This window comes from Ochlerotatus camptorhynchus, unplaced genomic scaffold (genome assembly GCF_037179485.1).
Source record: "Ochlerotatus camptorhynchus isolate MF236.1 unplaced genomic scaffold, CSIRO-AGI_Acam_v1.1 ptg000196l, whole genome shotgun sequence".
NCBI lineage: Eukaryota > Metazoa > Arthropoda > Insecta > Diptera > Culicidae > Ochlerotatus > Ochlerotatus camptorhynchus.
The window spans coordinates 4066774-4182917 of NW_027040686.1; the positions used below are offsets into that span (position 1 = coordinate 4066774).

Genomic DNA, 116144 nt, shown 5'->3' on the forward strand with positions numbered 1-116144 from the left:
GCAAGCAAGATATTTTGATGAAATTTGTTGATCTATATTTTCAAACTTCACATACAGAAAAAAAAACAAAAATCGTTTTTTTTTTCTCTTTGCTACGTAATGCAAAGCTTTCCTCCCCTCCCCTATGTAACAAGTCGTAGCGGTATAGGTGACCCCTATAAGCGTTACGTAATTTATGGACGCCGCCTAGAGCAATTCTCTGCCAAATGAGCAAATGACTCAACTCAACCCCATTCGATTGGGATGAAACTTTTCACATGTCTTCGGCAGCGAATACAAACACATAAAGTAAACAACGATACAGACAAAACGGTTTCTACGACTACCATGACAAACGTGCTCTGTAACATAGCTCGATCGGAGTGGTAGAAGGATAAAGCTGGGCTTTATCAACTCACTTGAATTCAATTGGCTTGAAAAGTTGAGCCTGGTTCAACTTTTTTCAATTCAAGTGAGTTGATCAAGTCAGTTGAATAGCATGGTTTACACGTAGTTGAATTCAACTAACTTGATCAATTAACTTGCTCTGTCTAAACCCAGCTTGATGATATATTGCTTGCCTGCTTTGTTGCAATATATATACATGGATGAGGATATTGCGTGATCTGAATCGAGAAAAGACATAACAAAAAAAAATCCCATTAACACACGTGTATCATCTTCGGCTTTACTTCGTGAAGCAGGTTGCCAACAATTTGCTCGTTTCCTTCTACCGCCCCGAGTGAGCAGTGTCACACGGGCTGCTTGTCATGGAAAAAAGGAAGAAGATTATATCATTATTGATTTCCACTTCTGACCAGCGCTGCCATTTATACAGATTTATCTGTATTATACAGATTTTTTAATCTTAATACAGACCCGATACAGAATACAGATTTATCACAGATTTTTAAATTACAATACAGATTTATACAGATTTTTATAAAATGCTTGAGAAAAAAAAAATCAAAATTTAAAAAAATAAAATAACTTTTTTGATTGTATGGGGATTTACAGTATTAATTGAATATTTCCAATATAAGCATGTATGTTAAATACAAGAAAAGTGCCCGAGCACATTAAAATGGTACAAATACAAGTACTCGTAAACATTCTACTTGCATTGAAAATGTATTTCGTAAGAAATTGCGGATTTTCTTAAAATTCTCCATACTGCAAAAATGATTTTACCAGCACTGGCGGGGTGACATCTCTCGACTTTTCGGTGTAACTACCACACAAATGATGTAATTAATTGTATTCATCTATATTAAAAATATCAAATAGTAATGAACTCGTGCACTTTTTTGCATTTAAAACTGCTTATCAGGAAGATAATGAATAGAAACTAAAATCTCCATACATTTTCAAACGGCTTCATATCACTCTTATAAATAAGTACGGACGATATCACAAATGGCGCAATTATATCCCGTATGGTTAGTACGATAGCCCGAATAGGTGGTTAAGCACTTTTTATGGTTATTTTGTATGCACTGTATTTGTAAAACAACAAAACATGATTAATTAAGAAAAAATCGTCAATACAGAAAATACAGATTTTTTAATAGAGTGGATACAGATTTTTTATAAAACCACCTGGCAGCTCTGCTTCTGACATAGCGTTATCATTCATTCGTTGATCGCTTGTTATTTTGTCATTTGGTGTTCGGTATTAGAGATCATGTTTTCCACACGATAACTTGAAAGTAGCCATTAATGAGTAAAATTTGCCCCATTTTAAATAACTTACCCATTTAATGAGAATCTGTTACCCATTTTAATAATTAATGAGTAACAGTTACTCATTGTCTACGAGGTAAAAAATTACCCATTAATGAGTTGAGACACTTAACTTAAAAGTGGGTAAAATGTTATTTATTAATAGATTTGTTCAAGTCAGCATGTACAGTAGACCGTCCCTTATTTTCTGAAATTCGACCAATTTGTAAATTCAACCTTTTAAAATGTTCGTTTTGGTTAGAAAACAAACATATAAAAATTTGAAGTTCGTACGTTAACGTTTAGAGGTCGCTCATCGGCTCGAAATGAATGGTAGTGTAGAAGACCTCCCATGACAAGCACGCTTCCGTAGTGTATGCGTTATAGGTAAGAATACATCGTTTGTGGGTATTTCTCAAACAGATCATGGAACGTCAGATTGATCTCATTTGGTGTAAGCAACTTTTTCAAAACATAGTGTATATGCATAATAATTATTTTTGTGTAGTTTTTAAGTGATATGTGTGTAGTTTTTAAGTGATATTGTTTTGGTTCAATATAATCGTTATTTCAAAAGTGGATTAAAGCAAAGTAATGAAGGCAATCAAATTAATTTATTTTACTTATTAACAAAGTTTTGTAGTGTTGTCTTTTGTTTATTTGGAAGTTTCTTCCGCAAATCTTTCACATTTAACAGCAGATTCTGGAAGTCCTTTTCTTTTTTTGTCACATTTCTGTTATAATCCTGCATCAATTTGATTGCTCTCTCTGCGTGGTCGTTTACCACTTGAAGCCGAGTAACGATTTTTTCTCCTTTTTGGTATTCCTTATTAGTACTCCATTCACTTACCGGTTCATCGAATAAGCTGATATCAATCCCCAACACTCTAAAAAATTCCACAGTATTGATAGTTGCCAGCTGGTCCAGCTAAATTGTACTCAACTCAGTGAGAAGAATATTGCGTTTCTTTGTCGGATCATCATTGCCTTGCCTTGTTCGAATGTATTGGGCAGGCTTGTCTCGTTCTTCGGAAGATAAGCCAGTGTCAAACACAGAGAGACCAATTAGTTCTTCACTTAGATACCAGAAATGGCCTGAAAATTGTCTTTGCGCAGCACCAGCAGCATCTGGATTGAAACTTTCGAACTCCTTAAGATCCGCTATAAACTTTAGATCACTGCGAGGAGCAGATGCAGCGAAGGGTGCGGAAAACTACGCTTCCACATACACTCCAACTATGAAAGCGCATACTACAAGCAATCCGGCCGGGTCTTAGTGGAAATGAAACTGCGCCCTGAAGATATACATCTTTAGACTGTAGATAGCCCATGCCATCCAGCGCGCAGTATGCACAGGTCCTGGTGCACGGAAATAAATTCCTCTTGGAGGAACTTTGACTAAAAAAATGATTGTAAGCTCCAGAAACTCACGGGAATCATCCCTCGGCTGCCCAAGCTACGAAATATCATTGAAATAACAACATTTTCTTATCATATGAGTTACGATAAAATACTCACAATGATGTTGTGTTCCGCGAAGCTTGCAATTTGAGTTATGCGATTTCTCAAAAAATGTGGTAATTCGGATGTCAGTGGAACTTCGTATTTTTCCTTATCTATTGACTTCCAGTGGCTTTGAAATTGCTTGAATATAATAATGTCGGGTCCGCTTGTCGGCCCCATGATGGTATGGAAGACACTTTCTAGGGCTAGCTCTAAAATATGGTGCCTACAGGGTAGCCATAGAAGGTTCGCCTCAAGTTGAAGCTCTATCCACGAAGCTGCACCGTTCTTCCAGCCTTTAATTACCGTGTAATCGTGTTTGAAAATCATTAAATAGCAAAACAGGAAAGTAACGACTTAAGCAACTGACCTAGTGTGGAAATAAAGTTAAAAAGATATCATAAAAACCTATATTGACACTGGTGGTGTCAAAGGACATAGCTTTAATTCGATCAGTTAAGTTCCAAGCTTTAATCAATTCCACAACAGCTTCTCCGATGGCTTTTCCTGTCCCTCTTTCAACAAATGGAACGCCTAGAATCTGTGTCGTGCTTTTTCCTGTCACAAGTACTGCTTGGCGATCGACCAGTTCCTTCCCTATCAAAGAACTCACCACTTTACTGTCCCAGTGAACTGTAAGGATTTCATCGGGACGAGGATTCCATCAATTTCAAGGAAGATTCAGACCGGTATTTCTCACGCAATCGATGCATAGTGGAACGGTTGATGTTAGTATTCCCTAGATCAACCCCAAACGATTTTGCAGCTGCTGCCAGAATAATTGTGGCAGAATCTGTGCTGACTTTTGCTACATCAAGAGCCTGGGATAATTCTGGGGTTACAACATTTTGAGTTCCTTGTCGTGAGCGATTCTCCAAGCGCTTGTCTGTATCGTCAGGCTCATCATCGGATAGGTCGAGTTCTACGAAGTCGTCTATAATGAAATAAATTTACTGCACTGTAATCAAGCACAGAAACTGAATATTATCAGTTGTCAACTTATTTTCACTTTTTCTTCGACGTTCTGCCAAGAGCTTTTGCCTCTCTTCTTTACGCTTCACTGTTGCCACCTTCTTCCGCATTTTGGTAGCAAGAACCCCATCGATGCCGCAATGGAACCTACACGTCGTTGGCCATCTTTCTGATCCTTCAGAAATGCTATGTCTTCGAGAATCGCCTGTCTTACACCAGGATCCGTTTCTTGCTGGGCGCTTCTTTCCATTTCCGGTATTGCCATGCTCTTTGCAATTTCAAACAAGTCGCCAAGCTTGGTTTTAAAATGGCATTCGCGTTTTATTTGTGCCTTGCTATTTGCCCGTTTCATATTTTTGCAAATTGCAAACAACTCGATATGCAGTGTTTCAATTTTCTTAATACAGTGAATTTCCTGAACTACCGGTATTTTTTATGTCTGCCAGAAGCACAACACCTGTTTAGCGGTATTTCTAGCACTCAATCTGACCGGAAGCCTTGCGGATCGATGCTGGTAGTAAAAGGTAGCTAGCACTTGCCGTATTGTCGGAAGACGAGCTCCACTGATAACTTCACATTCAGGTCCCACAAATTTAACGAGAGTTTCACTTCTAAATTTATGAGCCATTTTGAGGATGCTTTTCACTGCTTGAAACGACGCATCTAAACGCACTGAAATAAGGGTTGCCACTGTTAAGACACAAACTGGATACTGTCGTAACCGGACAGAGGTTTCCAGCCTTTATCACGGCTACACGAAAGCAATTCGTTTCTCGCTACCTGAATTGTTGCCGCTGCTACTGTTACTGCTACTGCTGTTACTGCTGCTAGTACGTCTGCTTCAAAGTTCGTTACAAAAATGACTTCATTAGGCATAGGTAAGCTCTATTTATATGTAGCTAAATTTTCACTTGTTTCCAAAGCACTGTTAGTTGCCATGGAATTTCCCCTAAAAAACCAAGAAGATTTCGGATCCAATGCCTACTTCTGCATCGTCTAAGGACACCTGAATTTCGCTACGAGAAATGGGCACTCAGAAGAGTCCCGGACCGGTTGCTTCAGGATTAGAAGCTTGGTCGCTACCGTTTTGCTGGTTCCTTTTGCTGATCGATGGTTCTACTTCAACACAGGGGTAGTTGTTTTGTTCACATAACCAACAAAGCAACTACTAGATGAGTGAAAATGAAAAATTGATCAGAGATTTTCGAAAATGTCTTTGAGGTTTAGTGTTTACCTATCGTTACTTGAGGATTAAATAAAAAGAAGAATCTGTCATGATTACCAGAGTTTTTTTTTTCAAAAAAACGTAAATATTTATGCTGTATGCAGCAAAGAATAGGCAGTCCTGCAGTTTTGTGTCAGCCATATGATATGATCACCATAAATACTTCTTTTCACGGCTACTGCTGGACAAAGGTTGACCCGGTGGTTGGAAAGGCAGCGAACTTCGCTACGAGAAATTGGCACTCAGAGAGTCGACCCAGTTGCTTCAGGATTAGAAGCTTGGTTGCTACCATTTTGCTGGTTCCAGGAATTTCATTCATGCCAAGTTTAGTAGAAATCCTAAACCATCTCTTTTGAAATTAGTTATTGGCCCTGAATAGCCCTGGGTGAAAGCCAATTCTCTGTCGATTTCCTCTTTTGTGATCACTATGGCTTCACTAACTTATTTCGCACTATTTCTGCTATGCTCTTCTATCATCCACAATATCATCCACATTGATACAATATCATTGTATCAATGAATGTTTGCCGTCGAGAGTTAACGTTATCCGACCTTCTTAGTTGCTCCTCCGTGAGTGATCATCAGAACTAATCAACTTGTACAGTGCGGTTGTTACTAGAGACCGAGAATTCCTCAACATCTCCACGGCTGTCTCGGGAAGCATAGTTGTGTTAGTGAGGTAGGTTATTTTTAGATCAGAATTCATATGGTAAGTGATGCGATAGGTTAAAGCAGAATTTGTTATGGTGGCGATAGGATAAGGCAAAGTGAAAAATTGCAAAGATAATGACGGGCCTGGGATTGAACCCCGACCTTCTGCTCAGTAAGCAGAAACGGTAACCTCGTCGTAATGCTACATCGACGTGTTTCGTCTTGGAATGATTCTCTGATGGCTGTGTTGGGAAAGCAGCATATGCATGTACGTAATTGGTCGCTTTATTAGTTAATCCGACTCTTTTGGACAACTCTGGACATTTACCACTTTTTAAATAGTTTCTTGTTGAAAATCAACTTTCGGAAGCATTGTTATCAATGCGTAGAAATATTGCTGATCGATTGGTGATAAATTTTTTGAAATTGGACCAGAGGCAGCTGAGTTATTAACGTTCAAAATCTTTCACAATTTTGTTTCATGTTCCATTTTCGGTTTTCACAAAGTGTACCCCTATATAGAAATTACAGACGTAGTCCTACGTCAAAAAATCAAATCAATTTAAGGAGCTGGTTACTCAAGGAGTAACTGAGAGTATCCACCATAATTGAAATCAGTACAAATATACAAGATATCACGCTTTACCTGCAGCTTACTGTTTTTAAGTTTGGCAGTTGGAGATTATTTTTTTTTGCATTTTTCCTTCTGTGCTATGCGGTTTGTTGGTTCATGACGGTTTATAAAATATTTCAAAATCAATACATATTGACGATGCTACTAAAAATATTTTAAAATAAATTTAAAATCAAAGATTTGAATTAGCTTTAGCATGTTGCAAAGGACCAGTATTGAAAATACTTGTATTTTTACATGCCACCCCTATTTCGGTATCAGAAAACCACCCGGTACTACCGGTACTACAATCCTAGTGACGACGATCTTGCTGTACGGATGATGGTGAAGAACGTTACTGACTGCATGAAGCACTAACACTATATTGTTGTATTGAGTACGGTTTACTGAGACGAGCGAAAAGCGAAACTGGACCGCCTTGGCCAAATGCTCGACTGATTCTCCTTCAGAAGAAAAGAAATAAATAACAAGGGACGGCAACAAAATGAATGTCAAAAAAAAAATCATTTATTAATAAATTAATGAATATTTTGCATTGTTTGGCTTGATAGTTTTTCGAAGGGCCTATACTAGACCTGTTCATTTTAACAGAAATGTTCGGGATGCAGCGGGTCAACCGTGATTACTGTTCGTCATGTTAATTTGAACTTCTGTGCAAATTTTCAGCAAAATCGGAGATGATTTAGAGGTGCTTCAAGTTAATTTTATGCTATTCAAAGTGATTTTATTGAAGTATGACTTAGTTTAATGCTTGAAGATATCTTAAAAAGTGAAGAATTTTAAAGTATTTGTTCTACGAACTTTCCACCCATATCATATAAAAATGTGTAGTCTACGGCATAATGTTCCTTATACTGTTCTAGAAATTTCGTTCAAACATAGTTTTCGTGTAGATTCCATAGATTGAGAGATAAAAATCAGAAAAGAGGCCGTTATAGCTAAAACTCACAAGACAACAGAGCCAATAAAAGTTTCAGTTAGATTGACAGAACATAGCTGCATTGCTTTTCAATGACGACCGATGACTGTTTCATTGATAGATGATTTTTTTAGAAATATGAATCCTCAGTAGACGTGTTTTTTTTATCAAAGGCAAGTGTCACTCGAGCCATCCAAAATGGAAGATGTGGAAAGGGCTACAATCCCTGGAGTTGGTGTGGTAAGACCGCATTTTGAAAGAAATTGTCTACCAACCGCAAGACGAGTTCTTCTGGTATTTGTATTTTGAAAACGCATCCGTACAAAAACGGCCAAACCTTGATAATTCTGACACCAATTCTGATTGGTCAATTACGGCCAATCTTAGATTTGTGGACGACTTCACAAACTGTAAACCCCAAAGATTAGTTTGGGTGCAAAGATTTTGAAATTTGGTTAGAAAATGCCGTCTAAATCGTTGGATCAAATTGACCCGGAACACCTTATATACGTAACTTTTTTTTTGAGCACCGTAGGAAAGATGAAGGTATTAGGAGCATTTCCCAAAAAATAGATCATTTTTTTTTTAAATAATTAGGAAGCATTTCATCGCTTGCATGGCACATATATTTAGTTGTCGTTTTTCACGATTGCTCCAACAAAAGCACCACTAATAAAATATCTCCACTGGAACACACGCTTTTAGTTGAGGCAAACGAAACAAAGAAACTATGACTTAATCAATCTTGTGAATAAGACTCCCATAAGTTTACTCCACATGTTGGAGAATTTTTCCAGAAATTTTGCTCAGAAAATTATAATACGTTAAAGGCTCGAATAAATTGACGATTTTCCTTAGAGCAATCAGAGAAACAGGTAAGACTAAATTAGTCTTCACAGGTAAACAACACATGAAATGCAGGAAGTATTGATTTTTATTTTGAGAATATATTTTGATTATGAACAACAATGAATGTATTAACAACAATAGCACAAAAATCTAAACAATAAATAATTAACATTGAAACAAAAAAAAACTTCTAATTATAACGAGGAGCAAAGATCAACAATTGCCTTTTTGCTAAGTTCCTTAACCTTTTTGCGGTTGGAGAAAATATTCGCCACTATTGCTCGCTTTTGATTTTCATTCTTGGTACCAAAATCGTTGTACCTTTGACCCAAAGCTACAGCTCGTTCTGCTGAATCGTTCACAACCGCCAAACTACAACACACATCTTTGGCTTGTTTGTAATTCTCGCTTGTTTCCCACTCAGAAGGGTCTTTCTCAAGGAGAAACTGTATTGGGATTTCCATTATGTTGAAAAAATCCAAAGATCGTTCGCTGATGTATTCAGAAAGATCGTCCTGTTCAACCACTTTATGGCTATTCATAGTCCGCGATAGGTTCTGCACCATCTTACGCTTTATATTTTCGGACAATCCATCGTCAAAAAATGCAAGGCACACGTTTTACTCACCAAGGTACTCCAAATGTCGCATTAATTTGGCTTTTGCAGAAATTGCAATTTCCTTGTCCACAGTTCTGTATTCTTCCAGAGATTTCAATAGATTAAAATCCTTCCTTGGAGCAGCCGCAGCTAAGGGTGCAGAATACCAAGCGTCCAAGTAAATTTTCACTATGAACAGGCATACCCTTTTTAAAGCTTTTTGTTCTCGAGGACGCAAACTAAATTGGCTTCTGAAGAGGTAAATTTTCAGTGCGTAAATTCCCCGAGCCATCCAGCGCGCACGATGCATAGCTCCTAAAAGAATAATAAATCATGCTAAAATTATTCTTCAATGCAATCATTCAATTAGCCTTACCAGGAGCTTTCACTTTGATTTTCAAACCATCATATTCTTCAACTCCAACCAACAGAAGCGAAAGTAACAGCATTTCTCGATAGTCTGTACGTGTAAAGGCCTTTTCCAAGAAACCTTTTGTAGTAGATTCAATCCTCTCTACGTCTTCAACTGATATCTCCGGTGAAGGCTCCATGGGGTCGAATTTGTAGAGTCGATCGTTTTCCAGGACTTCTGGAATCTCTTAAAAATGGCAACGTCTGGTCCGCTAGATGTTTCCTTCATAGCTAATGTGAATACTGCTTCTAGAATCAGCTCCAGAATATTAGAGATGAACTAGCCTAAGGCTAAAAATCTCTTAAATAAAGAATTAAAAAAAAAAAAAAAGCTCCAGAATATGGTGCCGACACGGGAAATGCAGCAATTTTCGTCCCAGGCGTTCCTCTAACAAAGCAACCGCACCATTTTGTACACCAGAGTTGGAGGCAGTGGTATCATACCCAATAGCTTTAATTTGGTTGATGATTCCCCACTTTTCTAATTCTGCATAAACACCGTCTGCGGTATCTCTTCCAGATCCACTTGGAATGATTGGAACACCAAGTAATTGCTCATTATTATTGCCTGTCACCGTAATCGCAAGTCACTCGTCTGGTTTCTGAGTTGGTCCTTTCGACATTTGCTTGGTATCCATGTGTAATACCAAGGCATCTTTCATGATGAACTCAGTTTTGCCGATGTTTTCCGTTTCAAGTCGAGTCTGTTAACAAAATGAATACCAAATATATGCTTAAGCTCATAATAAACCCACAAACATTACCGTTTGGCGGTATCTACGGACTGTTGACAGGCTAGAAGAAATTTCGTTGCTATTCAAACCCAGCTCAATCCCATTGGCTGTTAAGATGGCCGCGGCGGCACTGTTCGAGACCATGCTTCTATCTAAAAGCGTGAGGGTATTTGCGCTCCATGGAAAAATCTTATTCTTTTTGCGATCTGGTTCCAAATATTCATCATCCGAATTTTCTGCTGTAGATTCTGAGTCTTGCATGTTTTCATCTTGCTTGATTACATAGCTTAATGTTGCCTGTGCTGTAATAGTTTTTTGTTATTATAATTTTTAATGTTATATTATCCATCAAAGCACCTATCATATACTTACTCTCCATCAAGGCCTCATCATCTAAATCAATTTCGGGCCTAACCAACTGCTGTTGATGTGCCACATTGAAAATTTGGTTTAGACGATTTTCCCATCTTAAACGCATGTTATCATAACATTTTCCGACCTTTTTGTGATTTATTTGGAACTTCCTCCAGGCATGGTACAGATCTTTAATTTTCTTAGCGATATGCCATGTTCGCTGGGTGCGGATGTTCGTTATTTTATAAATTTCTGTTATTAACTGAGCAACTATAGCGCTACTCTGGGGAACAGATTTTTGTTCTTTGCGATGGTAGTGTAAAAATACCAGAAGAACTCGTCTTGCGGTTGGTAGACAATTTCTTTCAAAATGCGGTCTTACCACACCAACTCCAGGGATTGTAGCCCTTTCCACATCTTCCATTTTGGATGGCTCGAGTGACACTTGCCTTTGATAAAAAAAACACGTCTACTGAGGATTCATATTTCTAAAAAAAATCATCTATCAATGAAACAGTCATCGGTCGTCATTGAAAAGCAATGCAGCTATGTTCTGTCAATCTAACTGAAACTTTTATTGGCTCTGTTGTCTTGTGAGTTTTAGCTATAACGGCCTCTTTTCTGATTTTTATCTCTCAATCTATGGAATCTACACGAAAACTATGTTTGAACGAAATTTCTAGAACAGTATAAGGAACATTATGCCGTAGACTACACATTTTTATATGATATGGGTGGAAAGTTCGTAGAACAAATACTTTAAAATTCTTCACTTTTTAAGATATCTTCAAGCATTAAACTAAGTCATACTTCAATAAAATCACTTTGAATAGTCAACCTCTAGCTACAAAGTTGGTAGATAACACATTAAGCTTCGCTTTGAAAGTTATTACAGCAGTTTTCGTTGTTTCAGTCTCGAGATACAAATTTTATAAGCCATAAATTACATAAAAAGCATAAAATTAACTTGAAGCACCTCTAAATCATCTCCGATTTTGCTGAAAATTTGCACAGAAGTTCAAATTAACATGACGAACAGTAATCACGGTTGACCCGCTGCATCCCGAACATTTCTGTTAAAATGAACAGGTCTAGTCTATACAGTAAATGAATATGACTCATATATGAATACCAAACACTAAAATTTGCAAAAACGTAAGTCACTCAGAATGAGTAAATGTTTACTCAAAAATGATTAAATGTCACTCATATATGATTAAATGCCACTCAAAAATGAGTGACATTTAATCATATTTGATAAATATTTACTCATTCTACGAGTGATCTAAGCTTTTGCGAGTTTGAGTGAACGGTACTCAAATATGAGTCCGTCTCATTTGCCGTGAATTTGTTTTGACGGGAGGATTGACTGCACGCTATTTCTAAACAACCTAAATGTTGTGATAAATTCGGTATCCCCGAAGCAAACTCGCTTTTTGTGGTGCAAGTAAGCTCAAAGCTGAAAGGGTTATTTGTTTTTAGATTACATGACATATCACGAATTTAAAAATTACTTACATTTAGTCTCCACAACAAATTAAAAATATCAACAATTATGAATGGCCCATGGTTAAGACTTGTAGAATTCTATAAAGCCTCTATAAAGCTTGCAATGTTACTTGGGATTAGATCCCGACTGCAACTCACTTCTGTAGCCTATTGTTGGACGAGATGATTGTTCCTTACTTGTATGCGTGTGAGTGCATTCGAAGCTACACTTATCAACGAAATGCCCTACTTCTGTTCTAGGGGTGTTCGTTCCTAACACTAAATATGAGTAGGATCTATTCATATCCGTCAAAAGTAGGGCTACCGAAAATCTAGCAAACAAAATTGCAACTGACAAGATGATGCAGATCGATGTTTTCCATTCGTCATCTTGTTAGTCTAAACTTTGTTAAGACAACAATGAAGATGGTTATCAGTTAGGTAAGTTACTTCATCATCAAAGGTAAGTCACCGTATATACTTTCACAAAACAAATGAACCAATAAACGATGGGACGGAGCGGGACCACATTGCAGCGATTTGGATGGGGAGAGTGAAATTGTCAACTCCCTGTTGTTAACATCTCGTGGAAAAAGGGTGGCTCTTCTCCACACTCATTGGGGTATCCTTCTATCGGACGGCTCGTTTTTTTGACCAATTGTATAAGCATGTGGCTAGAGAGAGATTCTCTATCATCCCGTGGAAGCGTACAGGTGAATTACCTATCGATCCACCCCTCCTTTCACGCAAAGATTAACATTTTGCCTACGGGATTTTTCAGTGGAGTGAAAGGATAAGAAACGATCCGCTATGTTTCACGAAATTGGACAATTGCTTATGGGGTTTTCCTATAGCAGTGAACAGATGTAGAGTCATCGTCTACGCGAATGGTTTCACCAAAACAAAGTTATCAAATTAAGTTCATAGGCCATAATTAGGAACAACTACAAAATTACGTCCCTAATATTCGATCCATAGTTATAAAACGCTAAAAGGGTTATATCTTTTATGTAAGCAGTAAGAGTGAAAAGTGTGATATTGATTTATTATGTGACATGATTATGTTATTTAGCATGTGACAAAAAGGTAAGTACTTTCAATTTATGAAATTATCAGGTTTTTTGATGATCACAGCTCTGTAGATTTTCATAAGTGCAATAATACGGCAAGATCGTGGCATCTATAAATCGAAAATTAAGTAAATTTCACTCAACTTTTACTTTGATAAAGAGTAATAAATGCTCAAAATGTGTCCCAAAAATGGGAACATAGCCTGGTCAGATTAATTCTTATCTAATCTGTAATTTTCCTAAACTTTAATTAAGCATAGCAATATTTCATATACTGCGTTTAATTCTTACACCATGCATCTGTAGTTAAACATTGCAAAACAGACTACACCAGTTTGCTATAATGATAGATCAAAACCTCTCCACCTGGGTCAGACATTCGATCCAATCTCCGAGAAATCAAAAAATTGATGAATAAAGATCCCTCCTTCAATCGCATTTCTCCCATCAAACACACATATTGCATCGGAAGACAAATCACCACACATACCTACCTACCTCCCTACCTACATACATCGGGTCCACAGCATGATTCATTCGCTTCACAAACGGTGTGCAGCTTCAACGACGACGACGACGACGACGGCGGAATAATCTTCAAGGCGGAAGACAAAGTTCGAGTTCAAATGTGATGCCCCCGATCTCCAGCTTTCTACCCATTTGTCTAACTCCATCGCCAAATGCCAGGCGAGGCAGGACCGACTCATGCTCAGCGCTCATCTGTATGTGATGTGATTCTAAACTTATTAAAGAGCTTCCTGCTGCATTTATATTGCCCCTCCTCGAAGACCCCCATAGCCTCTGCTGTTCCGTTCCGCTGTCACCGAGCGCAAACCAAGATTCATTTCGAATTTAAAATCAATACCGGTCGACCCACTGCTCACCAACTTCCGCCCAGCAAACGCAGTATCTCGTCTTCACTTCCGTTCCGACGATTCCCAAACAGAAAGCTTCTGTTTAAATCTCCACCGGTATCTGCGGTATGCATTTCTACTAGTGCACAAATCTACCGGGATAAAATATGCGTGCAAGTGGGAAGTGATGCTCAATTTTTACCCAGCAAATTAAGTTCTTTACTAAATGGAACATTTTATTAACCCAAGCATTACTTGAGATCAGCATAATGTTTTTCTTTCAAATTAGCGAAATTTGATCAATCCTAGCTTAATTTCCGAATTGACGATAAAACTATGAAGAAATGAGATCGATTGCGCATTTTACGGGATGACGACTACGAGGTAGCAGTCCGAAGCTGTAGATAAAATCGATTCCCAATGATTTCTCCAATTCCGGCCACTCGGTGTGCAGTGCAGTAGTGGGTAGTAGAGGTGCATTTGAAAAATGACAACGTTTCGAATCGAATCGTCGAAAGACGACGATGACAGTAAGAGCCACCGTCGTCGTCTTCGTCGTCCCGTACTGTCTTTGCAGTCAGTCAGTCAGTCAGTGATTTAAGACCGGGAGCAACGAATCGAGCAAGGAATATCGTTTGCGATTTAATCTGGGCATGAATGCATGCATGTTCTGCTCTGCGCTGCCGTTTGTCGTTTGAGAGTGTGGAATCGAGTGGGTGGGCGAGGGGTTGGCTGGGATCCCGATGTGTTATGCGGTGCACAATCTTGATAGAATTCAAATCTAATGCAATCACGATTTCTTATTTTAGATGTAGTTTTTTTTTCCCTATTGAAACTGGGACTTCCCCAGGAGTTACTACGCTTCGGGAGAGTAGATCATGTAAGATAGTTTATTGACTGTTTCTATGGATGCTTCTGAGATTGACTGGGATACAGAATTGGGGACTTGACATTTACGAAGCTAGATGGAATAGCGTTATCGTTTTGTTTGATCCATGATGTTTGATAAAATAATTTGAAAAGGTTCGGATATTTTAGGGGGTATTCAATATTAATTCTATGATCTAAATGTTCTGATCTGAGATTTTACCTATGGTGATGCAGAGGAATACTTGGTCTCTACTAACAACGGGTGTCGAAATAACAATCCTTTCGCTCCCCGCTGACCGCAAGGACGTGGTCGGCACGGTCGGCAAAGCGAACTGTTCTCGAAACACAGAGTTGATTTACGGGTCTCACGATATCTCAGGATTCGATGGACCAAACTGACTGAAATTTGGGGTGAAGTATATTAATATAAATATATTATAAATATTTTATATTAATATTTTAAAATAAATCATTTGCCTACACCAAAAATGTTATGGCTCTTCACATAATTTCCAAATTCTTAGACCAAATCACGTGTTGGATTTCATATGACGTTCGGTATTTTTTTAATTGAAATGCCGTCCAAGACATAGTCGCAGCAAAAAAAAAATGCACTATAAATCATCGAAATTTTATCTTAAAAATTCTTTAAAAACATATGCAAAATAAAATATAAACCAAAGATTTTCCATTTCAATGTTTTTTTTTTAATATTATTCGTAAGCAAGCAAATGAAATATGCAAAAAAAAACTGGACACTTTAAATCAAAGAACAACAACTTTTGGTCACATTATAAATCAATTATTTTTGAAAATATGTTCGAAATTTTTCTAAAGATATCGATTTTTACGACCTCTTAAATCGTTTCCTGTACTGAGGCAAATGGACGTAAGAATTCCATAAGATCCACTTATAAATTTTAGCCACAATCAGTATGAATTTCACTGATTTGCCTTATGAAAAATAATGTAGACAAAAAACTTAAAAAAAATGCAGCAGACTAGAACCGAACCATGGACGTTTATATAACGAGTCCTGTGTGTTGACCACTCGTCTTTCAACGCTTGGAAAATTAAGATGGTTATAGGCGTATAAGAGCTACCTCATGTTAGACGAAAAACATTCATAAGTCACGCTAATGAAATGTATATGTGTCGTTCATAAGTCGAGCCTTATGAAATTCTTAAGTTTATTTGCCTCAATGTGTTTTAGCACAAGATCACAAAAGAAGAAGAAATCATTTATTATCCTAGGTAAAAGTTAATTCTTCATGATTTTTTGAAAATTTTAAGTTTGCAATATGAAAATTTTACGAAGGGAGAATTCTAGTAATTCATTTTTTTTTTAATTTAACTTTGGATTAGTTATTCAAAATAGCTAATATTCTTAGAAAAACCTTTTCCCCTGTGAATTTTAATAAAGTTATTAAACAAATAATCAAATAATGTAACTTTGTCTCAAAACCAATTTTAATTAAGAGAATCATTTTCGAAAACACGATTCACGATGCAAAGTTTCATGCAAATTGGAAAAAAGTAGCGTCTGATCGATTAGTCATTTTGGAGGCTAATTGAAATTCAAAATTGAATCTGATACGCTCAATTTTGATTTTCATTTTTAAGCTACAATTTTCTTTATCAATTTTTTAAAGTTCATTGGAAATCGTTTGCAAGATCTCCAATAATTCTACTGACGTCAAAATTATAGTTACACTGGTCAAGCCACTAATTGCCAAATAAAAACAAATCTGTTTCCGCCCGGGATTGAACCGGGGGCCTTCCGCGTGTTAGGCGGATGTGATAACCACTACACCACGGAAACCTGTGTGTTGAACTAACGATGTATCTCAGTTTTTTCTCTGAATGTTGATTACAAAAACTCTTCGTTTTAATTACGATTTGAAATTTTATAATTTCTATAGCTTTCTGGGGCTGGGATCATCTAGTGATTAAGACCTTACGTTGTGGCCGTAGTAGACAAGGTTCTTAGTGGATCATTGTCTCACTTCCCTATTGAGTTATGCAGATTGCCTCCATGTTTGTATGCTTTTATGATTAAAAAAATTCATTTTTTCACGGAATCACTAAGAAAATTAAAAATGATGACGACTGGAACTTTATGCAATTGCTCGTTTTAACGGCTTTCCCTGTCAAATATAGACTCACTCAAACGAATCTAATTTGATTTCCCCATGGAACTCAGCCCTTCTCAAGGAAATGAATTGTACATATTAGACAACTTACATAATTTGTGTTTGTTTGTGTAAGGTCATCTCATCATGATATGCCTACATTGGTATGACGAAAAACAAACTGACAACTAGATTAAGTGGACATCAAACACAAGTAAGCAAACTAGTTAAAACAATACAAACTAACACAACGAAATCTGACGAAAAGAATTAACCAGACTTAGAGAATACGCTGGGCTTTAACATATGACGATCTCATTCCTATTAGTATTCTATTTTTTTTTAACTAGTTCGTTTATTTGGAAGGCTCAATCGCTTTAGCTTTACGAAGCCGATATTTCATTATTCGTTGTTTAAAACAAAATTCTCTTAATTCTATGTCTAGTAGGAATTGTGCCGAATACTCGCGACTTACTCGAGGTTAGAGAGGTACATTGTCGAAGGATAGGATCAGGGGAGTAGCTTGGGGTAAGGTTTTGTTGTCTCATCAGAGCGTTGTCGCCAGTATGAATGGTAGTGCGGTTCTAGTTTCGTCTGGAGTTCGACCGGATAGTATTCTAATTGGTATAACATTCAAATAAAGAGCACATATTATGTAAAGAGCTCCTCAAAGCTACGAATTTTCATCACCAAACAGAGATTCTCAGCTTTCTCCATTATCATTGTGCAAAGCACTACAGTAGCGAATACCGAGCCATCCGAACCGGATAGAATGAAACAAAAGACACGGAAATAGCGCAGTAATACCTAGTTAAGCCTCTGTGTGCGAGAATGCACCTGTACTTTCTTGTGCATCCTGTGACCGGTAGTAATCCTTCTCAACTCGATACATCATCCTGCAATTGTACTTTTCTTTTCCGTCTTCTTCACCTGTTGACCACTAATCCTACTGCTTCCTTTCCACTTTGGACTGTTTCCACGGTATGGCTCATCTTAAATTAATGACGGGAAAAAGTCAACCTGTATCCTGGGATTCCAACGGAAAGAAAAAACTATACATCGCCAACCACTTATCGTCGATGAAAGGCTAACAAATTCAATCCTATCGCAGAACTTTCCCACAACAAAAAAGCATTGAAACCGACAAATCCTGATACCGGAACCACTCACTTACTGCCACTTCCGTAAAAAAAAGTGCATTCGAAAATTCATCTCCTCGAGCTTTACTAACTACGCTTCCATTACTACTACCCTGCTCTGCACATCCAATTTGTACAGTTTCGAGTGGATGGATTACATTCACCGCATCGCCGTGCAGCCTCTTGGAAAAAAAAATGAAGCAAGAGTGAGAGTGTACCAAGTGCGATATGATTTATTGGATTAAAAAGAAATAAATTACGAAAATAAAATTCGATTCGATGTTATTTTTTTATGGAAAAAGATTATGTTCCCGCTTCCAGAGTGGAAATAATATATCTTAAGGCTAGTGGGTGAATGAGCTAGGGAGAGAGTTTGTCGTCTATGGTGGCGCGGCACCGCTGCAGTTGCTGGTTATGACGTGGTCTTGCACAATTCTTTACGCTCGCTTCAAAACCTTGTAATGGAAGGACGATGGCGGAGTGTTGAAAGGAAGATTTTGTTTTGAAAACATCAGTAACTGGGATGATGGCATATGGGTTTGAAAACTGAGCCTATTGAAGAATTAGATGTCGGGACAGTATACTTGACCATTAGGTGTTCTGAGATATTCTCTACAACAGTAAATGATTTTATTGCCTTCAAAAATGATCCCAGGATTTTCAAAGTTCGAAAAGTAAATTACTTGATTTTGAAACCAAATAATAAGTCTTAATCAAACATCCGGATTTTTGTTTATACATGCGGGTAGATTTGTAAAAAAAGGTAGAAAATTCAAAAAGTTGACTAACCAAATGGACAAAATAAACAGAAAGCCAAAAATTAGGAAAGATTGATGGACAGTAGATTGAATTGAAAAACAGGTTTAATGAGGAAAATTTTGAAAAAGGACAATTGATCAGAAAGGCAATCTACTGATCAAAGCAAATAAATCTAGTCTAGGCTCTGAGTAATCTATCTGAAAATGCTTGAAAGCTATATGTTACTACCTTTTTTATAATATAAGCAGTATTTATTGATCTTGAACCATTGTCTGTTTTGACTCGTTTAAATACTCATACTGCTCATCAGTATCACAATACGAAAAATATATTTGTTGTACTTCGACAAGCTACAATTATTTCCCAGTCTATGCATTTCAAATATAATACCTACCATTCTTTAAGGTCATGATATCCTTGCAGCTATCGTATGCGTGATAATGTTTGCACCATCGTACAAATAAGGTTCCCGTTTCACCTGAGCATACAATGCCTTGGTTTTCTTAGCATGTACTATAGCTCATACCGTAGTAGGCTGTGTATAAAAGAAAATGATTTACTTAGTTTGACAGTTGCACCATGACGAAGTGGCAGCGTATTTGTGATTTGTCCCACGCGCAAATGTCGCAAAAAGACATTTCAATCGCCGTGGGAGTGTCCCGGTGGACCGTCAAAAGGGGTTTAGACCGAGAAAAGAAAGGACAACTATCCGCGAAGGTGGCCACAGGTCGTCCGAGGTCAGTTCGGGTTCCGAGGGTTATCGCTGCTATCAAAAGGAAGATTCGGGTGAATCCAGTGCGTTCAATAAGGAAAATGGCAAAGGAACATGGGATCAGTGACTGGAAGATCGTAAAAGAAGATTGCGGGGCTAAGTCGAGGGCACGGAAAAAAAACTCGCATGATTACCAACCGCATCCGGGAGCTTGTAGTCGAACGATGCAAGAAAATCTTGAACTTCCTTAAGTGAAAAAATCCGGTAATCCTGTTCACCGACGATAGCATGTTTACCGTCGATCCGGTATCAAATTCCACAACCAACCGGTATATTAGTTCTCTTCCGGTAAAAGACGTGGCCGACGAGCACAAGAACGTGTATCTGACCAAGCATCCTGCTAGCGTTATGGTGTTTGGATTGGTGGCTTCCGATGGCAAAAATGGCAAGGTCAACACGGAGGACTACATCGGGATTTTAAGTAAGTATGTTCTTCCGTGGATCAAAGATCAGTACGGTCCGAAGCCAAATGTTGTATTTCAACAAGATGGGGCTCCGTGCCACACCTCGAACCGCACTCAGAAGTGGTTGCAGGAACATCTTCCGTTCTGGGCGAAGGATATGTGGCCGTCTACCAGCCCCGGTCTTAATCCGCTGGATTACTCAATATGGCGCATCATGAAGGCCATGGCCTGTTCTAAACGCCACACGAGTACAGCAAGCCTCAGACAAACATTGACCCGTACCTGGAGAGAAATGGATCCAGACTACATTATTAGAACCTGCCGTGCATTCCGGAAGCGTGTGGAGGCCGTAATTGCAGCAAGTGGAAACTCGATCGATGATTAACATAGTTTAAGACTCTGAGAAACATCCCCTCTTTGAATAAATAAAAAAACTCGAAAACAAAATTTAGGAGTTTTTTTTTTATTTTGACATTGCTCAATGGTGCAAACATTATCACGCATACGGTAAATCAACGTAAAATGTTTTAGCCTTCATAGAAGTTGAATATAATTCAAGTAGCAATAAATTGTTTTTATAAATTTTCCGATTAAGCCGAGGAGAGTCGACTTCGCCATTCAGCAACTTCACTGTCACCTGTTGTAGTCTACGCCTTCTTTCAAGGGTGTCCATGCCCAACAGTCTGCATCGATTGGGATAGGCTGGAAGATTCATTCGATCACATCAAGGTCAATGACACAGGGCCAACCGGATGAATCTTCGCTGAACACGTTCAATCCCTAAGGTCCAGGAAACATCCTTTGGAGTCCAACCACCAGAATCGTTTTCGAGAGTTAGTCGAACTAGCAGTGTGGATCAGAAAAATATATCGTAATTTTTAAAATAAATCCCAACTGTCGATTCACCTTGGCAATTATCGTTTTAGAAATCATGCTTTCAATATTATTTATTTTTACCTGCAATTTGAATTCAATCCAATACTTGGATTTAAATGCTTTCAATTAAGAGGTGCTTACGTATAAAATAAAACCCAATAGCCACTGAAGCTGCTAACAGGTTTACGTTCGATTGCGTGTTTGACATTCGTTTGAATTTTTTATTTGTAAAAATCGAAGTTGAAAAAATTAAATCTTAAATATACTCTTTCTTTAAACCATGAGTAAATGTGAGGTCGTTTTGAGGATTTTGACATGTTTCCTGATTGTCCATTAGAACTTTTGACCCTATAAGATTCATTCAGCCTGTTGCTGTTATCCATTCGACATTTCGTCCCTAATGCATCTATTCTTCTACCTTTGTCTTTAGACCTTTTCCTTTAGCATTCATTTGATTCGTTTGTCCATTTGCCTTAGATCTTTGTCATAATGAACTCTTGATTAATTTTATTTTAAGTTGGCTAAATATAAAGAAAACTTTTAAATGTTATTTTGAGGTCTGAAACACCCACTCGAAGCTATTTCTATGCTCTTTTTGTAGCCAACAATCAAGCAACCTTTCATTATTGGAAGCTCTACATACAAGTCGTTAGAAAACTATTTGTGTGACAGAGGTCGAAAGACTAATTTTAACTAATTTTGTTTCCTGTTGCTGAACAACCTTGCGCTTTTTGTGTATTAGAGCCTCTATTATTTATTATGTTTATCAAAGGCATGCGTCTAGTGTATCGTAACCGAGGAAATCCTAAGAATTTGATCAAAAATCACGTTTTCTGAATCCCAAAAATCTAATTCGGCTGCCCTGGAAACGGGTATTTTATATAAAAGGCATGCTGATTATAAATTTCCACTAAAAATTCAGGAAACATTTTAGAAAACATTTCTGAGAAATTTGCTTCATGATTCCCGGGGGAAGTCGGAAGAAACTTTCGTGGGATACTGGAAGAAGTTCCTGCGAGACGTGAAATATCCGGTATGGATGCAAATTAGCTGCTGTTCATATAGCAAGTACACAGTTTTTGAGGGATTTTAGATCCCTCCTTGTCCCTTGCGGGGTATTTTTTTTTTTAAGGACCATGGACATTTTACGAACCCGTCCACCGTCCCCTTTTAGTGTTCACGGTGTATATGGTGATAGTATCAGCGAGAGCAGCACAGGTCAGTTTCAAGCGGAATGAACAGGTAAGTAAGTTTTTTTCCAGTGAACGTCTTCAGGTAGAGGTAAATCTTCTGGTTTTTATTTTAGGTACACATAATCAAGGATTTTCACATGCGGGTACGTTATTTTCTTCACTGACATTGTTTTTAGAGAGATTCAATGCACTTTTTTAAAAGAAAATTTTAAACTATTCTTATATTTCTCCATGTTACAATTCAATCAAATTCTTCACTCATGACATTTCTTCAAACACAACAGACGATGAAAAAAAGATCTTCCATTGCTTCGTCGATGCCTTTTATACTTGATCCATAGGAAGTACGTTGTGTAGGAAATGTAGGAAGTTACTGTCAAATTGAGCAACGAAAATGAATTCGAAGTCGACCTAATTCGAATATTTGCGAATTACTAAGCAGTTGACGTAAAGGTAGCGCTGATGACTTCTTCGTGTATGAACATATGGACAGCCCCTTAGAAGAAACATCGATTACTGAGCAAAGTAGAAACTCTTCTGCAGAAAGTCAGAAGAAATTTCAAAAGCAATCTGAATGAAACATTCGAGGGATGTCGAAAAACTTTTGATTGAGGGGAAGCCAGATTTTTTTTTTTTTTTTTTGAAGGATTGAGTTCCAGGAGAAATTGGAAGAAGCTTATGAGGGAAGTGAAAAGAAATTTACAAGAGAAGTAGGTTACAATTTCCTGGGAAGACGAAAGCTCGAAGAGTCTCGAGGTAAACTACCAGTATTAGCATTGGTGTAGCTAATGACGGCGCCTAGGGAGCCAGGCCCCGTCTATAATGATCTAGGTACCCTCCAGAATGTTTAAACGAATAATATAATATAAATTTTCGGTTTTAGAATCACCAAAAAAAATCTGAAGTGTGCTTGGATCATTTTGGAGGGGGGCAGGCAACCCTATTAGTTAGGCCAATGAGTATCAGTAGGAAAAATCGATAGGGAGAAATCTGAATAAATTTCAAGGGAAGTAAAAAATCGGCTGGGAGAATTTGAAAAAAACTTCATTGGAAGATTGAAAGCCAGCCTGGAAAAGGCTGAAGATAGAAGAAAACTCCTGGGTTGCATTGTTGTAAACTTGTGGTGAATGTCAGAAGAATAAGCGTTTACCAGAAGGGTTTTCGGGAGCAGTCAGAATAAACTTCTAGGACATTTGGTGGATAGAAGGCGAGCTCTTCCCCCCATCTATTGGGACGTTCTTCCACACGATAGCTTGATTTGGTTTCTGGTTGTGTGGACTTACTTCTGGAAGGATATTCTCTATCTCTCCCGCGGGTTTCGCGTAAGTGTCTCTGCTTACCGGTCCATCCCACCGTTTTTTGACCTTCATACAGAAGTATGATGAATATGATAATAAATCAAATTTTGATCAATTTATGTAGTAGAAACAGCCTACTGCTATGTGCAGGTGCCTTGATACAATAGGTGCTAGTCTATCATCATCATCATCATCATCATCATAATCATCATCATCATCATCATCAACATCATCATCATCAGTCAGATGAAACTTGTAGGCGAAGCCGGAAGAGTCTTCCAAAAGGTATTCAGAAGACAGATACTCTCGGGCGATGCTAGAAAGAATTGTGTGGCATACAGGGAGAAACTTCGGGAAGAAATCCGGAGAAGTAGACCGAAAACTCCTGAAGAAGTTAAAAGCAACTACCGAGAGATTACAATAATAAAAAAAAAATTCCAATTGAAACCAGAAGGACTTCTAGAAACTCTAGATCTAGAATTTCTGAGAAAAAAGTAGAAGGGTCTGTGCCTAGGGGCACGAACGGAAGCTTGACGTAGGACCGCTAGTGGACGGAATAAATGTGAAGAGCATTAAGTTCTTTTAATTGATCAAATATCTATTATCTCAACTCTTTCCGTTTTTGAATTGTAGGGGTACCAATTTGTAGTAATCTTTTTCAAAACGAAAGTTGATTACGAGAATCAATCAAAATCACTTGCACCCCTGCTTCCAAGTTTGTGTGGTCGTTGGGGGCTTGTGGTTATGAATATGGACAAACAAGCACAGATAAATTATGTTCCAAATCTTTACTGATGTAAGCTTGATGGCCCTGAAAAGGGCCGTTTTATTGAAGAGGACATCCATGGCCACTTACGCTTGGCGTGTTTAGTGTAGGTGACAGCATCACGGACCTCATTTTCCATGAACACCTTCAGCACACCTCGCAGATCAGACCAGAGATACGTCAGACACTGCCACGGCGAGCCAGACGACGGATGGTGGTTATCTCGAAGAATTTGCGATGACGATTGGCACCTTCTTTGCCACGACCAGTCAATTGTTGCTTGTTGGTTATAGAAAAGTGGACTAGCCACCATCCTACTGCTGCTATTGCTGACCACGCCGTCCGAAGCGAAAATGAGCTGATACCAGACAGCGCTGCTTTATATCTTTTTAGGTTAAAGCAGAATGATGTGCAACCAACTGGTATAAAAGCTACAAAGACTCCTCCCATTATGAGTAGTTTGCTATCAAGTAGCGACACTGGCTATTTTCTTTTTGCGTACACGGCGAATGAGAACGACCCAAATTTGAGTTTAGTTCACTCATAATCGCCAAAAGTGTAGGAACTCAACGATGAGTAAATTTGTCTCATGATTTCCTGTGGAAAACCTAAAAAGTCTGCCAAAAAATGAGGAAATTGACGAAAATTTTATTCAGTCTCGGAGTAGTACCAATAGACTGAGTGAATCCAACCTTTACTTTTCTCAAATTCGGGAATTTTTCCCCGGAAAATCCTGGAAAAACCTGGAAAAACATGAGGCAAATTTATTCATCGCTGAGTTCCTGCACTGTATTTCTTATTTCTGAGATAACTAAACTCAAATTTGGGTCGTTGTCATTCGCCGTGATAGATATCGGCGCCGGTGGTTAGCATGATTACCTCTCACCCCAGCAGGCCTGGGTCCAATCTCAATCGATGCCACCGGCATGTTCTAAGGCATAACATCTCTGGGAGCTGCCTCCCTGGCGTCGGAAGCATTGGAGCTCAGTACGGAAAACAAATCTCGCATCACTTTTCAATAGGCCCTATCTACATTGATCGATTCTCTTCATCGACACTCGTAAATAACTTGGCTTCACAAATCTGGATCAACAATAGAAAAGAGCCCATCAGCATTTGTAAACAAACCGTTCCAAAGCCCTTTACTCACAAAAGCGAAGGCCACCCACACAAACCAACACCATCATTGGATAGGGGAAACTTCTATCTACAAGATGTTGGTGTTGGTTTGTGTTAGAGTCGGTGTATAATGAGTCACGCCAAGAGTGAAGCCAAGTCTACCTATTGAACTGTCAAACCGGCTACCTATCGTGCAAAGTAAACAAGCATTACGATGCTATGAAAGGTCCACGAAAGGTATTGCAATTAAATATTAAATATAACCGAAGAAATGATCATATACACGCAGTGAGCATTACATTTGTCATGCGATACGTTTTGTAATGATCAGTAATGACAATTTCTACTATTTTTCCTTAAGATAATTCCACAAAATCACTGATATAATGATATACTACAGCCGTTATTTTTTTCCTCGCTAGACGTCATTTGAAGTTGATGCAGAAGTCCTCTGTTGCCAAGTTAAAAGAAAGGGAATCTTTCGAAAACCGTGATGCGAGTTCAACTGTTTTTCTCTTGGCGTGACTCATTATACACCGACTCTAGTTTGTGTGAGCGGCCTTCGATTTGTGAGACTTTGGAACGGTTTGTTTACAAATGCTGATGGGCCCTATTCTATTGTTGATCCAGAAATGTTTCCTGCCGTCTTCCTCGAATTAGATGCTAGATTGTTGCTCCTTCCATCTCAAATATCCGGCCGTGGCGATTCAAAGTTGATCAAGGTTGATCAAAATAATTTGTATCCCTGCTTCCAGTTTGATTACATGAGCATTTTGTGTGGTAGTTGGTTCTGAATATGGACAAACAGGCAGATGAATTCTATTCCTACTCTTTACTGTAATAAGCTTGGTGGCCCTGAAAAGAACCGTTTTGTTTCCAATGTTGGTGATGATTTAACCTCCTAAACCAAACAGAGTGCGTCTCTGTCACTTCAAAAACGTAGATGACATCCATGGCCGCTTAAGCTTGGCGTGTTTAGTGTAGGTGACAGCATCACGGATATCCTTTTTTTTTTTTTTTTTTTTTATATCTTTATTAAGGAGACTTTCAGCCGTTGGCTGGCTCGTCTCCGAGATCTCATTTTTCAGGAACACTTTCAGCACACCTCGTAAATCAAACCGGAGATACGTCAGATACCGCCACGGTGAGCCAGACAACGGATGGTGGTTATCTTGAAGAATTTTCGTTTGGTTCTGAATATGGCGATGAGTGTGCAAAATATTACGCAATTCCATCCGCCCTATTCGCACGCGCCCGAGGATCTAAGGCGAATGCCACTTCGACTTGTTACGTCTACTTACTACTCTCTGCATGTAGGTAATTGGTGGATTCGTTAGTTAATTCGACGCTTTTGGACAATGCTGGACATTTACCAGTTTTTTTTTTACAGTGTTCACTCGGCTGTCGACAAAAGCAGACCACTCTCTCGATGTGTGCTACGCGATCGTCTGTTTTCTCGGCAGCAACCATTGTGTGGTCCTCCTCATTGTTCTTCATCAGCAGTTCTTTCGGTCGATGCGTCGTCGACTTTGGAAAGCAACCGTTTCGTGATGAATGTGTGAGTGCTGACCACGTTTTGCGTCCATTGCTGCAATGGACGCGCTGTGACCCTCGTTGGCGTACAACAATTTGCCATACAATGAAACTACTGGAAGCGGCTCCAGTTCTGATGGAGGAGGCTTTTTGGATAGCGGAAGATAAAGTGTTTATTGTGCTGTACCATTTGACTATATTTTTAAGATGTATTGTATAGTGACCAAGAATCCTCGGCTCTGTAAAGTTAATTCGGTTGAGCCTTACCAAATAAATTAATAAACAAAAAAAAAAAAAATTTACCAGTTTTTCAATAGTTTCTTGTAGAAAATCAACATTCAAAAGCATTGTTATCAGCCATATTTCTGATCGATTGGTGATAAAATTATTGAAATTGGACCAGGGGCAGCTGAGTTATTAACGTTCAAAATCTTTCTTAATTTGTTACATGTTCCATTTTCGGTTTTCACAAAGTGTACCCCCATATAGAAATCAAAGACGTAGTCCTACGTAAAAAAAAAAAGAATTACAAATCAAGTTAAGAGAAGGTTCCAGACAAAATAGGAGAAACTACCGGGTGAAGTCAGAAGAAAGTTAAATGCAGAGCTAGGATATAATTTCTAGGGAAGTCGGAAGACACGTCCAGAAGCCTTCATGGATCGTTCAATAGAATTTAAAGAAAAAATAACATTCTGACAAACCTATCTGGCTACTGGATACAAGTTTTTCCCGATGCCCGGGAATTCTCGGGATTACCCATCAGCTGCTTCTCGATTCTCGGGTAGTCAAAAAGAAGGCCAGGAAATGGAAACGCTACATGCGGCGAGGTAACATTTCCATTAAATTAATCTATTTAATTTTGATACTGAAATAAATTAACAATAGATTAGTTCCGACGAATTTTGTAATCTTTCCTGACTGCATAGTTTTTGAATACGTTATGGGTGCCCATTACACTGGAGTACTCTAGAATTCCAATTTGATACCTGATAGGACCTCGGTTTCGTTTGATCTATTGTTCAGTCGATGTGGAAGCCAAGCTTTGTTCACGTGAGTTTGGTGCGTTTTTAATGAGAATAGATATGCTGCGTTCACAATCTGTGTTTGAGCTAGTAGTAACTTTGCTAATTGTAGTGAATAATCAGGAGTGGTGATGAAAGTGCTAGCAGCGCAGGGTGGAATGTGATTTTGACCATTTTTAATTAATTGTATATACTATTAAGTCCAATTCAGGATTGTGGCATACATTATGTCACATGATTTCTCGGGAACCTTGGTCGCAACGGACCGGTGAATTGTAAAAAACCTTATTGAAAAGCATGGTTCAGCCTTCCGAGGAGGTCATTTATATGTGAATGTCTGCAATGGTGTAGTTTGTATGGTGTAATGGCCTTCTCAGTCTTAATTAATTCTAACAACTACAATTTAATCTGCCCGACGATTCGACCATGTTTTGTAGCGTTTTTCAAGGGAAAATATTGTCTGTCATTATCGTCAATCGTTTAGTCGTTGTTGTGGTCGATTTAACATATGTTGGTTACAATTAATGATATTTTGGGGAAGGAACTACTTGGTCACAATTTTGATCACCGTTTAATCGAAGTCGTCAGAAGAAATTAAAACTGAGAAAGCCGTTACATTAAGCAGTTCCTCTCAAGTCCCAATAGTTACCATCATTAAGTAGTTTTCAACATATATTTTTATTTTATTTTAATGGGCGGTCGTCTTTATCGTTACGTACTTTAAATGGAATTAACCCACGATCAAGTATTCGTAGCTGCCTGCTGCACTTTTTTTTTTAATTTTGCAAAACTACGCTCAAATAAAAACTCTCTCAAATTGCGTCAAGGCAACTTATTTTTGGGTACATTTTTTTCCGTCACCAATAATATGACATTGAGGCTTGCTAGTATTTTAATGGTGAAACAATAAATTTGATTATATTTATTCCATAACAATGATTGGGACCTCGATGAGCAATGATCGTTTGTTCATGGTTTTTGTAATGAAATCACAGTCTGTAAATGTAAGCATCTCAAACTTAAGAAAATTCTCAGAGTTGGTAAATTTCATGAATTTTGTTACTAGCTTTTTTTAAGATTTTGAATGTTTAACAATCAGTCAAAACTCAGGCATAGGAACCTTGAAGGAGTTTGAATATTATAATTTTATAAAATTCTGGCTGTTTCAAGGTAAATTTAATACATTAAGAACGTAGGAAAATGTTCAATATGCACAATTTTTTGACGTAGGCCTACGTCTGTGATTTCTATGTGGGGGTACACTTTGTTAAAACAGAAAATGGAACATGTAACAAAATTATGAAAGATTTTGAACGTTAATAGCTTAGCTTCCCCTGGACCAATTCAGTCATTTTATCACCAATCGATCAGAAATATTTCAATGCTTAAAGCAATGCTTCCGGCTGTTTATTTTCAACAAGAAACTATTAATAATGGGAAATGTCAAACATTGTCCATAAGCGTCGAAATAACTAACAAATCCTCCAATGACGTACATGCAACTGCTGCAGATGCACAATTCTTAACATTGCGAATTTTAAAATAAAAATAGTTTTAGGCTCCCAAACCCATACGTCTTCAAGATTTTTTAACTTAAAAAAGGTTATCTCTGATACAGATTGTAAGCATAGATTCTATGAATACAAATGTCAATAAAAGTCAACGAATGTAGATCAATTGTCATAATTATAAGACTAAGTTAAAATTGCAAGATCCTTCCTAGACAGTCATTTCATAAAAAAATCTAGTACATTAAAATTAAAAACAAATAAGAATTTTAACACTTACAGTATATTTGACCTACTGAAAAGTTTCAAAATACTCCACAAAATAAATGAGTCCGATAAAAAAATTTCGATAAAATTTTGTTCAAAATAAATTTAATGGATTTAAAAAATGTTTTCGATTGCTTAGACAAGTTCTGAATCTCCTGGTCTTCAAAATTTGTAATTCAAGATCTTAGTAAACTAACCTAGATTCTAAGACTCACAGCATTTATCGAGAGAAAAATTCTTTGTGATGAGAAAGTAAGAAAAAATTAAGATTTAAAATTTCTGTGGAAAAATTGTGAATAAGCAGGTCAAAATTCAAATTCCTCCGGTTTTTAAGATACCGGATTTTGAATGTCATGATTCTGAGATTTTAAGATAAAATAAAACGTAATAAAGCATTTATCCAGGAAAATTGTTCATTCGATACATCGGACTAACTAACATTCGGAGTTATATATAAAATCAAGATTTAACTATATTTCTAATCGAAAGGAATGAAATCGAAACTTTAATAATTGTGTCCCTGAAGCTGAATTCCAGGCATATAATTCATCGAAAAGAAAGAAATTTATACAAATTAGTTTTATGCAGAAATTTTTGCCCGGAATTCAGCTGCAAATTTTTGACAATATAGCTAAATCACCAAGGCACGGGTCTTCCCTATAGGTAATGTATAAATATGACCATAAAATCAAGATTCCATCTGATTCCATTGGCTGAAAAACTTGAATACTTCCTGATCAACCTACAACCTACCATATATCCAGTGAACTTTACTAATATCTTCGACTATATGGAGATCTTTCAAATATTGCCTGCTGTCTAGGAAGATTATCCTGTAACTTATGCAACGTGTTCTGACCATCTACAAAACTTAAGTTTTACAAAATTTCCTCGACTTCTACAAAGTTCCCTGAATTTATTTTAAATTCCATATTTTTTTCCATCTCGCTTGATTCACAATGATTTCTGAACATCTTTGCACTACTGGAAGACACCTTAGACATCTACAAATATACTTGAACACCTAGAAAGTTCATTGAAATTAGGCGAAGCTCCCAAAACCTCAGAGAAGTTCATGGAGCTTTTTTTGGAGTAAGATCTCTGACAAACTGCAACACCTAAACTGAAGCGAAGATCCTTGAAGTTCTTGGATGTTTATTGAACTGTTTTTAGATCTTTTACAAAATTCCTTTCACTTATATGAAGTTTTACGCAGCTCCTCAAAATGCTACGAAATTCGAAAAACTTCTACAAAGTTTTCTTCTACGTTTTTCGTTGATTTTCTGCGAACAGGAATGAAATTTCTTGAATTTGTACGTAATTTCCACAACCATTCCAAGTCCATGAGGCTTAAGAAAATTTAAATTATGTAGAGGTTCCCGAACAATTATGAGCTTCCCTAAAATAAAATAATGCTCCTTTAACTTCTAGAAAGCTTCTCAAATTTAAATGAATAATCTACTTCTACGCAGTTTTCTCTACGAATTTTTCTGAAGGTCCATGAAGTTCCCAGAATTTCTAACAAGTTTACTTAATTTCCACGATCTTTCCTGAACTTCTATTTGAAGTCCCACAAGTTAAAGAAAAATACCAGGGCTCATGGCCATCTTGTAGAGCCTGAAGACGTCTTATTGCCATCAATTTGATATAATATAATTTCTCAAAATTGTTTCTTCTAGAACAGAACATAACAAAAGTAATCAACATAAAGGACTTTAAAAAAAAACTTTGTTGGTTATCCAATTTTATTAATCACTGTTAAATAATAGCATCGAATTTAACAAGCTTGACGAAATACCGGTGAGCCAAATAAAACACCAAAAATTCTGGAGGGGGCCTGAATAATTCTGGAGGAGGCCTGGTCCTCCTGGAACCCCCACTAGCTACGCCAATGATCAGGACTCATATCACTTATCAAGGTGAATCAGAATCCATTGAAAGCCAAATCTGACATCCTGTGAATTTTGTGGGGACGCTGAGGTAAATAAAGGTCCCAAAACAATAAAGATCACTCTAAAATTGCGTCCCCCATACTTGATTTCAAGGACGTGTCACTGAAACGTCCACTGAGAGTGTACGGTTTTAAAAATTCTAGTGTTTCAATTCAAAAATTGGCACAAGCTAGTAAAATGTGGCCCCACTACTGAACACATTGCACATCGTTCTAGCTACGAATTTACTATAGTTATGTTTGCATGTCTTGAATTAGGGATCCTGTGTATGAAATATCTTTGTTTTGAATAGCTTTGATGTAGAACGACGTCATCATAACCCTGATTTCAACCGTGTTCCTGCTTATTTATCAGTCCGTGAATATAAAGTCGTAGTTTCCTAAATCGTTCTAACCATTTGGTTGAAAGTTCCAATCATCCCTATTTTACTGTTGTCGTCTGTTTAGATTTTTTAGTTAACCCCGAGTGAACAAAGCTGTGGTATTTTGGAAGTGGAATTTGGTGAGATCTATCTGATTATATGTCATTTTCAAATGACTTTTTACAAATACTAATAAATATTCTGAAATGGGCTGCTAGATCTGCAAGAAGAGCTATCACAAGCTATTGCAAGATTTAGAAAATATCCCATCTAATGTTCTACTAAACGTATTTCAAACAAACGTAGAATTAAATTCCAGCACCAATTCCATCAACTATCCGAAAACATCGACGAATGACCACACCGCAACATAAGCACAATTGAGTCCGAGACCCAGAGTTGCAGCAGCAACAGCTCTGGGAAACGCCAACCATTGACTTTTATTATCCTCATACGACATGGGCGAAGAATTGAAAAATTTCCTGATCCAACATCAACCAAAACCCCCCTTCACGCTCGACATTCAAAGATTGTGAACAACATGGACCAGGGAATAAAAATTCATCGAAAATTTGTATTTTATTTATTCGATCGAAAAATTACCTTCCCAAAAATGTACATTCTTACCTTACTCACCAATGTACTCATGTAGACGAAAAGTTCTTAGCTTAAAATTTCCCTTACTGATCTAGCGAGAAAAAAAAACAGATTGCAGCGAACACTATTCTACAGCACTAGTACACGAAAACCCGCGTCTCTACCATGGATAAATCGTCGATAGGAATATGCAGTTAAATGCCAGCTACCACAAAATTGGCAGTGTGTCACGTTTGATGAACCCTTTTCGGCCTGGAAATAATCTAAGAAAACTACTTCTACTGGTTTGAAAACGAAAGATTGGGATTCACTCGTTCCGGAATCGTTTCAGTTCCTGCATGATATTCTGCAGCAGTGGAGCCGTCGATAGCTCCGTCGATTGGAGAACCGTCTTCGGGGCCATTACGCGCGTAATATCGATCTGCGGAGTGGCGGGAGTATGGAACGGACCAGCACTCATGGGTCTAACCAGCGGGGAATGGGCGCCACTTCCCCAAGCTCCTCGACCCGGTGAAGGTGGTCCAGAACTCTCCAGCCTACTACGGGCCTGGCCTGCCGCCGTGACGGGCCGAACGGTGGCCGAGCACGCGCGGGACGTAGTCGGTTCCCTGCGGGGAGGAGGTGATCTTGAACGGTGAAATGATTCCAGGAGTTAGGTTGAGGGGGTCTGAGGCTAGGGATACGGTTACCTTACAACGGCAGCTGCTGATTTTCCACGGTTTTCCACCGGTGGCCTGATCACTCCGGGCAGAGTGATGGAGTGTTTGTGGGCTTCCTCCTTCTCCGGTGGGTCCGAGTAAAGTTGGATCGCTCCCTCCAGCAGGCCTTCAAAGCGGCTTCGAGTGACCACCGGATCCCGTATGGGACTGGTCATTTCTAGGAAGACACGCGTATCAAGTGAGAGAAATTCCAATGAATTTTCACATTCAAACCTTCCATCTCCTTCTTGTGCATCTGCCAAACGACGGGCCCGACGACACCCGGATCTGCTCCATCACTTTGGGTTCGCGAAAGCTGGATCTCCGTATCGGTATTGTATTGACTAGTGGAAGCCGTTCCAGGAGCAGTGGATTTACCGCCATCGGCGTAGCTCTCCGATTGATCCAGATGGGTCATCGTCACCGGTTCCAGGACCCGGCTCAGCGGTTCTGGAACAAAACATCTACCAAAGAAAAAGAAATCTTATTGATATGTATTGTATTGAATGATTAATGAGCTTACCTCGGAAAGCTCTTCACCGACGCCATGCTGAGATACGAACCGATGCTGCCCGTATCCACCGAAGTCCGGCCACACTTCTCCAGGCACCGGATCTTGCCCTTATTGAATGCCTCGATCGGGACATGATCCATCGTGAAGCCCGCATTGAAGTGTCCCGTTTTCTTCTTCAGGTAGTGTTTCATAATTACATCCGTGTTGAACGTTTCGTTGTGTTCGAATGGTGGAGTTAGCTTGGCAGGTCGCGTATCGTACGACTGCTCACTGGATCCACTAGCACTGTTGGTCGTAGTGGTCGTGATTGGACTTCCCGGAGCGTGCAGCATGGCTCCTTCGAAGGAACCAACCCGATTTTCACCGATATATTTCCGACGCCGCTTGTGCGGATGCTCCTTCTTGGGCTTCTGAACCGAAGCGTAGACGTTTTCAGCAACTGCTAGCGACCCAAATTGCTTCTGTAGCTTATTGGTCAGAGTAACTGCTCGCTCATCCAGCAGTTCTTGAGTGTGATGCTTCAACTTACGCTTCGGATAGTACACTGACGAGTCGGACGAGTAACTGGACGAGGACGTCGGTCGGGACATCGGAGGCAGTGGGAAGTGGATAGTAGGGGAAGATTTCTCCGCTGGAACGGATCCAATGACACTGACAGTCGATGGATCCCGGGCATACGGTGAGTGGTGGCTACTACCACTTTCAGATTTTACAGTATTCAGATCATCGCCACCGCTACTACCTGGCATCACCAGTGCTTGAGTTGACTCCAATCTGGAAAAAAAAAAATCGAATCATACGATTTGAAAAAAAAAGTCAAAACTCAAAACAAAGACCGATACCCACTTCTTTAGTTCGGTAATATGTTTTCTCTTCCCCCGGGCGACCAGGAAGATGCCAATCAACAGCACCAGGAACAAGGCAGTGGCCACGCACGATACGACAAAAAGTGTCGGATTCTGTCCGATGAGTGCAATCACGTTCGAGCTCCCGTTGTAGGTGGATGGTATCAATGGAGTTGCCTGTGGTTCCTTGAGGTAGGCTGCAAACAAGCAAGCAAAAAACGACAGAAAAACAAAACGCAAATAAGCAAACAATCGGTTTAAATTTTCCATCTGCTTCTGTGTGTCGGTTGGCTTGTGCTCGTCACTCGGCACCGGAACGGTCAAAGTCCAGAATGATGAAACCATTGACAGACAACCGATCAAAAAAAAAACCCCTGGAAAAGATGTGTTCTATTGGTACGTACGGTCTGCTTTCAAATAGACCAACGATTCCATCACATGTTCGACCTCCTCTTGGGACATAAGTTTCATATCTTCGGCTGCCGTGGTGGCCAGCACCGGTTGGCCTCCGACGAACACCGAATAGATGATTTCCGTTTGGTTCAGTAATTGACTGCAACGAGAAGAGAATGGGAATGGAATTTAAAAAAAAAATGTTGAATGAGAAGGTGGGTTTCAGAAGAATGCCCGGAGAAAAAAAAATGCCCTCCAAGTTTTCGAGACTTTTCAGTGGCACAGGCAGAATTTTGTAGATTGGGATGTAAGCTATCATTCAAGATCTAAGCTTATAACACAATATATGGGTCATTCCAGCTCTAATGAACCATGTATCTGTGTAATTTATGGTGTTTTAAAATATGGATTTTCAGTTTCAGCTCATTTTCAGTCATTTCAGTTCAGCCGATTCTGAATTTCCAAAAAGGTTCTGAGCATTTTCCAAAAAATTGAACTCATTTGGATCCGAATTACTTTAAGAAAAGTGAGCTTTTTGCTCACCTTAGCCTAACGGATAAATTTTGTATCTGTATTTAAAGGCTGTATTCGATAAAAATGGCATACACACCGATTATCGGAAATCCCTTGAACATTTCAGAGGATGAAAAACTACTAATGAGTTATGATTTAAAAAATTTGTTTTATTCAATTTCGTCTCCCATCCCGAATGCCCGTACCTTCCTTTTCACTCCATCCATCGAATTTTGTACAACCGATTTTCTCAGTGTTTTTGTTGGTTTTACCCAAATTTTTTTCAACTCCAGCTATGTTTTAATAGTTTTGGGAAGTTTTGCGAAGTTCCGTCTTCATATTTGATATGAATTTTTCAGTTGAGTGAAGTTCCGATGAATTTGGTGGGTTCATATAGGTTGGCACAACATTGACTCCGTTGACTCGGTACAACTCCAACACGTTTCGAGCGTAGTGGCACGATCTTGGCTGGCTAATGTCATTTTCAATGAAAGATCTCACGCGATATTTACATAGATACTTCTGTCACTATCGTCGTAGCCAATAATAGAAATTTTCTTTAAAATCTCATCGATTTTTTTTTTGTCATGCCGAAACGTGACAGTGTTGTGATCATCGTAATTACTAGCCCATTTATTTCTATAAATGCTACTTGTACCGAGGAGATCTTAATAATATATTCACTCTACCGATAACATACGGTGCCTTGCTTAAATTTATCTAAATCAGTTATAAACAGGGTTGCTTTCACTCATTTGCTATACAAATATGTTTTTCAGAATTATGAAATCATTAGATGTTGTAATGATATTTTGTACTTATATGTTACAAGAAGAGGTTGAAAAGTATACGTTTGACACATGAAACCTATCAAATTCGCTTTCAGAGCGATCAGCGATTTTACAATTCGTCAGCGCTCACTCTGAGTGAACGCTCACGAGTCATAAGATCCTTGATTGTGACGCTCTCAAAGTGAAATTGACAGGTTTGATGTGTCAAATGTATACTTTTCAACCTCTTCTTGTAACTTACAAGTACAAATTATCATTATAACATCTAATGGTTTCATAATTACGATAAACATTTTTTTATAGCAAGTGAGTGGAAGCAACCCTGGTTATAAATGTTGATGTCGAAATCGCATAAGAATTATTCTCGTGGGTATTTGATCATTTGAAAAAGACATGAAAGCTAATGATAGGTAGTTCCGTCTTGTGATAGTTTGAGGATCTGTTTTCTCACTGTCACATGACGGCCATGATATTTACCAGCTCTGGGCAGGATGTTAGATCAGGTCAAAACAGAGTTGATCCTTTGTGCTTCCTTATGAATGCCAAGAGATGCTTCTTAAGGCACTCTTCCGTGTAAATCGAACCGTTGATTAATGTAAACAATACACTATGAATAAGATTTACTCATATTTTAAGGTTTTTTACTCATACGATACAAAAGTAATAGAAGATTTTCGATGTGCCATTTTTATCGAATACTAAAGGGTGCAACAAACGACTGCTTCAATATTTTCAAAGAACCGAAGAACGGTGGCGTTTAAGCATTTGCAAGCAATTGGTTGACCAGTAGACTGATGCAAAATTCGAAATTTTCGCTCCACAGTGCTCAAACGGTTTCAAATCAGGTTCTGATTAGCCTCCCAAAATTTAAACTCAATTGGTAAGAAACTGACTTGGCACAAACTATTCGAAGTTCATCTGGAAATTACTATGGGAAAACCAAACTTTTAGTTCATTGTCTTCTACCCATTTTTCATATTGCTTTTTCGAAAAATTGTATAACTATTCTTGCGGGAAATTTTATAAGCTAAAACTTTGCACCAGTGTTGGAAAAGTTCGCGATATTTCACGAAGTTCACCAAGGGAAAAGTTCGCGAGTCATAGTGAGTTTTCGTGAACTTTTCCATCACTGCTTTGCACAATATTGTTTTTCAGCCAAATGTCAAATTAAATTGTTATTAATTGTTTAAGAGATTGATAATCTTATGGCATGATCAAGCAGCTGTTCTATGGGCAACACTGTATTCTGCAGTGTGACATAGTAGCCCTGATATTTGTGCTCTATTCTTCGCACCAGAAACACCAATGTTGCCTGCTGAACAGTTGAATGAACATAATCATAAGATATTAGTGACTTGAATCATTAATAACTTTTTGAAAAGTGATGTTAAACAAAGTTGTAGCTTATAAAATTCGCTATAATTTTTAAAAGCATAGTGATGTGGTGAATTGTTAGATAGATATGAACAAAAACATAAGTTTTCCCATAGTAATTCCCATATAAACATGAAATTGTTTGTGCCAAGTCAGTTTCTTACTAAAGTAGTTAAAATTTTCGAAGGCTAAGCAGGACCCAATTTGGAACCGTTTAAGCACTGTGGAGCGAAAATTTCAAATTTTGCATCAGTCTAAGGGCCATACAATATCAAAACGGCTCTTCTCAGAGCCACAAACCATCGAAACGTCCTTTTCAGGGCCACCACAATTTTCAAAGAAAGAGTTAGTTTGGAATATTTTCTAACACAACATGAGCACATGAACTGAAAAAGAATCTTATTAGTAATAAACGAAAAATGAACACTGGAACAATAATAAAACTTCGGAAGAAATCAACGGATGTCATAATAATATTGGGAATTTCAAATAACGTTCCATCAAAAAACTTAACATTTGTGAGCGTAGTCCTAGGTCAAATGTTTGTACAACCCCATTGGGCTGCCCCTTGTAGTTTTTAATTGAGAACTTTAAATACCATGCATACAATGAAACTCTATGCCCTGGGAAATCGATAAATTTTCCATCCTGAATGGCCAGCCCGACATTCGAAAGGTATAACTTTGTAAACCATCGCCCACTTAGAAATGGAACTCTTTTGCTTGTTACAGTGGTCAAAGTCAATGTTTTTGGAAACTTTTGACGCTTTTATATTTGTTGATTGAATTGATATGAACACGTTGAAAGTGCCAAAGGATTCGTTTGGGACCAACTATATGATGGCTGTGTTAGGAAAGACACCTTGTAGCATAAGTTAATTTTCTTAGCTGTTTATCTATTTTCATTATTTGTACTATATGCCACAAAATTGCTGAATGAAACCACCGTCGAATGGCATATTGCATGGCATGTTTCAAATTAAAGCTTTGGAGAAATATGCGTTCAAAACTAGACCACTTTTCGTTACATGTTCATTTTTCGTACTCGCAAAGTGTACCCCCATATAGAAAACAAAGACGTAGTCCTACGTCAAAAGTATGATGCTATAACTGCTTTAAGAACTCAGCACTCACCAACTACCTACTCGGAGATCAAACATACAGCACCCGGTCGACTCAGGCGACAAGATCAAACTCCGGAACACCCAGGGTCGGCTAGCTACCGGGTAATCAGAGGGTTTCGCGATACAAAAACGAAAAACTTTCACTTTTCTTTAAATGCGTTTATTTGCCACTTTCTGTGTTGTGTGCGTGTTGTTCTGAGTTCATAATTTCGTGTAATATGTGTCGTTTAGCCTAATCGCGTTGTTTACTATACCGGTACATACCGCTGCTGCCGTTGATGGTGAATCCGGATGGCTGACACAGTGACTCCTGTCCTACTGTGCGGCCGGAACTCTCGCCAGATTGGCGAAACGAGCGGATGAAAGGCCAGCGGGCGTTGCTGGACGGTGGGATGGCAGACGTCGTCCTTCGTTGGCACGATCGGCCGACCGTGGCAAGGCCACCTTGGTCAAGCCGAGAAGGTAAAACTCCTTTACGATTATGGCCTACGTTTGGCCAGATAATAATGCTTGGCCCTTGACAATTGGGCTCGGAACCTGTTTCCAAGTTTACGAGCCGGCCGTATGCTGACGGATAACCTTTTTAAGGTCCAATATAAAAAAGAGGTCCTGAACGTTAAATTTCCCTAGCCCACACTAGCTGTTGCTAGGGGGGGGGGGGGGGGGTCCTGGTTCACGTTCTAAAACACCAACCACTGCACTTAGCTAATACAATTGCGTCTTAGTACACGGACGCCTGATATTAAAAGAGGCCGATTTTGGGCAATGGCCGTTCTTTCTCCCAATTTTCCTTCATCCCGTCATCCCGTCATTCTTGTTTGTATAGTTGTTTGTAGCTCTATGGTGGACATAACGTAACGGCACAACATTTTCACAGCGGTACAGAACCCTATCACTTCTGTGGTATACTACTGTTTTTGCACAAGAAACGTGAAGGTTCTGAATATATAACATAAATGACAAAAACCTATGAATTTGTGACCAAACGGTTACAATGCCGTCCGTAGTACCACGAAGGCTTACAGGCATACCGCGCCAGTAGGCAACCAAATCGAGCACTCAAGCAGAATAGCGTAGCTAGAGCCCGTACAACCTGGTGGCCAAGACTGGTGGGTTTTCGCAATGTACTCATTTCATTTATACAGCCTCAAGCTGTATTGAAATGTTATACGATATGTAGAAACCTTTATTCAACCTCTATACAAGCAAATCTGGCGAACTTAGTCAGCTGCTACTTATGGCTGTTGGAACGGTTGGGACAAGCTTCTATTGCATATCCATTAACGCTTCTATACAGCTGTTATCCTGCTGTTTAGTTGTGTGTAGACTTGAACGGCGCTTATTCAACCTTTTCCTGGTTATCCAATAATCACAAAACAGCTTTGTCTTAAAGCCGCGTTAAATATTATCAAGTTCAAATTTTGGAAGGCTAAGCAGGACCAAATTTGGAACCGTTTAAGCACTGTGGAGCGAAAATTTCAAATTTTGCATCAGTCTATTGACCAGGGTTGTTTATGGGCTATTCCTGTAAGAGGTACATATTCAGCGATAATACTGCCTACAGCGTTCGTGAAAAAATCCACAGCATCATCCAAGTTCTGGCATGAATTAAGGTAACTCCTGTCGATAGCAAGTAGAGCTTGATTTATCGCAGCAAAATAAGCCTTTCGGAAATTGAACCTGGTGTTATAATGCACCGCCTCGTATGGGATAATGCAACCTCTATGGCTGGATATTGAATATCAATAGAAGTCAGTGGTTCGATGGCTTCTGAAACAGTGCAATTAGGCAAAGCTGTATCATTTGCAAGTATTAGATCGAGAATACGGTCTTTTGAATTTGCAATCTGGTTGAGCTGCGATAGTGCATGCAGGTTGAATCCGAGTTAAATGCCCAGCTGGCGGTTGAAAGACGGGAAAGATAAAATCCAAAATACGTTCGAATGATTGTAATCTTCAACCTGAAGAGTCATGTCGTTAACTCCTAGACCAGAGACGACCGCACCAATTAAGTCTATATGAAATTGAATATCGTTGAGCTCGTTTTTTTTCGATCGGGTGGAATGCAAAGATGTGTAGAAACAGCTCTGAGAATTCCCCTTCCTCGAGTTTGTTTTACTGTTGGAAGACCCCCTCACCACACTTGACCACAGGGCCAGAACAACTGAGTCGACTGGAACCAGCAAGCTCGACTGCTTGAAGATGGCTAGGGGCTTCCAGAACGTAATATGCAGTGCGTTCTAGTTCGGCAGATATACCATCATCGATTTCATTAGGTTCGCCGTGTCTGCAACCAATATCGTCAGGCGAAGGCAAGATGCAGTGATCTTGCCATCCTTCTGAAGTGAAAGGTTGGAAGACGCCGTCACCAAGTTCAACTACAGGGCCAGAACGTCTACGATGGCAGCAATCAGGAAACGCAACTGAGGTGAGTGGATCAGGGGCTTCTATTAGGAAACAGGACGTTCGTTCTGATTTGGAGTGTTTATTAGTGTGACAAAATCGGAGAGGTGAAATGCTGTGCTGGAACATGAAAAGTCATCATGCAATGGGATGATTCTATCGAACACATATTTGCCTGAAAAGGAGGTTGGAAGCCCCCTTCACCATTTTCGACCGCAGGTCCAGAACGACTAAGATGACAGGAACCAACAAGCGCGACTGGGTCGATAGGCTTAGGGGCTTCCATAATGTGACAGGCAGTGCGTTCTGGTTGGACAGGAACGTTGAATATTGAATCAATGACGTCCGATGCAAGCAACTTATAAGTATATTGGTACAGGTTCGGATTTCGACTCCATCTGGCCAGTACCATGTATCCTCGACGATGTTTTGAACGTTCCTTGGTACAGTGGTCCTTCAACACAAATGTTTTGTCACGCTGAACCTTACCCCTGGGAATAAGTTTTACTACTTTCACCACGGATGGGTCGACGTTGGTAATATCACAGTATGCTACTTGGTGTTCGTCAATTTTCAGCTGAGGCTCTTTTCGTACAACATTGAGTGAATCAAAACCGGTTGATGCGGATAATGGACCAGGTTGTCCTGTAGTTTGTTGTTGAGGTGCAATTGAAGTGGAGTTCAACAGGATTGTTGCTTGATTGGGAGGGTTGGCAGATGTAACTGGTATCGGTCCAGCAGTACCGTTGGCAGCGGCACCGGTGTCGGTGGTACTAGTCTACTGATTTGATTGTTGAGTCGAGGTGCATTTGGAATGTCCGGATACGATTTGTACACGTTTGTTACCAACGATGAATTTGTCTGCTGGTTGATGAATGGTACGGTTAATTTAATCGAAATCCTCGAAGAAAGAGGTATCATCGCATGACCTGGAACGATCGAGAGGAGTTGTGAGTTGATCGATTTTCCTATGAAAGGCCGCTTGATCCAACGAAAGGTTGGATGCTCTTTTCGTCTGGTCAAAAAGCCGTTAATGGTTCGAAGATTCTCTCCATAGTTTCCCAGTCTTGTGTCAATCGAATCCATCCTGGTGAGAAGCTCACGTAATGCCTTCATGATGATCTTGTCACGGTCATAACCAGCAGGCTCGAAGTTCAGTCGACAAGCCTGACAGAAACATAGGAGTCCCACTTGCGCAGACCAAGATGCAAGATGACTTCTGTTCACTCCTACACAGCTTGGCTGGTATCGCCGGTTACACGATCCACTGCAAACTATCAACTTGTTTGAGCTTATCGTTGCATATATTGCAATTCTCCATGACGTGAAGCTACGTTTGTCTATGTGTTCCACCTTTGGCTATTCTTCACGGACTGCAAGAGTCGATGCAATGAAGAACGGTACTGGGTATGAATACTGCTATGAAAGCGACTGACGCTACCCTCGAACAGATGGCGCTTTTCACAGCAAAATCGACGTGGAGGTTGGATGAATGGCGCATCAAAGGAATCAAACAATCTACCAAGAACACTTCACTACGTAGGAATACAAAAAGCACAAAATCACTTAAAATCAAAAATGCACGACGAAAACTTCAACATTTATAAACAGCTACGACACTAAAGTCTGGAACGCGCAAAAATTGGTCAACTTCAAATTGGTGTATGTGTGGTATACATTATGATACACCGTATTCAGTGTGATGCGTGCTGAACTCTGATTGATCCACCCTGTATGCGAGCAATCATCGTAAGTGCGACTGAGGAGGGTTCGTTATCGCAACCGCCATTGCAACTTCCTCTTTCGGCTTCCAATCTTTCCAGAGGTAAGTCGTGCGATCGGTATTCAACGCAGGGTGATTGCTTTAGTCGATTATCAGGTATCCACAATGGTGATCCTGCCAGGAGTTGCTTATTTTTGATGCAACGACAAAAACCAGAACCCTAATTTAATTTTTTTTTTTTTACAAAGTGGTGCTAGAAGAATTACCCAGCTCAGAAGAAGTGAATAGTTTTTTTTTTTACAAAGTGAGGTTATACTTGCCATAGGAAAAGACAAATCAGCAGATTTTGGTGTCAACGTATAGGTTACTTAGAAAAATCATTGAGCGGCTCGGGAAGACCGCATTTTCCGTGTGAATAAAAATTCCTGTTTGAAGGAATTTGCGAATCGGGATGACCGCGTGAGACAGCTTACTACCACGCAAAAAAATGACGGCGTGGGGCGGATCATGAGAATCGCGCATTTGAAGCTTAGTCTTAGAAATGACAGGATTGATACGAGTCGAATGACCGCAATCACTCGAGTGGATCTGATGACCACGCACTTAAGCATGGCGGATCAGTTGATGGCGCACTTGTGTATCGGGTCAAGGTGACCGCGATCAAACACATTTGGCCGTCTTCAGCCAAGAATCGCGCTGATCGAGCGGAAAAATTATACATTATCTAAGCAAAACTATTCGATGACCGCAAATAGAAGATTTGGTTTTATCTTATAATAAATCAGGTTCCGTGATCAAACAAATACCTCCATGAGAAGTGTTTGATGAATGTAATGAATATTGTTTACTCGTATCATTACAGATAAATAGCAAAGACCCTGAAAAGAAATCACGTTGCCCTCCGATCAACCACATTGAACAGACTAAAACCGCATTAACGCACAACCTCTTGATCCTCCAAAGGAGTAGGTAGTGACGATGATGGATCCTCTGATGGATCAGGTAGTGACAAGGACCGCAGTGATGAAGTGGACACTGGTTCGCACGATGAATCGATTCCCTCCTCACCGTATTCTTCCGGGTCCCTATCGGGTTCATCATATCGGTTTCAAGGACGCCGTTCACGATGCCAGCGATGCTTTCTCTTCCGGCATAGAAACGGTGAATGTCCAGCTCTAGAACGCTCTTGCAACGAATGCGGAAAACGTGGACATTTCGCAGCGGCCTGTCGACCAAAACAGGTCAATATTGTACAGAATAGACGAAGCAACAATGTTCCGGAGTTCAAGGATGAAGATCATTATGGGTACAACAAGCAGGTATAAACAGACTCAATTTTCTGTTCAAATTAAGATGTTTTTTCTCAAATAAAGATTTATTACACGGTAGTTACCTACTTTATTACTATCAACGACATATCCATTCCTATCATCTATACAAGGTACACGCACTCTCCCTAGAAGACGTTATGATTGCCTGTCGCATTGGATCGTCTATTTAGTCCCATACGTTTTCTAATCGACTCTGGTGCAGACGTCAATGTCATTGGCGGAAATGACTGGGCGCGTTTGAAGCAAGAGGTTCGTTCCGGATTAGCAACGTTCGAAATAACCGAAAAGCCGAGTAGGGAATTACATGCTTATGGCTCTCGGGAACCAATGACCATCGACACATTTAATGCAAAAATAACAGTATTAGATTGCGTGAGATCAACCGTAAGCGTGATCTTCTACGTTGTACCCCAAGGGACCAGATCAATCCTTGGGCGATCTACGGCTAGCGACAAAGGTCTGCTACAGGTTGGAAACGCGATCAACAACTGCGAAACGCCCAGCATTGTGGACCAATTCCCTAAAATGCCAGGCGTAAAAATCAGAGTTCAGCACACATCACACTGAATACGATGTATTAGTAATGTATACCACACAGTGTATTTCTGTTAAAATGCATAAAACAAAACCCGAAAGCTGTTACGAATCTGCTCACAAAGTTCGACTGTGTCGTCATGGACGACGAAACATATGTGAAGGCGGATTTCAAGCAGCTTCCGGGACAGGAGTTTTATACCAGGTGGCTAAAATTTTCAAAACCATCACACTATCGAAGTTCCCGAAAAAATATCTCGTCTGGCAGGCCATATGCATGTGTCTAAAACCAAATTTTCATTACTATGGGAACCATCAATCAAGAGATCTACGTCCAGGAGTGTCTGTAAAAGCAGCTGCTACCATTCCTAAAGCATCATAATAGACCTGTGCTGTTCTGGCCGGACTTGGCGAGCTGCCACTATGGGAAAAAGGCAATCGAGTGGTATGATGCGAACAACGTGGTTGTGGTACCCAAAGACCCCAATCCTCCCAACAGCCCAGAACTCCGCCATATCGAACGGTATTGGGCTTTGGTCAAACGAAATCTAAAAAAAAAACTAATAAATCCATGGAAAACGAGCAGCAGTTTAAATCTAACTGGCGTTCGGAGGCGAATAAGGTCGATGACATTGAAGGTGCATTCGATAATTCATCTCACGATTCAATGACTACAGCTATGATGAAACGTGGTTTCGATCAAAGCATTGTAAATTGGATCAATGAAATGTTATCAAAAAGAGAAATATCAGCAAACCTTGGAAGCTCACTCATCAGTGTAAGAGCAACCAAAGGATGCCCGCAAGGAGGCGTGTTATCACCTCTATTGTGGTCTTTAATAGTTGATGATCTTCTCAACAATTTAATAGCCCATGGCTTCGAAATAATTGGCTTCGCAGATGATATAGTCATAATTGTACGTGGCAAATATGATTGTATTATCGCTAACAGAATGCAAATGGCTTTAAATTTTGTCTCATCGTGGTGTGATAGGGAAGGATTAAACATAAATCCTTCTAAAACTACTATCGTGCCATTTACCCGAAGGAAGAAATTTTCATTAGACAACATAAGGTTGAAAGGCACACTTTTGGAACTTTCTAATGCTGTCAAATATCTTGGAGTAATCCTCGATAGTAAACTTAATTGAAATATGCACCTAGAGCAGGCAATAAACAAAGCTACTAATGCTCTATGGTTATGCAAAAGAACATTCGGTAAACAGTGGGGACTGAAACCGAAAATGATCCATTGGATTTACTCGGCAATTGTGAAACCCAGGATTACTTATGGTGCATTGGTCTGGTGGCCAAAAACAAAAGAGAGTGTTGTTCAGAGAAAGTTAGAAAAACTCCAAAGGTTAGCAACTCTCTCAATAACAGGTGCAATGAGAAGTACACCATCGAAGGCATTGGATGCTTTGCTTTATATGCTACCATTGCATCAATTTATACAATTAGAAGCCGAAAAGTGTGCTCTAAGGATTACAAGGTCAGTGAAACTCTTTGAAGGAGACCTTAGAGGACATCTTACGATTCTAAAAACTGTTAGTATCAACTCTCTAGTAAGGAACAACGAAGACTGGATGGAGAAAAGATACAACTTCAATCGACTTTTTCGAGTAGTTGACCCTGGGCGTAATTCATGGCAATTTGGTGGCCCGGTTCTTCGTCCAGGATCGATTGTTTTTTATACAGATAGTTCAAGATTGAACAATCAAGTGGGAGCAGGAGTAACTGGCCCAGGGATAGAAATATCGGTTCCTATGGGCAGATGGCCAACTGTGTTCCAAGCTGAAATCCAAGCAATTTTAGAGTGTTCCGTTATATGTTTGCGTAGAAACTATAAGAGTTCAAATATATGCGTCATGTCCGACAGTCAAGCTGCTCTAAATGCTTTAAAGTCGGCGACATGTACATCAAAACTTGTCTGGGAGTGTGTTCAATCACTTCAAAAATTGTCTTGTCATAATCAAGTCAACTTATATTGGGTTCCTGGTCATTGCGGGATTGAGGGAAATGAAAGAGCTGATGCACTAGCAAGACTCGGATCTTCTCATAAGTTCATCGGGCCAGAGCCCTTTTGTGGCTTATCGGCTGCATCTCTTAGAATGGAGCTAAAAGCGTGGGAATCTTCAAAAGTGGAGGAAAACTGGAAGAACACTTCCATTGCTAGGCAGTCGAAGCGATTTATTAATCCAAACATTTCTGTGACCCACAAAATCCTGGAACTTTCTAAGAAAGATCTTAGTATATATGCAGGTCTTATAACAGGTCATTGTCCGAGCCGTTATCACTTGAAGCTGATTGGAAAACTTCAAGATGATGTATGTCGCTTCTGTGGCATAGAAAAGGAAGACTCGGAACATTTGCTATGCCACTGTCCGGCAATTTTCAATAAAAGGCGTAAGTTCTTCGACAAGGGGTTGATAGAACCCTTTGACATTTGGAGAACAACTCCCAGTACGGCAGTGCACTTTATTCGAAGTATAATGCCGTGCTGGGATAATGCTATTAGTCAAACGATGGCGATCACTCCTAATAATAGTGATACGGCATCTTGATATAGCTAAAGAAAAAAAAATGGGGAATATATCACAATAGATCAGAAAAATGGTCGCAGTGATGAAAATACCCGACAAGGAAAAAAAAAAGGTCGATGAGACCGAGGGGGACGACTCTATCTACGATGCAGGAAATATTGTATTTTGCTGTGGCTAACTGCGCGTACGCTGAGTAGATAGAAAGAAGATTTATCACGATTTTGAAGATTTCCTGCAAAAAGATGATACGCGATGCAAGTAGATGCGAGAAATGAAAGAAGATTTTTCGAAAATTTATTCACTAGTGTGAGATTTTTTGAGCATCTAGAATTGAGATTTAGATGTTTCGCCCCCCTCGGATGAGACCACTGTGCAAAATTTAATGGAAGGGGTTAAGTTGAAGGCACGGCAGTTCGGATTTGGCAAACCAAAAGAATAAATTAACATTTTTTCCTTTAAATATATTAATTGAACTACGAAAAGAAAAATAAGAAGATTTTTGTGAAATGAATTTTGAGTGAAAGGAACGATTTTTTTGTCGACCAATTTTTGTGCGTTCCAGTCTTTACGTACGAGCACGATTTTTTTTCTAGGTTTCTCTTGCATGGTTACTGTCTCCAAAATAAGAGCGCTTTATGAACTAAAAAAACACACTGTTATTGTCATTGATGTTGTCAACACATATACGTCAAAAGCTTCCGAAAACGACCACTAGGAGCGCAGCAAAAGAGTTTGATCCATTACTAAGTGGGCCATGATTTATGAAAGTAGATGCCAATTGATAGTGGATAAATTTGTTATCTCAAAATTGACAAAAATCCAAATGGACCTGATAACCGATTTTAGGCATTAATCATATTATTAGATTCAGCATTGAAAATGGAGGACCAAGAACACAAAGAACTTGTTTGGATGCAGAATAATGTCTATTCAAAAATCCGAAAAAAATATTTCTCAGAATCTCAAAATAAGCATTTTGACCAAGTTTGGCTAAAATAGGTGACAATGCCACGGTTTCCGAAAATTTGGTATACACTTAAGCTGGAATTACTCATATATTTAATGAAAAACTGTAAGAGAATCATACATAATGTTTTTTCAATCATAGCTTAAGTAACAATATTTCAAATCTATACAACCCAGCCGTCCACCTGCAGTGTCCCTTCCCACACAACCCACGTCACTCCCACCTAACTACCCACTTGAAAGTCAAACAAGCAGCGCACAGAGGAGTATCTACGACAAAAACCTGGCCAAAATTATTAACAACTGCTGGAGTGATATTATACACTTGTATGATGTAAAATGTAGTAATTGTGGATTTTAAATCAAACTGAAACTAAAAACAAATCAATCAAATCAAAGATTACCAAAATTTGTCAAATTTATACCAAAATGATGAAAACAAACAGTATTCAAACTGCTCCCAAATACCAGTCCGGACTAGCCAGGATGAGTTCTGTCCACTAATGTGCTCATAACAACTATAAGTTTCATTTGTTCATAGATCATTTGTAGATAAACATTTCAAAAGGTCCCATCTGCTTTGCTCGAGTCTCTTCATCGACTTTCTCTCTCGTTAATAACTTAACCTCAAAGCCTTTTCCTGTTGTATTTGACGTTTTTGACGCTAGATAAAAATCTCGTTTATCAAACTATGTGGTAAAAATAGCGCAAAATCCGGCTGCATAGCAGTGGGTATCAAAAGAAACAATGATGAAGAGAATCGATCAAAGAAGATAGGATTTTTTGAAATGTTGGTTCTATGATTTAGGTTAGCGACTGAAAGTCAATTTTTTATTTGTTATATGCGACAGTTAGAAGATACTGAGAGGTTAGCACATATCATCGGCAAGAGACGTGCGTGTGAGAAAATTTGCGAAAAAATCTAAGGGCACCGGTGGGATTCGAACCCACAATTCCCATTCAGTACACGGGTGCATTGCCAATTATACAACGGTGGACCTATGGTCTACGGATGTATTTGGCTAATGACATATGAGTTTCGAATCCGTTTCCCTCCCTTAGTCTTTTTGCGCAAGCGTTCTCAATACACAACAATCGTCTATTACCGACGATATGTGCTTGTACCGCAACCACACAGTATCGGTTGATGTGAACAAACATCAACGTTTCTATGTTTCTTGAAAAGGTATCATATAAATTTGGAGATCATTATCTAATGATTAATAAGCATTAACCACAATATATAAGAAGTCATGTTTAAAAAATATAGTAACATAAAAAATCACAAATTTTACTTTGAGACTTTTGGCCATGATCTCGCTCTAGCTACTTCTCTGTGGCAACGGGAGGAGGGAAAAAACAGAAATCTCGATACTCACTTTGATCCAGCCGAGTCTGCGGCATCTGCCGATGAGTCCTCGTCGCTGTCGCCCTCCCGCAAGTGGGTGGTATTGTGTATCAAAATACGTACTTGACGCTTGCTGTTGCCGCCACTGCCGCCGCTACTGCTCGAGTAGGCATCCTTGTCATAATAACGTGTAAGTGGTGTCGTTCCATCGCCATTGTCGGGAGCTCTACAAAACGATTGATGCGGGATTGAATTCATCATTTCGAATGACTGGTGAACCGTGCCATAAATCGGTTCAAGCAATGGAAATTTTATTTCAGAAAACCTTTCAACTCACTGCTGAAGCTTCTGGATGTGCTCGTTCTCAGCGAGGCCCTGCTCGGATACGACCACCACCTGCTGACCGGCGCCCCCATCGCCGGATCCATCGTCCGTATCTCGTTTGTGCACCTTTTTCCTACGCCTTCTCCGGTATCGTTCATACTTGTAGACCTGGTCATTCACTAGAACATTCCTACCTTCGGGCGGCTTACGTTTGCCACTTGATGCTACTACCGTCATTGTTGACGTCCGATTCCTCCCATCGGCGAAGCTCACCCCTACCACTCGGCCACGGTCGCTCGTCCTGAGTTCCTGGGGACGACTCGATGGAATGCTTCTTCTGATTCGATACTTAGTGGCAGTTTCCTCTTCTCTCGCTGGTGACGATTGCATGTGAAGTGTGTTGTTGTTGATACCGAGATGTAATGCTTGTTGTCTGGAAATTGGAAACTGTTAGCCAGGAAATTGTCTTTCTTGTTCAGTTGAATGTCTTCTGCTATGGGGTGAAGCTAGAATTTGTTTGGGTGATGTGATGGAACTCAAAACTTCTACACACACCCATGTAGATTCCCATGGCAGTCGGATTATACTATGCTCTAATCAAGCAACTATTCCCGGAAAGAATAGACCATTCACCGATGACAAAAAAAAAGACTAGTAAATGCAACCTACCTGGTAAAAGCCACCCGGTACAGTTTGGCCAGTTTGCCTTCCAGTTCCGGATAATCCTTCTTGCCGAACAGGCCTCCAATGACCGTCATCAGCCAGAACCTCCGATCCGTCGGAGTAACGTTATCAATCGTCTGGTCCACATCGCCCGGAGGACAATCGAAGATGCACAGCTCATCTCCTCCACCGCCAGTCCCGCCATTGCTTCGGTCGATGTACACCGTGGCCACAACGGTTGCCGTCTTAATGATTGCATCTTCACTGATTGGAAACCGGTCAAAGGGATTAAGTGCCGAGGGCCCATCGCCCGAACCGGTCCAGAAAAAGTCCCGTATGTCCTGTTCGGACGCGTGCAGATAGTTGCCTATTATGTAACCGTCTGGAAAGAAAGGGGATCGAACAGAGAAATGATATCCGATTAACTGCTAGTGTGAAATCCGATGAGATATGCTTTAATTGAAACTGTGAAGTTAATCCAAGAAACATTGATGAGTTTTATTGTTCTTTTACAACGGATGTGTAACTATGAATAATTGCCAATAGCGTTCACCAAACGTATCCTATTGTCACGAAATTCGACTCTGTCAGAATCTCAATGCATTGATACATTGTTAAGGAAAGTTAACAATCGGTTTCGGTCAGGATGTGGCCCTACGTTGTGTTTTTGTGAGGTTGGATTGTTGTTTCGATTGTTGGACGTTCCGGTTCCACTGTTACACTTTCAATTATCTATTTATTGCCTTCGACAGCCAAGTGCGCACCCTGGTGAATCTTCAGTGCACAGTGGTCCAGGATTGGAATTTAGCAAGACCAAAGTCCATAGTACTTTTGTTTTAGGATTTAGGCACTTGGTGTCTTCAGTGAAGTTTTTCTTCTTCAAATTATCCTCTTATGGTGCCTTCAAACATTAGGATGATCCTTCAATAAAGTTGTTGGTGAATTAATTTCAAGCAACTTTGTTGAAAAAAGTTTTTTTGTATCTCTTACCGTTTTCATTTTGGAGAATTTTTTTCTGAACTGCGTTAGGGTGCACCCAAAAACATCAGTTTTTCAACTCTAACTTTTTTATTTAAATTTTTTCGTAAAAACTGTTTTCAAAGAACTTTTAGAACTCGTCAAAATACACAACATGCAAATACATGCAAAGATATTGAAGATTTTCTATACAAAATAGGCCCTTTTCAAATGTCAACCACTCAAAATGGGGCAAACGTACATACATTTTTAAGCCATCTTTTGAAAGGGCATAATTTAGTGTATATTATATGGGAAAACTGGAGATATGTTTTTCTTTATCTTAAGTTAAACTTATTTAAGTTCAGTCACTTGTGCAATTAAATTTAGTAATAACTCCTTCTAAAATAGAGGAAGAAACGATATTTTAAAAGAAAAACGTGTGTCTTGCTAAACTACAAAAGTCTTTCTAATGCCCTTTTATGTAAAATTGAAAATTAACCGAAAACAGTCAAAAAATAGTTTTCAGATGACCAATTAAACGGCAAATTTTAATGCATTAATTCTAATCCTTTGCTTTGTGTACTTTTTTCCTTTTGTCTCGTCTTGTTCTTCTTCTCCTTCTTCTCTCGTCTGAATTCAGGTTATTTATAATATAACACTATCAGTGCTCCGAAAGAGCGTTCCGATAATAAGCTTATGTTCTTCTTTCGTTATGTTCTGCGATCTGTTTCCTACTTGGTTTTCTTCATTCTATACGCTGAATGACGTTGGAGCAAGGTCAAACTGAAAAGTGTTCAGATTTAATGCGGTCATATTAACGGTACATGCTTTTTTACGTGCGTTTCCAATGCAACGTAAATCAACTCGAACATTGCATTAGGTCCAATGTAACATTGACAGATTCTCTTCGTCGGCTTTCTCTATTGTTAATAACTTGGCTACAAAACCGTTACTTGTCCTGTTTTTGGTATGAGATGGTAGATAATAGCTACTTTTATCGCACTGCGCGTTGTAAACAGCTAAAAATGACTTAACATCGCTGTAAGGAAGCAAAGAGAAAATCGACGAAGAGAATCTTTCTATGTTACATTGGACCTAATGCAATGTTCGGGTTTAAACAACAGTTAAATAGTTGTCTGCTTATGTCAGTGGTTTCAGCACGAGTTTAGCATAGCAGGCTGGCTACAAAACACGAGGTTATTGTTATTAGTTCGATTTGTGAAAATTTCTGCACAATTGCAACTGGAAATTGCATATAAAGCCTTAGCGGGTATCCTAATATTGAAAGGGACATTAAATTACCTGGTTGAATTTGTGGAAGCAAGATTGGTGGGTCTCTAAAACTAACGCCGCAGTAAAATACAGGGAAAAGTATATTGCTACAGAAATAAGAAATCGGCTGGGGCTTCGGATAGGTGAACCGGTGCCTGGAGGTGGAAACTCCAACGACGGGAATACCGCCATAAAATTTTTCCAACAATTCAATGTGATATGCGAAATCACAGGGTTAGACAGAGATATAATGGAGCGCATGCATGTGATTTTGATGATCGTGAAATGCCGTAAGCAAATCAACTACAAAGCATACCATTCTTACGCAGAAGAAACGCGTAGGTTATATGTTATTAAATATGGATGGTATCCGCAGTCGCCAACGGTCCATAAATTATTGATTCATGGAGCGACAGTCGATTAGAAAATTTCGAAAATTTCACGCGCGAAAGTTCAATAGGGTTGTTAATATTGAAGATGTATTTTTGAGGTTGACATATGACCCCCTGATTTCCCTTAGAAATAGAGCTTCACCAAATCAATCTACTTGAATTCATGAAAAAAATACGACATGAATGTTGGCGTCGTGTGAAACCGGCCTAAATAGGTCCAACCATCATCAGTTACCCTACGATGGAATGAGTGCTAGCATCATTCTTTCTATTTTAGGATCGATTAACAGAAATTTCGATTTGAGGCAATAGTTTTCATTTTTTTTAAAGTAAGAGGTTGTATCCATGACACGACCGCAGATTTGACGTAGAATTACGTGCTCGGTATCAATTTTCAGTAACTGTGTTACGGAAACCATTTTTCCCATCACGAAAACGCCACGCTTTCTGATGACAAATCACGCAGTTTCGTGTACAAAACACACGATTTATTCAATAGATAGTGAAAAAAAGTGATCAATCATATAAATTCGAGGTATTTTACTTTTTTCCAGCATCCTGGAGAAAACCTTTCCTTAATTTGAAGTGTTTCTGGTTAATTGACAAGGTCTTGTGGTACTCGGTCATTGCGTCAATTTTTATGTAGGGTAAATGGATGTAATATCGGCCTAAATGCCTCTAATTTGTGCCCATACAAAAATTCAGCACTTGACTGAATTTTCAATAGCGACCAAAAACATCCATTATTACCTTCCCAATGACGCGAAGTGATAACCCGAGCAGAGAATGAAAACAAAATGAAAACTAAATTTGATATTTTGATATAAGCGTTCGTGATACATATTTTGCCTACCGTGTGGTCGAGTTAACAGTAATCATAACAAAAATGAGATCTAAATGGTATATGAAGGATATGAAATATATAACAAACCATGTTTTCTTGATAACAAATCCTTGTATGCGTTTTGATATTAGTAATTTCGTTAATAATTAAAAAAATTAATAATTAATATGTTATTAAAACTATGGTAGGAAAACAAAAAAAAATTAAAAACTAAATTAGTTATTATTTTGATATCATGAGTTCAAAGTTAGTAATCTGAATGTTTTGACATCTATTGGTTGATATCAAGATTCAAAATCAAACAATGTTGTCAATAAAGTGCAAATGGTGCCATATTAAAGTACAGAACTGGAAATAATCATCCAGTGGTACAAATAACAAGAAAGTATATAATGTATCGCAATTGTCATTATAGACAAATAACAAAAGTTAAAATATGACGAACGATTGAAGTTTATTAGATTCAATTGCATAAAAATAGACGATTTTTTTTTCCTTTGGTTTGTTTTTTCCGTCGATCTTGTTTTCCGTGCTGAGCACCAATGCTACCGACGTGCCAGGAAGGCAGCTCCCACACCTGGACCCTACCTATCGACCCATCAACTCATGAACCGGGGACCAACGGCTTTACTTCCCATCCGAAGGAAGGCGTGATCAGAGATGTTATGCCTCAAAACATGCCGGCGGCGCCGACTGGGATTGAACCCAGGCCTGCTGGGGTGATAGGTAATCACGCTACACCACCGGTGCCGTTAAAAAAAGACGATGTAAAGTTTTTAAATTTAGAGTTTCGTTTTCATGACAAATTCTAGTGGAATTATATTCAATATAAGAATAGGACACACGAATCATGTAAAAAATTAATCTACGATGACTCTTATATTATTATGAATGATCAATTCCTTCGCATCGAACCCATTTTAACAGATATGAATGACGATATTTATTTTGTTGAGAGAGAACTGATAGTTAACGAAATTTATGTCAACATGTTTAAATATGAGCTAAGAAACCGACTAAAGGGTGATACGGTCAAAATTTGGTCAATATCAACTTGACGTATTTCTTTCAATTTTGCATTTAAAAAACCTGAACACCCCTCATTTTGAAGGTGTGTGTGTGTGTAGAATGTTGCTCCTATTTTGATTTTGGAATTCACTCTTCAGTTGACAAAATGCCGTCCAAGCAAGAAGAGCAGCGTATCAAAATTTTGCTCGCGCATCGCGAAAATCCGAGCTACTCGCACGCAAAGTTGGCAAAATCGCTAAAAGTTGCCAAATCAACCGTTACAAATGTAATTAAAGTGTTTGGGGAACGTTTGTCGACAGCCAGGAAGTCTGTATCGGGGGGAAATCGAAAACCGGAAGCCGCTGAGACGACAAAGAGAGTTGCCGGTAGTTTCAAGCGAAACCCTAACCTCTCTCTCCGAGATGCCGCAAATAAGCTGGGTGTATCGTCTACAACCGTGCATCGAGCCAAAAAACGAGCCGGACTATCGACTTACAAGAAGGTAGTGACTCCAAATCGCGATGATAAACAAAATACGACGGCCAAAGCGCGATCCCGGAGGCTGTACACGACGATGCTGACGAAGTTTGACTGCGTGGTAATGGACGACGAAACCTACGTCAAAGCCGACTACAAGCAGCTTCCGGGACAGGAGTTTTATACGGCAAAAGGAAGGGGCATCTTGCCATTACGGTAAAAAGGCCATGGAGTGGTACGCCGCCAACAACGTGCAGGTGGTTCCCAAGGACAAGAACCCTCCCAACACGCCAGAGCTCCGGCCAATTGAGAAATACTGGGCTATTGTCAAGCGGAACCTAAAGAAGACCAAAAAAACTGCTAAGGGCGAGCAGCAGTTCAAGGCAAACTGGCTTTCTGCGGCGAAGAAGGTGGACAAGGTGGCTGTACAAAATCTGATGGCAGGGGTCAAGCGTAAGGCCCGGCAATTCGGATTTGGAAAAGCGGAAGCCTAACTGAATATTTTTCCTGAATTTTATACTAATTGAACTTGAAAAAGAAATTTAATTTGATTTTTTAAATAAACGATTTCACCGATTTACACGCGTTTTCCCTTGACCAAATTTTGACCGTATCACGCATACGGTAGCTGGCGAGCTCTATGTTGTTTGAAATTAGGGTGATGCGCTTGGCATAGATGGCCCACAACGGCTTACGACGAGCAACTGAATCCGATCAGTAGCGGTGCGGCTTCTTCCTTCTTCTTTGGTGAACAGACGCTCATTCGTTGTGTCCTGGAGAACAATGTCACACACGATGTATGAACAAGCACCGTTCGGCGGGACCGGATGGAATTCGATTTTGACATCTGTGCTAGGTAATGCGCTTTTTGCAGGCAATCGGTGATAATTTTGATCACCATTGCAACAGCTGGACATTTTTGTAATTTTCAATAGTGAAAACACTAGTTTACAGCATATTTGAACTTTGTACGCTGATGGTCAATTCCCATGTAAAATCGTGCGCTGAATCCAAAAATGTAGCCCAACAAATCTCAGTAGGATAGTTTTCGAGATATAGCTAAAAAAATGAAATTTCACTTTTAAAAAACGTTTTTACGAAACTACAAATATCAATTATTTTAACGCCAAATTAAAGGTGATAAAATTTGCTTTAGGTTTTTTGAACACCATTTTTCAGTGCGATTAGTGGGACAACCACACCAAAAGTTGTTATTTACACTGCTTAAAAACTTATCAGATTTTTTATTTTGACGTACAACTACGTCTTTGTCGACTATACTGGAGTACAAATCAAAAAATATGTGTGGTGAAATAGTGTTAGGTTTTGAACGCTTGTAACTTTGTCATTTATAGATGAAATTTAAATCCAAATACGCCAATAGATAGAATATTACTTAACGAATCTGCTGAAATAAATACTTTTCCAATTTTAAATCAAAAAACTTTTGAAAAATGCGCAAATGATAATTTTATCACTGTTTTCATGATCTAAACGTTTTCCCCAAACCCAGTCATCATAAACGAATACCACTTGGTTGCACATCATTCTGCTTGAACCTGAAAAGATATAAAACAGCGCTGCTTTTCTGCTTCTGCTCATTACCGCTTCGGACGGCGTGACACTAGGTTCTGCAGCAAGTTGGACCAAGACAGCGAGTAAAGGTGGATCACTGCGTGACCTCCCTCCCCCTCCCTAACAACAACCTCCCCCCCCCCCTCCCTTAACAACAACTTCTCCACCCCCCGTAACAACATCCCGAAAAAGACATGGACTTTGACGATCACTTTTTTCCGGGAAATAAATTTTAAGCAAACCACAATTAGGGGCTGTTCATTGACTACGTAGACAGTATTTTTTTATTCTTGACCACCCCCCTTCCCCTGCGTAGACAATTGTTCATACATTTTTTATAAATTTGTATGGGCTGTGGATAATTGCAAACCCCCCCCCCCCTTAAACTCTGTCTACGTAGTTTATGAACAGCCCCTTATAAGTAAAAACAATTTTTTACACATAAATCCAAAATTTTCAAAAAAAAATTGCCTGAAAGGAGACATACATTCGATGAATTACCAACAACTGACTGTTAAACATATCTGGTACCTCTATTTATGCAATTAGATTAACATCCAAAGTCCATCCTTTTTTACATATTCTGCACAAAAGAAACTTTCTGCCCCGCCCCATTAATAAAAAATGACGGGAAATCCTGTCAGGTGCGGTTGCACATGGTTCTGCTTGAACCTGGAAAGATATAAAACAGCGTTGCTATCGTGCCTCTGCTCATTACCGCTTCACTTCTTTTCCGGGAAATAAATTTTAAGTAAACTACAATTCTAGATAGAGCTGAAATTAGGGCGTAACAGCAGTTGTAAACAATGACTTCTCTCGGTGATTTCTCGAAAGCCATGGCTCTCAATGGCAAATCGACATCACCATCGAGTTGGAGAAGACTACACCTACACAATAGTTGGGTAAAGAAGAATTGCATTATAACACACCATCGACTGGAAATGCTCTCGCAACTTGGGGCTTTAGGTAGTGATGAAAACGTCGCTAGAACTATTCCACAGCCGCAGTCTGTTTATGAGCAAAAAGAGGGACGCACATTTTTGCCTGTAGACTTGGAGACATACTTCAAGTCCCCGCGTACATCGTACGGGTTAGGCAAAGATGTGCGTCTATCTTTAAAAACTGTCGCATTAATGGCCCTTCGCTCATTTTCAACTTCTATTCAATTTTCATACTGCCGTACTCTAACGGAACTATCCACCTACTCTCTTCTAAAAGATCATTCTCTAGCTAATAAATTATCACACTAAAGCTTCATGTTAGCATTTCCAACCAACTCTGAAAATCGCTAACTTCGCGTATGAAGTAACATAAAAACACTTTGAATGTTCATTTGAGCAAATTCTTAGAAAAATTTACAAGCGATTGGATTATTTATAATTAAAATCCATCCGCTATTGACACAGTTATAACTGCTCAAAACCTGACCACTTTTCATAACGCGGTCGATTTTGGTTTTTTTAAATTGCACCCCCTAATATGTTGCCAAAAGACGTAATCCTACGTCAAAAAATGCTACAGGACCCCCCCTAGGTCTCTGTCAGAATTTGTTTAGCAACTTCAATGTTGAGAATACTTTCCAGAAATCTCTAAGAGTTCCATTGATTTGTCAATGAAATTAATGTTGTGGAAAACTTGCTATGAGAATAACTCAGTGACTGAGTTGAATTCGACTGAAAATTTCAAAAAGTGATGTTACTCAGTGAGTGAGTAGAATCTTCCTCATCTATCCAGGAAAAACTGCTTGAATATAAGGAAAATCGACCGACATTTTACTCAGTCGAGGAGTATACTAATAAACTGAGTGAAATATCTCTCAATTTTCCACATATTCCACATATTAACAATTTTTCTCATTTACTGATTTAAGAGATGAACTAGCCTAAGGCTAAAAATCTCTTTAAAAAAAAAAAAAACTCATTTACTCAGTAACCCCAATTTTTGCAATTTTGATGCAAGTTCTATTGAATTTTGAGTTGTTTTCATAGGCTGCAACCACTTTGCCTTGTTATCCTTGGCGGTGGCCATTTTCGGCACTTCCTCTGTTTCGGATTGGGAGAGAAACGCGTCCCGATAGCAGCTTGTACACAGCTTCAAAACTGTAATATATTAAATACGTAAATTATAATGTTGAACGATTTCAAACAAATTCATCTTACGATTTCGTGTTCTCCTCTACTCTAACCTGAAACTATCTTCCGAATTTGGAAATTATTTTATTCCGTTCTAGTAACAAGCTGTGATAATATTTTTAAATAGATAAAGGGTGATACGGTCAAAATTTGGTCAATATCAACTTGACGTATTTCTTTCAATTTTGCATTTAAAAAACCTGAACACCCCTCATTTTGAAGGTGTGTGTGTAGAATGTTGCTCCTATTTTGATTTTGGAATTCACTCTTCAGTTGTCAAAATGACGTCCAAGCAAGAAGAGCAGCGTATCAAAATTTTGCTCGCGCATCGCGAAAATTCGAGCTACTCGCACGCAAAGTTGGCAAAATCGCTAAAAGTTGCCAAATCAACCGTTACAAATGTAATTAAAGTGTTTGGGGAACGTTTGTCGACAGCCAGGAAGTCTGTATCGGGGGGAAATCGAAAACCGGAAGCCGCTGAGACGACAAAGAGAGTTGCCGGTAGTTTCAAGCGAAACCCTAACCTCTCTCTCCGAGATGCCGCAAATAAGCTGGGTGTATCGTCTACAACCGTGCATCGAGCCAAAAAACGAGCCGGACTATCGACTTACAAGAAGGTAGTGACTCCAAATCGCGATGATAAACAAAATACGACGGCCAAAGCGCGATCCCGGAGGCTGTACACGACGATGCTGACGAAGTTTGACTGCGTGGTAATGGACGACGAAACCTACGTCAAAGCCGACTACAAGCAGCTTCCGGGACAGGAGTTTTATACGGCAAAAGGAAGGGGAAAGGTAGCAGATGTTTTCAAGCACATGAAACTGTCAAAGTTCGCAAAGAAATATCTGGTTTGGCAAGCCATCTGTACCTGTGGCTTGAAAAGCAACATTTTCATAGCTTCCGGGACTGTCAACCAAAAAATTTACGTGAAAGAGTGTTTGAATAAACGTCTGCTGCCTTTCCTGAAGAAACACGGTTGTTCCGTACTGTTTTGGCCGGATTTGGCATCTTGCCATTACGGTAAAAAGGCCATGGAGTGGTACGCCGCCAACAACGTGCAGGTGGTTCCCAAGGACAAGAACCCTCCCAACACGCCAGAGCTCCGCCCAATTGAGAAATACTGGGCTATTGTCAAGCGGAACCTAAAGAAGACCAAAAAAACTGCTAAGGGCGAGCAGCAGTTCAAGGCAAACTGGCTTTCTGCGGCGAAGAAGGTGGACAAGGTGGCTGTACAAAATCTGATGGCAGGGGTCAAGCGTAAGGCCCGGCAATTCGGATTTGGAAAAGCGGAAGCCTAACTGAATATTTTTCCTGAATTTTATACTAATTGAACTTGAAAAAGAAATTTAATTTGATTTTTTAAATAAACGATTTCACCGATTTACACGCGTTTTCCCTTGACCAAATTTTGACCGTATCACCCTTTAGTTTAGCATTTTAAATTCACTTTATATCGTATGTACTTACTACTTAGTTCGAGTCAGAACTATGCCGGCCACCGAAGGTCTTACTTTGCTGCTGTTTAGCAGCCACCGAAAAACGTACAAAGTCCGGTTTGCATGAACCGAATTACTGACCGGGGGCTTGGGTCGCCACAAGCCTTTTTCGTCCAGGAAACACCACTATTTCTTCAGATGTAGGCCACTTGAGAAGTTCGTCGACCTTTTCACTAAGGTCCGACTGAAGCTACACTAATTAAGTACTACCGCACAAATGACAAAGTCCCGCAAAGTTGCACGTCAAACGTTAAGTACCCAGACCGTGATAAGAAAGTAAAGCACAGAACTATCGACCGAACGTCTGTTTCAATTCGTTTGTTAATGACTACTAATCTATATACAATTTTTACATAGGGAGTGGGTTTGCATCGATCGTTTTGGTTAACGGTCAGTGATCGGTGGACGGAGGCTGATTGCGCATGCGCGCTCTATCCACTCTTTACAGAGAGATTTACACTGTAGGGTGTTGTGTGGTGCGTTTAGGTAGATATTTAAATAAATGCATGTTAGCTCCATCTCCAACAATTAGGCAAAACGTCGCCTAGTGCAAAGCTGAAGTAATTGCCACCTATATCAAATTTAGGATAAATATTTTTATAGAAACTAAAATAAACAATAATTCACCTAGTCACTTTGCTTTTACTGGATCGTAAATTTCTCTGATTAGCCTGATTAGTATAGAAATTAGCGTTACTTTTAACTAATTTAACTTAAATGTTTTTTATGCTGCCTGTGACGTTTGAGAGCCACGTCACCCGTTGTACTCTTCCTGACGTTTTCGCTGACAGGTCTTAGGTGATATGGAACTCACCCAGTTACCAAACGAGACTGCCCTGTGGCTCCGTTACACGCTCTCTACATCACTCCATAATTTCGCTCACACTTCGTTGTTACTACAAGCATGTCTCAATACATTTATTGGCCCATTTATTATCATCCATTTACTGCATTTATACAGTAATTTACATTTACACAGTACATTTATTGGTACGCAGGTGTCTATTGAAATGTTGGGATTAATCCAAAATTAATGCCTTTGGATGCATTTTAAAACGATTGATGTGATTTTGTCCCATTTATATATATACAACAAACGCACTAGTGGTCAATGTCACATAATCGATTACTTGGCGTGAGGTACGTATGCGAATTATAGAGTTGATAAAGGATTAATCCTTTAATCCAGAAATTGAACGCAAATCGGACAATCATAATTGAAGCTTAACTTGTTATAATGTCATTAATGTTGATTATATCTCCAACGTACGAGTTGTTACATTATAAAATAGTATACTGTTTTACTGTTGTTCATTAGTCAATATCAGCCATCTAGTAAAAACGGCTACGTTATTTAATACGAGAGTAGAATCATTTTGTTATAATTACAAATAATGATTAGATAAAATTAACCTCGTCCCGCAGACAGGGTAAAATCATGTCAAACAGAATTTTTGTAGCGCATCAAGTTTTCCAATCAAGATCATCCGAAATGCAGAAATCATTAAGCTTTAGGCGACGAACCTGATATGAAAAAAGCATACAAGTTTATGAATTATTTTATTATATAGCTTTAATTACATCATCCAGTGATTGGTGTGTCATTCAAAAATAAATAGAAAACCCAAATAGCTCAAGATTGTAAGCACGTAATGTTGCTTAACGTAAAAAATTCGGGCTCAACCGGGATTTGAACCCGGGACCTCTCGCACCCAAAGCGAAAATCATACCCCTAGACCATTGAGCCGCTCATACAAAAATCCAGTCAATTTCCACACAAGAAATCCCACCTCCAGTGTAGTCAAGCAAACACCCGATTGCAATGACCTAACCAGTTTCACTTGAGCAAAACCGTGAAACGCAAAGAAAGACTCGAAGCGAAATCGAAAGTGAAAGTAGCAACAGCGCCATGCACTTAAATAGACCGCGATTTAGGCATCGTCTTGGAGAAGGGGCAGCAGTAACGGTACGTTCACTAAAATTGGCCTGCCATGCTATGTTACTATGTGTATCATCGGTAAAACAGATTGTTGGCCTTTCTTTGCCATTCATATTCCAAGTCCCCCACTTTATCACGACAAGACGAATGCCAACAACGAGTGGAACACGCGCAACAGCCCCTCAATTCCAGTCGTAGACAGACGTTCGGCGGGTTCGTATGGCCTGATCGATGAAATGTGTCTTTATGATCGCGATTTGGATCTGAAACAATTGAATTGACTAATTTTGATTTACATTCTAAATTCAAATATAAATTGTGACCTAAAAATAATACAACGCATGTTTCAATGTTTCGCTAAATAGTTTCCATTTAAATTCCAACCGAAAACCACAATCCAGTTCAATCCAATTTACCACAATACAATGGCAAAAAAAAATTCCAAACTACCGATTCATCACAAAATTCCAAAGCCGCCACAATAATTGATGGAAAACGACGCACTACGAGCGACGCACTTTTTTTGTGTGGTCAAATTAACTTCCGGCTGGAAAGTTAGAAAAAACGCAAAATAGAAAACAAAAGCAAAAAAGTGGCTCCGCCAGTCGCGCGAGCGCCACATTTGAAATTAGGTGTACACTACTGCCACCGACGGCCATGCGACTCATTAATACATTAATCCACACGTTCCGGTTTTGGTTCCCGGTGTGGTGGCGGCTGCAGCGGTCGGTACAGAGAATGCGACCTGGAATCGAGCGTGTGCGGCAGTAGTTTGATACAATCATGTATGGACAATGAAAAAGTACTGCGGTTAGAGGGGATTCGGAGAATTGGTAAAGCTCTTACCAACCTAGCTCTGCACATGAACCCCAGTCTCCCATAAATGTTTCGCATGCTGCTTCGTTTCAATATTCAGTTCTAGTGCCGAAGAATTGGAGCATATATTCGCGGTTATCCAGAAATGCAGCCGTGTCCCCCGATGTTGCACCTGAAAAGCATTCGTCGATGCAGCAGCAGCAGCAGCAGCAGTTGCAGAATGAAATTCAATTGGGAAGCGAAAAACAATAACAACAGCGGCCGTGTTTTAGCCGGCACTATGTGTGTGCGTTCAGTTAGTTTGGATGCGGTGAAGCATAATTACATGGATGTGCCTGGCGTGTGTCGCTCTCGGGCGGGCGGGCGTTTGCGTCTGAATTCCTATGCTAACCAACTCGTTTTCATTTGCTGTCTACTGAACGGTTAGTTTGTCACACGCGTATGGACTTTGGATTCTGGTGTGGGTGATCAAAGTGTGAATGAATTTTTCGTTTCCCTGAATGGATTTTCAGGTCACGTGCAGCGGGAGCTTATTATTTGAAATTTGAACGGGTAGGGTAGGTGTTCCAGTAATAGTGGAATTGTGCCGGAATAGTGAGGAAGACCCAGATAAGATTATTTTTCAGCGGTAGCTCTCCTCAACTAATGCATATTTGTATATTTCAAACTTATAATTAGCCCAAAAATCACGGAATATAATTATTTTATCTTAAGATTTTTACTCTTTTGCATCTGCCTTTAATAGTGTAATCCATAAGAAACCAATGCATTTCACTATTTTAGGATCCAAAGTTGGCATCTATCACAACTACTGGAATAGTGATCCTATTAATGGAGGACGAGTTTTCTAAAAATGTATGCAATTTTCAAACAATCATAGACGTAGCCAGGGCGCAGGGGAGAGAGCTGTTGCCAATAACTCAGCCGCAAAATATTTTTTTTTATTTTTGATAATTACAGACTTTGAAAATGCTCATGATTTTGGGTTTTTATTGAAGGACTGAGAAAAATTATTCAGATTTTAAAATGTTTAAATATTTTGTTCTTAAAATCCAATTTGAAATTTTGAAATTTTTTCTCTTCCATTAAAACTTCAATGACTCTACAACTTTTCCAAGAATCTGAAATATTAAAATATTTTCAACGTTCTTATAATTAGCTTGTTTTTCAACAGTCTGACACTTCAAAGATTGACTATGTTAGCTAGAATTCTAAGGAAATTTTTAGCTCGAGAGATAACTTTCACGGGTTCTTAATAAATATTAGGGGATTTTAAGGAGAACCTTTGCAACATTCTAAAAATAATTTTAACAAAGTTATGTTGAAATTTTCAGAAGTGTTCTGAGGAAAGCTTCAAGAAAATTATTAGCAAACTTCAATAGCAGGTCGGAGGTGAATTTCATAAGGTTTCTGAAAAATGTTTATAGGTGTAGTAGATATAGTGAGTATGGTATTAATAATATTAAGTAAATGTAGTAGATATTATGAATACCACACACTTCGAAATAACTACTTTTACACGAGACGTAATCCATATTGGACGTTAATCATGGAACGTAAACAACCATTTCATGTAAAAAAATTAAGTGTTCTCAAACCGAAACATAAGCAACTCAACGAAGAGAACGTTTGATTGAATTGATTTTCTCGTTTCTTTCAACTGATTCTTGCGTCAAAAGGGCCGCTTACATGTGTCGGTTTCAGGAATCCAAAATTTACACGACATTTTCGTAGACTGCATACTCACTACATCTTCCAAAGGAACTGTAATGAATATTACAAGAATATTTTATACACATAATGAACTGAAGTGCGAGGGGAGATCGCAGTAGGCCGCGCTCGAAAGCTGACGTCTTTTTCTTTTGCTGCGTATTTTTCGTAAGCGAATTAAACACATTTTGGCTTTAAATTTGTTAATTTGTGTGCTGAAATTTAATTGAAAGTGTTCATAAAGTTATCATTTAGTGATAAATTGTGTTTTGCCTGTGTTTGCCTTGAGTGGCTCGGTTGAACTTGAATCTAACCTCCAAAATATACAACGCAGATTCAGTTCCATTGTTCGGTGCCCGGTTCTCCGAGTTCGGATGCTACACTTTCGGCGTGTAGTTCTATTGAGAGATCGGTCCGGTTGGTGAATTAGCTCGGGAACGTGTTGATTATGTGTCCGTCGTGAGTTTTGGTGGTGATTCGGTGGCCGACGTGGTTTTCCGCTTGCCAAAGTGCTCGGCTGCTGGTCTCTCGCCGGCGTCGGAGATTGCGAGCAATATGAAAGATGCCTCGCTGGATACGCCCAAGACTGGACGGGTGGCAGTTGGTGGCCGCAAACTGTTCCTGGGGAAAGCACTACACGCGAACCTCCTCCCAGATGACCATAACAATGCAAGAAAATTTGTGTTCGTTAAAGGAAGTATTACGACAAAGGTGCATCACGAAATGAGACGCAAAGCTTAGAGAAAATCAAAATTGTGGAACCCATGGATTGGAGGATCAAATTAACATGATGAGACCAGTCCAAATACATTTTACAATTTAAAATCATAAACTAAATACGTGCCAGGTTTGAAGAATATATTCGAACCTGGAAGCGTGTATGTAAGACCAGTATCCATTATAACGGTGAAGCATACATGCGGGACTTATTCTAAGTGAAAGTAACCTCGAATTGGGCGTGACTATGTTAGCACCCTTAGTATCAGAGAGGGGTTTTAAATGTTTTAAATGTATTCTGAAATAAAAAAAATAGTCCAAAGTTTTGAAATCAAGCGACATTCAATTCCTTAATAGAATTCAATTGTCATTTTTCAAAAATCAGTTCCTATCCAATTTAAAATTAGGTTTCAAACATGTACAACCAATTTTTAAGTACCTACTGAATAATGGAAAATTTTAGTCACTCAGTGAGTAACCACACTATTTTGAGAGAAATCCTACTCAATTTTGAGTTAGTCTCATCGGCCGTGTACGACATCTAACAATGGAACAAGCGCCACATCCACAGACGACCTGAATCAAAACGTACAGGACGATGACAGGAGCACATATCGTGGTAGGGGTAAACAATAGTTGCAATTTCCAAAACCTACGACTGGATGCCTTCCTTCAAATAACAACTGAAGTGCGGTAAAAAATCGGTAGAACTGTTTCAAACATACAGTTGGTACATGAGCGCGTCGGTTTTCATCTCTTTTTGCCAGTGTTGGCGGGGGGGGGGACACCCCTCACCATCCCTCTCCAAAGGGGGAGTTTGGTAAAGAGAGATGAAAAAACCGATTTGTACCTTCCTTAAAAGTTGTCCTAGCTCGCTTGTCTAATATCTATATACAATCTTCACACTGCCGTACTCTAACGGAACTATCAACTCTATGCTTTCATCTACTCCATCTATCGTATAAAAATTACCACTACAGTCTGTTTTTTGAAATTAGCATCTTCAACTATGTAAATCGTTGACTTCACGTAGAAGTAATACTAAAAACATATAGTCAAAGTACAGGAAAGCTCTTTTATAACCTCGCAATCGGCTCGTCTTTGTCTATTCTTTCGATAGTCACAGCAAGCAAGCACGTGATTGGTTGATTGCGGTCAAAAAGATTGATCAATTTTCAATTTATGTGCAAATGAAAATTACTATAATCTTTTGATCAATAAAATCTTACATCAAATCTGTTTTAAGTGGTGTGAAAAGAACTGAAATCCATCAATGAATGGTCAAGCTATAAGCGTTTAAAACCTGACACTATTTCGTAACACTATTTTTTATTTGCACCCCAGTGTAGTCCACAAAGACGTAGTTCTACGTCAAAAGAATGAGAGAACCTTCAAGAAGGTCTGAGAATTTCATGGAACTTTCAAAAATAAAAAAGAATTTACAGAAACTAAACGGTAGTTTGGGAATCTTGAAGCTCGTCCAGAACTACGGAATTTTAAAATCTTTTAGGGTAAGTTCAGATAGGTCCAGAGTAGTTCAGTGGGTTTCCGGAAAATTTATGGAAATTAAGTGAAGATCCAATAGCGTGCCATTAATTTTTGAAAAAAAATGCAGGAACTTTACAGAAGTTTAAAAATTAACTATCAGAAGAGTAGCAAAAACATTAGGAAAGATTAGATAACTTCAGGGTGATTATCAAAAACTTTGTGAAAAAGTTCCAAGGAATGGCAGGAAATACCGTGGATTTTGAGTAAGTTTTATGAACAGACTGCGGGATAAAAAGGGAATTTCTGTATAATTTCAGGTATTTCAGGGAAGCTTCTATAACTTCAAGGTGGTCTCATGAGCAGGAACTTTTGATAAGTTCTACCATGGAACCCCGGCTGACCGATTTTAATCTGAACACTTTTTAGCTTGAACCCCACTAATCTGCTCGCCGTGTAAACTAAAAGTAACTCAAACGTCGTTTAGCACATGGAATGGAGCAAAGTTAAACGGAACAGTGTGAAACAGAACGCAGAATCAAATCCCAAAAGCAAATACGGTTACCAGAAAATCGCTTTCCTGATGGTCATAGGGTTATTGGAAATTCAAATTAAAAATGAACCCCGTTAATCAAAGCCGCATCATTTGTTGCGAAAACTGCTGGAAATGGCAGGATCTTCCTTCTCGACGAGGGGAACAGAATCCTGTGCACGATCGCCAACATCGACCTCCCCCGGTGGCTAGGACCCACTGGCACGGAGAGAGGAGTTGGCTCTCTTCCGACCCCAAGATAGACAGCAGGATTAAGAGCCGGTTCAAGGCAGGGGACAACTCTCAGGCCCTGCGTCGGTCCGTTGCCGAACTTCTCAGCTCACGATACGCCGAATTCATACACCGGTACACTGACGGTTCCCGATCCAACTCAAGCGTTGGCATCGGAGTATCCAGAAGTGGTATACTTGCCAGCAATAGTTTACCGCCGCAATGCTCCGTTTTTTCTGCTGAAGCTGCTGCAATTTTTCATGCAGCCACAGTCCTCATCCTGACGGATTCCCACAGCGCCATACAGGAACTCCGTTCGACAGCTCCGTCACATCCGTGGATCCAGGCCATATTGAAGTTTGCCCCAAGCAGCACTGTATACACATGGATACCTGGACACTGTGGGATACCAGGCAACGAGGCAGCGGACCACCTTGCTGAATCTGGACCATCCGGTCCCAGGTTCACTGACAAGGTGCCGTTGCAAGACATTAAACGATGGATCAAAGCCATAACGCGCAAGGCATGGAACGAGCAGTGGTTCAGCACCAGGGGACCTTTATCCGGAAGGTTAAAGGAAGCACGGAGGCATGGACGGACCTCCGAAATCAACCGGATCAGAAGGTGTTATCCAGGCTCCGAACCGGACACTGCAGACTTAGCCACAATTTCGGCGGAGGACCATTCAGAAAAAGCTGCGTTATCTGCGGAGTTCCAGCGACCGTGGAGCACATCCTCTGTGTCTGCCCAGAATTCCACAGCCTCAGGGAGGCCTACGGGATTACCTCCAGCATCCGGAACCTCCTCGGGGACAACGCAACCGCTGCTGACGCCCTCTTGGTATTCCTTAGGGAAGCCAAACTGTATCATTGTATTTAGTTAGGTCCTCTTGTATTTTCTGTTTGTGAGTTTTCTTCCGGCTGTCGGGACGGTTTCGCACGGGATGAGCCTTTGGACCTCGTCACGGTGCCGCCTTGTTCAGCTCAATGTTAAATGTCCTTTTTAACTTCCCTTGAAGAGCCAGGAAGGCTGTACTTTACAGCCTTAGCAGGCGGTGGGATGCCACATGGGATGCGCCGTCGGTCCTCGTGACGGTGTCCACCCGCAGAATAGCAGCAAACAACCCAACAACAATGTTAGTAAAATTAAAACACTCTGTCAAACAAAAACTCCGTTTCCGAGGTTATCCTTCTGAGACCTCCCCATGACAAAGAGATGAACTAGCCTATGGCTAAAAATCTCTTAAATAAAGATTTTAAAAAAAACCCCGTTAATATGCACAAAGTGTCGTTCAGATTAACGGGGATCCACGATATGAATTTCAGGGATATCAACAAAAAAAAACTATAGGGTAGAAAATTTGAAGAAATTTGTGGAAACTGTAAAATGATTCGAACTCCCTTTTTGCTGCACTGCAGCATACATAGAAATCCAGTTTCATTGTTGTATGTTTTGTGATGTGTTTATATTAATTAGAAGTTTCCAACAGCGGTTCGCCTTAAAAAAGTTAAACGAACCTCAGCAAGGTCTAAAAATCGTCAGAGATGTTAAGGGTAATCCCAGTAGCTTCAGGAAGTCCAGACATTAGGGTAATTGTTAATATTAGCTAAGGTTAGTTTCTATAAATTCAAGACCACGAGCTTCAGGACAATTTAGGAAGTTCCTAGAATATCAGGAAGGTCCAGGGAGATAACTCCTGAAAAGATAAGAAATCTTCAGACACATTTTGGAACGTAAGTTCAAAGATTTTGAGGGTAGTTTGAAGATTTTCATGACAGCTCCATTTATTTTTTGGGCAGAACCAAATGTTTCAGGAGAATTGTGAGAACATCAAGGAAGTTCAGAGAACCTCAGGGTAGTTCAATTTACTTCAAAGCAATATCAATATCAATAACAATATCCAAAAACTTCAGCAAAGTTTGGAGATCTTCAGGGAAGTCTATGGATCTTTAGAAAAGTTTGTAGGCAATTTAATTGTTTTCGAAGATGTTCAGTGCATTTCTAGGGGTTGAGAACTTCACAGCCGTTCCGTTAATTAATTTCATGATTTTTCACAAAAGCGTAGAGGTATTATGGAATATGCCGAGATTGTCAAGAGTGTTCCAACATTTTTTAGAACATTGTGAGTTGTTTAGAGAAGTTCCATGAATATCAAGAATTGTTGGAACGTAAGAGAAGTTCCAAGAATTCCTTGAAAATTTAGGGAACTTCGTGAAAGAACGAAAGTTTTAGGCAAGTCCAGAGAAGCGCAGAGAAATTTGTTGCGTTTGAAGTAAATTTCATGAGTTCGAAAGTATCGAAAAGTTTCGAGACATTTCAAATCACTTCTGGAAATATGCGGGAACTTTTAAATTTTTTTTTTTGATAAATTCAAGGAAGTCTATTAAACTTCATTCAAGGTCAGAGATCTTTGGGGCTGTTCCAATAATTTTAGAGAAGTTCAAAAATCTCCACAAAAGTCTAGACTTTCAAGGAAAATGAAAGATCTTGAAGAATTGGTAATTTTGATTCGGGTTTTCAGGCTTCATGAAAAAGTGTTGATTTATCGTCCAAGAGATTAGATTTCCATTAGAGCTAGTTTTAGTTAAAGATCGTAAAGCTTTTCGCGCTGAACGTAGACCCACTGACAAGCTAATATCCAAAAAATAGTATTTTTAAGTTTTATGACGAGCTGATTGCAGACAAGTTTTACATGTACCATAGTTTTAATTAGAAACAACTAAATTTTGTATAGTAACAAGTGTGGCCATTTCATAGAGGGGCACATGGATTTGAGGTGGGTGGGGGCATACATATGAAAATAAAAAAGGAACCAGCTCTAAATTTACCATGCCAGCATTGCACAGTGGTCCAGGATTGGAATTCACCAAGACAAAAGTCCATAGTACTTTTGTATTAGGATTAAGGCGTTTGGTGTCTTCAGTGAAGTTTTTTTTTTTTTTCTTAAAATTATCCTTCTTTTAGTGCCTTCAAACATTGAAATTCAAAAACTAACTTTCTTATTTCAAAAAATAAAGACACACATTGTTCAGAAAAGTTGCTTTCAAGCAACTTTGTTTAAAAATAAATAAAAAGTACCTGAGATTATTTGGCGTTTATCTTCAAGGATCTGAGACTGATTAAAATTTGATTATTAAAAGATTTGTATGATTATGGTAGAAATATTTAAAATATCAGATAATGAAAATTAATTTAACACACTGTAAAATGCTTTTTTCAAGTTTATGGGCTTATCTAGCCCATAAACTTGAAAAAAAAAATCGTAGTACAGTGTGTTAAATAATACCACCACAATCTGGGATTTTCACAGTCTCAGATTCTTGTAGATCAGTCCATACGAGTTGTATTACAGCATAGATTTTTGGTATCGTGGAGTAATGACTTATTTCTAGCGTTCAGAATCATGAGGGCCTAACTGCGATGTTTGAATTTCTGCAATGATTTTCTCGTTAAATTGTTACTGTTGAGTGCAATGATTTTCCGAAATGTTTCCAATACAATGCTATAAAAGGCCGCATTGGCTTTAAAATTCAACAGCAAACGCTCCGAGAAATCTTAATCTAGCCGAGTTATTAACTAAATTCAAAATAAATTAAGAACATTATATGTAGGCCTTACTGTTTCTAAGAGCAAGATTTGTCCCAGTAATTCGTTCAGTCTATCCACATTCAGCCTAATGGCGTTAAGCATAATGCTGTCAGCCGATTCAATGACCCATCACAAAAACCTGTTTTCACCCTTGGATGTGATATTAATCTCATTTGAAAATAACAAAACCCACACAGCTGCAACTCGTTCGTATTTTGAGATTCCACCAACAGACCCATCTAAAAAAAACTATCTATATCGGAAAATAGCTGACAAAAATCCAATCAAATGTACTTTGATTCTTTTGTAATAGACACATTCCTTTTGCCAAAGAAAACAGAAGTACAAAGAACAGCTCATGCGAGAAAGAATGGAAAATTTTGTGATATTTCAATTAAATATGGATTATGCCTATCAACGATTAGGCCATCCGTTCAGCATTATTCTATGCCAGCGAGGTTATTCAATCCATTCAGTAGCACGAAATATCGCATTAATTGCTTCATTTTTTTCGCTGGTGGCTTTACGCTACGAATTTTCATTTCTCCTATGTTTAACAATTCTTTTACGACTAACTCCAGTTTGCAGTAAGCATTTTCCGCCAAAAAACATTGTTAAATCCCTCATGAATGCTGAAGCGGAAATTGATCGTTTTAAGCGTTCAGCGATGCAGCATTCTTCTCTTCATTGAACTCGTGATTCCACAAAAGGCTCCCATCATAGAAAAAAAAAAATCATCGAGCCGCCCCATAACAATAAAACACTTATCACAGATTAAGACCCATTTGCACTCTTGAACCCCATCCCAATGCTCCATGTGCATCGAGAAAAATATCGCCCGTAAAAGATTTTGAGTTCATCGCTTCCGACGCCTCATCGTCATTCCCGGCCTATGAATAGAAGATGCTTGCCGCGCGTTCATTGCATGTCTTACCTTTTGCAACAAATTCACATCGGATATTGATGCCAAAAGCAATAACAATTTCGCCACAGTCACAGACAGAATTCAATCAGCATTAAATCCGCATAATATTCCTCCTGCGTACCATCGGACTGGAATTTGGCACTTTGATTCTTTGCGTAAGTGCAGAGCTGCAAGCATCTTAACGGCTCTGCTTTCCAAGTTTAGAATCCGTAAAGTATGATTTAACGTTCCCGAATTTTTCGGTACGAAAATATGTGTAACAGCCAATCAACGTCTGGTCGTCATCTGTTTTTGGGCCGGTAATTGCGTACCGAACAGATAGATACGTGATTTCCCCGAAAGTCCATGAATAGCGAAAACTGTAACGGATTAATATCCGTTTTCAGCTCATCAAATCTCGATCATCGGGAAATGTTTCGCCCATCGCATCGGTCGGGAGCCGTCCTACCTGTGAAAGGATGGATGTAGCAGCTGATGGAATGGAAATTTGTCAATAGCAGCCTAACAACCTACCGGTTCGACCACCTGTCTCCGTCATTCACGGGTGTGCGTGTGTTTGCCCTGATTGAAGGTGTAGCTCCCATAGCTGCCGTCCAGATAGAATGGAAAAAAACATTTTTTTATCTGATTACTTTATAATCATAGACAGGAAGTTTGTCAATGCAAAATCCGCGATCGACGGGGTGTAGGTGGCTGGTGGAAAACACATCACGCTGACTGTCCTCAATTTTTCGTTCAGTCAAATCCAATGATTGGAATACACTAGATTTCTCATAGTGTATAGGCAGTGGGCTCTAATGGATAGATGGATGGAGCAAAACGATGATGTCAGCTTCCTTTTTCGATTATTATCATCGCTTCACATGCTGTAGATTGGCGGACTGCTGCTATTCGAAACAACTACAACAACAACGTCTGCGCTACACTACAGTGCTCGATGATGCAGCAGCCTGCGCTCGTTTGGCTTCGATACTGTTCCGAAAAAGCTATTAAGCCCTCTCTAACGAGGCTTGATTAACGCCGTGAAGCGAATGGCCATTTAGCGTCGTCACTCAAAGGGCATTAAATTTTCCAACGTAGGCGTGATTTTTCCATTCCACTACAGCAACATTCAGAGAGAAGCGGCTGCAGCTGTATCACAGGTTGCAACGATTGCTGCATTTGTCGTTTGGTGCGTCGTGTGGTCTCAAATTTTAAGTGGCATGAAACTTTCAGGAAATTTATTATTTCAACGTGTTCTACGAAAAAAAAAAGAAGACTTCGGGCTCAACCGGGATTTGAACCCGGGACCTCTCGCACCCAAAGCGAAAATCATACCCCTAGACCATTGAGCCACTTGTTAAGGGGTGTCCTATACTAGATTGTTAAAGGATATCTCTGAAAAATGCTATAATTCATATAACTATTTTTCAACAATAATCATCATCACTATTATAAATCTTTATGATAAAATCAATCGATTGAGAGCATCCAGTGCAACATTCAATCAAATACTTTATGTTTTCTCAACATTTGAATAAACAAGAGGCTCAATGGTCTAGGCGTATGATTTTCGCTTTGGGTGCGAGAGGTCCCGGGTTCAAATCCCGGTTGAGAACGCATATTTTTGTTTTCCATTTAATTTGTTTTTTTTTTCAATAATTAAGTGAGTGGAAAAGTAATTTTATAAATAATGTTTGATGATAAATGAAAAAAAAAAACATTTGATCAATTAATTTTAATCCTTTATATTAAACAATTTTATCAACAATATTTTGAAAAGAATTTACAGTCGATAGTTAAAAGATATTTTATGAAAGATCATATGTTTGAATCAAATCTTCATCAAGCGTAACTCTTAATATATGGATAGATCAACATATATCGATAAAACAGGTGGCTCAATGGTCTAGGGGCATGATTCTCGCTTTGGGTGCGAGAGGTCCCGGGTTCAAATCCCGGTTGAGCCCGAATATTTTTGTTTTTTTTTTTAAGTTCAAGTGTTTTTTTTATCAATAAGTAAGTGAGCGAAAAAGCAATTTTATAATGATGTTAGATGATAAATGTCCACTATCAGACAAATAAGAAGCACTCATGGAGCGGTACTTCAATATCTCTTGCTTTTTCTGCTGCTTGCATGTATTTTTTTTTTAAAACCACCGCGACGAGTAATTTGAATTATTGAGGTAGCTTGCATGTATTGGTCAAACCGACAATATTTCTAAAAAAAAATATCTCCAACACACAATCAGCACTTTAGGAGACAATAAGCGAAGTTGTTGATTTGATTGTACGAGGATTATTTATAATTATACGAATAAGGCGTAATATTGACATTGCGCCAGATGACAGGAAAAACGAATGTTTCGTACCATTTATGAACGACGTGTTGAATGTACGATATTCATTTTTACGAAACGGTTTTCAGAGAAATAACGAAAATACATTATCAGTGCATGGAAAAATATTGTTGTTTGAAAGAAACCTATAGTTATTCCAACATTAATTTGACCGTCAACTCAATCATATCTACCTAGTAGATTCAACTGTTCATCTTATACTCAATTCAACTATAACTTTGATCAATTATAACATCCGTCAAATGTAATTTATTTATATAATTTGGTTTCAAGTGATCATCATAAAACCACATACTTTTAACTTGTGATGCGTAGAGCAGGCGATAAGATAGCTGGTTCTCACGCAGATGAACACGGTTCAAATCTAAGTTGAAGTTCAGAAGTTCACTTTTTTATGATTTTGCAGTTGTGTTTTTGAGATCGATAAAGAAGCAAAACAAACTTCCCTAACATGTCGATAATGAAGAGCAGTTCGTTTAATAAACATTGTAAAATTTTGCTTTTCTAACAATAGTTTTCTTGAATCAACTAAAGCATAGTTGTATTTTAAAGATTGACGTTTGTTCATCTACTGAAAAATATAGTTGAGCCAACCGAGGAGCCAACTATGGACTATAGGTGTTGCCCTCTATATATAGTCAAATCAACTATAGTTTCGGGTTATCTCTAAAACAATTGAACAATATAGTTATTTTGACCGGAAAAATAATTGCGTCTGCTATAATTTGTTCTCCGTGTGCATACAATATATGGAATATTGCATGACATATAGCATAAATTTACACGATCTATAGTCTAAACGTGTATGATATATGACGCTCCATTTATGTGCATCATAGTAACGGAAATTTACGCTACTTTTTTTAGCTGTGTAGTTCAATGTAACAGGTATACATTAGTAGGTATTATGCTTATTGTAAGACCATTGTTTCAGTCTTCCTTCTTACCATAGGCCATTGCTCGAACTTTTCCCACTTGTTTGGCTGCCAAATTCCATTTTCGCTTGAATCCTTCAGGTCAATTGTAGTTCCACCCTTTTTCTTCAGTATGTGTTTAGCAATTGACCAGTATACCCAAGTAACCAACAAGCCCGTCAATCGCCCTTTTTGTTATATAAGGCTGCTATACGACTGATATAAAGTTCGGAAACCCTATATTTACCTTATTACTTGGGTATCTCAATTGTATTGGCCGTATTAATCTCCTTGGGAACCACTGTGACGCCATTTTCGCTGTACCACTGTTTGGTGGAATTTGAGTAGTGGCAGCTTGCCAAGTCCGGCCAAAATAAGCAATCCGCTTCATGCTGCTTTAAAAAAGACAGTAGTCTCTTCCGTAGGCACTGCTCCGGGTAAATTTGCAGGTTCATGGTCCCAGAAGTAACGCTTGAAAAGAACCACCTCTTTCGCATGTGTTTTAGCATGCGCTAGCTTTGCCGGTCTACCACTTCCGGGTTTTCGAGCGATAGTAAGACTTTCTCCGAACCGTTTTAGAACGTCACACACCGTGGATTTCAACGAATTCAAATCTTATGCTAACTCTCGAGCGGATAGACCGGAATTCGTTTCGAGCTTGCAGGATCGAATAGCGACGTGCTTGCCTTAATGGCAGCGTTTTTAATCTGTCAGGTTTTTCGTGTTCAACCTTTATAAAGAAAATTTATATCACAATTTTCAATGTAAAACTGCATATTTAAATAAAGCATCGTCCACCTGAATACAGCATTAAATAATAAAAATACATTCGGGCTCAACATTCGGGGATTTGAACCCGGGACCTCTCGCACCCAAAGCGAAAATCATACCCCTAGACCATTGAGCCACCTGATTTATCGCCATAAATGAAGAGCTACGGTTGATGAAGGTATGAAACAAACAAATGAATTTTTCTGGACGATAAAATAATCGATTAAACTTATTCGCTTTCTACAGCCAACCGACCAATATATTTGCAATATTGAGTCGTGCAATCAAAAGTTAAAAGAGTTAATTATAGATTGTACGATCAATTTTTTTTTTTTATTCACCATCAAACATCTTTTTTAAGCAAGAGGCTCAATGGTCTAGGGGTATGATTCTCGCTTTGGGTGCGAGAGGTCCCGGGTTCAAATCCCGGTTGAGCCCGAATATTTTTATTTCAGATCAAGGTGATTCCATTTTATAGTTAAGTTAACGGAAAATCAATTTTATAAATGATGTTTGATGATAAACGAAAAAAAATAATCAATAAATTTGAAACAAAAAAAAAGTATCAACAAGGTTTTGAAAAGTATTTACATTGGACAGTTAACACAAATTTTATGAAAAAATCACATAAATATATATACATCGATAAAGCAGATGGACCATACGGACGCTTTGGGTAAGAGAGGTCCCAGGTTCACATCCCGTTTGAGTCCGAATGTGTTATTTTATAATAAATATTATTGTGTTATTTTATCATATATGGGAACGTGTTTACAAAAACTTTTGGCCCTGCAAATGCATTTTAATTAATTCCCTTTGCTTGTCTTGTAGAACACAGAGAATATATTTAGAAGATTTATATCATAATTTTCAATGAAAAACTGCATATCCAAATAAATTATCTAACTCTTCTGTCTTAATTGATCAATATAACAATATTAAATAATAAAAATACATTTGGGCTCAACCGGGATTTGAACCCGGGACCTCTCGCACCCAAAGCGAGAATCATACCCCTAGACCATTGAGCCAACTGATTTATCGAGATAAATGAAGAGCTACGGTTGATGAAGGTATGAAACAAACAAATGAGCTTTTCTGGACTTCTTTTTGAATAGGAATCCTATAGGTCCATTTGTCGATCAAAAAATAGATTAAATTTATTCGCTTTCTACCGTGAACTGAGCGGTAGATTTGCAATATGATGCGTACAGTCAAAGTTAAAATATTTAATCATAGCTTATACGTATCAGTTTTACGAAAATAAATGTCAGTTAAAAGTGAATCAAGTTAATCGATTTATTGGACATAGGACCTATTCAAAAAGGACTCCAATTTTAATAAAAATCCTTTAAAAATTTTAATTCAAAATGTTAATCGATCAAAAATGTTATTTTTTGATTTACCAACGTACATCATTATAGCATGAGGCTCAATGGTCTAGGGGTATGATTTTCGCTTTGGGTGCGAGAGGTCCCGGGTTCAAATCCCGGTTGAGCCCGAATATGTTTTTTACATAAATTTGGCTTATTACGAACAGGAGAATTTTTTTATAGCTCATTTTAATAGTTCTACTACTAATAGCTCCCGGCAAACAATTTTGTTGACATTACTGAATTGCTACTCTGCTAAGTGAATCTTTATTCGGTAAAAATAAATCGTATAAATTGGCTTATTACGAACAGGAGAATTCATAGAATTCAACTATACGTATAAATGTGGAGGCCATATACGTGTAAAGGGCGAACACGAAATTATTGCGACACATTCAACAGGGCATAACTTTTTTACCATTGGGTAAAAATCAACCAAATTTTGCACACTTTCTCATTGATGTGTATTGTGTACATGCTGTCAAACTCGAAGTCGTGTTTTTCGATTCAACGAAAATGGAGGTGAACCAACGCGAGTTGAGAGAACAAATTCTTTCCAAACACCTGGAATTTCCTGTCCTGTCGCACCGGCAGTTGAGAAAAATGTTGAACATTCACCATTCAACCGTCTCCAGAGTGTTGAAGCGGTTCCAGGAGCGGTTGACGTTGGACCACGGCAAAGGAGCTGGAAGAAAACCGGAACCGGAGAACAAAAAGACGGAGGGAAAGGTGAAGCGGATGATTAAAGCAAATCCCAACGTCTCAAGCCGTGATCTGGCTAAAAAGATCGGCATGTCGCAGAGCTACGTCCAGAATGCAAAGAAGAGAGCTGGACTACATACATACAAGGTACAGAACTTCCCAAACCGCGATGAGCGGCAACAATCGACGGCTAAAACTCGGGCACGGAAGCTCTACGAGAAGATGCTGACAAAATATGGCTGCTGTGTGATGGACGACGAAACGTATATAAAAGCCGATTTTAAGCAAATTCCGGGGTTGGAGTTTTTCACCGGCAAGAGCAAGTCCGATGTGGACGACAAATTTAAGAAGAAGAAAATGTCGAAATTCGCCTCCAAATATCTCATTTGGCAGGCCATCTGCTCTTGCGGACTGAGCAGTGAGCCTTTCGTGACAAAGGGCACAGTAAATGGCGAGATCTACAAATCTGAGTGCCTCGAGAAGCGCCTTTTGCCGTTCTTGCAGCAGTACGACGAAGCTCCGCTATTTTGGCCAGATTTGGCATCATGCCACTATTCTAAAAGTGTCCTGGAGTGGTATGAGGCCAATTCTGTCCATTTTGTTCCAAAGGACATGAATCCGTCAAACTGTCCGGAGCTGCGCCCGGTGGAACAGTACTGGGCAATAATGAAGCGGGAACTTCGGAAGAGCAAGAAGACAGTCAAAGACGAGAAGGACATGTTAAGAAAATGGAAAAAACTGAGAAACTGGTACCGGATGACACTGTAAAGACTTTGATGGAGGGCATCAAGCGAAAATGCGTTCAAGGCTCCATCGATTAACTTTTCTTTTGATTTTTGAAGTAAATATATGTATAAAACTACCCTAAAATTTTGGTTTGATTCTAAACATTATAAGAAAATTGGCATGACATTTTCGGTGTCGCAATAATTTCGTGTTCGCCCTTTATGTGGAAATATACTTCTACATTGTTTGATTTCATATGATTCAATAGGGTACTTTAAACAATTCCATGTATAACGTTATCTTGCATCTAATATGATTTTGTAAATGCCAATATATAATGTAAAATGTTATTTGTACGACTTTCAAATTACATCTCTAAAATTATGGCTATCCATATATTCAGACCAAAAAGCAAAAAGCAAGAAAATAATATCTTTTAAATGAATCGTCAGTTTTCTAAAGTAAGTGGTACCTGGTGATATTGGTATGAATAGAAGTTGGAAATTGAAATACCGTATGCGTGATAATGTTTGCACCATCGTACAAATAAGGTTCCCGTTTCACCTGTGCATACAATGCATTGGTTTTCTTTGCATGCACGTGACCTATAGCTCATAAATACCGTAGTAGGCTGTGTATAAAAGAAAATGATTTACTTAGTTTGACAGTTGCAACATGACGAAGTGGCAGTGTATTCGAGATTTTTCCCACGCGCAAATGTCGCAAAAAGACATTTCAATCGCCGTGTGAGTGTTCCGGTTTTAGACCGAGAAAAGAAAGGACAACTATCCACGAAGGTGGCCACATGTCGTCCGAGGTCAGCTCGGGTTCCGAGGGTTATCGCAGCTATCAAAAGGAAGATTCGAGTGAATCCAGTGCGTTCAATAAGGAAAATGGCAAATGAATACGGGATGAGTGACTTTACGGCACGGAAGATCGTAAAGGAAGATTGCGGGGCAAAGTCGAGGGCACGGAAAAAAAAAAACTCACATGATTACCAACCGCATCCGGGAGCTATGAGTCGAACGATGCAAGAAAATCTTGAACTTCTTTAAACGAAAAAATCCGGTAATCCTGTTCACCGACGAGAGCATGTTTACCGTCGATCCCGTATCAAATTCCAGAACCGACCGGTATATTAGTTCTCTTCCGGTAAAACACGTGACCGACGAGCACAAGAACGTGTATCTGACCAACCATCCTTCCGTATATTCCAGAAGGCGACAAGGTCAACATGGAGGTCTACATCAGGATTATAAGTACGTATGTTCTTCCGTGGATCAAAGAACAGTACGGTCCGAAGTCAAATGTTATATTTCAACAAGATGGGGCCCCGTGCCACACCTCGAACCACACTCAGAAGTGGTTGCAGGAACATCTTCCGTTCTGGACGAAGGATATGTGGCCGCCATCCAGCCCCGATATTAATTACTGGATTACTCAATATGGCGCGTCATGAAGGCCAAGGCCTGTTCTAAACGCCACCCGAGTACAGCAAGCCTCAGACAAACATTGACCCGTACCTGGAGAGAAATGGATCCAGACTACATTATTAGAACCTGCCGTGCATTCCGGAAACGTGTGGGGGCCGTAATTGCAGCAAGTGGAAACTCGATCGATGATTAACATAGTTTAAAACTCTGAGAAACATCCCCCCTTTGAATAAATAAGAAAACTCGAAAACGAAATTTTTGAGAATTTTTTTAATTTTGACATTGTTCAATGGTGCAAAAATTATCACGCAAACGGTATAGGTCATATCAGGAAGCTCACCAAGTGTAGGCAAATCATCCACAAACTAACTATCGAGTTGGAATCTGGCAGTGGTTGAGGTGAAAAATCGAGATTTTCCTTTTATGTATCTTTGCAGCAATCGGCTGTATCTTCCACTTTTCGAATACGTTTCAATTTATTTTTCATCACAAAGGAATACATTTGGCTGTTACTTTTTTTGTTATGGTCCAATATATTGTTTTGACAACTAACAATGTGACTGAAACTGCTCTTATGTATACATATAAATGATCATCAACATTTTTAAAATAGAATGCGTTAAATAATGCCTTATTGACATCAAACGACCTCATATATAATCTCGCAAAGAGGATTATAATTTAATCATAATGTTTTATCTTAAACAATTTCAACCAATTTGGAATTGCATCTTATGCCACTTCAACTTTATTTGGATATTTATACGATTTTAAACGAACATCCTTACACGATTTGTGGTTTGCTGGGCTACTACTTTCATCTATTGATCATGTTGTTAACATAATCGCTTCAAATCTGGACACTTGGTCCACAAATCTATCCAGTTTTAAAAGTGTATTATCACTGCTTATTTTGTTTAAAATGGTACGTAAATTTTATCGTGGTCTTTTAGTATCGTTCCAAAAACACTTATTTTGACAGTAAGGATCAGGGGTTGAAACAGTCGACGTTTTTTACTACACTCGCTTCGCTGTCGTGCGCGACAGTCTGTTTGTATTCGAACACTCATGCTCTACCGTCGTCTCTCTCACACAACACGAGCGGTAAAATAACATTCGAGCTAAAAGAAAATTATCAAAATAGCTATCATATGACATGTGTGATTTCGTTGTAATTCCTCAATTTGGTGTAAATCAAACCATTTCTGATCAGAAATATAATTACTAGGACATCATTGCTTGCTATTTTCAGAATTCACACAAGCACACCATCAACAGCTCTTATTATGATAAAAACTAAAATACATACATTCGTGACGGTCTACGGCGACAGTGTCGTATGACAGAGCCTGTCATATGACATTTTAGTTTGGTACTGTACTATGAAAGCTTGTTTTGCAAGTGTCGGAGGCAAAGGCAGTCAATTATCACAGAAAATGTGTCGACTACCGTGACCGCTTACAAGACTGGTAAGGATTCATAATGACCTCCCTCCAGTGGCCGATTCTCTTCTTAAATTTTCTCTTTTGTTGATAACTCACTTGGATCAACATTTTTCTGTACGTTTGCTGTTGCTTTTGATCGACTATACAACCTGTTACAGCATTGTATTGTTTCACTTAGCAATTTAGAGAAAAAATCGATGAATCGAATCGATCATCACAGTTATACCCCTATGAATGTTCACTCTCAATCTATGATGTTGCAAAATAGAAGTACTATTTAACCGTCCGGTATTCAGTGCACTACGGTATCACATATTGCTCGAAGTTATGCCTAATATTCTGATTAATGTAATCAGATGCTTTTATTTATATTGCAAGAATCCCTTATAAATAAAACTACGACCGGAAAAAGTTCAATAAATTAAAAGGTAGTTTGACATTTTGAGTATCGATCAAGCACACTACCGAAAAACATCCAAGTTTTCGCTTATTAAATTAAAACATGACACTATTCATACGTAACTCCAGGATAAAAAAAAAGAAGCTTATCACAACCATCATCGTTGTGTATCGAAAAAACAACCGCCTCGGATGCCATGGCATCTGACCCATCATTCCTCCGAGGGAACTGTCGCCGAAAAATTGAACAATTTTGAAGAGTGCTACGACCGCGCCCCACCGCTTTTGCTGCTACCTGTCTGAGCCGGTTCCCATACGAGCCTCCGGGGTTGTTTCGGTTGTTTTTTGGGGCCACCGAACCATTGACATTGCCGAACGACGAAACTAGTTTCACTCCCATAAACATTTTTGGAGTTTTGCCTCGCTTTTCCAGGGGCAAGAAGGCAGCCAGGCAGGCCCGGAAAAAACTTTTTCCCATTAGAATTGGTACGCTCCGGTCCCCAACACAGATAGTTACCTTACCGATACGGTTTGGAAGTGCTGCATCACTACGGAATTTTGTTTACTTCCCAAAAACAAATAACTACCACCGGCCGGGTGGAATGGGGCGAGCAAAACAGCGCGATTCTTCATTCCACGCCAATCGACCGCGCGGAACCATCCTCTCCGGGAAAATGAAAACCACCCGCACTTAAGCCCGTACCATTCGGAGCAACTTCCGAAACAGTATAAAGAAAATGTCTCTGGAAATCGGTAGGCCGAAATGAGTTTTGTGACAATGGGCCATAAATAAGCTCATAAACGAATTTCCCACCCCACGGATATGATGTGTTGCGAGGGGATAGAATGCGGAAAATCGTTTTGAGTTCAGAGGGGATTGATTCCGCGGTAATAAAGCGATGTAAGCGCCCGAACTGGATTTTATTGGGTCAAAGACAAACAATGAATCTGGAGCATCAGCTTAAATAAGCGAGGTTCTGTTTGAAATCGAAATCAGAAACATTCCACCGCTGCTCTGGAAACAGTGAATATTGCCACAAAAGCCAAACAAACGGTCACATGAACTTCATTAAAGTTCATTACTTCGCCACTGTCACAAAAAGGCCTGGCAGCGGCGGCGGTTGATAAATGGTCACAAAAGGGTCGAAAAACCGCTGTCCCCGAAATTATTCGACCAACCGAACCGGAACGCGCATCGGGGTTGCGTTAATTTTGTGAAAAGAGAAAACTGTCACCGCAAAAACACATTGACCTTAAAAACAACCGAAAATCTGTTCAAAACCAAACCAGAACCATACAATTCACCTCTTCCGCCACACCCTCCCTCCCATGGATCTCGGCATGAACTAGCGGCTTTTCCAGCCGATCAATTCACGTGGCCATCACGGTTTCAAAACAGGTATGTACCATGCTGCTGCTCTCTCGGAATTGACCCTCCCCCTCTCCTTCCCCACCATTTCAGATGCCGCACGTCTCTAACGTTCCGGGGCATTATTTTTTAACTTTATTATTCTATTTAGATCTCTTCATAAATAAACCTGGTCGGTGGTCGGCCGCCATTGTGCACTCGGCTACGGTGTGGCTCCGATGGGGATTGATTTGATGGGGTATTGAGGCTGCCAGCAACAAACTCAGTTGTAGAGTTGCCGTCACTTTGCTGTCAGATACAATGGTGGGATTGGGAGGAGGGGAAATTGTATAGCTACAACCATAATTCACAAAATACAACCCGAAAATGTATATAAGCTTTACTGGACAAATGTTGTAGCTGCTAGGGTCAGTGAGATTTGTCATTGTCATTGAAAGGCTCTCCAAAATTATGATTTGAAATGTCACTGGAAGAAAAATCTTCGTCAAAATCTCATTCATATTTCGGTTAGATTATCTTGGTAACAAAAGTGTAATTCTGTGCATTCTGTGTCACATTATTATTATCTAGGCAGTTCAGGACGTAGATGCTTGTTCATTTTAACAGCTCCATGGAATTGTATTACTTAATTCATTTAATTTCGTTACAAATTTAGATAATATCAAAAGTGACAGGATTGTCACTGATAATTGACATGGGTTCCTATGAAGATGGCTTTTATCACCGTGGCTACCACACTACACATTCATGATTACAAGTGCTGGTTGATCACAAAATTCAAAAGATTTCTAATTATCAACACACAAACCAAACGGATAATAAATCATATGTAAGAATGGATTTCTTACAACCTCTGTTAATATAAGAGTAGTTCTAGACCAACAATTGGAATAGCCGGAACAACCAAACGTATACATGTCTCGAGAATCAAAACACACCCACGCAAACTAAAAATGCCATTCGATATTCATGTGTATGTTTCAAAAACTTCTAATTTGACCAAAAATAATGACGGAAATACTGACAAAATGTCTGTCGTGTGGGGTGCACTGAAAATGACGAGTGACTGGAATGTGAAACAGTACATGAATTAAATCAGAACAGATCACCATCAGCAACTAGATTTGATTGAGTCTTTAAAATCTTATTGCAAAAAAAACCCAGACAGAACAGTCAATCAACCCACATTCCATACGGTTGTTAGCCGGAAAAGCAGCGCCAAACTAGATACCATCAACTTTTTATCGTTACACGTTCGCAAAGTTAATTTGTTACACCGGAGGCGTCCAAAATGACTTTGTTGAATCGATAATCGCGCGTACCAGCAGCCGGATGTAAGTTTATTGCAGACAACTGGTTACATCGCCTGGCCGTGGGTGCTTTAGGAAATTCGCACCTCTGGCTACCGTACGAAAGTTTCGATCTCTCCGAACGATGTTCGATCAGGGATGATCTGTACTTAAACAAAACAAAATCCATTGATTCATGAAATCCCGAGAACGCCTCATCCGTTCAGCTCGTAGGAAAAGTTACTCAATTCAATTTGCGTCACGCTCCGCCATTTGTGTATAAGGCCCAAATCCCAACCCATCACGCCCACGCATTACGGAAGTGCGAGCTTCCTGATTGCTGCTATCTTCGAGGAAAATGGCTGAACCCGGCTCCACCGCGAAGAAAAAAGACAACACAATAGCACGGAAAAGAAAACTTCCGACAACCGAAACCGATCCTGCTACCAGCCCAGTCACCGGAGCACAGGGGTGATCCGAGCGGCGGGGGACGGATGGTGGTAGTAGCACGTGTGTGAGCTGCAATAAAAGGAAACTTTTCCCAAACTACAGTTTATAGTTTCGCGTACGTAGGAACCTACAGTCTCCATGAGCCGTCGCTGAACGTAACCTACTCCTGCCGTAAGAAAAATGGTTGTTTACCTTAGTGATTCGATTTTAAATAAATCAAGCAAGCAACGCGAGAAACTTTTTTTGTTTTCGCCGTTTCCCACGAATCCGAGCAGGAGTTTACCATTCGAGATCGATACAGCAGCGTGGCGAACAGCTTGAATGATTGGGGAAATGCGTGAGCTGTTTACGGGATTCGTATCCCGCATAGATACCGAGAGTTGTACAGTTGTTGAGATCGGTAGGAAGCGGTACACAACCGTAGTGGCAGAAAAAGTTTTTGACAAGTAAAAGATGGTCTATAGACTTCACGGCGAAGGATTTCAATCGACCTGCTACGTGACAGATTGTGCAATGAAAGTTTACCCTGTGGAGCTACGACACGAAGGCAGGGAATGTTTGGAAAAATTTGTTTTTCCCATTCAACATGTTGGAAGTTTTGATCTCTTTTGGAGGAGGTTATGATCTGCTCGAGAGCGGTGTGGGATTGCAATACAGTGACGGTTGAAATTTAACATGACTTTGTTCAATTGTTTCTTTTTTCTATCAATATTTTAAGACTATTTAGCACTGATTAATGTTGGCGTTTCTAGTGGAATATATGAAAGATACACTGGGGGAAGAGGGATTTGGAGGTAAGTGAAACTATTGTCCTGTGTGACAGAAGGCTTATAAATGGTATTTGATTTCCAGTGAAAGTCTATGTTTACAAATTTACAAAACTAATATTTTGAATCTTCTTTTAAATATATTCTGTATATAGAAACAAGACAACAAAACCAAGATTGCTGACATTTTTCTATGATAATCAGAATAAATCATTTCATCTATTTATGATGGAAACTTCAATGTTTTTAGATTTTTAAATAGCGTAATTGAAGTTCGACTTACCCCACGCATTTCTAAACCATGGCTGAAGTGGGACCACGAATGAAACGATGCTTTGAAAACAGAGAAGGATAGATTGTTTGCATTTTAGTTTACTAGCTTAATTGCATATTTTTCACAGATAAGCGAATATCACCTACAATATCCAAACCTCTTCAGTGTCTTGTTGGTATATCAAACAACTGTCAAACTGGCACCGTCTGCGATTTTGTTCATGTTAGGTCTGTTTTGACGTAGGACTACGTCTGTGATTTATGTATACAAATGGAACATGTAACAAAATTATGAAAGATTTTGAACGTTAATAACTCAGCTGCCCCTGGACCAATTTCAATTATGTTATCACCAATCGATCAAAAATATTTCTACGCATCTGTAAAAATTTACGACTTTATAATTTTTTAAAACGTCACTATTGAAAATTTCACGAATTTGCAACTGTTACAAAGATAGTTAAAATTATAACCGATTGCCTGCGAAAACCGATTTCCCTAGCACGGATTTCAAAGTTGAATTCCATCCGGTCTCCCCAAACGGTGTTTATTCAATCACCGCGTGGTGAATTGTGGTATTATCCAGTACATAACGAAAGCTGCCTGCAAGCAGTGAGCTGCAGCCCACATGAGCATCCATAGAAGGAGGAAGAAGCCGCACCGCTATTGATCGGAATCAGTAGCTCTTCGTGATTTGCTGTGGGCCATCTATGTCAAGCGCGTCATACTAAAGAGTATAAACAGAGAGAACCCCGCTCAAATTCTTGTTCCTACACAAAACACAAGCTCCTGCTGCAGTTTTTTTATATAATGCGTTTATTCTTCCAGGCTCATTTGCCGTAGCTTTGCAGAGCCGATATTCATTGTTTAGATTACAAAATTTCTTAAAACTAACGTTAGTAAAGCGGGGACCGATCACTCGCGGCTATCCCGAGGTTAGGGGTAACAAATTGTAACAAATGGATGGCAGGGTAGGGATTGAGAACACAAGGTTTCTAGAGCAATGTGCTTTTTATCTCGAACTAAGCGACCAACTGATGAAAAAGACAAACATGGGGATACAACGATGGGCAGCTAACAACTTGGGGAACACAAGATGACACTAACTACTAAATCCTCAGATCTATCCGTTTTAAGAACACATAAATTAAATTAAAATATTCGAGATCTCGGCTCGCCAAGATGTCTCTAACGGGCCGCATAGGTTGTTTTCCTCGGGCCCTGAGGGATGCGGATAGCTCGGATCTAGCAACACAATGTAGGGTGCATGACCAAAGCACGTGGTCGATATCGCGATAGCCACTACCACAAGCACACAAATTGCTGCCTGCGAGCCCGATTCGGAAGAAATGCGAGTCTAACGAGTAGTGAGTAGACATGAGCCTTGACATGACACGTATAAAGTCACGGTTCATGTCCAATCCTTTGAATCATGGCTTGTTCGATACCTGTGGGAGAATAGAATGTTACCATCTTCCCAGATCAGTCTTATTTCATTTTTGTTGCCAGTTGGTGAGGACGTGCTGACGGGTAATTGAGAAAAAAATCCGCAAAGGCGATTTGTCGATCAAAAATATCGCCTTCCATAGCGCCCACCTTAGCTAGCGAGTCCGCTTTCTCATTACCCGGAATTGAGCAATGAGATGGGACCCAAACTAAGGTGATAGTATAGGAGCAGTTAGATAAAGTACTCAATTTTGCTCGGATTTCGGTCAGGAAATACGAGGAGTGCTTCATCGGCCTCATTGATCGAATAGCCTCCAACGAGCTAAGGCTATCTGTAAAAATAAGATAGTGATCAGATGGTAGTAAGGCAATTTGCTCTACTGCGTAGAATATGGCTGCTAGTTCCGCAACGTATACGGAATAGGGTTTTTGCAGTTGATATGAGGCGCTATGAAATTCGTTGAATACTCCAAATCCAGTGGAAGCGTTTATAGTTGACCCATCTGTGAAAAAACTCTTATTGTTACTAACATGGTGGCAAAAATTAAGGGAACAACCGTTGACCGATGGTGATCTGGTATTCCACGGATTTCTTGCAACATAGTCAGATCAAAGAGGAGCTATAAAAGTCTTGGAGGCAAACACGAGAGGAATTGAAAAGCTCCTGCTGCAGTTAACAGATAAGATTTATTATATAAGACCACGTAGTCTTACGTCACCATTGCGTACAACCTCATAGGGCTGTCCTTTGTAGTTTTTGAGCTGTTGCGACACCTTCATTGGATAGACACAACTTTTAAGCATCTAAGTGAAATTTAAAGTGATTTTATGACCCCCTCTCTCACTACGCACATTAGAATATAGTGTTACCGGCGGGTAACATAGTATTGTTTAAAATATTGATGTGAAGAGTAGGGCCAATAACGGCCGATTCAAAGTGGGGGGCGATCGGTTTCGAAATGTGTGGATCTTATGTAAGGGTTGTATTAGAAGCTAGGAGATAGGAAAGAAGGCTGCCTACGATCGGCGGCGGATGGAGAGAAACGCTACACCACGGTCGATGAGAAGAGGTAAGAGAGAGCCCGACGGTCAGTGGATTCAGGCAGTAAGTCGTGAGCCCTCGTAGAAGCGACAAGGAAAGTTTGTTGCGTGTGGTGTAAAATTTTAGTCACCCTCGCCATCGGTCCAAGCCACGCGGGGTGAGAACGCTTTGTTTTCTGGACCGCTAGGAGCCCTGACCATCACCCGTTCCCCGGCCAAGTCATCCGGTCATCACGGGATCCTGAGTATCGGACCACTTGTTATTCAGTCCGACGACTTTTGACGCCATACTGCCGCTCCAGGTTAAATCGATACCCGGCTTCACGGTCAACCCACCATTAGTCGCCCCTGGCTTATTCTATCGTCGGCCGAATCAACCTGGCACCGGCCAAGTTACCCGGCTATTCACGGTCAGTCCGCCCGCTTTCTGTCGATCATCAGTCGGACATCAATCGCCACCGCATTGCGAACAGTTAGTCCTTCGTAGAAAGCCCGCCATTGTTCGCCGTCGGCCTCTGCTATTGCAGGTTGACTACCCGGCAAATCCCAGATCACCCCGGCCATTCAAGTCCTCACGTTGCCCACCCGGCAGCCGATCAGCACCCGGTATACCTCCCGGGCTACTTACTATGTCGCCGTTTAGAGCCAGGATTACCGGCAAACTCACACGGGCGTCTGCCATCGCCGTATCCCGATCAGGGTCGGTGTGACCACCTGCTATCATCACCGCTTAATATTATTTTAATGGTCAAACAATAAATTTGATTATATTCATTTCATAACAACGATTGGGACCTCGATTGGGGGAGCCTTAAAAGCTTACTGATTTTGATTAAACAATGATCGTTTGTTCATGCTTTTTGTAATGAAATTACATAGCGTCCGTATGCCATAAAACTAAGCATCTCAAACTTAAGAAAATTCTTAGAGCTAGGTAATTTCATGAATTTTGTTATTTTCAGTTAAATCTCAGACGTAGGAACCAAAAGTAAATTTTAAGAGTTTAAATTCTATAATTTTATAAAGTTCTGGCTTTGAAACATGGTAAAGTGCACACAACAATAATTTCATACATTTAGGACTTAGGAAAATGTTCAAGATATATGTCGATGCACAATTCTTAACATTCTGAATATTAAAATAAAAATAGTTTTGAGATTCCACAACCATGATTTTGTAACTAAAAAATATATCACTGATACACGTTGTAAGCATAAATTCTTTACATATAAATGTTAATTAAAGCCAACGAAATTAGATATATTGTTATAACCCTAAGACTAAGATAAAATTGACATCCTTCCTAGAAGCCATTTCATAAAAATTCTAGTACATGAATATTTAAAAAAAAATAAGAATTTCTATAGTTATAATATGTTTAACCTGATCAAAAGTTTCATAAAACTCCACAAAATAAATATGCCCGAAAAAAAATCGATGAAATTTTGTTCAAAATAAATTTAAGGTATTAAAAAAGGTTTGATATAATAGGCTTCGGCAAGCTTTGAATTCGTAATTCAAGATCTTGAGAAACTCACCTACATTCTGAAACTAACAGTATTTTTCGAGGAGAAAATTTTTGTTGTTAAGAAAGTAAACAAAAAAACTAAAATTCTAAAATTTCGAAAAATCTAGGCATTTGACAAAAATTATGAAAATCAGGTTATAATTTCATTTAATCAGGTTTTTAAGATACTAGACTTTGAATGTCATTAGCATTAGATTCAATTAGCTCGAAAACTAATGAATACTTCCTGAACAATTTACAGTTTTGAAAGAATATTTGAATGTTTAAACAGTTGGAGATCCTCAGAACTTGATCAACCTGAAGTCTTGGGAAAATGTCCAGAGAACTTTACTTATATCTTCGTCTATATGGAGATCTTTTGAATATTTCCTGCTGTCTAGGAAGGATGGCTCTAAGAATATCCTGTAACTTTTACAACGTTTCCTGAAAATCTACAAAACTCCATTAAGTTTTACAAAATTTCCTCAACTTCTACGAAGTTCCCTGAATTTATTTCAAATTCCATAATTTCTTTACATATCTCGTAATTCTACGAAGATCTCTGAACATATTTGCAATTATGAAATTTAACGAAGTTTCCATAGCCTCCAAGAAGTTCATGGAGCTTTTTTTGAAGTAAGATCTTTGACAAACTGCAGCGAAGTTCCCTAATTTGAAGCGAGGATCCCTGAAGGTCTTACAAGTTTATTGAACTATTTTTAGATCTTCTAAAAAAATTCCCTGAACTATTTCAAAATTCCTTCTACAATGTTTGCCGCACTTCTACGTTTTTCGTGAAGTTCCACGAACGAGATTTCTTGAATTTGTACGTAATGTCCACAACTATTCCAAGTCAATGAGGCTTCAAACAGAGATTCCCGAAAGGACTTTAAAAAAAAAATCATTATTTGAAGTTCAATTTTTTTTTTCCTTTGGTTTGTTTTTTCCGTCGATCTTGTTTTCCGTGCTGAGCACCACTGCTACTGACGTGCCAGGAAGGCAGCTCCCACACCTGGACCCTACCTATCGACCCATCAACTCATGAACCGGGGACCAACGGCTTTACTTCCCATCCGAAGGAAGGTGTGATCAGAGATGTTATGCCTCAGAACATCCCGGCGGGGCCGACTGGGATTGAACCCAGGCCTGCTGGGGTGAGAGGTAATCACGCTTACCACTACACCACCGGCACCGTTAAAGTTCAATTTTACTAATCGCTGTTTGTTCGTCCGCTTCCTTCCGAGTCCGAACGATAATGAAAAGTTTTGACATGTTACAAACACAGCCTACTACGATGCATCGACTAACCCCTCGCAACGCAAGATAAACGCAATGCTTGCTTGAAGTGGACCCTACACGATTGCTTTTATTGACAATAATCGTATTGTCAATACATTCTATATTGACGTCAATATATCGAGATTGACAATATTTCTGAATTCACATCATCAATATTATTGTCAATAATTCCCCTTCGTGTCAATATATTGATGCGTGTGGGGTTTGCTTGAAAGAGAGAAGGAGAACGAGCATTTCCGAGAACGAAAGAGAAGTATGAGACGCACTGACGCAGGATAATACACACTGGGAGAAGAGCAGAACAGTTTCGACCGTCGCAGTATTCAGTTCGAACGAATCAAATATTTTGTTATCAAATAAAGGAAATAAAGAAAAAGTTTGGTGCCTTCCAGGGCAAAATTGTGGCCTTTCAGGGCAAGTGATTGTGACCTTTCAGGGCAAATAAAAGGTGGCCTTTCAAGGCAAAATAACCAGCAGAATTTTCGTTGGACTTAATTAGAGCCCCAACACTGTTAAATAATGACATCGAGCTTGACAAACTTGACAAAATACCGGCGAGTCAACAAAACACCAAAAATTCTGGGGGTGCCTGGATCATTCTGGAGGATGCCTGGCCCCCTTGGGACCACCATTAGCTACGCCAATGGTTATTTGCTATAATAAAGTGGAAATCAATAATCCTTCTTTTTTATACTTATTGAATAAAACAGCTGCAGACAAGGCCAAACGTTTCACAGGAAATTTATCTAATCTAAAGATTCAGTTTTTATTACAAAATAAAATTGCACTGGTGATGAATGTCTGATTTTGACTCTAATTCGGTTATTTCAATTTTAACTGACAATTGTTAAATGTTAAATCGTAACACATACAAGCGGGTCAGCTATAGTCACTTCACGGATTAATTCCTATCTCTAAAGCTCTTATGGGTTACTGTGTAGTTCCACGCCAAAAGAAGAATCGGAAAAACTCTACCTTCTCCGATTTGAATAAAACTAAAACATTTTTTTGCAAAAAATGTGCCTCATTGCCCATAATACATAATTGTACCACTATACCACCTGTTTTGCTCAACATAACACCGGGACGCACCTTAGAAGCCATTATAATGGAAGCCCCTAATCCGCTCATCACAGTCGAGCCACTGCTGACAGCGACCAGCAGCCGTCCCGGCCCTGTGTGTGGGTTTGGAGAGAGGATGTTCTGAATTCACAACGACAACGGCAAGTACAATCTATCGAAGAATTCGTCCCTGCCTGAAAATATTTCAATTTTCACTGCTGCTGGCCCTTCATCTGCTTCGCGACAGTCGACATCCATTGCCTACAGCACTGAGGGAGTCCTCGAGCCACCCGACGAGGTCACCATCCAGGACGTTGAAAGCAGGCCAGTAGGCTCCGAATCCAGCCTTAAGCACTTTCTCGTCCAATTCCTCTCTGGCAATGTTTTACCAGAATATCCGCGGATTGAGAACAAAAATTAGCGATCTTCGTTTGGAACTCTCTTCTAGTGACTATGACGTCTTTGCGCTAACCGAAACGTGGCTTGACAGTGACATACTGAACTCTGAGATCTCGTCCGACTATGTAATTTATCGTCTCGATCGGAATTCATCTACATCTCAACTGCTGCGTGGCGGTTGCGTGCTAATCGGTGTTAAAAAGCATTTACGGTGTAAGTTGGTTCCTATGGTGAATTCCGACAGTTTATGGGCTCGGTTCATACAAATTTCCAAAATATTGTATGGACGATTGTCTACGCGGGAGTAGGAGGGGTCGAAAACCTTTAAGAATCGGTCTACGTAGCTTATGAACAGCCCCTTAAAAAGTTTCTTAATATATCAAAGATCTCACCCTCTTAAACAGGTAGGGGATTAATTTCTCTACCAGTTGCTATAGTTAAGTTTTAAGAGTGAGCGTTTATTTGCGAGAAATTGATGTCATTGTTTACAAAAGCACTTACACCGTAATCTCAAATCAGTCAGAAATTGCTGAAAAAAGGATTACCTCGTATTCAACAGGAAATCGTTACATGCTGGCTCATTTTTTATAATTCATCCATAAGAGGATTTATTTAAAACTTTATTTGATTGAAAAGAATCAAAACAGTGCCAATCATATTCCTAGCTAAAAATTCATATTTGCCAAGCAAGAACTCCCAAACTACACCCAATGTCCAAAATATCACATCCTAAGAACACCAACCAGAATAATTTCTTCATCTAATTGAACTGCTGCAGCAGTTCAAGCATACAGTCGTCGTACATTTACCCATCAAAAAATTACCTCTATTCTCAAACAGATGCGGATCACTGCTGTATCCAGCCACTGCCATCGGTCGTCCGGTGAATCCGAGCAGCTCCATCAACAGCCCCCAAAGCACCATCATCAGGTAACGAAAATTGCACTTCATTATTCCTGTTTGCTTTACTCATCAATCTCATCACAAAGACCGGTCGCTCACACAACGCAACAGATTCACATTCACACACCCGGGTTCAGAAAGGTATCTAAACGCCCCTGCCGACGGGCTAGAGTTGAAGCCTTCTGGGCTTCTTCACTGTTGACCGAAATTCCCTCCGGATCAAACCGATGCATTCCTCCGGCAACAACAACAGCACGCTATGCACACTTCTTCAGACGTTGAAACATCCGGGCACATCTCGCTGAACACTCGCTCACTATCACGATACGGGGAGTCCGGGAACTGGCATGAGGTGCCTCCTAGCTCACTCGCTTCGAACTTTTTCACTCTCAATTAATCCAATTAGGAGGTCACCTTTTTAGTCACAAACACTCTCTTCCGCCTTTTTTTTTCACCTCGAATAAAAACAAACGTCGGACACCCGAATCTTCACTCGCATCTCACATCGTAGGACAGCTCGTTTTCAATTTTCCTCCGCTCGAGCGACGAAGAAGTCGAGGCAAAAAAACGTGCCAATCCCTCTCGGGGACAACGCTTTGAGCAATTTCCGTCTTATTTGGTCCTCAGTTCGTTACACTGATTAATTCACTGCACTTCCGAGCAGGCACTTTCGGGGTAAACAGATCTATCTTCCTGTTTGCTACCGTAGGCGACTACGACATGAACGACCGTTCTACCTCCGCAACGAATTGACGACCAATCTACGCTGATTTCATGGATCAACTAAAGTGCCAGCAGGTTTTTCGCGAAAAAATAAAACTCAAACGAAAACTGCTCATCAATCGCGTATAAAATCAAACAACAATCTAGCCAGCACTACTACTACCCTGACTACCGCTGAATGCTAAGTGTATTAAGAACGTTGAACGCCCGCTGTCGTAGGTCCACGCAAGAGTTCACTCGGTTCAATTTCACCTGTATGTTCTGAATGAGTTGCACCCTTCTCACAATGTCCAATCCCCTGCCCCTTCTCCAATGGGCACACGTTAGTTTGTGTTGTTTAATTCAATTGTTGTCATGGTAGCAGAACGTAAACTGGAGGTGTATGCACATTCATACAAGCCTGTTATTGTGTGATGGCTTTTATTAAAGTAACAACATACATTTTCCCATAGTCCCCTGTGAAAATATATCGACTTGGTGTTTGAGGCGTTACAGTCAATTCTATCTAAATCGATGTTGAAGGGATTGATACTCTCTAGATATCGAGTTGCTGAGGTGAATTGTGTTAATTTGTATGGGTAAAGGTAGATTGGTTTTCGAACTAGTTAGGTTGAATTCCGAAGTAGGGAGAGTTGACTGTAAACGGTAACGATGCTTCCGATACATTCTATAATAGCAGAAAAACCATGAAATCATTTAGAAAATAATCACTTCGATCAATTCTATCCCATTTTGAGAACTTTTTCCACTACAAATCACATGTGTATGCCCACAAAATCCACTCAAACATAGTGATTAACCACAATAAATGCAATAGGGTCGCAATTGTTCCGAGGCGTTTGGTACATTCTGCTCCATTTATGATTGTTGAGAGTGAATAAATACTTCTGAGACATTTGTGAATGAGTACATGGGTTTGGGACACGACTCATACTTTTGCCCCACTAAAGGCAAATCCAGTTTCCTAATGATATATCAAAAGATTGATACTCCTAAAAACATGTTCAAAAGAAACTCAATCATGTCTTGAAATAAAATTATCCTAATTCACCATAGATTTTTCCTTGTTCTACCCCCATAAAGTTGGAACAAATGTCACATCCCCTTTCCCCCCATAATTTATGGGGGGAAATATGGCTTCAAAAGACCTTCCACTTGTACAAAACATTGAGTATTATTTTGCACTAGCTTCGAAAACCTCAAAACGATCATTTGTCCAGCGCGAACTTTTGCCCCTCCTTAACATAATCTGAAATCTCAGTTAAAACCCAGCTCATAACCGACTAAAGGGTGTATTCGATAAAAATGGCACACCGAAAATCCTGCAAATTTCAAATACAACTTTGTCTCGTGTAAAAACCTTCAATGAGCGTCTGAGTGCCCAAATGAAGGAAGGGAGTGGTCATAAAGGTGGTCCAATGGACAGAAACATGGGCAGGAAAGTGCTGCAACAGTTCAAGAACCGTCCAAACATGTCAATTCGAGATGTCGCTAAAAAGTCCAAGGTGTCAGTCGGTTTTGTGCAGCAAACCATGAAGCGTGCTGGGTTACATGTTTACAAGGTAGTACGCGAAACCCCACGCCGGGAAACTTTACACGAAGTTGCTCACCAAATCTTGTTGCATCGTGATGGATGACGAAACTTACGTCAAGACCGACTTCCGTCAACTTCCTGGGAAAGAATATTTCGTTGCCAAGCCTAAGTTCGATGTTCCGGAGAATTTTCGAAAGTAGCAATTATCGAAATTTCCAAAGAAATTCCTGATCTGGCAGGTGATTTGCACTTCCTTCATCACTTCCGGAGCAATCAACGGTGCGATTTACACGGAAGAGTGCCTTAAGAAGTGTCTCGTGCCATCCATTAGGAAGCACAAATGATCAACTCTATTTTGGCCTGATCTGATCGTCCTACCACTACGCTCAAAACGTGTTGGAGTGGTACCGAGCCAACGGAGTCAATTTTGTGCCAAAAGATATGAATCCACCAAATTCACCGGAACTTCGCCCAATTGAAAAATTCATAGCAAATATGATGACTGAACTTCGCAAACATCCCAAAACTATTAAAACAGAGCTGGAGTTGAAGAAAATTTAGGTAAAAACAACAAAAACACTGGGAAAATCGGTTGTACAAAAATTGATGGGTGGAGTGAAAAGGAAGGTGCGGGCATTCGAAATTGCATAAAACAAATTTTGTGAAACATAACTCATTAGTAATTTTTCATTCCCTGAAAATTTCAAGAAAGACCGATAGTCGGTTTAATTTTGGTGAGTAAATATGTGCGTGCCATTTTTATCGAATACACCCTTTATAAAGGGCCACAACTATATTCCATAGTTGGTTCAAATATATTATTTTCAGTAGTTGAACAAACCTCAAACTTCAAAATACAACTATATTTAAGTTGATTCAAGTAAACTATTGTTGGGAAAACAATAGTTTACAATGTTCATTAAAATAATTGCTCGTCATAATCGACATATTTAGGGAGATTTTTTTGCTTCTTTACCGACCAAACACCACAGCAAAATCTTAAAAAAAAGAGTACAAGAACTTTGTACTTTGATTTGAATCATGTTCCTCTGCGTGAGAGACAGTTATCTTATCGCCAGCTCTACGTATCACAAGTTAATAATATGTCGATTTATGATGATGACTACTTGTGTATAAGATAAACGGTTGAATTTTATAGGTAAACACGATTAAGATGAGTGTCAAATTAATGTTGGAATATCTATAGGTTTCTTTTAAACCCCAACCAATCTGTGTCTAGTGAAAGTAACTTTTAACAAAGATATCTTAACTTGACGAATTTGTTCTCCGTGTTGACATTTTCTTTAAATAATTCAAAGGTATTAACAGAATCTGGCGTTTCAAAATCATTTGGAAATTTCAATGTCATTTATGCGATGGTTATTTGGGTGATTTGGCGTTTTCATGGCTGCCTATCATTAACTTTCCCCACGATTTGGTCATTTTCATCTTATTAATTCCTTTATTTAACGTCCGTCTCTGTTCCACAATTGAGTGCCAATCACCGATGGACATTGATTGTCATTGGTCGTTTGGGGGATCTCAAGGTCATTTGGGTGATTTAAAGCCATTTAGACTTCCTTGGGCCTTTCCTTGTCGGTTTTTTGACCGTTCCGATGTTTCTAAATTGAGAAGTGACATTTCGATTTCATGATTAGTTTGAGAGTTGTCAGGGTGCTTTAAAAATTTTAATCGATTTCAATGCCATTTTGGCCATCTAGGTGATTTCAAGCCATTTTGACTTCTTTGAGCCATTTGGCGTTTATTGGACCGTTCCGATGTTTCTAAATTGAGAACTACCATTTCGTTTTCAACATTATTTTAAGAGTGTACAAGGCGATTGTGTTTTAAAGGGTGTCCACAATTAAATTGCATCACTTAGAAGTACTCGCCAAACATAAGTCGATTGTCATGGAATTTTGAGGGAATGTAATACTATATATAAGCTTGGTTTACGTATCTTTATCTCACTATATTTCTTCACCAAATCCAAATGCCCGCACTTTCTTCTTAATTTCACCCATAAAGTTTTGTACAACGGATGAATCGACATTTTTTTATCTGTTTTCAACCATGATTTCAACACTTTCAGCGCCATAGTGACAACTTTAGGCTGCTTACGAAGTTCGTGCTTCATTATAGACCAGTATCTTTCGATCGACCGCAGCTCCGGTGTGTTTGGGGGATTGAGATCCTTCGAGGCGCAATCGACCCCATTCGTCTTGTACCACTCCATAACGTCCTTGGAGTAGTGACAAGAGGATAGATCCAGCCAAAACAAATGTAGGAACGTTGTGTGATTTGAGAAACGGGAGCAGTCGTTTCTTCAGGCACTCATTCATGTAGACTTGGCCATTTACGGTTGTGGTTGTTACGAAAGGCTTGCTCCATTTTCCGCACGAACAAATCGCCTGCCAAATCATCAATTTCTAGGGAACGGCGCCGGTGGTGTAGTGGTAAGCGTGATTACCTCTCACCCCAGCAGGCCTGGGTACAATCCCAGTCGGCGCCGCCGGGATGTTCTGAGGCATGACATCTCTGATCACGCCTTCCTTCGGATGGGAAGTAAAGCCGTTGGTCCCCGGTTCATGAGTTGATGGGTCGATAGGTAGGGTCCAGGTGTGGGAGCTGCCTTCCTGGCACGTTGGTAGCATTGGTGCTCAGCACGGAAGACAAGATCGACGGAAAAAACAAACCAAAGGAAAAAAAACTCAATTTCTAGGGGAACTTCAACACTTGCGAACGGAATAGTTGGGTTTGAATTTGAAGACAGCAACATCTCGCAACGTCTTCAACGCAGTACAGAACACTTTTTCATCCACTCACTTCCTTCCGATCGACAGTTAAACGTTCTTCGAAACGTTTTATGACACGAGAAACAGGAGATTGTTGGATTCCTAAAATCTTTTCGATGGCTCTGTGCGAAAGATGTGGGTGTGCAAAATTATCTGGCGCACGCGCTGTTCCTTCCACTCAATTTTCAAAACTGCTAAAAATTCCACAATGAAACTCATGCAGTATAAACAATACACGCTGAGGCCATCTCACCCAAATGTCATCAAAATTAACCCAAAGGGCAAAATTTGACAGCTTTTTGAAAGTGATGCAATTTAACCGTGGACACCCTTTAGACCCATGTTTTGCGATTCAGGCGTTGAAATTTCTAATTAATGTTAATACTACTTTCTCATTTTGATACTACTCATGCATTTCAATGATTCTTTCCGATTTTTTTTTCAGTTTTTCATGTAGTTTCAAGGCATTCTTTGTAGCTATTTTGGAGATTTTATGATCATTTTGGCCATACATATTAAACATTACATTACCATATTAAAAATAGGTGGGTCGCAAGCTTATGGCATATATCAAAGTGGGTCGAACTCGAAAAAAGTTTGAGAACCACTGGTTTAGTCCAATAATGGTTCTAGATGGTTCTAGTAAAGAAAAATATTATTCTGTCTTAAATGACATATTCCTGAGCACATAGAAAGTTGCCAGTTGGGGTCTTACTAAAAAATCACTAACTTTCTACGCATGAATTTAAATTTAAAAAATCAGTCATCATTACATTCCTACTGTCATCGGCGCCGATGGTGTAAGTGGTAAGCGTGATTACCTCTCACCCCAGCAGGCCTGGGTTCAATCCCAGTTGGCGCCGCCGGGATGGCATAACATCTCTGATCACGCCTTCCTTCGGAAGGGAAGTAAAGCCGTTGGTCCCCGGTTCATGAGTTGATGGGTCGGTATGTAGGGTCCATGTGTGGGAGCTGCCTCCCTGGCATTGGTAGCATTGGTGCTCAGCATGGAAAACAAAATCGACGGAAAAAAAATTCCTACTGTCATTTAAATCTTTTAGCACCAAACCAATATCACATATATCGATATTTATAATAAAATCTTAGGTCGGAGATGAACCAGCCTGCGGCTGAAAATCTCCTAAATAGAGATAATAATAATATAAAATCTTAGGTACTTTTAAACGGGTTTTCCCTTTTATTAACAAGGTTTTCAGCCAGGGTCCAGCTCACCAATTTTAAGCGGTAATACCTGATGTTTTTATCTTGTTGAAAAGAATATTAGTATTAGTGATTTGATTGGTAATGTCACTGTTAATTCAATTTTTGGATTTCAAATTTTTACCTAATCGGTAGACAATTCGTTTTAGCAAGGTTTTAGGCTTCTTGAGTCAACGTTCAACGTTGGACCACATCTTTGCTGCACGCCGCATTTTGGAAGAAAAATGGAATGCGGGCGACGATATAATAGTGATGGCTTTAGATATTGAAAAAGCATTTGACAATATCAGCCTTACGGCACTTCCAGTCATTCTTATGGGTAAAGGAGCATCGAAAAAACTGACCAATAGAATAACGAGATGCTTCAATATGGAGGAGCAACAGATTATTTGGAAAGGACAAAAGACAGCTCCAAAAAATCGAATGAAAGGGGTTAAACAGGGATGCCCTCTTTCTCCTTATATATTCGATCTCATAATGGAAGAAGTACTTATAACAGTCGAGGATGAGCTGGATGGTTTGCTAAAACTTAATCAGTCCATTAAGCTCAAATTTCCTATTATGCTGGTCTATGCGGATGATGCTCTGATAATTTCCAGAACAGTAGAGGAATTAAATAAGCTATTACAAGTGCTCCAGAACTACTTGGGAGAAGTAAACTTAAAGTTGAATGAGCAAAAATGTTAAGTAATGATAAGATCACCTGTAGGAAGATCACCCTCAGAAATAGTTATTGCAGGGCATGTTTACAAAACAACATCTTCGAGTACCGATCACGAAACGACTACACCGGAATTTAACCACCCGTAAGCGCTCAAGGGATGCAGTTATTGCCTCAAGAACCATACTAGATTTCTTAAAGGAGAGAAGACCAACAATGAAGATGGACACGATACTATTCGAGACGGTTATTGCACAAACTATGGTGTATGGTACTCAAGCCACAGTACTTACAAAGAGGTCAAGAAAGTCCCTCAGAAGATATCAGAAGCAAATATATGGGCAGATAAAGGCACTCTGCAAACCCGAGACAGCCACTACCTCCACTTGTGAACCAAAATCGGTCACAAAATGGATAGTCTTATCGATCAGAATAGATGGTACATATGTTTAGGAACAACCGAATTTTTGGGCCAAAGGAGCAATAGGACCGAGGAGTTAATGTTTCACAATTCGGGAATCTGAAGACTGTTTCGAATAATGGGGTATAGGTAATGGGCAGCAACAACGGTAAACGGACAAATGATTTACATTATATATTAAATACTTTATATAAAAGTCAGCAACGCCAGCTGGGCGTATCCTATGACTTTCCCTCCCTACTAACAAAATTCAACCCTTCCCGTGACACTTATGAGGGGTCGTAGAGTTCTCTGCAAGTAAGTGTCGGACTAACATTCCTCTCCCATCCCCGCCAGATGCAAGGACGTGGCCAGGACAGCTCTAGTCTGTTGGAATGTCATCCTGTACCACAAATTACTATCTAACAGCAACGGATGAAGGTGGGTCACCTCCTTAACAACAGTTCCTTCAAAGCTGAACATATATAGAAGAATCATAGTTGGAGATGCATGAAGTAATACAAACATGTTTAGTTAAAGTCTAAAAGAATGCTACATAGTCGAATTTTAAATTGTACTACTGAAATTGTGCTGGCCTCTTGAAAATTTGGTTAAAAACTAATATTTCTGTTTTAAAGGTGCAATTCTACAAACATTTAGTGTGACTTACATATTACAGCTGACCCTTTTTTACGCCGTCTTATTTTCTTTTTTCTCTGATATTCAAATAAAATCAATTGGTGTCAAAAATTAAAAAAAAAATCAGAGAAAAATATGCCACATAGGCATACAAATTTTAACTCACCACAGAAAAATTGAAATTAAAAAAAAATGAAAAATGTCCCATACATCACCACAAAAGAAAAAAAAAAACTGGATGTTATGATGGTTTTTAATGGTATAAAAACATTAGAAAACGAGTAAATAAAGTCCATAGTTGCACCATTTCGAAAAAAAAGTGTGAAGTGATCTCAGTGTGGGGCTCGAAGGGTTAATATAAAATGACACAATCAGAAATGATGCGTCGTAAGAAAACTGGGTTTAAAATTTTATAAAATGCAGAACTGCAAACTGCACCTAAAAATAAATTAGCGATAGCATGGGTAGAAAAAAGATCCCAAAAACAGCAAAATTTGTGAAACGTTTCAGATTGTGAATAGTGGTGAAATAGTGATTCACTTGGTGGTGATTGTTGGCAAATATGTTGTAATCTCTGACTCTGGCCATAATGAAAATTTCAGCTTTCGTTAAAAAAAATAAATGTTTACGGATTCTCCGACCATGATATTAATAGTTTGAACTTGTTCTAAGGGCCTTCACATGTTAAATCTAGAAGCTACCAAGGAACATGCAAAAGACATTTAGTATTATTATAGCACACTTCTAGGCTAAGTCTAAGTTGAGGGAATCTAGAGAACCTCTATGGCAAAATCAGAGAAATTTCAAAATACACCCTGTTTTCTTCCAGTCCAGTTCCAGTTGTTAAGCGGTGATACTGCCACCTAAAAGCTACCTTTCAAATCCGATCCGTGATGATCCACTGTCGCACTGTTCAGTGGATACCTTAATCCGCATCCAAGTGTATACGTTGCTGAACCCCCGGTAACTTCGCCAACACGATAGCGAAACCAGCAAGTTCCCAAACAAAATGAAATCATCGCGGGAAAACATCGCACTCTTACACTACTACAAAATTCCATTCAACACCCACTACACCACTCCTACAACGCTACAACTACCACCCGGCGACGACCGACGGCAGCACGCTATGCTAAGAATGTGCAGCTCGCTTTATACATCTCTTGGTTGTGGTGACCCGTAGGTAGGTGGCTCATCGCTTATCACCAGCATCGAATTGTTGAATGTTTGGAATGTGTTGTCTTTATTTTCCGATTCTACCACCCATTTTCCCGTATTGCCATTTCCAACTTTGAGCACGTTCCTTCGGTGAGAATCTGAGAATGTGTTGGTTTTGTTTACACTTTTCGAATATTATGCACCAAATAAAATACGTGATTGAAAATTTGCTTATGCCCTGCGGCCGCTGCCCCACCCTCGCACGCTTTTCCCTTTGAGAGAACATTTGACATGTTTGGTAGTGGCATAAATGCGTTCGCGCTGCTGCCGAGGTGTAAGTGCTACACTGATGCAGAATCTATATACGGTGGAATAATAGCAAAGCGACTTGCAGCAGCTACCTTGACGTGCTTTGGCGGAATGCAAACTGTGTCACCTAGTTTGGAAAACGGCGATGCACTAAATTTACAATTGAATTTTACCCAACGTTCATGGGGGATGCGTTTTCGAAACATTGATTTTATATTTCAACCCGGAGTCAAGCACGGGAAAGTTTGTGAAGGGTTGTAACAGTACTACTTGACCCGATTGAGGAAAGCTGCTGCTGAGTTTGACTGAAAAGCGTTCCTTCAGAAAAGTTGTGGAGTAGAGTTAGTGTCCATAATGTCGGCTTAAGTGTCCCTAAATAATGTTGGGTCCATACATAAATTTCGAAGGCATGCATTTTTTGACACCTAGCAACCAAAAATATCCATTCGTATTGTCCAGATGACGCATTGATCTACGAAAAATTTAAGTACCGGAGATTTTTATCGATGTACCCAACCTTTAGATTAATAGTCCAACATTAGAGCCATTTCTCCATATTCGTTTAGAATTTAGATTGTTAACATAAACATTTAGTTGACATTGCGAATAAAGATAATTTAGATGAGCATTTAACGGTGGTTCAAATATTCGATTTTGTCCAATCGATACTAAATCAGGTCCTGATCATTCTCCCAAAAATGGTTGCCCATTTAGTTACGATCTCATACTGCATTGGCCCTCTAAAATTTATATGGGAATTTCTATAAGAAAAGTAAACTATTTGTTATCATCATTCAAGCCTTTTTTCCTGATCATTTACCGGTAAGCTTTACTGGTCAGACGCGACATTTAATCAGCTACAACTGAAATCCACTTTTTGATTGATAATTGGTTATTAAAATATTTTAAAAATAACAAAAATTTCAGCGAATTATGACACAATAGGGTTGTTTTCCCATGCATTAATTTCGAAAAAGTATTGTGAATCATTTTTTCATTAGCAACCAATAAAAACCATTGGTATTGTCCAGATTACGCATTGTTCTAAGAAAAATAAAAATCAGTAGATTTTTATCGATGGACCCAATATGTACATGCATAAGCCAACATTAGAGTGTTTACAATTTTCATAAAATATTAAAATAAGAAATCAATCTCTCAAATAATTAAAATTGGGGTGCTATAAGTTTGGAGAAAAGAACACACAACTTTTAAGAGAAAGAAACATAATATCTTTAAATCTTTCAAATATCATTTTTCATAAGTTTTTATTATGATAGCACTTTAGGACTGCTCAAGATTAAATTTTATGCAACGATCAGAAAGCTTTTAAAAGAAGGAAAATAACAAAGAAGATTTTAATTCCGGTTCTCAGAGATGTTTACAAGAATAGTAAATCTTAAATGAACCGCCCATGTTTAAAAGAAGGAATCATAATTCTTTTGAAACTTTCAAATCCTGGTTCTCAAACACGTTTACGTGAAATAACTGTGGATTATTAGGATTATTAGCGACGAAGCGTCCATCGATGCAATTACCCATTCGGTGGAATGTCTCGCTCCCGTTTGATGGTGTACGTAATATCAACCTTGTAACCAGCGTTGCTAGGTCAGTTTCAGGGAAATCTGGTCCAATTGAAATATAAAATCTGGAAAAATCTGAAAAACTCTTAAATACCTAAACGATTGCCAATTTCATTTTTGAAAATATTGGGTAGAGAGCTACTTCGATCGAATCGCGCATTTTGGGCCTATCGAGCAAAAAACATCAAATAAATCCATGATTTCGGCGTTAACAAATGAATTCTGCTTTTGGTACGATACTTTAGTTCAAAAACTTATAGCGAAATCGAGAAATTTTCCAACCCGAAACATTCCTAGACCGGACTGGGAATCAAACCCCCCAAGTAATCATACTTACCTTACCAATCAGGCTAAGGCCTTGTTGTCCTCTGCTGTCCGAAGAAGTCGTCTCCACTCTACTCGATCCATGGCCACAGTTCGCCAGCCTCGTAGTCTGCGAAGGGTCCGCAGGTCACCTTCTACTTGGTCGATCCACCTTGCCCGCTGCGCGCCTCTTCTTCTTGTTCCTGTTGGGTCGCTTTCTAGAACCATTTTCACTGGGTCGTCGTGCGGCATTCTTACGACGTGCCCAGCCCACCGTAGTCGCCCAATTTTTGAAATGTGGACGATGGATGGTTCTCCCAGCGGCTGGTGCAATTCGTAGTTCATTCGCCTCCTCCACGTTCCGTCATCCATCTGCACTCCACCGTAGATGGTACGCAACACCTTCCGTTCGAAAACACCAAGGGCGCGTTGGTCCTCCACGAGCATAGTCCAGGTCTCGTGGCCGTAGAGGACCACCGGTCTAATCAGCGTCTTGTAGACAGTCAACTTCGTGCGGCGGCGAATTTTATTCGACCGGAGCGTCCTCCGGAGTCCAAAGTAGGCACGATTCCCTGCCATAATGCGTCTTTGAATTTCTCTGCTGGTATCATTTTCGGCGGTCATCAGTGAGCCCAAATACACGAACTCATCGACCACCTCGATTTCGTCACCGTCAATCTGAACTCGGGGTGGGAGGCTAACATTGTCTTCCCTAGAACCTTTTCCTTTCATGTATTTTGTCTTTGATACGTTGATGGCAAGTCCAATCCGTCTAGCTTCAGCCTTCAGTCTGATGTACGTTTCCACCATCATCTCAAAGTTCCGTGCCATGATGTCAATGTCATCGGCGAAGCCAAGGAGCTGGATGGACTTCCTGAATATCGTGCCACTCGTGTCTATCCCAGCTCTTCTGATCACACCTTCTACCGCGATGTTGAACAGTAGACACGAAAGTCCATCACCCTGCCGTAACCCCCTTCGAGATTCAAAGGGACTCGAGAGTGTCCCCGATACTCGAACAACGCACATCACTCGATCCATCGTCGCCTTGACCAATCGCGTCAGTTTATCCGGAAGTCCGTACTCGTGCATAATCTGCCATAGCTGATCTCGATCGATTGTGTCGTATGCGGATTTGAAATCGATGAACAAATGATGTGTGGGCACGTTGTATTCGCGGCATTTCTGCAGAACCTGCCGAATCGCGAAAATTTGGTCCGAGGTAGCGCGGGCACCCATGAATCCCGCCTGGTATTGCCCCACGAACTCTCTTGCATATGGTGACAGACGACGGCATAGAATTTGGGACAGTACCTTGTAGGCGGCGCTCAGCAGTGTGATCGCGCGGTAGTTGCAGCAATCCAACTTGTCGCCCTTTTTGTAGATTGGGCATACGACACCTTCCATCCACTCCTCCGGTAATATCTCCTCCTCCCAAATCTTGGCAATTACCCAGTGCAGCGCTCTAGCCAGTGCTTCACCACCGTATTTTAATAGCTCACTTGGTAGTTGATCTACACCAGTTGCTTTGTTGTTCTTCAGCCGACCGATCTCCTCCTCAACTTCTTATCAGGGGCCGGTAGGCTGTCGTCTTCTGCGCGTGCTCAAAGGTCTGTTGCCGTGCCACCTTCGTTTTCTGCTGCTTCACCGTTGAGGTGATCGTTATAGTACTACTTCCACCTCTCAATCACCTCACACTCGTTCGTGAGAAGGTTACCGTCCAAGTCCTTGCACATATCGGCTTGCGGCACGTAGCCTTTGCGCGAACTATTTAACTTCTCGTAGAACTTCCGTGTGTCGTTTACGCGGTATTTTCCATCGCCTCGCGGTCTCGGTCTTCCTGCTGACGCTTCTTCCTTCGGAAAACCGAGTTTTGTCCCCAAGTAATCAACAAGCCCGCTAATCGCCCTTTTTGCAATATAATGCTGCTATACGGCTGATATAGAGTTTAAAAGCCCTATAACAACCTTATATTGCAAAAAGGGCGATTAGAGTGCTATTAACGGGCATGGTGGTTACTTGATTTTTAGTTGCGCGTTTGCCGACTGAGCTATGAGCGGCCAATTTAAATTTTTCACATTGGTTTTAAAATTCTAATATTGAAATTTTTAAAGTTTTCCATACCTCGACTTCATTAGTGTAGATTTCCAATACTGTTCAAAAAGTGCAACTGCTTTTAAATAAGTCAAATTTTCAGTTTTCAGGCCTGTGCGAAAAAAATACTGTGCAATTATATTTTGCACAGGAGTTTAAAGTTGCACCACTTTGCGCAAAATATAAAAAAAAAAGTAGTAATGCCTCGATTTTTTAACTAAAGAAATAGTTTCATCAAATTCTTACCGTACAATGGCCTTACGGAATCTACTCGGGATCTATCGATGGAATGGTCTCTTATTGTTAGGCAACTAAACGTTCACTAACATACTTTTTTTTATATTTTAAATGAATCTTTAACAATAATTTCTGGGAAATAAGTGAACGACAAAGTCCATAATCGATTTATTTAGGCTGTCGTTCACTTTGTTTGAACTGAATATTAATCGAAAGCGGATTATTCCCACTTATCTCCATTTCTATATGGTGATTTTTATTACTTCCTATCAGTGGAACAGCGCCACCTCTGTGGAAAATGCCCTGACGATATGATAAATTATCTGTTATATTAATTAATTCGCTTCAGCATTCCCTCAAAGGTAGGCTTTGGATTTCTCACAGAAATTCCATTGAAGTTTTCCTCTTTTGATTCGCTTAAAATTATCCTCAAAATATCTTCGGAATTCTTTTTGGATTTCCTTTGAAACATTCGCCAGAATTCCTTGTTGGATTTTCCTGCTTCTAAAATTTCCATGCATGCAAAATGCATGGACATTTCTCTTCAAAACACAATCCCTCGGAGCTACACAGCAAAAAAATAATTTTGATATCACGTCAAAGTGGATGCACTACAATCATGTCGAAAATATGGTGTAATATTACTTGCTAAAAAGGACAAAATTATCATTAATACAATGCATGAACTGACATTACGCTGCTTTTACTGCATTTGTTTATTTATGTGGTCATAAAAATTACATGAAATTTTCGACATGATTGTAGTGCATCCACTTTGACGTGATATCAAAATTATTTTTTTGCTGTGTAGCTCCGAGGGATTGTGTTTTGAAGAGAAATGTCCATGCATTTTGCATGCATGGAAATTTTAGAAGCAGGAAAATCCAAGAAGGAATTCTGGCGAATGTTTCAAAGGAAATCCAAAAAGAATTCCGAAGATATTTTGAGGATAATTTTAAGCGAATCAAAAGAGGAAAACTTCAATGGAATTTCTGTGAGAAATCCAAAGCTACCTTTGAGGGAATGCTGAAGCGAATTAATTAACATAACAGATCCACTTTGATGTGATATCAAAATTATTTTTTTGCTGTGTACATTGCAATTCTACTCAAAATTAACTTGGGATTCTCCGTAGATTTTACAAGGGATTCTCCTCACAATACCCAAGGAATCCTATTCAGAATTACCAAAACATAACGGCGCCGGTGGTGTAGTGGTAAGCGTGATTACCTCTCACTCCAGCAGGCCTGGGTTCAATCCCAGTCGGCGCCGCCGGGATGTTCTGAGGCATAACATCTCTGATCACGCCTTCCTTCGGATGGGAAGTAAAGCCGTTGGTCCCCGGTTCATGAGTTGATGGGTCGATAGGTAGGGTCCAGGTGTGGGAGCTGCCTTCCTGGCACGTCGGTAGCATTGGTGCTCAGCACGGAAAACAAGATCGACGGAAAAAACAAACCAAAGGAAAAAAAAAAAAAGAATTACCAAAACATTCTTATAAGAAATTGCTTGGGATTATCACTTAATTTTCAGTGTTCTCTCGGCTGTCGACAGAAGCAGGCCACTCTCGATGCGTGTCACTCAATCATCTGTTTATTCATAAGAGGAAGAGGAGGCAATAGGGGGCCTTTTGTGAACCAATTTTCTGTCAAACGCGAACCAGTGATTAGTCGGGCGAACGCATACGCTAGCATTTTTACAACAGGGAATCTATTTTCTTGTATTTTGACAGCCCACTGCGTCGCCCATAATGAAATAGTTTGTACACGGTCGTTTCCACGAGAGAAGAATAACATGTCACAGACAAAAAGAAGCCAGTTGTCTCCTCTTTCTCTTAGGTTCTTCACCAGCAGTTCTTTCGGTCGATGCGTCGTTGACTTTGGAAAGCAACCGTTTCGTGATGAGTGTGTGAGTGATGCCCATGGTTTTTGTCCATTGCTGAACTGGAAGCGGATCCCATTCTGATGGAGGAGGCTTATTGGATTGAGAAATCCAACTTAAACTCATGCGCGCCTGGTGGTAGGAATAAGCACTAACCGACGGTGATAAGTCTGTGACAGCCCTTGTAAATTTCATTGATTGTTTGCAAAATTATTTAATTTCAATGTAATCTCATGAAAATTTCTTGTCAGCATGGATGAATCTTGTACAAAATGCATAAAACTATTTTGTAATGCATTGTTCTTAAATAAAAAGCTACTTCAAGACTTATAAATTACTGAAAACATGTTAAGGTTTGAAATCATCTGCCGATTAAACAACACACAAAGTTGGCCGATTAAATCAATCGACAAAAAACTATTAAATAGGCCGATTGCTCGGTGTAGCACCAGACGAAAAACGATTTAATCTGCTGATTAATACACCGACTGAAATTAATTTTTAAGTGACAATAGATTTAGTCGGTGGACGATTCGGGTGATTTGGATGATGTTTGTTTATTTGGAAGATATTTTCGAAACAAAGCACGATAAAATTCAGCATTATATACCATTATTACGAGTACTACTTTTTTGCTCGGATCATGTTTTGACTTCCACAGAAACTCGCTAGAATAAATAGAAAATAATAGTTTTTTGGTTGAAATTTCAAAAATGTATTCAGTTTGACACATTATTTTGAACTTATCACCGCTGCGATTGCAGCGTCACGGTGGTCGATTGAAACATGGATTTGTCAATAGCGGAAGATAAATGATGTTTTGTATAGTGAACAAGAATCCTCGGCTTTTTAAAATTCATTCGATCGAACCTTATCAAATATATTAATAGGCAATCACTGAATTTCCGTTTCCAGTATTTCAAAAATATTTCAATGGCTGAAATCTTTTCAAAAATCCAAAATTACTAAATAAAAAAAATCTAAGTCTGGGATTATTTCAAATTATTTAAGGCTACAACTACAAGATCTTTGATTGTCTACAATCTTCAAAGAACCAGAGTTTGATATCGAGATTTTTTCCCTGAGTAAAATTATGTTTATTCCTGTTGATTATGATTGTACAATGATTTGACATTTCAATTGACTAGCCTATCTGGCTCTTCATCTTTGTTTCATTGAATATTATAATTTAATATTTGCCTTTTTCAACTACACAGATAAAAATTCTGAATTTTAATTGTGATGTAAACATTCATTCACGTAGACTTGTATTTCATTTCACGCAACCGAGCAACTTGTAAACAATGTTGTTTACAAAGATGAGCTTTTGTATACAATATTTGCTACATTGCATGAAATGTGTCAGAACTTTACATGATATATAATGTAAACGTATATGATATGTGACGCTCCTTTTATGTGCATCATATTGAACAGAAATTTACACTACTTTTTCGAACTGTGTAGTTTACAGAATACCCCATGGGGTGTGTGTTTTGTATTAATTGAAAAAAGTTATAATTAACCTAACTACGAGTATAACTTAACCTAACTTGCTAGATCACGTATGATGATCTGATGATCTTATCTCAGACAGGTGTATCTGAGCCTTTCCAAGAAAACCGTTCTTCGCTTGTTCTAGAGACTGAAGACCAACCAGGCGGTTGACCTCAGAATTTTGCATCCGTGGAGGACTGTTTAGCAAGGAACTTGTTCTGGATCCTTAAGAGTTTAAGGTGATTGCATATGGCGCAACTCTCCCATATTGACATACCGTACTCGATTACGGGAAGGGTGATTTGCTTGTAGGCAGCAAGCTTGTTTTTCAAGAACAGAGTGGATCTCATGTTGATGAGCGGATACATGGATCTCATCAGGATGATGCATTTTGTTTTCGTTTTGTCAACGTGTTCCCTGAAAAGCAGCTTGCTGTCGAGTGAAAGGCCGAGATAGACTACCTATTTGGACCATTTCACCGCTGAGCCGTTTAAGTTGATCTTATTATTCTCAGACGGAACAAAGGGAGAATGGAGTGAGGAAATACCTGGAACTTCACCACGGTTATACGGATCTTCCAGCTGTTGAAATAATCAGACAGGACATCCATTACTCTCTGAAGTGTGGCGGTCAGAGCTTCGACGACCCTACCCTGGATGTGTCATCTGCGAACATGTTTTAGATACAGACTTGTTCCGTCTGAGAATGTTTGTCAACCGAGTCAGCTGGTGAGCAGTCGAGCGACCTTTACGGAAGCCTAACTGTTCCTCGAGCAACAAGTTGTTTTCATCGGTAGATGCTAGGAGCCGGTGGTGGACTGCCCTTTCGAACAGCTTACATAAATAACCTCGAGAAAAGGCTGATTGGCCAGTAACTTGAAGGAGAGGACGGATCATTCCTAGGCTTCCGGATCGTGATGACTTTAGCTGATTTCCAGAACCGAGGGGAAGTAGCCTAGTATAAGGCATTGATTAAAAATCAGTGCCGGATGGTTGAAGAATCTAGAATTCAAGTTTTTGAGTTCTAGATTCAACATTTGGTCGAAACCTGGGGCCTTTATGATTTAATATGATTTGATATAGGCCAACAGTTCGTCAGTCGTAATTTCGGATACCACAGAAAAATTGTTGGGAATTTGAAAAGAGGTTGGCTGCATTTTCATCTGTTTCAAGATTTCCTAAACAGTTTTATTTTTAATTTAGCGTGGTATTGCAACTCAAAAGCATTGAAACTTTTTTCTTCTCATAACTGGCTAAATACTGATATTAGGAAAATTTCACTGTAGTAGAGCTTTTTCTTTTCATGATTTACTATTTTTATAAAAAAAAAAAATCAAATTCTCATACGAATTTTAGCCTCATATGCAAAATTTCAGGATAATCCGGCAAAAATTGTGCGGTAAAGATGGAACATCAAGAATCAACAGTAATTTTTTTACCAAGGTATGACACATTGATCTTTCAAGAAATGTAAAGTATATTATTGCAATGGCGTAATTTTAACTCATCCTTAACGAGAAAAACTAACACTTTATACAATTATATTAGCTGAAATCCGTTATAGATTTTGTTTACTTAAGCTATTATATTACTAAATCACTATTATGTAATACATATATTACTAAAATGCGCCTAACTATGACAATATGGGGTGTATAATGTCTAAAAGTCTTTTTGACGACCTTTCTAAATATCTGAACCACATTTTGCTTACGTTTGTGCTTCTTGTTAAAATTGATTATTTTCAAAAAGATCATTGATTTTAAGTATATTTAGGAGTAGCCCTTATTATTTTAAACTTTACATGATATTTGCCCCATAATTAAATTTAATTAAATCCCATAATACATTTTATCGAACCACCCTTAAATATCGGATTTTTTAATACATCATTTTGAACGCAAAATGTGGATTCAGGAGCATCGAGTTTCTTAAAAAGTATGTTGGTTACGATTTTAGAAAACAAATGTCATTATACACGGAAACAAATCCGATTCCATTTTCATGAATAAAAAATCATGAATTGATAAAACTTGCCATCCCATGAAATCGTAACAATGATTCATGATTTCGTCTTCACGTCTACTACTTCGTGTTCGATTTCCTGTAGGAAGCTTAATAAGTATTGCGAATTGCGTTATTCGATTTGTTGGATCGTATCGTTGGAAGAAGATTCTTAAATTCCCGGGGATTTCACGTAAGTATCTCTGCTTACGGGTCCACCCCTCGGTTTTTGGCCCTTCATACAGTGATATTGTGAATTGACAGTGACAGTGACAGTGTTGTGATCAGCGTAATTACTAGCTCATTTAATGTTATTAAAATTACTTGTACCGAGGAAATCTTAATAATGTATTCACTCTACCGATAAAATCAGCTATATATGTTTATGTCAAAACCTCATAAGAATAATTCTCATATCATTGAAAAATGACAAGAAAGCTAATGATAGGTAGTTTCGTCTCGTGATAGTGAGAGGACCTGTTTTCTCATTGTCACAAGACACCCGTGATATTTACCAGCTTTAATGGTGGCTACCTTACATACATACATACAGGAGACTTCCATCGACAAACTTAAGGGGATCAAAAGTTCTTCAATCATTATTTTGACAGCTCCTACCCCCAGTGTAATCGGACTCGTCCTAAATCTTCTCATTCGGGAAAATGAATTTCCATCGAAAATCTCATTACCATCGTTGATCCTCGGGGCGCCAACCAATCTTCTTTGTTTCATTTGTCGCGTGCTAAACATTCGGACCCGTCAGCGCACCTAATGGAGCCAAACGCTTCCCGGGCCAGTTTATCATAATCGCGCAGGGGAAACTTAATTCCAAATTAATTTGATAAATTATTTATCAACCAACTCCATCTTTCATTACATCTAATACTTGGCAATAATAGCTGCCCTCGGCCCGCGAGCATCAACCGGAGCACCTCCGCACTTTAATCCGACGACTGTGTCTTATCTTCCGTTGTACTTCTTCTGAGCTCTCACTCGCCTTCCACTCTCGGACTTATTAAATCTTAATTTTTCGTTTCGTGAGCATTCTATCAAACCAACAGAGCAATACAGTAGAAGCTGGTTCCGCAAGATTTCTCCTCCCAGACTCGCACTCCAAGGAGATGGTTCAAGACATTCATCACTGATGCTGCTGCTGCCGTCGTCGTCGTCGTCGTCGTCGTCATCCTCGTACATCTTCCCACTTGGCCAATGTTTATTTGTCTTTCCGCTTCCGTGCCACTTTACGACGATGGCAGCGACGGAGGCGGGGAAAGCTGAACAGTCCACAAGCTAGTGGGTGCCCCAGGAGAGAAAGAGAGGTGGCACTTTTGACACCCGATTTCCATTGTTTTTCCGCCCGGCAGCCATCGAAATTGAGTCAAAACAAAGCGTCAACTCTATTCAGTAAGCAGAATCGAATCGAAATTGGATGGATGAATGATAAGAAGAAAATCTTATTCTGCTTTCTTCGAATCTGGCACTGCATCGGTTTGTATTGGGAACGATTGGAGGGGGGGGGGAGGGGTTCGGTGGAATTGGCTTACTCTACAGCTTTCGGTGGTGGTGGTGGTCTTGGCTGGTTGCTTTAGTTCGAAGAAAAGAGTGTGACTGGGAAACAATAATGGGGAAAATTCTTTGAGTGCTTATCTGGTGCGAGGCGTGTTGTTTTGGCAGCCTTAGTATTAATTTATTGGATTTGTGTTGTGAAGAATGAAAGATGCGGACATCAATGGCAGATAAGAAAAGTGGATCGCGAAGGAGAAAAGGGATTAGAAATTGGGACTTATTGTTTGTAATTAATATAAATAATCCAAAAAGCCTGTGTGTTGATCGAATAGTTAAAGTTGATCTATTTTTTCTAAAGTTTATGGTATTAATTCATTCACTTTAAATTTGCTTTAATGTTTGTGATAATTCATAGTGTTCATTCACTAGGAAATGTTCATCTTCTAGGATTTTAAAGCTGCACTTCCGCGGTTTTTGTAGGTATGAAGTGCAGGCATAGAGCCCAGCGAAGTCGAAAGATTTTCTTGACCAAACCAGGAATAGAACACGCCTTAACTGACTATGCTACCTGAAGCCAAAATGTATGTATGTAGAACAACATAACTTTTACTCTTTGAGCCGCCAGGGGAAATTGTTTCAAAGGCATATTCAATTTGAAATTCGTTCATTTTACCACTCCATTGTTCTTGTCAGATCTGATCAAGTACCACCGGGAAAGTGGTCAACACCTGTCCTGGCCCTAAGTGTAGATGTGGATTGATGGTCTCCCAGCTTGCTATATTAGGCAAGTATACACTTTTTAGTAACTTGACAATGCTTTCCTTGTTATTTACTGTAGTATATGTAGTCCACAGATCAACAGAAATAACACTCGCAAGTTGTTCATCGAACAAGCATTTAACGGACAATTTAAAAGTATCGTAGTTGGTAGTACCGCCACCTGTACCGCACGCATAGTCAATTCCCTTGCGTTTGACGT

General features: G+C 39.4%; 1 protein-coding gene and 7 non-coding genes across 10 annotated transcripts; 3 read left to right on the plus strand and 5 right to left on the minus strand.

Moving 5' to 3' along the window:
• Positions 1-16582: 16582 nt before the first annotated feature.
• TRNAV-AAC (transfer RNA valine (anticodon AAC)) lies at positions 16583-16655 on the minus strand. Its single transcript has one exon. It is a non-coding gene; the product is annotated as a tRNA-Val (tRNA).
• A 15905-nt stretch (positions 16656-32560) lies between these two features.
• Positions 32561-94813, minus strand: LOC135702707 (uncharacterized). 3 transcript variants are annotated; one of them, XM_065223745.1, is made up of 10 exons: positions 94546-94813; positions 50622-50997; positions 49966-50385; positions 49660-49854; positions 34993-35141; positions 34590-34785; positions 33753-34517; positions 33464-33693; positions 33221-33407; positions 32561-33139 (listed from the first exon to the last, which is right to left on the minus strand). In XM_065223745.1, exons 1-10 carry the CDS (start codon positions 94670-94672, stop codon positions 32839-32841), a joined length of 2946 nt encoding a protein of 981 aa, XP_065079817.1. In that variant the 5' UTR covers positions 94673-94813; the 3' UTR covers positions 32561-32838. The 3 variants fall into 3 exon arrangements, with proteins under 3 accessions (XP_065079817.1, XP_065079816.1, XP_065079818.1); XM_065223744.1 differs by having other exon boundaries at positions 32561-33157; XM_065223746.1 differs by having other exon boundaries at positions 32972-33157; positions 33226-33407.
• Positions 62450-62521, minus strand: TRNAP-UGG (transfer RNA proline (anticodon UGG)). Its single transcript has one exon. It is a non-coding gene; the product is annotated as a tRNA-Pro (tRNA).
• TRNAP-UGG (transfer RNA proline (anticodon UGG)) lies at positions 73980-74051 on the minus strand. Its single transcript has one exon. It is a non-coding gene; the product is annotated as a tRNA-Pro (tRNA).
• Positions 74595-74666, plus strand: TRNAP-UGG (transfer RNA proline (anticodon UGG)). Its single transcript has one exon. It is a non-coding gene; the product is annotated as a tRNA-Pro (tRNA).
• Positions 77108-77179, plus strand: TRNAP-UGG (transfer RNA proline (anticodon UGG)). Its single transcript has one exon. It is a non-coding gene; the product is annotated as a tRNA-Pro (tRNA).
• Positions 77701-77772, minus strand: TRNAP-UGG (transfer RNA proline (anticodon UGG)). Its single transcript has one exon. It is a non-coding gene; the product is annotated as a tRNA-Pro (tRNA).
• TRNAP-UGG (transfer RNA proline (anticodon UGG)) lies at positions 78171-78242 on the plus strand. The gene has a single exon. It is a non-coding gene; the product is annotated as a tRNA-Pro (tRNA).
• Positions 94814-116144: the final 21331 nt, after the last annotated feature.

Bases quoted from the DNA above. Each gene is read 5' to 3' on its own strand.
- LOC135702707 (XM_065223744.1), bottom strand. From the start codon at position 94,672: ATGAAGTGCAATTTTCGTTACCTGATGATGGTGCTTTGGGGGCTGTTG. The intron at 50,386-50,621 runs GTAGGTTGCATT...TCCAATTTCCAG, and splicing joins TACCGGGTGGCTTTTACCAG to ACAACAAGCATTACATCTCG. The intron at 33,408-33,463 runs GTTTGAATGTGA...GTGTCTTCCTAG, and splicing joins GCACAAGAAGGAGATGGAAG to AAATGACCAGTCCCATACGG.